At 38.6% G+C, this 144179-nt stretch overlaps 6 protein-coding genes, 6 long non-coding RNA genes and 1 pseudogene across 20 annotated transcripts in view; 5 read left to right on the plus strand and 8 right to left on the minus strand.

The window, feature by feature from the left end:
- Positions 1–17146: 17146 nt before the first annotated feature.
- On the minus strand, positions 17147–18787 carry LOC148875228 (1-aminocyclopropane-1-carboxylate oxidase-like). Its single transcript, XM_088964308.1, has 4 exons — positions 18591–18787; positions 18212–18438; positions 17775–18108; positions 17147–17624 (listed from the first exon to the last, which is right to left on the minus strand). Exons 1-4 carry the CDS (start codon positions 18693–18695, stop codon positions 17331–17333), a joined length of 960 nt encoding a protein of 319 aa, XP_088820434.1. The 5' UTR covers positions 18696–18787; the 3' UTR covers positions 17147–17330.
- Positions 18788–39215: 20428 nt separating this feature from the next.
- Positions 39216–40461, minus strand: LOC148875229 (uncharacterized). The gene is made up of 2 exons (XR_016104914.1): positions 40322–40461; positions 39216–40175 (listed from the first exon to the last, which is right to left on the minus strand). It is a non-coding gene; the product is annotated as an uncharacterized LOC148875229 (long non-coding RNA).
- LOC148875230 (uncharacterized) lies at positions 39565–41404 on the plus strand. The gene is made up of 2 exons (XR_016104915.1): positions 39565–40735; positions 40891–41404. It is a non-coding gene; the product is annotated as an uncharacterized LOC148875230 (long non-coding RNA).
- A 4939-nt stretch (positions 41405–46343) lies between these two features.
- LOC148875231 (uncharacterized) lies at positions 46344–48777 on the minus strand. The gene is made up of 2 exons (XR_016104916.1): positions 46872–48777; positions 46344–46647 (listed from the first exon to the last, which is right to left on the minus strand). It is a non-coding gene; the product is annotated as an uncharacterized LOC148875231 (long non-coding RNA).
- Positions 48778–50169: 1392 nt separating this feature from the next.
- LOC148875232 (receptor-like kinase TMK2) lies at positions 50170–51291 on the minus strand (annotated as a pseudogene).
- Positions 51292–52088: 797 nt separating this feature from the next.
- LOC148875233 (plastid-lipid-associated protein, chloroplastic-like) lies at positions 52089–53903 on the plus strand. Its single transcript, XM_088964313.1, has 3 exons — positions 52089–53002; positions 53097–53292; positions 53456–53903. Exons 1-3 carry the CDS (start codon positions 52515–52517, stop codon positions 53771–53773), a joined length of 1002 nt encoding a protein of 333 aa, XP_088820439.1. The 5' UTR covers positions 52089–52514; the 3' UTR covers positions 53774–53903.
- A 1001-nt stretch (positions 53904–54904) lies between these two features.
- Positions 54905–81080, minus strand: LOC148875234 (uncharacterized). 9 transcript variants are annotated; one of them, XR_016104917.1, is made up of 14 exons: positions 80098–81080; positions 79357–80003; positions 78997–79157; positions 75367–75427; positions 74821–74886; positions 74565–74647; positions 66211–66259; positions 57282–57494; positions 56873–56938; positions 56712–56791; positions 56498–56621; positions 56252–56313; positions 55891–55947; positions 54905–55394 (listed from the first exon to the last, which is right to left on the minus strand). XR_016104917.1 is itself a non-coding variant. In XM_088964314.1 (12 exons), exons 1-11 carry the CDS (start codon positions 80237–80239, stop codon positions 56507–56509), a joined length of 1683 nt encoding a protein of 560 aa, XP_088820440.1. In that variant the 5' UTR covers positions 80240–80627; the 3' UTR covers positions 55721–55944; positions 56498–56506. The 9 variants fall into 9 exon arrangements, 1 of the variants encoding a protein (XP_088820440.1); XR_016104922.1 differs by having other exon boundaries at positions 55891–55944; positions 57282–57443; positions 80098–80627; XR_016104921.1 differs by having other exon boundaries at positions 57282–57443; positions 80098–80627.
- On the plus strand, positions 80637–83457 carry LOC148875235 (uncharacterized). Its single transcript, XR_016104925.1, has 2 exons — positions 80637–80772; positions 83223–83457. It is a non-coding gene; the product is annotated as an uncharacterized LOC148875235 (long non-coding RNA).
- A 15384-nt stretch (positions 83458–98841) lies between these two features.
- LOC148875236 (clathrin coat assembly protein AP180-like) lies at positions 98842–101800 on the minus strand. Its single transcript, XM_088965801.1, has one exon. The coding sequence runs from the start codon at positions 100829–100831 to the stop codon at positions 99011–99013; it is 1821 nt and encodes a 606-aa protein (XP_088821927.1). The 5' UTR covers positions 100832–101800; the 3' UTR covers positions 98842–99010.
- Positions 101801–104976: 3176 nt separating this feature from the next.
- Positions 104977–107455, minus strand: LOC148875237 (glucan endo-1,3-beta-glucosidase 12-like). The gene is made up of 3 exons (XM_088964316.1): positions 106918–107455; positions 105496–106809; positions 104977–105228 (listed from the first exon to the last, which is right to left on the minus strand). Exons 1-3 carry the CDS (start codon positions 106973–106975, stop codon positions 105194–105196), a joined length of 1407 nt encoding a protein of 468 aa, XP_088820442.1. The 5' UTR covers positions 106976–107455; the 3' UTR covers positions 104977–105193.
- Positions 107456–108172: 717 nt separating this feature from the next.
- On the minus strand, positions 108173–109311 carry LOC148875238 (uncharacterized). The gene is made up of 2 exons (XR_016094991.1): positions 109175–109311; positions 108173–109100 (listed from the first exon to the last, which is right to left on the minus strand). It is a non-coding gene; the product is annotated as an uncharacterized LOC148875238 (long non-coding RNA).
- Positions 109312–109463: 152 nt separating this feature from the next.
- Positions 109464–110937, plus strand: LOC148875239 (uncharacterized). The gene is made up of 2 exons (XR_016094983.1): positions 109464–109600; positions 109709–110937. It is a non-coding gene; the product is annotated as an uncharacterized LOC148875239 (long non-coding RNA).
- A 30508-nt stretch (positions 110938–141445) lies between these two features.
- LOC148875240 (small ubiquitin-related modifier 1) overlaps positions 141446–144179 on the plus strand; it is a 4242-nt gene continuing 1508 nt past the window's right edge. The window contains exon 1 of the mRNA XM_088964326.1: positions 141446–142627. Within this exon, the coding sequence (XP_088820452.1) occupies positions 142547–142627 (81 nt within the window). The 5' untranslated portion in view covers positions 141446–142546. The remainder of the gene's footprint in view (positions 142628–144179) is intronic.

Below are 144179 nucleotides of genomic sequence, written 5' to 3' on the forward strand. Positions count from 1 at the left end.
TACTGTATAAAGGCTGGGTACATCTTCCGCCAGGCTCTCGTTGATTCCCGCCATCGTCTCCAGCATCCATAACTCCACCCATGAGGGCATTCAGAAAACGCTGCACCGCGTCCGGGCTGATTTCCATTGGCAAGGTATGAAGACTTCTATTCGGGATTTTGTCCAAAATTGCTCCACGTGCCAACAACATAAATGGGAAAACCTGCACCCGGCAAACCTCCTTCAGCCCCTTTCGATCCCGACACAGATCTGGGCCAACATATCCATGGACTTCATCGAGGGGCTACCCAAGGTAGGCGGCAAATCAGTTCTGTTCGTGGTAGTGGATCGCTTCTCTAAATATGCCCACTTCATTCCACTATCACACCCGTACAGTGCCACTTCAGTTGCCCTTGCCTTCTTTACGCATGTTTTCCGCTTACATGGGTTACCGGAATCCATCGTCAGCGACAGGGACCCGGTTTTCACTAGTGCCTTCTGGAAGGAGTTATTTCGGCTACATGGCAGACGGAGGTGGTAAACCGCACGATCCAGATGTATCTCCGTTGCTTCGTGGGGGATCAACCCCGACGGTGGGTGGGTTGGCTTCCTTGGGCCGAGTACTGTTACAACACTGCCTACCATTCTTCCCTCGGCATGACCCCTTTTCGCATCGTCTATGGTCGGGACCCTCCTCACTTGTTATCCTATGAACCCGGTTCTACTCGTTTGGAGGAAATTGATCGCTCCTTACAGGAACGCGATGCCCTTCTAGCCGACGTACACCTTCGCTTACAGCAGGCCCAGCTCCGCATGAAGCTCACCTATGACAAGCACCATCGGGAATTGTCGTTTGAACCAGGACAATTTGTTTGGTTGAAACTCCAGCCCTACCGGCAACGCTCCTTGCGCCACAGGGCTGCCCCTAAACTGGCCCCTAAGTTCTATGGGCCCTTCAAGGTTCTGTGGCGGATTTGCACAGTGGCATACCAGCTAAAATTACCAGAGAACAACCAGATTCATGATGTTTTCCACGTCTCCTTGCTCAAACCATTTACGGGTGTTCCTCCGGACCAAGTCCCCTCCTTGCCACCCTTGAAAGAAGGCAAACTTGTTCCCCAGCCTAGGGCTCTCATCCGCTCTTGTATCAATCGCGGTATTCTTGAAGTTTTGGTGGACTGGGACAGCCTACCATCAGCCGAAGCCACCTGGATTCCCCTGACCGAGTTCCAAGCCACGTATCCGGAGTTCGAGCTTGAGGACAAGCTCTTAGTCCAGGAGGGGAGTGATGATATGGATGCGTTCCTCGAGAATAAATATCATCGCCGCCGGCAGCAGCAGGGACCCGACCGTTGCCAGCAGCAGCAATGATCCAATGTTCTCATCCATTCAGCAGATTAGGTTAGACTATCTTGCTTGTTCTTATCTTATCTTATTAAGATCAGTAGATTAGATTATCTTATCTTATCAGATTAGGATTAAGAGAGACTTATCTTATCCTATCAGTCTTATCTTATCAAGATAGAGCAGGGGGTCTCCCTATTCAACAAGGAGTCCCCCTAGGATTATGACTCTTGTAATCTCCTATTTAAGGAAATACTATTATTGAATGAGATCATCGAATATTCAGTCAAGAAGTGAGTTAGGAGAGTTGGTGATCTCTTGAACAAATCACCAAGGTGCCAAGATAGGTTCATCAAGAGCAGGGAGGAACAAGGGAAAACAAGAGGTTTTCCCTGTGGACCGACCCGTGACGAGATCCTATTCGCGGGCCCTCAACACTCTCTCTCTCTCTCTCTCTATCCCACTGACTTTCTGAGGCCGACCACTGCCAGGCCGGAGTCCATATTCCAACAACTGCATCTGAATTCTGAAATATAAACATCAACCCCTTGGTTGTATCCCTGGTGTGGATCACCCCATTATAGAGTGCCCTGTTACACCTTTCTCTGCTAGAGAGTCAGCAAGGTCAGTGGCTGATCTTGGTCTCCACCTGAATGAGATGCTCAATCTGTATGCCAATGACCTTGCTTCTCAGATGTAATGTAGAAGTACCAATGGATCATCAGAAACTAGAGAACATCCAGCTAATTACCCCTATGCAGTTCCTTCAACTACCAAGCTTTCCCATCCTGATGAGTATAGCGGCTTCAGACCTTGCAAAAAGGAAAACAGTTGTGCTCTTTCGAGAGTCTGATTCTCCTATAGGCCCTGAATTGTATCACCTCCATCTGTCCCTCCTAGACTGATGACCTGGATTTCCAACTGAGCAGCCATCAATAGTCAATTCTGATATTCCCTCTCCAATGGTATCATCTACTGTTTGAAAACTATTCTAGGATGAGTAATCAACTATTGCTGCCCCTTTCTAGAGAATATCTGGTTTGTCTATTTCCTTTCTTGATTTCTTAACATACAAATCAAGGCAACAAGGCTTTTATATCTGACTATAGAAATGAAAGGAGTCCCCTTCTTGTATAGATGCACAATTGCACTACTTTCCTAATGTCCACCCCTTCCTATCTAGATGCAAAGTTTCCCAATGGCATACTTTACATGTAGCTGGAGTCCATTTCTTATATCCTAGTTTTAGTTTTGTTATTTGCAACTTGTGGCCTGGGCAGCAATTATACTTATTTGTGTCGTTATAAATGCCTGTTAGCTTGTGTGATATCTTTTTTTCTTGCTATTATTGTTGTTGTTTTTATCTTTTTCCAGTGTCATTTTATTTTAGCCTTTTCCACTAAAAATAATTTATTTTTTGTTTTCTAAACTTGATTCCGGTGCTTTAGAAAAAATAGGAATGTTAAGATGGATGAGTGGAAAAACTAGAGAGGATAGGGTTAGGAATGAAGTCATCCGTAGGAACCTAGGAGTAGCTCCAACAGGTGATAAAATGAGAAAGATTAGACTAAGATGGTTTGCTCACGTTCATAGAAGACCACCAACAGCTCCAGTTAGAAGAAGTGATTTGTGACAAGTTGAAAGGGCTAGAAGAGCTAGGGGTAGACCAAAAAGGACATAGGTAGTAGCAAGAATGATTTAGGCACTAATAATTTAACAATGCGATATGACTTTAAGTAGAATGGATTGACGAAATAGGAATCATGTAGTCGACCCCATATAGTTGGGATAAGGCATGTGATAAGAATCCAGGTCCATAGAGCACTCAGGCATAAGCCGAGAAGGCCCACACCTAGGGCCCAAGTGATATAGAGCACCAGCCTAGCCTATTGCTGAGGATAGCTCTAGTTGTTCCCCCCACCAGATTTGTCTACACAAGAAGGCCACGCTAGCATAACTAACTCGAGTGTCCCATGTGCATGCCTAAGATCGTGATTTGCTAAGGGAGGTTGGCTATAAATATCTACTAAGAGTATCATGTAAAGACCGAATACATTACCCTTTTCTTACCCTAATTCTTTGTAGCTTCTCTTTTCTTGCTCTTAGTACCATTTTAGGAGGAAGAGCTCCCTCGAAGAAGCTCATTCATCTCTGTTATCAGATATCTATCAACTGGTATCAGAGCAATGGTTTGGGATGCTGAACACTAGGTCAAGTACCACAGACGAGCGAATGTAGCAGTTGGAGGTTCACCTACACAAGGTGGACGATGACCTGAAGGAACTCAAGGAGACACTGTTGGCTCTCGTTTCCCACTTAGAAAAATCAACAATTGGAGGAGGTAAAGAGGGGGAACAAGAGGGATCAAGTAGTGACGGAGCAAGGCTCAACAACAACGTCACTGATAGAGTAATCAAGATTAACTTTCCGATGTTCTCAGGTGAGGATCCTGTCCCGTGGATCAATAAAGCAAAAAAATATTTTGAATTCCACGAAATAGCTGCCTCCTAGAGGCTGACCATTGTGGCTATTCGTCCAGATGGGGAAGCTAACTTCTGGTACTAGTGGTATCGAAGGTCCCATCCCCATCTCACATGGTTAGACTTCACCGAGGCTCTTACTATTAGATTTGGCCCATCTGGATTTGAGGACTATGATGAGTCCCTTGCCAAATTGAGACAGATGGGGTCAGTTAGGGAATACCAAAATCAGTTCGAAAGGTTTGGCTTCTAGAGTGATTGGGTGGTTGGAGAAGGATCTCACAGGAAGATTTGTGGGAGGCCTTAGGGACGACATATGAATGGAAGTAAAAGCAATGCGACCTTCGACAATGATGGCAGCTCTGGGGCTAGCCATGCTCTATGAAGAAAATCTAGACCGAGCCCAAAAAACTTCTCGACCCATGGACACAATACTCAAAACTCCACTTGGGTCCCCACTTAAACCAGACCCATGCCCTCTACTTAAGCTCCTGCCAACCCAACTCAATCCAGGGTCTGTTAAACCATCAGACCGGGCTGAGATGCAAGCCCGAAGGGAGGGGGGTCTTTGTTACAACTGTGATGAGTAATTCGCGTAGGGCCATAGATGTAAGATCCGTCCTAGGCTGCAACAACAGTACCCAGAGTTCATTTCAGACCTCGAGGACTGTTGAGGTTGCTTAGACAAGGGTGTTTTTGGAATTTTTTCTCTTTCTTGTACTCTTTTTGTATTTGGGCACCCAAGTAGGGGCTTCCTTGTAATTTACTATTTTTAAAGTATAAAGATTTTTTGAGGGTGTGAACAGTAACAAGAACAAACCTCTCGACACATCTCTTCTTCTTCTTCTTCTTCATCTCTCTTCTAAGCCCTAGTTTCAACTTTTGTTTGTCAACTTGGTATCAAAGCGGGTAAAGGGACTTGGGGGTACCTCTCTTGCTGATCCTCTCTCACGAGGTGAACTACTGACATCAGACCGCCGCTGGATGATGTCAGCAGTCCGTATAGGTGTCGGTGGCAGTCAATGAAACTTACATGGTTTGATTCGCCCTGATTTTAGAGGAATTTTGGTATGACTCTTGCCCTCATTCGGAGCTTCTATGATTTTTAGTGATTTTTTCAAGGAGAAAATTGTAGAGATTTCAGATCTGATGTTGGGCCTTGTGCATCATGTTTAATGGCTTCTTCTGCTATAAAACCTAGACCCTTCAGGTCATTTTACTCTTTGGCAATGATAGAAAGTGGTCCTGTAATTTTTTGAGCCCTGTATAATTTTTGGGAGTTTTTTTTCTCCCTTTATTTTGTTGCCAATTTGGTTTTTTGGCATCCTTTTTATATCTTAACTGTGTGGTGACCTTGGTTCTTGGGTTTGTAGCTTTGGTTAAGTATTGGGGGTCTTTTTTGGTTGGCAAGAAAGTGTCTTGATAGAATATGGAGTCATCTAAGGATGTTCGGATGGTTTCCAGTGTGCTCCCGGGAAGTGCAGATATTGCTAGTGGGATGATAACTACAATTAAACTTGATGGAACTAATTTTTTAGAGTGGTCTCAATCTGCTAAACTTACCATTACTGGGAAAGGTAAACTGGGATTCATCACAGGAAAGGAGGTGAAGCCAAATCTTGAAGACCCAAAATTTGCAAAGTGGGAACGGGACAACTCCCTGTTATGTCATGGCTGATTTGCTCAATGCAACCTCATATTGCCCGAAGCTACATGTTGCTTCCAACGGCCAAGGATATTTGGGATAGAGTTGTTGCCACTTATTCCCAAGCTAACAATACAGCTAGAGTGTACCGGCTTCGGAGGGAAGCTTGTAGTATGCGTCAAGGGGAGAGATCTTGGCTATGTATTTCTCTTCTCTACAATCTATTTGGGAAGAAATGGATCACTTGAAAGCACTTGCATGGAAGGACCCTGAAGATGGTGAGCAATATTGGAAGTACATAGAAGAGAATAGAATCTTTGATTTCTTGGTTGGCTTAAATCCGGAGTTTGATTTTACCAGGCAACACATTCTTAGTGTTGGCATTGTCTCTCTTGCTTCCGCTTACTCCCTTGTACAAGGGGAAGAAAGTTGAAGGACTGCCATGATGCAACCTCCTATGATTGATCACTCTGCTTTTATGTCATCTCGACCCAAGCAAAATACTAGCAAGCACCCTATTACTGAGAAGGCTGAGGATGTTATTTGTGATTATTGCAAGAAGCCAAAACACACTAAGGAAAGGTGTTGGAAGCTCAATCCTCATTTAAAGCCGAAAAAGTACAGAATTGGGACGAAGGGCAATGCTTACTTGGCTATAGTTGGTAATGGTGCTTAGCCTTTTGATGTGCTTGACTCCTCTGATGTAATGGACAAACTTAGGAATATATAGTTACAGCTGGAAAAGGGTGGTACATCCTCCTCATCTGGTTCTGGACCTAGTAATCCATCTAGTTCATATGCCAAAACAAGTACTGCACTTGCTTGTTCCACATCTTCTAGCCCATGGATTGTAGACTTTGGGGCCAGTGCCCATATGACTGGTATACCCTCACATTTTACCTCATATAAGTTAACCCCAGGGAAGGGGCAAGATTATTGTTGCTGATGGATCTCAGATCCCTATTTCAGGTTAGGGTGAAGTCAAACTCACTCATAACCTTTCTCTTGGATCTGTTCTTCATGTGCCCCAACTACATAAAAAATTGTTGTCTATTAGTTCTCTCACGAAATCCCATAATTGCTCAATGATTTTTTTTCCCTACCCACTGTGTTTTTCAGGACCTGAGCACGGGAAAGATGATTGGAAGTAGGCATGAAGTTGATGGAGTCTACCTCTTTGATGGACCTTCAGACCATGGACTGTCAAGCCAGACTGAGTTTTGTTCAAATGAAAAAATGAGTCTTTTGAAATTATGGCATTGTCGTTTTGGTCATATGTCTTTCAATTCTGTAAAACTTTTGTTTCCAAACTTGTTTGACTCTATGCCAAAGTTGAATTTTGAATGTGAAATTTGTCATCTGTCCAAAAAATGTAGAACCACATATTTTGCAAGTAGTAAAAGAAGTAATGTTGCTTTTCATTTGATCAATGCTGATTTTTGGGGCCTATATGCTATCCCTTGCATGGGTGGGTATAAATATTTTATCCTCTTCATGTATGACTACAGTCAATATACATGGCTTTACTTAATGAAAAGTCGGAATGAAGTTCTTATGATTGTTTAAAACTTCATGAATATGGTAGATACAGTTTGAGAAAAGAGTGAAGATAATAAGATCTAGCAATGCTAAAGAATACTTTGAACATCGGTTGCATAGATTTCTTGAAGATCGGGGTATTATTCACCAAAGTTCATGTAGTCATACTCTACAACAAAATGGGGTGGCTGAAAGGAAGAACAGGCATGTCGTTGAAGTTGCTCATGGTCTACTGTTTCAAACTCATGTTCCCACTTGTTTCTGGGGTGATGTTGAGACAGCTGTGTATCTTATTAACAGACTCCCATCAAGGGTCCTAAACCTTCATTCTCCTCATCAACTTCTCTTCCTCGATTAACCTCGTTTTAATCTACCCCTCATGATCTTTGGTTGTGTTTGTTTTGTTCATGATATGAATCATTCCTGGTGTAAGTTTGATCCTAAATCAGTTAAATGTGTATTCCTTGGTTACTCTCCACTCCAGAAAGGCTATAGATGCTTTTTTCAGTCATATCGTCCTTCTCTCTAGGGGGAGAATGCGAGTGAAGATCGGACTCCCTTTTGCCTTCTTGTTCCTACCTCTATTCCTCCCTCTCTTCCTTGTAACGATGGTATTCCTTCTCCTCCTCCTCCTCATCCTCTTGTATATCGACCTCGGTCCTGCCAACAATTTTTCATCAGGCGTAGTAAGAGGGTAGCTCCTGAAGCTGAATGCCCATTACAATCTGATTCCCTAGACTTAGGTAATCTTGAAGCTCCTGACAATCCTATTATTGATTCTGACCTTGATCTTCCTATTTCCATTCGAAAAGGGAAGAGGACATGTAGCAAGTATCCTATTACTAAGTATGTCTTATGATGCTCTCTCACCTTCCTATTGTGTCTATATTTCTGCCACCTCTTCTGTTTCCATCCCTCGTAGTGTTATAGAGGCAATGCAGTCCCCTCACTGAAGGAAGCTATGAACCAAGAAATGGAGGCCCTAATAAAGAACCAGGCTTGGGAGGTTGTTCCTTGCCCTAAAGATAAGATTCCTGTTGGATGTAAGTGGGTTTATACTGTTAAGCACAAGGCAGATGACTCGATTGAGAGGTACAAAGCTCAACTTGTAGCCAAAGAATACACTCAAACTTATGGCATTGATTATCTAGAAACCTTTGCTATAGTTGCTAAAATGAACTCTATTCGTGTGATCCTGTCTCTTGCTGCACATTACTCTTGGCCTTTATATCTAATGGATGTAAAGAATGCCTTCCTTAATGGGGATTTACAAGAGGAAGTGTATATAGACTTACCACCTAGGGTAAGCTTTCCTAACAGTGATGGAAAAGTTTGCTGCTTGAAGAAGTCCTTGTATGGGCTCAAACAGTCTTCGAGAGCTTGGTTTGACAAGTTCAAAAATGCTATCTTAAAGATTGGGTTTGCTCAATGTCAGGCTAACCACACCTTATTCATTAGAAGAGTTGATGGTAGAGTAACAATGTTGATAGTATATGTTGATGACATTGTTGTGACAGGTGATGATATCATAGGTATCTCTCAATTAAAGTCCTTCATCGCTTCTAAATTTGAGATTAAGGACCTTGGTGATCTCTGACATTTTCTTAGCATTGAAGTTGCAAGATCCAAGAAGGGAATTTTTCTGTTACAAAGGAAGTATGTACTTGATTTGCTTCATGAAGTTGGGAAATTAGGGTGTAAGCCTGCAGAAACTCCAACTGATCCTAACCACTAGTTGAGTTCCACTAAAGGAGAAGTTCTTCCAGATAGGGGGATATATCAGAAATTGGTAGGCCGCATTCTATATCTCTGCTTGACTAGACCTGACATATCCTATGCTATTGGAGTGGTTAGCCAATATATGCATGAACCTAGGACATCTCATATGCAGGCAGTTAACAAAATTTTAGCCTAATTGAAAGGATGCCCTGGTAAAGGGATGTTGTAATCCAATCACGACCATCTAAATATTGAGTCTTACACAGATGTTGATTGGGTAGGGTTCATTGATGATAGAAGATCTACATCTGGTTATTGTGCCTTAGTGGGAGGCAATGTGGTTTCATGGAGAAGTAAGAAACAATCTATGGTTGCTCATTCTAATGCTGATGCAGAGTATAGGGCAATGGCTCATGGAGTGTTTGAACTACTTTAGTTGAAGACCTTATTGATTGAGATGAGCATCCAAGCAGATATCCCAATGAGACTATATTGTGACAACCAAGCAGCCATAAATATTGCCCTGGAACTTTTTCTCGTTCTTGTACTCTTTTTGTATTTGGGTGCCCAAATAGGGGCTTCCTTGTAATTTACTATTTTCAAAGTATAAAGATTTTTTGAGGGTGTGAACAGTAACAAGAACACATCTCTTCTTCTTCTTCTTCTTCTCTCCTCTTGCTTTCTCTCTTTTAAACCCTAGTTTCAACTTTTGTTTGTCAACTAGGACAAGGTCAGCCTTGAGGGGGATGGAATTGATAAGAACCCTGGTCCACAGAGCACTCAGGCATCAGCCCACAAGGCCCACAGCCAGGGCCCTGGTGATACAGAGCACCAGCCTAGCCCACTGCTCAGGATAGCTCGTGTCATTTCCCCCATCAAATTTGTCTACACAAGAAGGCCACGTCAGCATAATTAACTTGAGCCTCCCATGTACATGCCTGAGATCTGATTTGCTGAGGGAAGTTGGCTATAAATATCTACTGAGAGTATCATGTAAAGACAAGGAATACATTACCCTTTTCTTACCCTAATTCTTTGTAGCTTCTCTTTTGTTGTTCTTACTATTCCATTCCAGGAGGAAGAGCTCCCTCGAAGAAGCTCATTCATCTCTGTTATCAGATATCTATCAGCATGGATGATGATGATGGTGGTAAGAACATACATATACCATGTTGCTACTATTCAATCTATTATCTTAGTTGATACCTGATGTTGATTCCCAATTACACCACCTTTGAAATATGAATCAACAGAATCATTTGTTGATCAAGTTCATGGCTAAGGTGTTTTCTAGAATTTTCTTGATGCTTTTATGGTTTTACCTGCATAGATACTTTGTTGGTTCATACTTGATTTTGAAGTAACAGATCGTGAGGAATTATTCAGGTGAGGCGCACTTGACTGAATGTATTTGGGTATGCTGCATCCATACAAGTTTATGTAAACTTTACTACTTAAGTCACTTCTAGTAGTACATTTTTTATTTTATTATAAGAAACTTTTACTATGCCAATCTGTCTGTCTGTATAAAGATTCTAGGATGATATTGATTCCTTTTAACACACTACTGAACCGCTTTCCTTGGAGGAATAAAATGCATGAGTAATAAAGCATTTAATAGGATTTCTTCTCAGGGTGTGCGATTCTAAAATGTATGTTGCTAATTCTCTATTAGAAGTAAAACAGGTCAGAAAAATTAAGTTCAAGTGTGATTTGATAGCAGGAAAAGTGAGAGAATTTCAGAACAAGAGCAAGAAGAAAGTTGCATGAGTAATAAAGCATTTAATAGGATTTCTTCTCAGGGTGTGCGATTCTAAAATGTATGTTGCTAATTCTCCATTAGAAGTAAAACAGGTCAGAAAAATTAAGATCAAGTGTGATTTGATAGCAGGAAAAGTGAGAGAATTTCAGAACAAGAGCAAGAAGAAAGTTGCATGAGTAATAAAGCATTTAATAGGATTTCTTCTCAGGGTGTGCGATTCTAAAATGTATGTTGCTAATTCTCTATTAGAAGTAAAACAGGTCAGAAAAATTAAGATCAAGTGTGATTTGATAGCAGGAAAAGTGAGAGAATTTCAGAACAAGAGAAGAAGAAAGTTGCGAGGCTCAAATTTCTGTAGATTTTCTTTTTGATGTTGCTTTCTGTTGTCGATTTGTATCTGCTCATCAGGGTTAAGGCTATGTCTGGTTTGATAGAAAATTAGAGAGAAACTGATCAGCAAATTTTATAAAGTTTCTTAAGAACTTCCCTCAAATCAAACACAGAAAGACTTCTCTGTTATTGAGGGCCGCAGAGTGCCTCATTTCTCCTTCTCTGTTATTGAGGCCTCATTTCTCCAAGGTCCAGATAATTTCTCTGTTCTCTCTGGTTTTCTTTTTGGTATTTCTTAAATCTTAACTTCTTTTTCCTGTTTTAGGAATTTTAGACCAGATCATCCAAATCATTGAACATCTGATGCCTAATGTTGGACGTCGAATGATGGTTGCCGGACACAGGTTAGCCCTTGGAAATTTATTTGGTATGACTTGCAGCATGCCATATTTTTCTTCAAATCTTCGATGAATTTTACTGTCATTGAATTAGAATCGGTTTCTACTTGGATAGCCAATAGAGTTATTGAATCAAATTTGAATCTTTATCTTACAAATCAGTTGGATTCTTATGAATCTCGAATCTAGCAGATATCTTATACCCTTATCCAAATTTGATCCTATTGATGACCATAGCAAGGCTGATGTAGAGAGGTGTTGGTCGGAAGCAAGTGATTGTGAATACCTTGCTTGGGACTAGGGAGTTGGGAATATAATAGTGGACTCAGTCCCTTGAAAATGGATTAAGTACACCAAGCCAATGCCATTTTCCATGGACCCAAGGAAGCAAAGGCAACACGATTGTCTAGAGCTTAGGAAATTGAATGGACAATGCAAGTAACACGAGTATTGGATGCATCATATGATCAACATGGGCATGCATCTCATATTTCATGTTATTATTTGATGCGGGGTCTACTTGGCCTCTTTTTCTTTTTATTCTTTTCTTTGCTTTATTAGTGCGGGTCCCACTGTTACATGTATTATTGTTTATCTTAGAATTTGAATAGTAAACTTTGTGGGGCCCACATTAACATTTTGAATGTGGAGCCCACGTGCAAGAATTGGAAATATGTTGTAGATGCCCCACATATAATATAACAGTTGTTTCATGGCAGGAAAAAAAAACTTTCTTCCATCCTACAAAATGGAAATGTCTAGATGCCCATCTATTAAAAAATATTTGAATTATAATCAGGGAAAGTGATATGATATGATGCCAAAAGAGCTTTGACCAATCAAAACTTTTGTAAATTTTAGACTGTTTGGTTTCAAGGAAAAAGTAGGGAAAAGAAGAGAAAGGTAAGGAAACCTTTACAAACTTTATATAACTTTTTCCTACATTTTCCTTCAAACCAAACATAGCTTATTTAATGAATACCAACTTGGTTACTCGTTTTCTGGAAGCCAAACAGGCACAACCCATTCAGCAAAAGATTACATCCCATCCAATATTATGATTTATGATATCATTCTTTTCCAATCATGAGTGAATTTTTTTTCAATCATTCTTTTTCAACCCATTCCTACTTTTTCCTTCAAACCAAACATAGCCTAAAGGTAGGCATATCTGAGCCATTCGTCATCTTCAGAGCCATCAGGCAGTTTAAAATTTAAATAGAGGGAATATCTATGATACAGAAAAGATATGATATGGAAAGAATTTTGACCAATCAAAACCTATCCATAAATTTTGATAAATAACACTTTATTTGCTACCATGTTTTATGATTTCAGTTTATTGGTCGGTTGTTTTTTCCATATCATAGTCGAAGAACTTCAGACAGCCGTGGGCGTCCAAATATTTGTATCGAATATACATTTCATTCTCATGGGAAACATGGTTAAAGATTTGTACCGAATACACATTACTTTCTCATGGGGAATATGGTTAAAGAGCGACTGTCATTCAAAGGAAGCTTCTTTGCATGGTCCGAGTCAACCAAGGCTCAGGTCCACGGACGAATGGGAGAAGAAAGATGGAAAAATAAAAAAATTCTGTTCCTAGCCAAGGGTGTCAATGGACCGGTTTTGGATTGGACCCTGTTTAGTCTAAAATTAACTTAGACGGATTGGATGGACCAACAAGGCATTTTGGATTGGACCAATTTGGTCTAAAATATTTATTAGACTGGATTAGACCTGGTCTGTCTGTAACAAATTTATATTGGATTAGGTTGGATTAAGCCAATATCTGGTCCATTAATATAAGATAATAATATGTGTCAATGGACTAGGTTTGGGTTGAAGTCAATCTAAATCAAAATGAATTTGAACAATCCTCCAATAATGTTAATTGAAGTTGATGATGTCATCATCTCAACATTTTTTAAATGTCAAGATTGCCCTTAAATAAAAATGTGGTTTTACACTAACTAAAATACTATAAAAAGTCATCTATGTCATGCTTCAATAGTGGATTAGAACCCACCTTGACCCTCATCCACCTCAACCCCCACTCTTTGATTTGTATATCCACCACACTCAATGTTTTTCTCAAAACGCAAAAAAAAAAAAAAAGTGTAGGAGACACAAAAGTTGATAGAAATCCAAAATAAAAAACGATATGGTTTTTTTTTTATCAAAAATGTATTTCAATCAAAAAATTAGAATTGAAGAAAAACAACGAAAATGATAAAAAAATAAAAAAATATATTTTAATAAAAAGTAGAAAAATACATAAAATTCATAAAAAAATTCAAAAAATATATATAACTCAACAGACTATACAGAAATGTAGAAAAAAACACAAATTTTATGAATTTTATGGTTAGTGTAATAAGGAGTGGCAAATTTAGAAGCTAATTTACCATTCAAACTATCAAAGTTGGGTAGTTTAGTAAATTTGCCTCTTCCATCAGCTCAAGATAATGGAAGGGGTGTAAATGCAACATTGTCATAAAGTTTAAGAGAGGACACTACTGTTAGGTATTAGCATAAAACAGGGTGCTGAATCACAAATGTTAGAAAGAACAGGGGAGGTTTCAGAAAAATAATTTACCCCTTATAAATAGGGATAAAAAAATTAGGGATTCACATCTTAGTTAAGAGGTTTTGATGGAATCTAGTGCATTAGTGCTATTTAGACCTGTTCATGGGCCGGGCCGGGCTTTGATTCTTTATTAATAGAAAACTGTTAGGACCGAGCCCGGCCCGACCAACGGGCCTATAACTTGGGCCTGAGCCCGGCCCTGATAAAAAGCCCGAAGCTCAACCTAATAAAAGAAATTCAAAATTTTTCTTATTTAAATGGACATTTTTTTTATTTTAATTTAGATGTTTTTCCCCTATTTAAATGAACAATGAATCTACAAGTGAATCAATGACCTTCTCAAATCAAAAAATTTATTCAAATAGACATCACATAGGGTTTTTACTTAAGTTTAACTATAGGTCGGGTCGGGCCGGGCTATTTTGACAAAGCCCGAGCCCGGCTCGAATTTTATGTGGACAGGGCTTTTTGGTCCGAGGTTAAGCCCGTGGACCAAAAAGCTTGTTCAAGCCCGTCCGGGGGTCGGGCTGGGCCATCGGGCCACCTGGCCCATGAACAGGTCTAGTGCTATTATAATTACAACCTTAATCATGGTGACAAATTATGGGGCGTAGGGATTGTCGATCCTGTCCTCTCATCCAAACTTTTGCTTTATAATTAAGCATTGAGTCAATTAACTGCCACGGTGGCCCTAAGTTGATGGTGTGAGTGGATGCTAAAACCCTACTTAACAAACACACTTTAATATATAGGTTGAACCATGCATAACGAAAAGCAAAAGCTTAATTAAGGTGCACTGTTAATGTCACCCATTGGCCTGGCATCAATGTTATGTGAACAGCTCTTCCCCTGGCTTTTTGTCTTTTGAGGACAAATGAAATCCAGCGTGATTGTTGGGCTGTTGGCATTCAGGAGATTGACCAATAGCAGTCCATTCAGGTACACACTGGATATTTTGGCACAACCCTTGATTTTTGGATTTCTTACCACCACTGCCACAAAGGTTTTAAAAATTGGATCGAACATGGAACCGTTTTAATCACCAGTTCTGGGTCAATGATTCGACTATCTGGGTCACTTATCAAATCAATGGTTTATGGCCCAAAAATGGTTACAGGGTAAAACAGAATCAGTTGCCTAACCAGTTTTGAGTTAACTAATCTGATTGTTGGGTCTGGTCCGATTTTCAAGACATGCTATCACAGGCACCAATTGTCCTTTTTAGTGGTTAAAACAGGAAGGAGGTCAGTCAATCAAGTGGCTCCTTTGGCTTAGGCCACCACTGTCCATTTTCCTGGAACCGACCGACGCCTATTGAAAGAATGTTATGGAAGGCTCCTCTGGTCTAGTTCCAGCTCCGCATCTCCCATGCGTATTGACAAAAGAAAGTTCTGGAGAAATCAAACTCTTTGCCTTTGGTGAAAGAAGCAATGGTTGATTGTACAGTTCCGGTTCGTGTTGAACTTTGAACGGATATAAAGTTTGGAAGAAAAGGGACGATTGATGGAGCAATTATTGACTCCTTTTACTCCGTCAGTTGAATGTTGACAATTGACATGACATGAACCAAACCGAATCTGCCCCCACAATGTTTCACAGCACATCTCCGTGTATTGAAAACATTTTCGGATCATGATATCATTATTCTGAATATTATTTTCGGGAAATATTCCCAATACACGGAGGGAATGTGCTGTGGACTCTTATGAGTGAGATGAGAGTGCTAAATGTGATATTGGTTGTAAAGTAAGGATTTCGTTTTAATTAAGTTGCCCAGTACATCTCATGATCTCATCTCAAAAGAAGCACGCCATTCGTTTGATGCGAATTCTCTTCCAGTCCTCTCCTTTGGCAAACGTATTTTAGTGGGTCCAATTATAAGATTACACCATGTCAATGGGCTGCGGACGAGAAAAGGTATCGAATGAGAAAATCAGTCCACAAGTATGCCACCTTTAATCAAAGTGGCCGGGCATAACTTGAATTTGTCAATGGTCGTCGGACTTGATCTGATGGATAGACGTGAACTGTGTTACTTACATGAGTCACTCTGACTGGGTGTCAGAAAATAAATACCTATTGAGCGACCTCATCAAACAATTTTAGCTTTTAGATTGAATAATTCCAGACAAAAGTGTATTTGATCATCATCATCTAATTCATTATAATCAATTAATTAAGATGCTGTTTGGCAAGTTTTTTTGGATAAATCTTTCAACAGCCCAATAGGCAATAAGACACAAGTTTTTGGGGTCTTGTCTTTAAAGGCTGAGATTGTATGATTTGTGTCATCGTCTATCGGACTGTTAAAAACAGTTAGGAAGGCTATTTTAAGCACAAAAGACTAAAAGCTTCATTTGAAGCTTTTTGATTTTCCATTTTTTTGATCTTTCCATATGCTTTTGATATACATGATACCACATGGAAAAATACCATTTTTTGGTCTTTTAAGCTTTCCACAGACTAGAAGACACATCGAACACTACCAAAAATTCATGGTCCCACTCTTTGATTTGATCATCACACCAACCAAACAACACATCCTATCATGTATTGGGAACATCTCCCATGAATAACATACAAACACGGGATGTGTTCTGTGTGTGCATACGGCTGGGAAGTATTGTGAGGTTGGTGTGAGGAGCGCTACCCTCAAGATAGGGTTTCACATGAGGGTGTTAGAGAATAAAAACCTATTAGGACCCACCCTGGATTTCTTGCCCACATACTCTCTGTCTACGCTTTACCCACTTTGAATTGCAATCATACATTGCTATCTTATATTGTGAGATGTGCAGCTGAAATGTACCACAAATAGGGTGCGGGTAGAGAAAGTGAGTAGGAAATCTGGTCATTTTATGGATTGCATAACAGCTTAATCTTTTAGGTTGAAAGGCTACCGGAGAATGGGACTACAATTATTGGGTCATCTTGAGAGAAAAAACGTGATTCCCCAGCAGCATGGGAGGAAGAAGAACAGACAGAAGAGAACAATCAATTCAAAAGATTCTCTCTCTCTCTCAAACAAGTATAAGGAATAAGTGCACAACTTCCCCACTTGCCTAGTTTGGGTGCCCTCCAGTTTAGACCGCTTTCCTTTTTATTTTCCTTTTTATAAATTGTAAAGGCATTTCTGGTCATTTTCACTTTCCACGTTACTGATCAAAACCTTCTTCCACACGGAAATTTGGAAAACCATACCAAACCCTACCCCACCCCCACAGCCTCTTTCAGATTTTAATTTCCACATAATTTAGATTATGGATTTTAGATTTTAGACAACAACCACAACTTCAGACAACCCTAAACCCAACCAACATGCCTCCAGTCATCTGTCCCATTGTGAAGATTTTCAACTTTGGACCAATTAACTTGTGAAGTTATGACTTGAATAATATAGAAACACCAAGCAAACATACAAAGGCAGGCATTTGATGACAACCACGAACACATACAACACGCTTACGGAACAAGATAAAGCAGACAGATACATAAGCCGATGATGATCCCTGCAGTCAAAGCTAGCTGAAAGCTCTTATTCTTAAGCTGTTGCAATGGGGCCTAAGTTGGCTGCAGCCTCCATGTTCTTGAAGGCCTCGAACCTGGGCTCCTTGGGCTGAAACTTCACCGTCGCATACAGCTTCATGTAGTCCTCGAATACGAACTTGGGGTACACTTGCTTTGTCTTTTCTGCGTCTTTTTCCACCAATTCTGGGGCCGGGTAGATCACTGCGTCGCTACCGGGGTTATAGAATGATGCGATAGACATCCTGTTACCGTCGGTCTGTGCGACCACCCGGTGTTCCACGCTTTTGTATTTTCCGTTGGTGATCACCTACATGTACATCTCGTCAATCAAATCCAAGACAAACCCAGCTTAATTATTAATTTTTCAGTTGCAAAGCTTGCGACCCAACAAATCATGGCTACCTTATTAGCTAATAGTATCCTATGTCAGTGTGTGTCTGTGGAGTGGGGGGCGTACCTCCAGTTGGTCACCGATGTTGACCACAATGGAATGGCGCATCGGGGGCACGTCTACCCACTCGCCGTCCTTGAGGAGCTGGAGTCCACTGACCTGGTCGTCCTGGAAGAGCAGAATTATGCCGCCGGCGTCGGTGTGAGCCCGGAGGCCCTTGATCAGCTCTGGGCTCGGGCAGGGAGGGTAGTTAGCTACCTTGGTGCCGAAGGTGGGTCCTATAGACCCGTAGAAAGCCTTCTTGATGTACCCTTTCTCCAGCCCAAGATTTTCACAGAGCAAGTCCAAGAGTACCTCGGCTAGCTTCTCCAATTTCACCACAAATTCCTTCATGGCTTGCCTGAATCATCCACAACCAAAATGAATTGTCTCTCTTCTGTTCGTCGGAAAGATATACAGAATGTGCTATCTCCTCGTTGTCAATACCATCAATGTTATTATACCTGTATTCGTCGGAAAGATCCGGGATCTCCGACAAGTTGGACGCAGGGAGGTGGCGCAAGAAGAAGGTGCTCTCCCAATCCATGTCTGTAATCTCCTTCTGGACCCCTTCAAGAGCCTTGGTTGCCACCGAATCCTTGAACCGCTGCTCCAAACACTTATTGTAGTGCTCTTTAGTCAGCCTCTCGACGGTGTCCATCAAGTCGTGAGAGATCCCATGATTCAACAGCTAAAATTACAGAAAAAAAAAAAAAAATCAAAGCACAATCAGCACCCATCTAATTTATATATACTCGTATATCCAACAACATAAACTTTTCATTGACAGCTTTTTCTGAGCTTTTCCACAAAACATATATGCAAAGTGAAGACTTTTCATACCTCAAAGAATCCCCAGTTCTCACAAGCATCTTTTAAGATCTCCATGGTGGCTGCTCGCTCTTCACCGTTCAGTTTCTCCATGTTGATAATTGGGAAGTACGCCATTTCTCTCCAACTGTGAACTGTAGGTGCAGGTGACTAAGTGTGTAAGTGTATGTGTCTCTACCTCTCTTTCTCAAGCTGAGACTCGATGCAGTGGTTCTTGGTGAGTCTAGCTGGGCTCAATTTATAGACGTTTGGAAGGCAGTGAAGTGGTAAAAAAAATAAAATAAAATAAAACGACAAAAATACAGTAACAATAGATAAGGTGAAGGATGGTGAAGGGTTTGAGCGAGTCTAGCTATCTATCTAATTATGGAAAAAAAAAAGGAGTCGTGGAACAACGTACAGAGGCTTAGGGGGATTGATTATACTTATTAGGTCTACCAGTCTGGTGACCATCAACAACTTCAGTCCAGCACTAATCCATGGTCAATTCTATTCCTTATTGGAACCTCTTACCTCTATCTCTGAGGTGAGACGGGATCCGGGACCCGCTTATTGGCTGCATTCTCCGCTTTCTTTTTTGACGATAGACCACCAAGATGGATATGGCTGCTACTTGCTTTTTTACTTTTCTGTTTTTCCTTTTCTTTTTCTGCATGAGCCATGGGTTTTGTTCCTCTTTCACTGTCATTGTAATTGCATATATATAAGCAATGAAAACTGAAAATTTTCCTTTTTACCCATCCTTTACCCTAATACAAGGTTTTTAAAATCGGATCGGAAGGGAACCGTTTTGGGTCCAGTTCCCGAGTCGAACAGTCCAAACAAATGGTTTATCTTAACAAAAGTAAAAAAAACGACTAAAAGCCATTATCCGATTCAATCACCCAAGTCACTGGTTTGCTGATCAAATCAATGATTTTTAGTAAAATATGATTTTGGGGTGAAACAGTTTTTAATTTCTCCTGTATAATCCGGTTTTAAAAATATTACCCTAATATATAATTAGAATGCAAAAAGAATTGTGAAGAGTGACTGACTAATTATTGTTTGTGGACCAGTTAGATCAATTTGAATATGATAAATCCCAATTATGCATAGAAAATTAATTGGATGATGAGCAATTTGCTGGGGCAAAAGGTGGCCCATGTTCATGTAAGGGCCAGCAATCAGCATTAACGAACAAGAGTTGGGGACCCTTTTTAACCAAATATATTGTTTTCAAATGGGGCTTAGCTTAGGCCGATGCAAGGTAGGGATTCATGTTTCCTAATTATTTTCATAGGTGGGCCGGGCTCTCTCACGTCGCAAAATAAGAGCTTCATCCGTCACTTGTAATCTTGTATAAACAATCGTACTCAAATCTTTGACTTCTGAATCACATATGTAGTGTGTGATGTGTCCTTGGCAAAACCTAAGGTAGGGTAGGTAGTAGACATGATGGAGCAATTACGTAGAACAAATCTTTTCACTACTGTTACAGGTAGATTCGACATACATAACCATATTACCATTAATTAGGACTCCAAAGTTCAGACCTGGTGTGTGGAATGGATTAATGTTTATTTGGGTAGTATCCATCTTAACCCAGCAAAAGGACTTTATTACGTTGGAATGGCTAAGGTTATAAAATATTTTTGAAGATAAATAATAAAATCATGGACTAAGTAATAATATCGAGGGTTTTTTTTTTTTTTTAGATTTTGAGAGTGAGAAAGTTGGTCAATGGGATTTTGGTTTTTATTGACTAAAAATCCTATGTTCTTTTTCTAGATTAATGTGGGGACTAGTGAATATTTATTTTCTTGTGTATCACTATTTATGTAAGTGATAACCATCTCTTAGGTGGATAAATGACTTTTTCACATTGGGGAAAATTGCCAATACTTGAATGAGACAAAAATGTCCCTTTTAATAATATAATTTTATGGTTAAAATGGTCATTGTCTTTTTGTCTAAGTGGAGAATAAAAGAGAATGGGTAAATACACTTACTTGGATAAGCGTTTCCCAAGAAAAACTTACTCAGGTAACTTACCAAAAAGCAAATAGGGCCTTAATGTTAAGTCAAAGGCAAGATAGGTTATGTGAGGTCCTTGATAGCCATTGAAGAAACACTATCTCTTACGTGGCAATTTTGGTGCCATAACTTGGTTGATGAGATCTAAGTCTCCGGGAAGAGTACAGAATGTATTTCATTGGGTGGATGGTACTGTTTCAAGTACCTGGAATAAGAAAACAACTCCAGAAAGAAATAATAATCCATGTTCATAGTATGTAGTGCAACATACAAGCTAGCTTACAAGTTGAGTTGGATGCATGTAAGATGTTTGATGTTTGATCCCATACATGAATAAGACGTCTTCATCTTTATCCATACGTTATACTACACATGTAACACCGTCCAACACATCAGCATCCATGCATGCATGACCAATGACCAATCAATTTTACGTATGCCTTATATATATAGTAAGTAGTCTTCCAAAAACACGAAAAAGAGGAAAAGTCATTATGGAAATAAGGCATGTGAAGTGGCTGCAAAATAAGGAGATCTATAAATTAACTAGTAAAGGCTGGAAAAGTAGGAGGCAACCCTGCAAAGCAAGAAAGAAGGCAATAATACTAAGTTAAGAATCAAGAGTGTGTATATTTGACTTAGAGTTAGCCGACCAACTCCCCAAATAGGCGGGTTTGGCCGTGCGAGATACAATATTTTTGGAGTCCAAAGTTCATTAATGGTAAGTGTGAATTTGGGAAAATTGGGATTTGATTGATAAGTAGTGAATGGATGTCTTGATTTGAGAATTGAAATGGTGGGGTTGGGAGTTCTCATCAACCCCATTATTTCCTTCCATGTCCTTGTCTCATCTAGTGGCATTTCCAAACATCCTTTGGTCCGTCCATTCATCAAATTCGGCAGAGAGTGAACTTGAATTTGTCATATTCCAAGGGAAGGACCCGTGTTTGTGTGGAGGAATCTTGGTGGGAACCCCCAGATATTTATCTCTTTCTTTCCACCATCATTTTCAATTCCAAACATCTCTCCTGGGTCCTCATCGTCCGCCCTGTTATTATCTATCTGCTTTTATTCTCTCTACTTTTGTGGAGAAAAAATAATTTCTGACCTATAATACAGACTCCACGTATCGTGTAGATAAGGTGCCCCCCCCCGCCCTTGGTCCCACCCAACCAAATGTCAGAAGGAATGAAAGGCAGCTAGCAATACCTAACACCCAAGTGGGGTTTAATTCACAAAACAGCCCAAACCCCACGGCTCCAAAGCAAAAACGAGTGTGGCGTATGTGGTAATTGGAATCATGGAGGGAAGGTGTCCCTGCCACGAGAGAGGAGAAGCTTACGTGCATATATTCGGCCATTATATATCTTCCGATTCTTAGTTAATACACGGAATGTCAATGTGATGGAGTCGTTTTGTAGGTGCAATTAATGAGCGAGGATTAACTGAATGCGATGGCTGTTCAGTAGGCTTTGGAATTAATGATAATGTTTCACGTTAGTAATAAAATACATGGGCTGCATCTTTTATCGTGGGTTTCATGAATTTATTACCGACATAAAACAATCTGCTGAACAGCCATTGCGTTCGTTAATCAGAACACACAATTAACAGCCATTGCGTTCGTTATTCCATTGCTTAGCTATGAAGATGTGATTGATTTGAATCAAATGGGAACATGCACGGTTTGTGCTTTCCTGGGTGGCCCCATATATTGGGATGCTTGGTTGGAGGAGTTGATTTGTTGATTCTGATTTATAAATTTGCTATGTCCTTTCCTTTTAATTTGACAAGATTGATTTTTCAAATATCAGTAGAAGATTATGTGAATTTTGATTTCCCTGAATTGTCTTGTCAGTTAGTGATTTCACAAACCCTCTCCAAAACTATTTATTCTTGAGGAAATGATTTTAATAAATGGATTCCTCCAACCAGAAAACTTCTTTAGTATGCAATGGTTTATAATCTGCAATTTGGATATATGTTTCCTTAGCTTTAATCAATTAGTTAGTAATTTTCAAAAAATAATTTTCATAAAAATTAATAATTTAAGAAAATAATTTTTAGAAAAATTTAATATTTATTAATAATAGTTTTAAAATTTTTATCTACATTTATTATATATTTATATGTACTAAAATTAATATTTATTGTATTTCAGTAATTAGTTATTGTACCTTTTTGATATATATATTTTTAATATTTATGTATCTTTATTTTGTTATTTAATAGTAAATTTTTAATAATCATTGGAGATTAAACTATTGTTATTTATTTATTTTTTTTAATTTAATTTATTATACATATTAGATTTATTGTATTTTTGTTATAAAATTATTATCAATACTTATGTATTGTCATTATGATTTATTGATAATATTAATTAGAGATTAAACTATAGTTGGATATTACACTATTTATTGATTACTTTATTATATTTTCAGTATTTATTGTATTTTATCAATTATTTATTTTATTTTCAATAATTATTTATTATTTTCATTATAAATTTATTTTCAATAATTATGCATTTTCCCAATAAACTTTTAATAATTATTGAACATTATACCATAGTTATTTATTACAGATTAGACTATTAATTAGTTGAAATTAATTATTGATATTTGTAAAAAAACATTAAAAGTAGTATATAAAACATAAATAATCACTAAGTATTTAAACAAAATATAAAAAAAATCTAATCTTATTTATTTCTATTATTTCACTTTCGTTTAACAAATCACTCATCCCCACTAATATTAAAAGTAAGAAATGGTTTTCATCTCTAATCAAATTATATTGGATAAGCTGATAAGTAAGAAGTTCATTCGAGTCAAATTAGGGTTTTTTTACCAGTCATGAATGATCTACCGGTCGGTGGATGTAGGAGGGGGGGAGAGAGAGAGAAATGAAGGAGGAATGACATAGGAGAGTGGGTCATCTTTGGTTGTCGTTGATGTCGAGTTTCTTGATACCAGAACCAGAAAAGCTCGGAGTATATGATGAACACACTACAGAACGAACATGTTCTATTATACTACAACAACAACGACGTGTTGTTAGGATTAAACTTTGAATTACCGATTAATTAGTATGGCAAACAAGAAAAAAATTGAGGAATATGTGAATTATAAAGCAAATAATAAGAACAAAAGAAAGGTAAAGATGACACCAAATTTACGTGGTTCGGTCAAAGAGACCTACATCCACAGGAGAAGAAAGAAAACATGTTTATTCATGTCCTTGATGAGAGAACTACAAACTGACCACCTTACTAGTGCCGAAATGCCTTTAACAAAGCCTTGAAGCACTAAAAAAAAGGGCATAGATGACTGCTTTGAACTGGTGTGAGAGAAACCCTTAATGGCAGCAGTGAAGAAGAAGAACGATCCAAACAGAGTAGGAGCAGATCTTGTTAGAAGATGGTGATGGAGTTCTCCCAATCTTTTCAGCCTTCTAATGCTCTCTCTCCATACACATACTACCCCCCAGGAGGCACCCCTTTTATAGAAGAAAATAGGGAAGTGGAGGAGTCACAATAAGTGTAGCAGTTTTTGGTGGTATAATTGTGACTGTTGAATTACTTAGCCACACCAAACGTCAACAATCTCCACCTTGGCGATAATTCAAGCAGCAAATCTCCCTCTCCAAATGCCCCAAGGGCATCAAGCATCAAATGAGACAAGACCCACCAAGTCGATGCAAGCATCGAACTTGGATGATGGTAATGGCTTTGTTAACATATCTACAGGATTCTCAGCGGAAGCTATTTTGTTGACCAAAACACGACCATCCTCAACAATATCACGAACAAAGTGATAACGCACATCAATGCGCTTGGTCCTCTCATGAAACATCTGGTCATGAGTCAAATGTATGGCACTCTGACTATCACAACAAGTCATTGTAGCCTCCTGTCTACCTGTGAGTTCACCAACCAAATTTCATAACCATAAAGCTTCCTTAGCGGCATCAGCGACAGCCATATACTCAGCTTCAGTCGTAGACAAAGCAACATTCGACTGAAGTGAAGCTTTCCAGCTAATAGAGGTATTCCCCAAAGCCATATAGACCTTCTCCTCATTAGACTTCGGTGACTGCTTCGCTGATAATTTGAAGTGAGCTGCTAGAGGAGTGGAGATAGGTTTGGCATCTGACATGCCAAAACGATCAAGAACTTTCTCAATATAGTTCTGTTGACTGAGAAACGGTTTCCCATTCTCACGATCACGAATAATCTCCATACCTAGAATTTTCTTCGCTGGACTCAGATTCTTCATCTCGAACTCACTGTTCAAGAGAGAATTCAACTTCACAATTTCAGACTTATTCTTAGAAGCAATGAGCATGTCGTCAACATATAATAACAGATAAATGAAGGAATCATTAGAGAGCTTTCTGAAATAAACACAACTGTCAAAGGCACTCCTGGAATAACCACTAGAAGTAATAAAAGCGTCAAAGCGCTTATACCACTGCCTTGGAGACTGCTTAAGGCCATACAGAGATTTTTTCAACAAGCAAACATGGTCTTCCTTTCCTTCTACAACGAAACCATCTGGTTATTTCATATAAATCTTCTCTTTCAAATCACCATGCAAGAATGCAATTTTAACATCTAACTACTCTAATTCCATGCTATGCATAGCTACTAAAGCAAGCAATGTACAAATAGAAGAATGTTTAACAATAGGGGAGAAGACTTCGGTATAGTCAATACCTGCAACTTGACTGAAACCCTACGCCAATAACCTTGCTTTGTGTCGAGCATCCTCAACATCAGGAATACCCTCTTTAATCTTGTAGTCCCACTTGCACCCAACAATTTTCTTCTTTGGTGGTGGTGATACAAGCTCCCATGTGCCATTCTTTTCGAGAGATGCAATCTCCTCTTTCATGGCAACTAACCACTTACCACTGTCTAGACTGGATATGGCTTCATCATAAGTGGTCGGATCGGTAATGCTATCTACCTCACAAGCGATGGTCAATGCATAAGACACACAATCATCAAATCTGCTTGGTGGCCTTATCTGTTGCCTCGGTCTATCTTTGGCAATAGTGTGCGACTCCTGACTGGGCTGAACATTATTCGATGTGATTGGTTCATCTGACTGAGAAGGCTGTGAATAGGGATTGGGCTCCACCTACACTTGCATCCGATCATCTTGTGATGTACCTGAATCATCAGCAACAGATTCCTCCTTCCTTGGAGATAACATGTGTGATTCATCAAATATAACATCACGACTAATAATAATTTTCTTGCTTGAAGAGCAATACAACTTGTAACCCTTTACACCGGAGCCATAGCCCACAAAAATACATTTCTTTGCTCTAGGTTCTAACTTTCCATTGTTAACATGAGTATAAGTAGGACAACAAAAAATTCTTAAAGATGAATAGTCAGTAGGAGTACCTAACCAAATCTCAAATGAAGTCTTAGCCTCGAGAGCTGAATGTGGAGATCGGTTCACCAAATAGGCTATCGTGGAAACTGCCTCGGCCCAAAAAGACTTATCCAAACTTGCATTGGACAACATGCAATGAGCCCTTTCCAAGAGTGTGTGGTTCATCCGCTTTGCCACACCGTTCTTTTGTGGTCGACCAACACAGGTGCGGTGTCTAACGATTTCTTCCTTTAAATAATAATTTGTAAAGTTAGACTCACAAAACTCGAGCCCATTATCAGTCATCAACCTTTTAATCTGCCTCCTTGTCTGCTTCTCAATCATAGTTTTCCACTGCAAGAAGACTTCAAACACATCATTTTTATTTTTGGAAAAATACACCCATACCTTTCTAGAGAAATCATCGATGAATGAAAGAAGATAATTTGCTCCACCCTTCGAAGAAACACGAGAATGGCCTCATAAATCTGAATTGATGTAATCAAGTGTACCTTTGATACTATGTATCCCTTTGGCAAAGCTAACTTTTTTGTGTTTACCAAACACACAATGTTCACAAAATTAAAGAGTACCTGTGACATGCCCACAAAGTAAGCCCGCTTGCTCAAGGAAGTCATCCCTTTCTCGCTCATATGTTCGAGCCTCATATGCCACATCTTTGTAACTACCAAAGCAGAAGATTCTATCACAGTACTTCCCTGCAATACATATAATCTACCAACCTTGTTAGTTTTCATAACTACCAAAGCACATTTGGTTACCTTAAGAACTCCACCTTCAGCTGAATATTTGCAACCCCTAGAGTCGAGTGTACAAAAAAAAATCAGGTTCTTCTTTAGATCAGGAACATGACAGACTTCATTTAATGTCCTCACAATACCATCATGCATACACACTCGGATGGTCCCTTTATCGACAACCTTGCAAGTTGCATTGTTGCCCATCAAAACAACTCCACCATCAAAATTTTCATATGTGGAGAATGCACTTTTGTCGGGACACATGTGGTAAGAATATCCTGAATCCATAATCCATTATGAACCCTTCCTTGCAACTGCATTTGCAATTAGCAGAAGATCATTCTCTGACTCATCCGCCGCAACACTTGCTTCTGCATGAGGATCTTTCTTTGTGTCACCACTTGCCTGATGTTTCTGCTTATTTTGGAACTTGAAACATTCAGCCTTAACATGACCTTTCTTTGTGTCACCACTTGCCTGATGTTTCTGCTTATTTTGGAACTTGAAACATTCAGCCTTAACATGACCTTTCTTTGTGTCACCACTTGCCTGATGTTTCTGCTTATTTTGGAACTTGAAACATTCAGCCTTAACATGACCTTTCTTTTTGCAGTAGTTGCAAGTCAAATTACGATGCTTTGACTTAGACTGACCCTTTGACTTACTGTTGCCACTTTTTTTAGGTGGCCTGCCACGAACAATGAGACCCTCGACTGTAGATTTACTTGGGTTATTGGTCAGTTGATTATCAATCAGTTCGCGTTGTAACAATGCATTCTTTACATCTTCAACTGTAATCTCCTCACGCCCATACAATAAGGTCTCTCTAAAATGCTTATATGATGCGGGTAACGAACATAAAAGAGTGATAGCCAGATCTTCATCATCAATTACAACATCAATATTTTGTAGATCCATGACAATCGAAAAGAACTCATCAAGGTGGGTTTTAATCGAGTTACCTTCCTGAAGACGAAGGTCCTTAAGTATGCTTTTCAGCAGAGGCCGATTAGTCACGCTCTTTGTCATATAGAGTGACTCCAACTTGAGCCACAATTCTGCTGTAGAGGTTTCTTTAACAACTTCACGAAGAACCTCGTTCGATAAGCACAAATGAATAGCCGACATGGCTTTCATATCTATCTCCTCCCACTTTTCATCGGACATGGATTCAGGCTTTTTCTTTTGCCCCGCCAAGGCTTTCTCCAAGCCATTCTGAATCAGAATCGCTCTCATCTTGAGCTTCCATAGACCAAAATTCACAGATTTATCAAATTTCTCAATGTCAAACTTCATTGATGCCATTAGTAACCAAATTAATCGGTAAATAATCCCAAAAATAATGCTCTGATACTAGTTTGTTAGGATTAAACTCTGAATTACCGATTAATTAGTATGACAAACAAGAAAAATAATTGAGGAATATGTGAATTATAAAGCAAATAATAAGAGCAAAAGAAAGGTAAGGATGGCACCAAATTTACGTGGTTCGATCAAAGAGACCTACATCCACGGGAGAAGAAAAAAAACATGTTTATTCATGTCCTTGATGAGAGAACTACAAACTGACCACCTTACTAGTGCCGAAATGCCTTTAACAAAGGCTTGAAGCACTAAAAAAAAGAGCATAGATGACTGCTTTGAGTTGGTGTGAGAGAAACCCTTAATGGTAGCAGCGAAGAAGAAGAACGATCCAAGTAGAGTGGGAGCAGATCTTGTCAGAAGATGGTGATGAAGTTTTCCCAATCTTTTCAGCCTTTTAATGCTCTCTCTCCATACACACTACCCCCAGGAGGCACCCATTTTATAGAAGAAAATAGGGAAGTAGAGGAGTCACAATAAATATAGCAGTTTTTGGTGGTATAATTGTAACTGTTGAATTACTTAGCCACACCAAACGTCAACAAACTGGGGACCGTCAATCACGTACTTGTTATCTGTCATAGACAACAAATAACGATTAATGATTCATCTTTCTGTCCATTTCCTTTATTTCTCTCCATTCTAAATACGTGGTTACAATCATTCTTGCTTTGCTTTGCGTTATTTGATTGATTAATTTAAGAAGAAAGATGGCAATTTGGTGGAGCTAGCTGTGGATGGTTCAGCTTATCTGCTTTCTTGAACAAGTACCACTACCACAGCGGGTTATTTTTGTTTTGCTTTTTTGCTTATAGTACTATAGATGGAGGGGAATAGTCGAAAACGAGGCCGGCTAGCTTTTGATTTAATTTGTTTATCATGTGTTATGATGCCCAATTGTTACAGATTTTGAAGCTTTTGGGTGCCAGATACTGTGCAACGCATCAGACATCCACTCCGAACCCATTTCTTTTCGAGAATAATCTTTTTGTTCCACTCTTCTTTCTTTAATCTTTACGCTTTACAGGAGGAAATCATACTTATCCATGAATTATGCCCACTTACGGTAACCGATGCAACGTCACATCGCTCTCTTTTCCCCTCTCTCTCGATCTATTTATCTTTGTATCTATCTCAGATCGACAGAATCATTTTCATTTTCCACAAGTAGTTGCTCTCCACACCCAGTTGATTGATCACTCGTTTTCACGCTGCTGTTCAAGTTGTTGAATTTAGTTCAATTAAGTACCTGATCAGGGCTGAAGATGGTAAAAAGAAAAAAGAAAAAAGGTCCTTTTGTAATAGTGCAGCCACAGGCGTAACCTGATCATGGTGTATTCCATATATATGAATGGTTGAATAAACATATCGAACCCTTGTAGGTTTCTTACTGTAACGACGATGTATCAAGACTCCATAGGGGTAAGATTTGGTTTCAAATATTTAAATCTGGATGACATGATAAATTCTAATGAAAGACAGCGACAGACACACGGACAAAAAAGATATATATCCAAGTAAAGCGGAGTATTCTTGTGTTTATCAAAATACCAAATCGGCATTTTTTGATTATGTTTATTTGTGCTTATTGATATTCATAAAATTTTATTTTAATGCTTTTCTCAATGATGAGACATTCATTCATTAGGTCAATGTAATACCTAATCATCAATAAATGATTTATCAAATATATATTTTCCGTTTTTGAAGACAAATCAAAATACAAACGTTTATTTAACGAAGGAAAGCCATGCGGAATAGATAGCTAATCTCGCTTGAGAAAAACCGATTGACCATTACGTGGAAGATTAATTAGTTTTCATACTGAGAAAAGCCAACGAGTGAAGGAAGTAGCAGTGACCGAAATCTATTTGTTCTATTGACTTGGCGTGAAATAAATCATTTATGTGGAGTCTAGAATTGAGTTTCGAAAATCAAATCACACGGATGCAGAATTAATGAATTAAAAAAATAAAGGATTACGTTTAGATGCGACAATTATCTCAATATTCAAACACTGTGATCAGAGTCAGGTAGGTTTATTATAGTGATATAAAATCATAGAAGAAGCCATCATAAATCCTTGACTTTGAATGAGACAAGACGGCAGATGATGTCGATGATCTAACCGTCCATATAACGTTGATATCAAACTTGGGCAAAGTATGTCAGAGAAATTTAATTTTATTATATATGATTAATAAATTAATATGTGACTTACCATTATTTCCCATATGTTCCATGTATGGGTATATATTAGATCCGTTGATCACTGGGAGCCATCAATCAAAGTCAAATTCTATGAATATCCAATCACTTACATGTCTGATTGGTTGACTTGGTTTGCCAAATTTCCTTTCCCTTACTCGCTCGCTCAAGAAGGTAATTGCGTGGGAGAAATCTTTCCCCCTACCATCAAATCAAACGGGATTTTCTACTCACTTTTTGTTTTCGTATTCATATTTTATTCACCATAAATTGCAGTCATACATCTTTATTATTATGAATTGAGAGATGTATGATTGTAATTCAGGAAAGGTAGAGAGTGGGTAGAAAAAGTGAATAGAAAATTTTGGTTGGAAAATTACACAAATTCCTCACTTAGACATTAATTCCTACCATTCGCTTTAATGGAATGTTAATTTATTTGTGATGTCATGTTTGAGTTGGATAAGTAACATATGAGGTGTTTTGAGTTGGATAAATTGAGTTAGATTTGATGACTTGCATGCCCAGAAAGTCAAAGACCCCAAAGTAGTTTTATAGGGAAGAGAAGAGCTGGTAACTGAGTTAGAAAGTTTGGAAGATAAGAGAGTTAGGGCTTATTCATTTTCTTTTAACTTTCATCTCTTTAGAGGAATCTTACAACTTTAAGAAAAAAATGGGTGTTTGTTTCCTTTTATCTCTTGCATATGTTTGGTTTCATTTACATTTATTGACGGTGCCACCTAAGCGCACTGTCAACAAATGTCTCATTAATTTCATGTGTGTTTTGCCTTCGGTTTTTGTGCGTCTCTCCTGTTTCAAGAAGCTTCATTTTGGAGCTTCCTGAAACGGATATGCTTTATTGGCATTTTGCTGATGTGGTGCCTAATGGTGCTTATGTATAATAAACGCCCTCATTAAATGTGTTTTTCGGTTTTACAATCACACAAATACAAACGTAAACGGAACCAAACACCCTTCTTATCTCTTATCATTTAAAGAGGAATCTTACAATTTTTTTGTTTTTTAATAATACCCTAAAACACAAACAGAAATTCTCGTTTATAAGAGGTTAAAATAAATATCTGACAGTTTTCATAATACAGAATTCGGAACTAACATTTTTTACATTCAGAGTTTAGAGAAAAATATCAGACGTCAAAGCAAAATAACATGCCCTTAAAATAAAAAAGAATGTGAAAAAAACAAAAAAAGAGAAATACCTGGGCAATGTGCCCTTAAACACTTTGTGGAACTAATTCTCCTCCCATGTGGCGTGTTTCAGCGCAATGGCACTTGAGTAGGCAGATTATCCCAAAATATATCCATGAATTTTTCCAACTCGTTGTCTTTCCATTTGACATGTCTCAGCCTTACAGTCGCTCAACATGTGGAAATTAAGCAAGAGCTATATATCTTTTATTGTGGCTTGATTGAGGAAGAAATATCACAGACAAGAGCTAGCAAGTAGCATTCAATAAGTAATAGTACTATATATTATAGGGGAAAGGGAGATGCATGAACGGAATTGGGGTTATGATCGGTAGAAGATGACACTACGCATGTGGCTCTAGCTATTACTAAGCGGGTCCCTAGAGCAGGACGACTTGGGTAAACCCATTCACATGTCAGAAAAGCCCTTAGATAGTCGTTTTGACATGCAGCCAACCGCAGCTCTATTGTTGTATTTAGACTTATTCATGGGCCGGGCCGGGTCGGATTTGGATTGGGCTTTTAGTCTTTATTAACGGAAAAATAATAGGCCTGAGCCCAAGCCCGAGCCCGACTCAATCAACGGGTTTAGAACTTGGGCCCGAGCCCGGCCCTGACAAAAAGTCCGAAGCCCGAACCCAAGCACGGGCCCAGCCCTTCTTCTTCTTCTTTCCTTAGTACGGACTACAGACTCCCTTTTACCTTATTGGGTCAGTCTAGTTAATATTTTTCTCTCCTTCCTGTGTTCCAATTTGCTTTGGTTTGGAAGTTTGGAGAAAGGAGTTTTGGATATTTTCTGGTACACGCATGGGTTGCTTTGGTCCCCATTCTTTTTTGTGTTTCATCTTTAATTACTTTTCTATTATTATTATTATTATTATTATTTCGTTTTTATCTTTGTTATTCAAAGATTTGATGATGACCCTTCCAAGTTCCACCACAACAACGAGAGAGGGCTTAATTAGAGTGGGGTTTATCATGACATCATCTCCACCGTGTCCTGAATCTCATGATGTTTCTGCTTCAAGCACTAACAAGTTCTCAGTTCTCACCCCATTCCTCTTTTATGGCTTACAAGTTACAACATTTCTCTTATTTTGTTGTTTAATATTATTTGATTATTTCTGTATATTAATTGTTCCTAGACAGAGAGAAGAAACAAGCCACTTATGCAGTTCTGCCTTGTTCTTTTCAGCAGGACCAACAGTTATAAAAATAGTAAACACTAAAGATTGTTATAGAATAAAATGGTAAAGAGGACTTACCACCGCTGCCGGTGATTGTATTCGCCGGAGAGTTCACGGTGAATCGGTGACTGTGGTCTGTGAGCAGCGAGCTTGACCTGCGATTTTGACAATGATCACTTGATCAATTCTTGTTTGAGAGAGAGAGAGAGAGAGAGAGAGCTCACCGCTGCCGCCGGAATTGTTGCGCCGGTGAACGTTTTCCGCCTCGCCGGTTGTGGCTGCCTGAGAGTGAGGATGAAAACTGTGGAGTGTGGAGGATGTGGAGAACTAGAGATTGGAGATGAAGGGTCGGCTGAAAAAAAGAATGGGAAGAGGCATAAATGTCTCGACTAGGGGTTTTATTTAGGTTTAAGTATAGGTCGAGCCGGGCCGGGCTATTTTGGAAAATCCCGAGCCCGACTCGAATTTATTGCGGGCCGGGCTTTTTGGCCCGAGGTTAAGCCCATGGGCCCATATACTTATTCAATCCCGTCCGGGGGCCGGGCCACCTGGCCCATGAACAGGTCTAGTTGTATTATTCACCTTCACATACAACATTAATGAAGTTTTAAATTATGAAAGCTCAAAAAATAAAAAATAAAAAATAAAAAGAAGCCTTTCAGTAGAGTGAGGAGCATGTGTGTTCTGGCCTTGGCGCTAGTACTCATGGCTGCAGGCTTTGCACCTATTAGCCAACCAACCGTCTGCCCATTGTAGCCAATAAAATTCATCCTAATGCATGCTTAGAGAGCCTCTTTATACCATGGTTTTATAAAACGATCTAGTCATCGGTTTTCAGGCCAGTAGTTTGACTGTTCAGTTCGAACAAACAATTTGTTCTGATAATAAAAATTTTAAAAATAAAAAAAATAATTAAAAATAGAAAATTAATAAAAAATTATTGAATGGATCGATGGTTGGACCGTTCGAGTTAATGAATTATTGACCGATTTAACAGTTTTTGGCCAATGACTGAGTTCAGGGTAAAATGAAACCAATTGCCTGAACGATTCCTGGACAAACAATTCGATCATTTGAGTCAACAACGATTAAAAAACCATGCTTTATACCATGCTTTACTAGGGGTATAAATCAGGTTGTCCCGAGTTAATAATTTATATTATTTCAGGCTCGGACTTTGGATTGAGGCTATTGAAATTTTAACAAAAACCCAATCTTAACCCACAAAAGTTGCACCCCTAATACCTACAACTTTTGGAGCCGTCATGAAATATGTATTTTTATTTATGGAGAGATATTTTCAATACATAATACAGCAAGTGACTATGAATACGTACAATGTGGGAACGGTTCTATGAGGACTGAATCCAAATTCACCTGTGAGTATAGTAAATGGGTATGCCTGTCGAAGTTAGCCTAGTTGATTAATTTCAACCATCCAACAAGAAGAGGAAGTATTTTCCAAAGCGGTTGGTTATAACTTGTATCTTCTTTAATGGCATTCTAGTTGGTTGGATGAACAAAAATACAACACTTTGAAGTTCAGAGGTTGAAGAATTCTCATCAGTTGAAAAAATAGGCTAGGGTAGGGCCTAAATAAGCCATGCCCATGTGTGGAGAGGTTACCGGACTGAAAAAACCAGGAATCGGTTATTTGATTGATTCCGTTTTATCGTAGAATTGTCATTTTGGCTAAAAAATGGTTGATTTGGTTATTAAATCACTGATTTGGGTGATCGGATCATTCAACGGTTTTTGGCCATTTTTTATTTTTTAATTTTTTGTCAAAACGATTTTTCCATTTGGTTTGAAAGATTAGACTATTTGACCTGGGAACCAGACCCATGAATGGCTCATTGTCTGGTTCGGGTTTAAAAACCTTGATTTTATCTTTCAACCCTCTTAATTTTCTATATGACATGTTTCGGCTTTGAGTGATGATTCATCCAAACCAAGGTTCAAAGTATCGATGAGCGCATCGGCCAATATCAGTCCTTTTTTTTAACTTTTACTTATTTTCGATTTTGGTTCAGAGGGGCCGGTTTAAGTCCCGGCTACATACCCTCTGATTCAGGCCCTGACCCAATACAACCCCTGTAGGGGCGTATCGGGAATACAGGCTAATACATAAAGATTTTTTGAAACTTGATTCTAACCACCACCTAAATCATGTGGACAACAATCCGCCTGCAACTTCAAAAAGTTGATAAATCTTTTGGCGTCTAATTAAGATTGTAAGAGCCCACATCCGCTGCAGTCATGGTTGCAGCAAAGTTTGACGATAAATTACTAAAACAAACTATCTCAATAATCACGTTAATGGATAGCAGTCAAGTGGGTCGGTGAGTGGTTACTGGTTAGCAGTTATCACGTTAATGGTTCACAAGCTCCAGTCTGATCTTTCACTCTTTCAGCCTATACCATGTGTCTTTGCTGCTTTTTAACAAGTTTTCCAGGCAGAAATGTTTGAGTTACTTGTGTTTTGTAAACGTCTAGTTTATTTTGTAATTTGCATTAAAAAAATTGATAAAGTAAAAAGTGAGTAAATAGATAGAGTTTGCATTTTAAAAAGCACAGAAATAATAGTTGAAAAATCAAGCTCATCCGTGTTGATTCATTAGGTTGCGTTTGATTGAGGTGTAAATATGAATTGATATAAAATTCAACCGTCGGTTTGCATTTATACTCATTTATTTTTGGTGTAAAAGTGGAACGGTGTAAAATTTTATATCCGGTCCATTTTTACAGTTGTTTATTTTTCATGTAAAAGTTTCACCAAAAATCGATGTAACCATATTTTTTGTCTGATTTTTACATTGATAATCAATGTAAATGATACATTGATAAAATTAATGTACTTTTACATTCATTCACTTAAATATTCCCAACTGTCCAATAATTTTAAACCAATGGACTTTTATATAATGGATTTTTTCATTGACTGAATGTATTTTTCCACTGCATTCGAATATAATGGATTTTTTCATTCCAATAATTTTAGCTATCGTTTTTATTTAAGTTGGAGTCAAATGTATATTTCTGAAAATTTAGATACGAAAAGAGCACATTTGAAGTTCAGACCCTAAAGTGAGATTATAAGGAGAGGTAGAAATTAAGTGATGCAACTTGGATCGGCCCAAATTAGCATTTTACACCGCTTCAACGATTTGGGATTGGGTCAGTGGACTGGGCCTTTCAAATTTCGACAAAAATCCAATCCGAGTCCGCCCAAGTTAGATCAGGGCAAAATGAAAATTTATCCGCCAGCTGAAGAGTGGAGTACGATTAAGCTAATTTTCGGGCCTGGCCAGCCTCTCTGCAAATTTGTTTCCTTTTTTTGGTAGAGTCCTGCTCTGCAAATTATCAATCCAATTCACAACCTAATTTTGTTGCATCTAAAGTCTAAAACCTAGTGCTCCTTGATTAACCCCTTCCCACCAAAGAAAAGGAAAGAAAAAACCTTCATCCAATGTTTTTGAACCGCCGTTGATTCAGGTGGTTAAGCTGTTCGGCCTGAGAATCATCTGGACAATTGGATTTATTTTACCCCAAACTTGATGGTTTTTGGCCAAAAACTGTTAAATCGATTAACGATCTGTTGATTCAGGCAATTGAATTGTCGACCTGTTCGACCTACTCAATAGTTTTTAATCATTTTTTATTTTTTAAATTTTTTGTCAGAACAAACTGTATAATCAAATTGAACAGTTAAACCAAACATTGCTTCCATTTCTTTCATTCATTTAATAGGCACGGCTGTCGATGGCCATATCAGCCCAACAGTCCTGAGCCGATGCAAACCCATTACATAGTTTCTGAATCAGTCTGCATTTCACTTTTTTTTTTTATTGGTTTTACTATTACATTACACGTGTTACAGGGGATTCATCGGTTGGAGACAGCAGGGTGCACGTGAGGTTGACTCATCTTACCACCGATAGCCTGTGGTTAACAGATTTGATCCCATACCTCTTTCTTTTTAGGGATGTTGAGTGACCATCGGAACATCTGGGCCATCGGCCCACTTAAGACCCCAACTGATGAGAAAGATATCTTCAACATTATATACATGTTTGTCATAGTTCACCTAAAATAGTTTCATACAAGATTTTAAAAATCGGATCGGACATCGAACCATTTTAGCCATTGGTTCTTAGGTCAAATAGTTTAATTGTTTAGTTCGACCAGATGGCTCATTTTGATTTGAAAAATAATTTAAATAAAAAATGGTCAAAAAACCATTGTCTGCGTCACCAGGTCAATGGATCAACTGCCTGGGTCAGTGGGTTGTTGACCAAATCAATGGTTTTTGGCCTAAAAACAGTTTTAGTATTAAATTGAACAGGTTTCTTGACCAATTCCTGGGTCATCCGGTCCAACCATCTGGTCTGATCCAATTTTCAAAACCATAATTTCAGATAAAATGTCTAAAATTATTATTTTAAGAGGAATAAATATGATATTTTGAGAAGAAAGAACAAGAGAATCAGCATATTTATCACTAGATGCCTGTTAATTAAAACCAGGATTTGTTGGATCAGAACTTATTGAAAGAATTGACAATAGAGTCAGGTATAGGGTTTGAGTTGGAATTGGGTCTGGGTGGTAAGTGCCGGTAGTAGATTTATCCCGAGTCCTGACCATGGTCAGATCCAAACATTGGGTATATAAAGCCAAAAAAAGGCCCCCTATTTCAAGGAACCGTGGACAAATTTGGCTGGATCAAGATGTCTTATGTAATTAGATGATCTTAATGCTATGTTTGATTTGATAGAAAATAAAAACTACAAAATTGAGGGAGTCTTCTTAAAGTTCAGTTTGAAAGGAGTACAAATACAAATTTGTAGATTACAAAACCTTATATTTTATATTATTTTGTATGCACTTGTACTGTACATATTTGTATTTGTACTCTTTCCAAATTGAGCCTAATTTTTTTCTTATTTTCTATCAAACCAAACACAGCCTAAATGTCAAGCTAATGACCATATTAAGGCATCTAGGCACTTTTTCCATTTGAATTAGGGCTGTTCACAGGTCGGGTTGGGTTGGTTTATTGGCACTTTTCCGATCGTCCCGACCTAGTCGGTTTATCTAGAAATAAAACCGAAACCAACCCAATAAAAAGTAAAACCGACTTGATCGGTTGAAATCGGTTTGGATCGGTTTTGTGAATGATTCTCTCAGTGTGAATGATAAAGAATTCATATCTAACAAAGCAAAGGTTGGATGCCTGAAAATTAAAAATGATTTGATGAATTAAAACTGATATTTTATATATCAGAAATTTTATATATAATATGTATATATATATATATATATATAAGTCGGTTCGGTTTTAGTTTTCATGTGTGAACCAAAACTGAACCAAATCATGGGTTTATGTTTTTTGTAACCCGAAACCAACCGGTGCTGAAGAAAAACCGACCAAATCGGGTTGATCGGTTTAGGTTTGTTATGAACAGCCCTAATTTCAATACATTAGGCTAAGTTTGGTTTGATAGAAAATAAGAAAAAATTGATATAGGTTTCCCTACAATTTTCTTTCTTTCCCTACCTTTTCCATCAAACCAAACACAGCCTTAGGATAACAGACACCCAAATTGCCCTTTTTCTGAAATTGTAGATATATCATTGCACCAGAATGCTTTGCATGAGTAGGCCCAACTCAAGCCTGGGTCGATCTAACACAATTTTATAAGGGCTGGGCCTGAGCCTAAAGTTCTGGATTATTTTTTTATTTTTTATTTTTATTTTTGGGCCAGGCCCGAGGCCTTAAGCTCAATTTTTAGAATTAAGCCTGCCCGACCCAGCCCATCCACCTTAACACACTTAACCCTTTATGTAGTATAGAGACTCATTGTGACTAACTGACTATACCTATTGATGGGCCGGGCTCGGGTTGACTACTGCCAAAATTTGAATGGGCCCGGCACGAAGCCCGAGCCCGTACTACAGTGTAAAATCAGTGGTTTCACAATCCATTATTTGGAATTGGAAGACAGACAAAAGCGTTTGCTAAGATCTAGGTAAAAGAATAAAAAATAATGAATTATCAGACTTGGAAGGATCATCTTCATCTGACACCGAGACTAACCATTTGGCCTAAAAAAATTTATAATATAAGAATCATCCAAAGTTGTCGCCCGGTGCTCTGAAAAGTTAATTTCTTCTTTCCTTTTCCCTCTTTTATGTTTATATTCCATGATCTCCGCCTGGTCTTACCCTTGTCCACGTTGGATTAAAAATTAAAACGATAACCAACTATTGGAAAACTCTGACCCGACCCGATGGGAGAAGGAAATAAGAAAATTTCCTTTGAAAGGGAAAACAGTTAAAGACTACTCGGGCTTAGGTCACTGCATCCAAAAATGCCCACTTTACATGCTCACTCTTTTTTTTTAATGGATTTTCCAACTTTCGTCTCCTCCCACTACCCTCCAAAAATCTCTCCAAGAATTAATTACCTTCAAAAAGAATAAGAAAAGAATTAAAAGAAAAAGGTTTTGAAGAAAAAGACGCAAATACCAAACAAATCGACGGTACATATTTGCAACGAATGTTGAAATTGAAATTTAGAAAAAAAGGGAAATAAAACGAAGGCCAAAGGGGGCAGACGCAGACGCAGACAGCAGATGAGCAGACTCACCTCTCGGCTCGCCTCTCCCAACACTACATACATCCATGATCCATCCATCAATTCAAAACAGAATCACGAATCCCAAAGACAGAAAAAGGATGAATCTAGAAGATGTCGAGAATCTCAAGGATAGAACGGTTACAAAGGGGACACGAACCTCGATTTAACCACAGCTCCCTCGAACACACCCTGCAAAACGTGTGCCCACATGGGATGAATGCCGCACGTTTCCTTCTCCCCATGCACACGCAGCACACCCCATCGCTCCCCCCTCCTCCTCTTCCTCCTTTCTCCCTCTCTCCATCTACGCCGTCCGCTTCTTCCAGCAATCTCATCAGCGATACCCTCAACGGTGTTCCGGCCACACCACCACCATCACCATCCGTCCCTGTGGTTCCGGTTGCACTGTTCTCACTGGGGACCACCAGCTCCAAATCTTGACCTGCTCTCAAGTGACGCTCCGCTGCCAACGCCGTCGCCAAGTTCATCCCCGACCTCGCCGGAATCTGACTTTGACCCGCACATGATGGGTATCCCAAGCCGTTCTCTGCCGCCGGCATCTGATCTCCGCCCAGTGTTACCTCTTCCTGTTCATGGCGTGGCTGGTCTACGTAGTAGTAATCGTAGTCGACGTAGTCATCGTCGTCTTCTCTTATGCTCATATTGGAAGGCCTGAAGCCCCAGGTGGCTCCACAGCAGCCCATTCCCTTCAAGCCCAGCCGTTCCCTCAGATTCTTCCACCTGCTTCCTCTCTCCACACTCTCCATTGCTTCTCTCAGAAGACCCACCGATGTTCTTGCTTCTCTTTGCCGCTCTATCGGTTCCTGCAAATAAAAAATCGTCATTTGATCGATTGCGCCCATTCTTTCTTCTTCGAAACCGAAAGAAAGACAAAAACTGAAAGGCCAAGAAAGAAAATATGGAGAAAGAACATCAGCAAAGGGGTTAAATGGGAAAGAATAATTCATACATATCGACGCGTATCGCACTAAATGGATCATCTTCGTCCATGAGAATCTCGTGAGCTCTTTCATCAGCAGAAATTCCGGTATACACAGAACAAAAGGACAATACAGCAAAGCAGAAGAGAAAGAAGAAAAAAAATAGATCGAAGGAGAGAACTAATAACAGCAGAGAGCAAGTGAAAATTTTTGCGATATAGGCAAATGGGTCCAAAGAAAGACAGTCTTGCTCACATGGGAATCAGAATCGCGATCTTATCGCCAGCTCCATGATCGAGGCTCGAGGGGGCCTTGAATCTTTGAAAAAAGAGACCGAAGAAGAAAAGGAGCTTGAACCTTGAATTGAAAGAGAGGGAGAGAGAAAGAAATACTGGGTTGGGTTTTACAGATTACATATAGAGTTCATGGTTATCAGAAAACATGTATATTTGATTACATTCTTTATTCATTAATTAACTATTATTATCCTTGCCTAGACTATCAGAAAACGAAAAAATTACATTGCCTTTGGAGTTTCTGCTGTTTCTAAATACTAATTAATTTATTAACTATTATTATTGTTTTTTAATATCGACAGACGACAACTTGACTTGATGCTCTTCGCCGCCCATTGTCATGACACCTGGCACTTGCCCGTCAATTGGTAAAGCATTGGAGACTACCAAATTTACCCCTCATCATTGCTTTAAATTGCAGGCGTCAGCATCGTTCTAAGGTGACAATGGCTGTGGCGGACAGATAGCATGCTCTGGACCTCTGGGATGCGGATTGTGAATTGTGATGGAGTTGAAAGGAAGATTTCAAGAGTGAAGTGGAAAACAAAGAGCAGATAGGTTTTGCCTGTTTGCTTAAATCATGGATAAGAACACTTGATTTTGGGGTATTTAACTTTTTATATTCCTTCAATCCATCAGCGTTGGTCGCGGGAATGACCAAAATTCTGGTAAGAAGCAGAAAGATGGACTTATAACCCCAACCAACCAGTCCATACGTTGTGCTCTGCAGTCTGCTCACCATTGAATGCTGATTCCCCAGGATTGGATTTGCTTTTTAATACAATAAAAGTAAAGATTAATTAATTAAAGGGAAAATTATTTAATCTAGACTACTAATTGATGATATATATCCTTACTGATCAACTATTATCTTAAATCACCTTTACTACTTTCTCACAATTACCCTCATCATTAAATCTTAACAGAAATGGTAAAATGTCAATTTTACCCTTCTGTGTCTATCTGTGGCTCTATGATTCTCACCATTGCAACTTCGCCTTCGGACCAGCGATGGCATTGACCTGTTTCCTAAAATATCCTCTCTGGACAGCGAACTCCTGGCTGTGGAAAGAAAGGGAATCAGGGGAGGGGTTCGCTTTTATTGGTAATCTGGTCTTGTTTCGTTTGATCGGAGGTGGAGGGCAGGAGGGGTTTGCTACTGCAGCTGCGGTGATGAAACAGGAGAGAGAAAGAGAGCCGGAGGTGGATCTACGTAAGCTAATCCTCCGCCACTACCCTCAAATCTCCCTCACCTGCAATCCATATCTCAAACCTCTACCATCCGATCGTTCGTCATTCTCTTTTGTAACTCTTCTCCTCGTATCAGCTCCGATTTCGAAGACCTTCGAGTTTGAAAGAGGGCCAGCTGAGGCCCTCTTTGGCAGAGGGGAGAGGGGGTGGTGTCAGTGATATCCAGCGATGTGTCAAAGGGGGTTTGAGGGCGGCCATCTTGTTCTCTTCGTATCAGCTCCGATTTCAATCGCTAGCAATGGTGTCAGTAATGTCTTTGGCAGAGGGGAGAGAGGGTTTGAGGATGGTGGAGAGGTGGTGTCAGTGATGTCTGGTGATGGTGTCAAAGGGGGGGTTTGAGGACGACCATCTTGTTCTCTTTGTATCAGCTCCGATTTCAATTTCCTTGTCTTCAACCTCCGAGAGGGAATTCGTGTTGAAGCAAGAAGTTCACCCACGCATCCGAACTCGGCACTTTCAACGGTTCCCCTGTGGCACCAGGGAAGAGAATGAGCCGGAGAAGGAAGAGGGGGAGACGGACCTTTAGATCATCGGACTAACCATCAAGTTGTAAAGGGTATTTTAGGAATTTAAAAAATATTCTATGTATGTTATGTCCTATGTTCACCATTGTTCTCAAAATCGGACCGAATCGGACGGTCAGACCGGAAAAACTGGGAACGGGTCATCTGACCGGTTCTATTTTCCTCTAAAACCTCTTTTTCCCTCAAAACTATTCATTTTGGTCAATAAATTGCTAAACCGGCCAGTTAATCATTTGAACGATTTTGACTGTTTTTTCAATATTTTAATTTTTTAATTTTTTGTCAGAACAGACCGACTGTTTGGGTCAATCGGTCAGACCGTTCGAACTGATAACCAGACCCCTGATTGATTCAGTCATCGATTCATTTTTAAAAACCATGATGTGAACAGAATATAAGGGAAAATTAACCCTAAGATAGATTTTAAATAATTGTTAAAAAATTTAAGAGTTTCAATATGTAAACAGAGTAGAGTTAGTCAATTAGTTAAATCATAGGGTTAATTTAAAAATTTTTGTCCTTAATAAATCCATTAGCTCAACTTTCTCAAGTAGGATTCGGTTTATTTTTAAGCTTAGAAATGTGATCCATCGGTTCAGCCCGACCCAAGTCTACTGATCAAATCTCATTAGGACTGCAGAGTGCAGACCACTCCCAACCGCCACTGAATATTGATGTGGATGAGGACCGAGCCACAACCTCGGTCAGATTGATGATGTGGAGCATTTCTATTCGTGGGAACCAGTGTTTTTAGACTGTTATTGATCTGGATGATCGGACTGTTTAGCTTCAACCTTAATTTGGTCTTTGACAAAAAAACATTAATTTGGTCAGTAATCTGTTGATCAAAAGTTATTGAACCGTCAACTGTTATCATCCATTTAACAGTTTTTGGCTGTTTTTTATTTTAATTTTCAATTGAAACAGACTGTCTGTTTAAATAATAGCTTAATTAGGTTTGTGACTCTGAGCACATAATACCCATTCCCCAGTGTAAAGCCGTGAAACTTTCACTGCTCAGCCTAGCATACGTCATACGACGACAAAGCGTGTGTGTGTGAATTGTGATTAGGTCATAAGACCAATAATTTGGATGACAATTTTTAAGTAGTTTGTTTGTTTGTTTGTAAGTCGCTTAGGAAGGTCCAATCTTTACATATTGATCCTTATAATTCGAGTAAAAGGAGAAAGCTCTTCTTTCTAGATTTTTTCTTTGCAACGAATGGGTTATACACACCTTTCCTAATTACATAAATTTTCTTTTCCTAGTTACATACAAACTATTATGATAAGAGTTATTTCAGAATTAAGGGATACTCTCCTAATTTACGGTTCACGCCAATACTCCCCCTCATGTTAGCGCATATAAATTTTGGATGCCCAACTTGCCAAGTGAGCTGTAGAAGTTTTTACTGGATACAACTTTTGTAAGTATGTCTGCCAGCTGGTCTTCAAACTTGACAAAGGGAAATCAAATGATTTTGTCTTCGATATTTTGTTTGATAAAATGTCGGTCCATTTTCACATGCTTTGTTCGATCATGTTGGACGGGATTCTAGGAGAGTCTATGGTAGCTTTGTTATCACAGAATATGTCCACTTTAGAGGTTGGGGGGAAACCAATTTCAGTCATCAAACTTCTAAGCTAGAGTAGCTCACAAAGCCCTTTAGCCATTCCTCATAACTCAGCTTCAACACTTGATAGGGCCATCGCCTTTTGTTTTTTACTCCTCCACATGATTAGATTCCCACCGACAAATGTAAAGTACCCCGAGGTGGATTTTCTATCTGAGATAGTTGGTGCCATCCAGGAGAGGACTTCAAGTGTCGCAGAATTCACATCACGACATCCATGTGATCTTCGCTTGGGAAATGCATGAATTGACTTACTACGCTGACAGCGTAGGCGATGTCTGGACGAGTGTGTGAGAGGTAAATAAGTTTACCAACCAGCCTTTGATATCTCTCGTTATTGGTAGGTACTTGGTTTGGATATTCTCCAAGTTTATAGTTTTGAATAATTGGTGTGTTTGTCGGTCTGCACTCTAACTGTCCCACTTCAGAGAGCAAATCCAAGGTGTATTTCCGTTGAGACAGAAATACACATTCCCTTGATCTAGCAACTTCGATTCCTAGAAAATACCTGAGCCCGCCTAAGTTCTTCATTTCAAACTCAGTTGTCAATTGCTTTAGCAGTGTTGCTATTTCTCCTGAATCATTCCCTGTGATAATCATATCATCTACGTATATTATTAGAGCAGTCGCCCTCCCTCGTTGGTGCTTCAGGAATAGTGTATGGTCTGAATTGCTTTGTTGGAAGCCATATTTCCTCATCGCAAGACTAAACCGCCCAAACCATGCTTGCGGTGATTGTTTTAGTCTATATAGTGCTCGTTGTAGCTTACACACAACTTGGTTATTGGAATTCGCTGTATAACCAAGTGGGATGTCCATGTATACCTCCTCTTCAAGATCACCATGGAGGAAGACATTCTTTACATCGAACTGGTGCAATGGAATCAAGGTTTGCTTTGATCGTATTCAACTTGGCCACTGGTGAGAAGGTCTCTTGATAATCTACGCCCTGTGTCTGGGTATAACCTTTTGCGACCAGCCTCGCTTTGTATCTCTCAATTGTTCCGTCTGCCTTGTATTTAACGGAGAATACCCACTTACACCCTACAGGTCATTTCCCTTCGGGCAAAGTAACCAGAGTCCATGTTTTGTTCTTCAATAGTACCTCCATCTCTTCTTGTATGGCCCGAGTCCATTTCGGGTTTGTCAAAGCTTCTTGAATACTGGCGGGGATATGATTTGAGGACAATTCTTGCACAAATGTTTTTAGAGGTTTGGAGAGTCTCCTTGTTGATACATAATTGATAGTTGGATACTTTGTCCTCTGATCCTTGACCTCTGGAAAATATCTATTTGGCGGTTTGCCACGATTATGCCTGAAAGGTAAGGTGTAACTAGCCGAAGTATTCATATCATTAGAGCTTGACGGTGTGGTAGGAGAGATTACCTCAGGGATGGCTTCCGGGATATTCTCAGGAGATGGGCCTTCCGGTACTGGGGAGGTTGGGGTCTCTATTTCTTCTACTGGGAGAGGCGATGTAGATGCTGTGATCTCTGTAGATGTCTCCGGTGCTGTCTCTATAGATGTCTTACCGGTTGCTTCATTGACCACCATCTCTGTTGAAGCACTCGTATTCAGCCAGTCGGGAAAAAACTAGTTCTGTTCTTCACTCTGACTCTCCCCCTAAAGAGAAGAATTGGTTTTGGAAGGAGAGTAGAATGTTTCCGATTCTGAAAAGGTAATATCCATTGTAACATAGGTGTGGTGGATGGCTGGGTCATAGCATTGGTACCCTTTCTGGTGTAGCACATACCCCAAAAATAAGCATCTAGTTGCTTATGGATCTAGTTTTGTGCGTTGATTTTTATGTAGATGCACGAATGCTACACAACCAAAAACTCGAGGTGGAATCATCAAAACGGATGGCAAGGAAACATGTGATGAAAGAACTTGTAATGGTGTTAGAAACTGTAAGACCCGTGATGGCATTCAGTTAAGGAGGTGCACGACGGTAGCAACGACATTAGCCCAATGTCGGTTAGGTACATGTGCTCCAAGTAACATAGTACGGGCAGTTTCGAGTATGTGCCAGTTTTCCTCTCAGCAATGACATTTTGCTGTGAAGTCTGTGGGAATGAAGTCTCATGAAGTAACCCATGAATCTGGAAATAATCTTGGAACCGTTGATTCATGTATTCTCCGCCATTATCAGACTCGAATACCTGAATCTGTGATGTGAACTAAGTCTTTACCATCATATGGAAAGATTGAAATACAGTCAACACTTCATCTTTATGTTTCAGCAGATATAACCATGTCATGCGAGTGTAGTCATCAACAAAGATTACAAACCAGCGAAATCCAGACATCGTAGTTACCGGGGATGGCCCCCACACATCCGAGTGAATCAAAGCAAATGGAACTCTACTCTTATTCATACTTAAGGGATAAATAGTTCTATGACTCTTAGCTAAGATGCAAGTGTTACACTAAAAATCATGAGGCTGTATATCTATAAATAATTCTGGAAATAAGTGTTTCATGTAACCGAATGATGGATGTCCTAACCGGCGATGCCACATCCAAATCTGTTGTTCTCTGGTGTTACTTTGATACTGTGCATGATGTGCTTGACCCGTGCGGAGATCATTCATGTAGTAGAGCCCCCCTCCTAGTACCACGCCCAATTATCTCCTTGGTGAGAATATCCTAAAGAAGACAAAAAGTAGGATAAATGAGCACAACACAATTTAGATCAGAGGAGATTTGGCTAACAGATAGTAATTTATGGGAGAGAGAGGGAACAAGCAAGGTGTTCTTCAAGGATATTACAGGCGAAGTCTTTGAAAAATCAATAGCATCATAGGTCATGTGGTCAGTATCTCCTGAGTCAAGTATCTATGCATCGATAGTTTTGTTGGGAAGATTGTTACCTGAATCCGAGAGGTGTACGTCTCCCTGTGGTGAGAGTTGAGATTCTGTTGTAACCGTTGCAGCCTTACCACTAGTTTCAGCCTTGTCTTGACGTTTTCGAGCTTGGAGTTCATGCCACCAGTTGGGATGGCCATGTAGCCTGAAGCAATTCTCCCGGGTATGTTTTGAGTTACCACAATGAGAACACTTAGTTCCACCAGAAGATGTTCGAGATTTAGAGGACGTACTAGATTTTTCGTTGCTTAAAGACAGATAACCCGTTGAGGAGGGGCGTAAGTTGCCCAGTTTTAACGCCTCTAGAGGCCAAAACAACTCCCAGAGTTTCAATATTGTTACCGGTGATCATGACCCTTTGTCGGATAGCTTCTCTCCGAACATGTGCGTATGCTTGCTCAATAGTGGGAAGCAGATGCATTTGGAGTACATCTGCCCGTATCTTGTCTAATCTGTCATCAAGGCCATCCAAGAAGATGTACACTCTCTCTTCTTGAAGAAGAGTATTGTACCGTTGAATGTCCACCACACACTCCATCGGATTTGGACGGCAAAAATCAATTTCTCGCCACAAACCTTGAAGATCATTATAATACCTTTCAAGGGACCCTCTAGACTGGTGCAAGCGGGTCACACGACGCCAAAGATCGTATACTTGCGAGGTATCACTGCCATCAAAGTACGTAGTAGCAACAGAATCCCACACCATCTTTGCTGTAGGGAATCGAATAAAATTACCAATCAAGGATACGCCCATGGAGTTAATTAACCATCCCTTGACAATAGCGTTGTCGGTGCGCCACCTTCGAAAGCTTCGGTCAGTCGGTGGAGGCTGAGGAAGTTCGCCATTAATATATCCCAATTTGTCTCTGCCAGAGATATACATTTCAACAACTTGGGACCAAAGAGCATAGTTGGTGCCATCCAACTTAACACTGATTTGAGCGACGGAGGTCTCTGTAGTCGGGGTCGGTCTGTGCAGGAGCTCAGTCATTCTGGTGGTCAATTTAGTGAGGGTAGGATTGGGCTATTGTTCTCCAAACGGATTTGAGGTTTCCGAATCAGACATGGTTGTGTCTGTCGAAGGGTGTTCTTACCGATGGCGTCTCGGAGGAAGTCAACAATCGTACCTAACGTTGAGTGTTAGAGAGCGATGTTCGGTCGTTGCAGATTGCGAAGAAGCAGGCGAGTCCGAGACTTCACAGCGATCAAGAGGACGAGCCGGGTTGCACTCAGCAAGAATTTGTAGCGGCGATATCAACGACCAACCACTGGCGACCACGGTGAGACAGCGAGATCTGGCAGAGCAACCACCGGCTGATGTGAAGAAGAGCGATGTTCGGTCGTTGCAGATTGCAAAGAAGCAGGCGAATCTGAGACTTCGCAGCGATTAGGAGGACAAGGAGGGTTGCACTCAACAAGGATTTGCAGCGACGATATCAGCGGCCAACCACCAGCGACCACGGTGAGAGCAACTGTTGGACTTGCAGCGGCAGTAGTAGAGGCCAACCATCGGAGACTGCGATGGAGTTGATAGTTCTGGGTAGAAGGGAAAGAAAAAACAAACCACACGATAGAGCAACCGCCGGACTTGCAGCAGTAGTAGCAATGGTCACCCACCGGCGACCAAGACTTCGCAGTGATCAGGAAAACAAGTTTGTCACGGACCGTGACACTCTGATACCATGATAATTCGAGTAGAAGGAGAAATCTCTTCTTCTTTCTTGATTTTTCCTTTGCAACGAATGGATTATATACACACCTCTCCTAGTTACATCCAAACTTTCATTTCCTAGTTACATACAAAAATTATCTCAGAATTAAGGGATACTCTCCTAGTTTACGGCTCAGGCCAATAGATCCGACTGAAATTTGGATTATCTTTCATCTTCCTCCCTGGGGGCTGGGACAACCTTATGTTTTTAATCAAATCTTATGAGATTGAGAGGAGATTGATCCTCCGTATGAAACCGAGTCCAACGGAAAAAACAGACCAGCAGATTTTGCTGCCGAGGCTTCGCCAGACAAACTTGGTGCTGACATGGGCTGCATGCAATTAATGTGATTTGCCGAACCCAAAACAACAAGTAAAGAAAGAAAACCTCGTAGTTGTAAGGGGTTCTGAATTTCAACTGAGAGTAAAGTTTCAAAGACGTGTATACATATATAGCCATGTAATGGTTTTTTGACATTTCAGGACAAACTTTTCTAAAGTGATCAATCTCGAACAGGAAATTGATTATCAAAGACTGAACTGATTCACACCGGATGTGTAAAATGTGAGAAAAAGGAGGTGGAATATGTGTGAACAAAATGCTAGATAGGATTAAGGGTAAAAGACTAGAATATACCCTGAATTTTTATAAATCGAATTAAATGTATCATGATTTTTTTAAACAGATTTAAATGTATTTTTTAAGCTGATCCAACTAGACTTAAACATACCCTTAACAATAAAATCTGACATAAGAAACCATCTAAAATTTTTAAAATCTTATTTTACCCTTCTAAGCAAGAAGAAATAAAGAATGTTGGAGGAGAGGAGAAAAAAGGTGAATATTGGCCAACAGACTAGTTAGAGAAAACCCTTGATATTCAGAGTTCAGCCTGATGTGGAAATCATTGATCTTAGTAATACATATTGGTTATAGAATTTGAGGTTCATTTTATGAAATGAATCATCATGGAAAATGATTCTATGAAATGAAAGAAATGCATAGTGTTAACATTCGTAATGATGGACAAAAACACAAACAACTTCATCAGGAGAGGGAGGTGCCCAAGTTTGCTTAATAGAAGATGCCTGTAAGCAAATAAGCAACAACATACAACAACAAAATGAACAATCTAGGGCAATTCCTTCCATCACATTGAGAATTGCAACTGCACTTGCAAATCAAGATCAGTGGAAGACAATGAAATTTGGATTTTCCTCTTCCTTTATGTCTAGTTCATCCAAAAATTCATTCAACAACACTGTAAAAAATTCAGTAGTAGTTGCAAAGGTGTCCTCTGTTTTAGGGGTGCAACTTTAACAGAATTGGGATTTTATAAAAATTTCAATGAGTCCAAACCGAAGCCCAAATCCAAAGTAGTGTAAACTGTTAACTCTGAGCCAACCCGAGTTGCACCCTATGAGGAATAATCTAATCTGTCACTTGATGAACAAATAAAATACATGTTCTAGACTGAAGATTTTTAGGCTCAGTTTGGAAAGAGCACAAATGCTATGTACAATGCAAATACATCTAAAATAATACAAAATGTAAGGTTTTACACTCTTACATATTTGTATTTATACTCCTTCAAATCTTAGTCATTGAGGATCAGTTTTCAAGGAATTAGATATACTTTAAAGGTCCATCTTCTCCTGAAGTTTCTGAAAATTATAAAAACCTCCCCTAAAGTTTCACTTTAACAAAATCCTCTTCTCTACTTTTGAAAAATGCAACTATTACCTCTCTTCCATTCCCCACTCCAACCTTCCCATTTTTTACTAAAATAACCCTCCTTTCTCAATCTTTTACTGCTTCTTTTGGGGTAGCCGGGGGCCGGGGCTTCGGAAAGCCAGTTGTAGCTAAGATCAACCGTCCGTATTCTAACCTGGTTCCACTGTCGAACAGGGTCATTAAACAAGTTCCCTGTAGTTGAAGGTTTGTGATGGGAAATGAGGAGAGATTGTCCAGGATAATGCTCGTAAAATGGTCCATGCTCAAGTCTAGGTAGTTCAACCGATTGAGCCGTGATAGCAGTCGGTCGACCGACGGTTGTACGACATTGCCACGTATTGGAGCAACGAAGGCAGAGACGAAGGTGAGAGAATGCCGGAGAGGTCGTTTTGCTTGAGGTCGAGGCAGGTTAGGGCTCTTGATAAGAACGGAGGGACTGAACCAGATAGATGGTTGTGATAGAGAATGACATTGGATAACGACGGGAGAGTTTCGATTGTTTGGGGAATCTGGCCTCTCAGTTGATTGTAGCTGAGATCAAGCGTTTGAAGGCTCCGAAGCTTTGCAAGAGTTACAGCTAAATGGCGAGAAACCGGAGGTTCTTCAACTGTGATAGCGTTTGAGGAAGAGTACCAATAATTCTAGCAGAACAATGGAGGTCTTGGCTAACGCTGAAAGTTTACCGATTGCAGGAACGAGACGACCGATTAGGCCAAGAGAACCAGCTCTGGGATCACCTAGGTTCAAAGCGATGACCTTGTCGGCTTCACAGTACGCACCTGCGAAGTTGCACGGGTCGGAGGTGAAGTCCCAAGAAGAGAAGAAATTCGAGCCTGGCATGTTCGTATTTGTGCACGTTTTCACCCGAAAAAGGGAGAGGCTAAAGGGATTACTCGGGTAACTATTAATCTCTAAAATCGATAGGGTGTAACATAGAAAATGCGCAGAAAGGAATGCACAACAGAACTAAAAGATAGAGAGCAGAGACTGTAGGTCCACCGAAGCTCTTCATCATCTCCATTTCTAAAAAGAAACAGAGAGAGAAGAGAAACCCAGGGAGGCATGGAACTCTGGCTTGTCGAGAAGGGTCTGTAAGGGTTTTAAAGAGGAAGGGATGAACTTTTCTGCTACTTTTCCGAAAGACTTATATATTTATCGTACAAGACTCCGTGAACGCTTTAATGGCATAGCAGTTGAAGAAGATGACAGTATTCGAGTAGATTACGGAGGGCAGCGTCATTCTGCCGCCGTGCATCATCAAAGAAGATGAACAGTGTTTGAGCAATTGATAGACAGGATTGTTTTAGTAAAAACAGATACACATTAATTCGTAAAAAAGTAAAATAGGTATTTCATAAAAAATAGAAGAAAGGTTTTTGTTAAAATAAAACTACAGGAAGATTTTTATGATTGTCAAAAATTTCAAGAAAGGTTTTTATATCTTATCCATTAATTTTGATTCAATAATCAACATGCTTATTTTGTTTGTCCGAGAACAACTATATCATTCATCACCCAAATACAAATTTAACAGTTTTATATTCCTTTTCAATATAATCCTCTTTTTGCAAGATATTTTGTCTCAACGTCTCAATATTTTGACACAAATTTTTTTAGATAAAAAAAAAACAGAAAAACAAAGGGAGAACCTTCTAGACTGTGGGTGAGGTCTGAGGTGGGCTCACTCTACCTCTCTCTCTCTCTCTCTCTCTCCCCAAGCCAATCCGTTCTCAGAATCAACGGTCAAGACCCAACTTCATAAAAAAAAAACGTAGAAGTAGGGATACATCCGATGCAGAATTCTGAATTCCAGCACCCCTACTAGTAGCTCTCTCCCCCATGGGGCTATAAAATTCGGATCGGGCTGATTGGTCATTCTCTCTCTCTCAAAAAAAAAAATCATTTGTACTCCTGATTGCAGACCTACCTTCTCCACACTTTTCCTATTTTGCCACGTGTCATCTCTAAGGTCATGAATAGGGGGTATTCATGTTTATTTCCACCCCAAACCTATTTCCATTTTTAGGCCTCATTTTTCGTTTTTATAAATTTCCGCTCTCTCTCTCTCTCTCTCTCTCTCTCTCTCTCTCTCGTTCAATTCAAAACACCACACTTCTTCCTCTCCTTCCTGTTTGTTTTTCCAAGTTTCCTTTCGGTCTGCATTCAAAACTTAAGAGTTAAAACAATTCAATCGAAAACATGGCCGGTGTTTGCTCTTTCAATCTACTCCCCTGTCAAAACCCCTCACTCATGCGGTCACAGCGCCCTTTGGGTTCCAACAACTCTGTTTCGCCCCTCAATTCCATCGGAGTTATTTCCAAGAATCTGCCAGAGAGGTCGGTATTCTCCCTCCGAGGACGTAGTCATCGGGTGAGACCCGTCTTGAGGGTTCGAGAGGTCGACGACGAATGGGGACCCGACAAGGAGGAGGAGGAGGAGAAACCGGTGGGAGAGGGAGTGGCAGCTGCAACTGCAGTGGCCGATAAATCAGAGGATCCCAGCGACCGCGAGATTTATAACCTGAAGAAAGCTTTGATTGATTCCCTCTACGGCACGGATCGAGGGTTGAGGGCCTCCAGCGAGACCAGAGCAGAGATCGTGGAGCTCATCACCCAGCTGGAGGCCAAAAACCCAACTGCGGCTCCCACCGAGGCTTTGACCCTTCTCAACGGCAAATGGATACTTGCGTTAGTAATTTTACTTAATACTAGTTTTTGATCTTTCTACTACGTTCCGATAAGGATATTTTCATGTCAACAGTGGTTGGTGGGTGCGCTGCAGGTACACCTCTTTCGTGGGCTTATTCCTGCTGTTCTCGAGAGGAACGCTGCCGCTAGTAAAGGTGGAGGAGATATCTCAGAGCATAGACTCATCAAATTTCACTGTCGAGAATGTGGTCCAGTTCGCTGGGCCTTTGGCCACCACAACCTTGAGCACCAATGCCAAGTTTGAGATCCGAAGCCCCAAGCGCGTCCAGGTAAGCTATCAAGTGTTAGCAAGCAACAATGTGAATGTGAATCGTTCAGTTTCACCTGATTCCTGAACCAGCGGTGGAATTGGGTTGGGTCCTCGTCCTTCACCTTGTAGTTTGTAGTGATGGTATTGAATTTATTCGAGATTAATTGTAAGAAAATTTGCAGATCAAGTTCGAGGAAGGCATAATCGGGACTCCCCAATTGACCGATTCCATCGAGATACCAGAGAAAGCGGAGTTTCTAGGGCAAACGATCGATCTGACACCCTTGAAGGGGTTGATCAGCTCGGTGCAGAACACAGCGTCATCGGTTGTGAAGTCCATCTCCAGCCGACCACCGCTGAAGATACCAATCTCCAACACAAATGCAGAGTCGTGGTTGCTAACAACATACCTGGATGATGAACTCCGTATCTCAAGGGGGGATGGCGGTAGTGTCTTCGTCCTCGTCAAGGAAGGCAGCTCCCTTTTGACATCACTCTAAATCTAAACATTTCTTTTGTCAACAATACATTTTTAGAGCTTCTTTGATACAGATATGTATTATGAATATGGTTTTTTATTTACTATTATCATACACAATAGTGAATAACGCATTCAAGTTCTTGCTAGCATGTATGGCTTTAATCCTTCTATTAAATTAAGTTTCTATGTATAAAAACTTCTGAAGGAAATCAATTTTACCAAGGGAATATCCATTTATCATCCTTTTCTTGGAAGAAAAAAAGGATGGATTTATCATTCCCATCTAAAAGGATGATGAATCATCCTTTGCTGAGATTTCTTCTGTTCTGTCCCTTCTAAATGGTAGGGTCCATCGTGTCGTTGGTTGACATGAATATGAGCCCAAGCTTAGGAATCCCATTTCTAAACTCGCATATGTATTCCTGATTGCAAACCCCATTAGCTTTCTCTCAATTTTTCTCAAACCCATCCCAAACCCGTTGAACCCTTTGACCAAATGTTTTCTACTAAGAAAAAGTTTCTTAATGCTTATAATATGACTTGAATTCAAATCATTTAATGATAACGACAAATCTCTTAACACTACTTTAAGCCACTAATAATCTCACATTTTATATTATTTAATGAAATAATATAAATTAAAAGAAATAATATTTAAAATTAACATTTTATAACTAAATGAAATAAACAATCTATCTAATCCAAATTTACATTAAATGATGATTTTAATCCCAAAAAATTTATACAGAAAATATTAATATAATTATCTTAGTACTTAAAATTTATGATTTTGTACATGATATATAATATAATAGGTTCATATTTATGAATCCCAAGTATCGAGTTTCAGATACCCTAAAGTCAATCCAAACCCGTCTGAAACCCTATAGGGTTTTAATCTAAAATCCCAAACCCGTCCCAAACTTATAGGATTTTGATAAATGGGTCCTATTAGGGTCGGGAGGGATAGGATACCCAAAAATTCCCACGAAACAGCCATCCCTACCCAAACCCCACTAAGACCGTGGGAAGAGCTGTCATCTCATCGCTTTGCCTGCGGATGGCTTTACGCTCTGACAGGGCCCTAATTAGTCTTATGTTACTTTGCTTTACCAAAATTGAAAAACAACCCAAAATCAAGAAAAGCAAAGAAACAAATTTAATCATGTCTGATTGGATACTCAACAAAACAAGTTACAGAAGCCAAAATGCAATGACATAAATACTAACAAACAGTGAGATGAAATGTCAACTCCAGACATTTGATATGCAAATGCTCAGCATACACTGTGATACTGCATTGAGGATCCAGGGCATCACATCCCTCCTTTGATAGTTGACTGTATTTGACAAGCTCTTGGGAGACGTTACAGTTGTCAAGGAAAAAAAAACAATTCATGTTAAAGGACACCTAAAAAGCTGTCTTACTAATTTCAATTTTTTGTTTACTGACCGGACTTCATCCTCTGGAACAATAAACAAGCACCCATTTTTTTCATTTTCTTGAACTAAAACTCCCATTTTTACACTGATAGACCAAAATAATCATCTTCAGCAAGACAGTGCATAATAACACTTAAAAAGGTGCTTCATGTTTGGTCCACATGCATATTAACATCAGGACTTGCTTTCCTCATGGCCTACAAATGGAAAACAAGAAACACCAGGCCTCATTTGGGATCTGATATAATGAAAGAATACAAAACATTCTAAAATAATAAAAAAAAGGGATTTGCCTGCAAACAAATCGGAAATAATATCTCATAATTTCTTAACAATGCCACTTTTTTGACAATTGTTTTCATCAATACCCACTATCCATAACCCTGACATCCATCAGCTATGGTTTAATTCAGACATATATGAATACCATGACTATATGAAATGGCACAGAAGAAAACTAATTTCCATAAATTTCACAAGATGAACTTTATAGAAGACACTTTCAAAAACAACAAAAGGAGAAACAAAGAAGGACCTGCACGGAACTACGCTCAATTACTTATGCCTTCTATAGGGCAGATGTCAGTTCAATTGCAATAATACAAACGTGATGCCAATTACCAGTGAACATGCAACACAAAAATACAGAATATGAATGAGAAGCAAATAAGCAAGCGAAAGATGATAACATACAATATATCAATTGCTGGAGTCTCCATTTTAGCAGATTCCACCACTGCCTGTTCCCTGCTATACAAATCAGACTTAAGTTCAGAATTTTAGCCCAAACCTTTTCTAGAAACATGTATGGCATTAGAACAGAAGTCAAATGAAGACAAAGTACAGCAAGGTTACCATATGGCAACAAACAGAAAGAAACCAAAATGGAGTAATGGAAAAACCACAAAATAAAAGGGAAGTACTGCAATAACTAGGTGCCATTACATTCTAAAACTAATTAATAAGAGATTACATACAGAACTCACAGCAAAGCTGTACCAATTAGAAAACTAACAAACATCTAAAACATTAATTACCATGAACAAACACTTACAAGTGATAGCAATGGAAAGATATACACCAGTACAACATGCATATGTCTTAGCCACAACTAGCCTGAAAGGTTAATCATACAATTTTGCAAAACATAAGTTCAAAATTAATAGTTATTAAAGAGTAGGTTAAGTCCACAAGTAAAACTAAGCAGATCAGTCAAACAAAATTCATTATGGTTGGAAAAATGAGATTAACTAGAGGGTGAAGGCAAACGAAACAATCATGTGCACGTGGTTTTACATACTTTACTAGTCTACTTATAGCCTGCTTCCTTCATCAAATGGCGATAGCTGCGGCCACGCACAAGTCTCTGCCACAAATACCGGAGGGACTGGACAAAGGTCATCTTCATCTTTTCCTGGACAAGCCTGCAGCACAGAAACATTTTGGTTGTGAAAAAAAAAAAACATAAAAGTGAAAAACAAACACTATGAGAATGGCATGTCCAAGTTGCTCACCATCTAACAAGGCACCTCTGAATACCTCGAGAGACAGGGCGAATGAAGGATGGATCCCGTTGTGCATATAGTAAACCAACCTAATACAAGGAAAAATAAGGAGACAGTGTAATCAATGAGACCAGATAAATAATAAAACAAATAATCAGAAAGAGGCATACCTCCATCATTGCCGTTGCAGAAGGATCGTCCAGGATCTCAAGGCTACAATCAGCTAGATAGTTAACCTGCAGAAAGGCAAGTGGGTGACAGGTTAAAATTACATAAAAAGCAAACTACAATCAGAGGAAGGATTATTTCTGGTGTTTTATGCAACTATTAAGTTAAATATAAGATAGTCATCCTTTTAGGTATGACTATCTTATATTTAACCAAGGAACCTATGAAATCTTAGGTAAAATCAAATGCTCAAAAGTGGACACAGCATCCTTTCAGGTATTGGAGAACAAATGCATTTATCATCCAATAAAACTCAAGTAATTCTTATACCACAACTGGTACATTGTTGATCATAAGTAGAACATTAAATAGAACCAATAGGTAAAGTGAATATAAGACAAGAATAATCACCCCAAATTCAGCCTTAACAAGAGATTGAACGAAATCAGTTAGTTGAATCTTTGCCCATTCTAAAAGCATAGTAGGATTGTCCGTATGCGGGGGATGCCTCCATGGAGCACCAAAGCGCAGTCGATCTTTTGAAATCTTTCCATTGCATGCATCAATGGCAAACTGTTGCAAAATGGACAATGCTGATTCCATGGCAGGATTGACTACAGTCACCTATATAAAATAAAGAAATCACAAGAATGAAAGATGTGCTTAGGCACATGCAAATTTTTTGGATGAGCTATGCTAGTGGAGAATGCTGATTCCATGGCAGGATTGACTACAGTTACCTATATAAAATAAAGAAATCACAAGAATGAAAGATGTGCTTAGGCACATGCAAATTTTTTGGATGAGCTATGCTAGCAATACAATTTTTTTCTTTTTTTTTTTTTTCTTTCTTTTGTTTAAGTTACAACTGCATTGTACAATAAAAAGCCAGAAAATTATGTCAGTTGAGGTGGCTTATCTAATATGTGGGCCCACACAACATTCCAGATACCTGATGCAACTGTGCAAGATGCACTTGTGCCTGGCACAAGAAAAACAAGATATACCAATAGCATTGCTACTCTGGACAGGAACATCATATCTTGAGATAATAGACAAGCTCCTCTTAGAAATTGAATTATTTCATTAAGTATTAAGAAAGTACAACAGAAAACAAGAGAAGAGGAGGGATAAGCTCTCTTAGCCCTCCCCACCAAAATTCAAACTTACAACAGAACCCAAAACATGTTACCCCTTCCCACCCCTTGATTAGTGCATCAGCAAAAGAATTGGCACTTTGACTCACCCACTGAAGCCTCACTTTCATATTCCGTGTCAGCCATCTAAATCTCCTTCTTTTGTTAATATAACTCCAGAATCCATTTTCCTCTTGTTGCAATCAATTAATCACCATCACTACAGAGTCACCCTCAACAACCAGTTTTCTAATATTTAGCTCCTTTTCCCTTTACACTCCTTCCAAAGCACCTTTTAGGTGGAAATGGCTAAATCCATGATTTGTGATCCCTTTGCAAACAGTGTTACATTGGAAATCCTATCTAGTAGATAGGCTATATAATCTTGCCTGTGTAGCCTGATACTATCTGATCAGATCCTAGATGAAATAACTGAATTAAAAAGTTTTGGAAGGGCCCTGTAAACCTTGGTATTTTCAGGAAACATAAATCTAGGGTCTTAAACTGAGGCCCAAGAAATACTGTATTATTTGAATTGGAAAAGGGATATATATTTTATTCAACTAGAATTTTCTATCAAGATTTCATATTTTCTCATTTCATTGCAGATTGTAGTTACAAGAGATCACAGTCAGATAGTTTTTTTTTTTTGATCAGTAAAAATCTTTCATTAAAAGCAGAGAGATTAAGATACAATAGCTAAAGATTGCATAGGAATTTGCAATCTCCAGCAATCAGTTACAATTCTGCCCAATACAATGAAGATCTATTTGCCCCTTGTTTTGCTAGGGTATCCGCCATCCCATTTGCATCCCTTTTAACCCAACCAAACTGAGAGTTGAACTTCCTTGCAAGTGTGTCAATTTCTCTGAAAATAAACTTGAGCTTCCAAGGTGCTTGTTTTGGAGCAGCTACAGTAGTCCGAACCAGTGAAGAAGGAAGAAGAAGATGAGGAAGAAGACAAGAGAAAGAGAGAACAGGAGGGTTTAGTCGAACTGATTAGTCTCCCATTCAGTCGACCCCCTTGTGTTTATTAGGTTCTAATTACACTTACAAAGACTAAACTGCCCTCACTTAAGTGTGGGGCAGAGTACTCTAATAAAACAGCCACATAAGCAAAGTACTTAATTGACATAAGATTACTAAATTACCCTTATTCGGCTCACTCTAACACTCCCCCTCAAGCTGGAGAATATATGTCATATAATCCCAGCTTGTTACATAGATGATTCACTTTCCCTGAGTTTAGAGCTTTTGTAAACAAATCTGCCCATTGATCATTCGAGCCCACATGTTCTGTGTTTATCTCTCCAGCAAGGACCTTCTCCCTCACAAAGTGGCAATCAACCTCTATGTGCTTTGTTCTCTCATGAAATACAGGATTGGATGAGATATGGAGTGCAGCTTGGTTGTCACAATACAGTCTCATAGGTTTATCCATGTGAAACCCAATTTCTTGTAGAAGATTCCTCAACCACACTAACTCACAGGTAGTATGTGCCATGGCCCTATACTCAGCTTCAGCACTACTTCTGGCCACAACCGTATGCTTTTTACTCTTCCACGTCACAAGATTTCCTCCAAGAAATGTGCAATAGCCCGTAGTAGATCTTCTATCATTCACTGAGCCTGCCCAGTCTGCATCTGTATACCCCACTACTTCAAGTTTTCCTCCTGGTTTATACAATAGTCCACGGCCTGGAGCTCCTTTCAGATACCTCACAATTCTAAGAATTGCATCCTAGTGAGGTATACGAGGGTCCTGCATGAATTGGCTCACCACACTGACTGCAAAGGATATGTCGGGTCTCGTGATAGTTAGATAGTTCAGCTTCCCCACTAGTCGTCTATACCTTCCAGGATCTTCAAATACTTCTCCTGTATCACTGCTCAACTTAACATTTGGTTCCATAGGGGTCTCAGCCGGTTTTGCACCTAACAGTCCCGTTTCTTCTAATAGATCAAGAACATATTTTCTTTGGCACAGATTTACACCTTGTTTTGACCTGGCAACCTCTATTCCCAAGAAATATTTCAATGTTCCAAGATCTTTTGTTTGGAAATGGTTTTGCAAAAATACCTTTAATTTGCCAATCCCCAATTTATCACTGCCAGTAATGACAATATCATCCACATAGACCACTAATAGAATCTTCCCAGCTTCTGAGTCATAGCTGAACACTGAGTGATCTACCTGGCACTGCTTCATTCCAAAACTCTTCACCACTTCACTGAACTTCCCAAACCAAGCACGCGGCGATTGTTTCAACCCATAAATTGCCTTTTTCAATCTGCATACCTTACCATCCTCCCCCTGAGCAACAAACCCAGGTGGTTGCTCCATATATACCTCCTCCACAAGATCACCATGGAGAAAGGCATTCTTGATATCAAGCTGAAACAGAGGCCAATCATACATAACTGCCAGGGAAATTAGTACACGAACAGAACCAATCTTAGCCACCGGAGAGAATGTCTCCATGTAGTCTACTCCATACAACTGGGAGTAACCTTTAGCAACAAGTTTGGCCTTCAGACGCTCTACACTACCATTTGGCAAGTATTTCACAGTATACACCCATTTACATCCCACAGCATGCTTACCAGGTGGGAGAGTAGTAAGTTCCCACGTTTGAGTATGTTGAAGAGCAGAAAGTTCCTCCTCCATTGCCTGCCGCCAATCAGGTGAATTGAGAGCTTCTTGGACATTGTTAGGTATGGAAATAGAGGATAAAAGGGAAACAAACTGGCGATGTGATGTAGAAAGACGAGATAATGAAACGAAATTGGAAATGGGATGGAGGGTAGAACTGCGTTTACCTTTCCGTAAGGCAATGGGTCGATCAAGGTTTGAGGGTTCAACAATAGGAGCCATGAGAGGATCCGCAGATGAGGTAGAAGCTGGAGGAGGGGCCGGTGCCGTTCAACGTGTATACACTTGCCGGATTGGTGGACGTTCGGTGGTGATTTGCATGGGATGAGGTGATGAGTCTACTCCAACAACAACATCTGGAACTGGATCACTGATAGGGAGAGGAAGAGGAAGTGCGGGTGGAGACGAGGGTGCTTCAGGACTTGAGAAGAAGGGGACTGACTCAAAAAAGGTGACATCAGGACAGACATAGCACTTCCGGGTAATGGGATTATAACACTTGTACCCTTTCTGAGTCCGTGAGTAGCCAAGGAAGACACATTTAATTGAGCGTGCATCTAGCTTATCTATTCCAGGGCTCAGATTGTGGACAAAGCACACACAACCAAAGACACGAGGAATTAATGGGAATGGAGATAAAGTGGGAAACAAGATAGAGAAGGGGGACCGACCATGAAGAATGAAGGAGGGCATCCGATTAATGAGAAAACATGCAGTGAGTACAGCATCACTCCAAAAACGTTTAGGAACATTCATGTGGTGAAGAATAGACCGAGCAGTTTCAAGAAGCTGACGGTTCTTCTGTTCAGCTACCCCATTTTGTTGAGGGGTGTATGCACATGATGTCTGATGAATAATGCCATGCTGTTCTAAATACTGTTGAAATGAAGTAAGAAAGTATTCACGACCATTATCTGAACGGAGAATTTTGATTGGAACACCAAATTGTGTGCGTATTTCAGCATGGAATTTTTGAAAAATAGAAAACAATTCACTTCTTTCTTTCATTAAGTAAATCCATGTCATTCTTGAACAATCATCAATAAAGGAGACAAAATACTTGTACCCATTATAAGACTCTATTTTGATTGGACCCCAAACATCTGAATGAACCAAAGAAAAAGGACTCAACATACGACTCTCAACTCTTGGACTGAAGGACACACGACGATGTTTCCCAAACTGACATGACTCACATTGCAAAATTGACAAATGACTCAATGACGGGACCAAAATCTTGAGAGCCTTGAGAGATGGATGTCCCAGTCGGCAATGCCATTGTAGAGAAGTAAGCGAAGTCTGAAGAGCAATTGAAGATCCACCACCGTCAAGATAGTACAGTCCACCAGCTTCATGCCCCCCACCAATCTTCTTCCCCGTCTTGAGATCCTGAAAAACATAGGTGGAAGGAAAGAAGGTAACGGAACAGTTAAGAGCTTTGGTTATTTTACTAACAGACATAAGATTGAATGGAAACTTAGGGACATATAAAACAGATGATAAGGGCACAGGAGCCATGTCAATATTACCAACACCACATATGGGAGATGAGGACCCATTGGCAAGTGTAACAGTTTGTGATGTGGAGGTTTCAGAGAGAGAAGAGAACACACCTGGAGTCCCGGTCATATGATTTGAGGCTCCAGAGTCAATAATCCAGGGAGAGGTTTTAGATGACATGCAAGCAATACCTAATCGGGCAAGTGTGGCAGTGGTATGCTGTGAAGTAGTTTGAAGGAACCGTTCATACTCATCACCCGGTACGCTCACCATTTCCCTCCCAGAGGTAGATGTAGATGTGGGATGAGTTCGGTCTGCCGGTTTACTGTCACTGATATCAACCTCACCCGCTACAGCATGATTAGCCCATTTAGAGGGAGGGCCATGTAGATCATAACAAAAATTCACTGTGTGTCCCTCTCTACCACAATGAGTGCATTTCCTTGTAGAGTTATTCTTCCCTCTGCCACGACCTCCCCCTGAGTCACGACCACCCCGACTAATCATGGAACTGCCACGGCCTCCTCGGGGAGCATGACCTCCCCCTCTTGTACTATATCCAACCCCTCGAGCTGTCACAAGTGCTGATCTATCAGACTGTGTGGAGTTCTCTGTCTGTCCCAAAGAGATTCTACGAAGCCTTGAGAATACTTCCTCAAGTGTAGGAAGAGTAGAGCCCCCCAATATTTGGGCTCTAACTGGTTCATATTCCGACTTCAGCCCCACTAAAAATCTTGTAACATCTAGTTGCTCCCTTTGCTGTTGCTGAACTTTAATATCTGGAGTAAGGGGGTGATAGACATTGAGTTCATTCCTTATATTCTTCATGTTGGCATAGTACTCTTCTAGTGTTTTGGTTCCTTGTTGTAAATCAAAATACTCCTGATAAAGCTGATACACTCTTGTTGTGTTATCTTGTCCAGAATATAGCTTCTTAGCATGCTCCCATATATCCTTAGCCGTATCAAGAAACATGAAGTTGGCACTAATTTTAGGTTCCATACTATTCCACAGCCAAGTCATGATTTGAGCATCTTCTTGCTCCCAATCATCAAACCCTGGAGAGTCCTCCGATGGCTTTTCATCTCTTACATGCTTTACTTTCTTCTTTGCCTTGAGAAACACTTCCACTGATTTGGCCCATGGAACATAGTTCTCCCCATTCAGCTTAATTGAGGTCATTTGTACCCCTAGGTAGTCGGAGGAAATTACCACATTAGGTTTCTGATCATTGTAGCCATCTCCTATTGCTGCCATTGTACTCTTTCACAGTTGCCTCTAACCTTACTTCTCAGCTACAAGCTGATTGATGTTGTTCACAGTTTGATACTTCAGCACCTATTGCAGCCCCTAAACACAACAGTGGGAGCACACACTTGTTCTTCTTTACACTACTGCTGACTTCACACACCTACGACCCACATAAGCATCACAAGCACCACAACACAACAGTAGGCCCTCTTACAACCACTCAATAAAAAAATTGCGCATCACAAGCACCACAACACAGTCAAACTGCTACACCCAGTTCAGATTTGTTTAACACACTTAAGAGGGCATTACACGGCCACAAGGAGCTTGGCAAGGTCACTGCATTCCACCTTACACCACTCGGCCACCTACAGCAGCCCTAACACCACTCAACAACTCACAACAGCCCTACACCATTCGGCTACTGCACACACAGCCCTTTTTAGGGCAACAATGAACCTAGTTCTCTAGGTTCTAATCAGTACTAACTGATTCTTGAAGGGTTCCTACCCAGAAATACCAGCAACACAAGAGGACTAAATAACCAACCTTCCTTTGAGAGTATCAGCCAACCATTCACTGCTGAAATCACCTTCCTTGATGAAGAAAACTGTGCGCAGCAGAGAGCAACGAACTGTGATGTCTCAGACCTAGGGCGAACCAGCTCTCTCCATTAACCAACTAGAAACGAAGAGGAGGGTGTCACGAACACAGCTGAGATGCTTTGCAAGTGGAAGCAGGTCAGAAACCTTGCTCTGATACCATGTTTTGGAGCAGCTACAGTAGTCCGAACCAGTGAAGAAGGAAGAAGAAGATGAGGAAGAAGACAAGAGAAAGAGAGAACAGGAGGGTTTAGTCGAACTGATTAGTCTCCCATTCAGTCGACCCCCTTGTGTTTATTAGGTTCTAATTACACTTACAAAGACTAAACTGCCCTCACTTAAGTGTGGGGCAGAGTACTCTAATAAAACAGCCACATAAGCAAAGTACTTAACTGACATAAGATTACTAAATTACCCTTATTCGGCTCACTCTAACAGTGCTGATGTGATGTTTTTGGCCCAAGAGATGACCAATAGAGAATCTCCTTCAATTTCTAAGTCTGTTGTTCCTATCTCCTCAGCCATCTTTAGACCTTGAAGTAGGGCTAGAGATTCAGCCTGTATTGAGTCACCATAACCTATTGGTCCAGAGTAGAGTGCCACCACCACACCTAGATAATTTCTAAACACACTCCCTATGCCTGCCCTTCTAGGGTTGCCAAGAGAACTCCCATCAAAATTCAGTTTTAGTTTGTTCCATGCTTGTGGCTTCCATTCCATGCTTACAAGAACTTTGGGTACATCTGTTTGTGCTATTTCAGCCCATTTCTTTATTATCTCATTTGTGGAGTAGTTTCTAAATATCTCCATGGTCTTTACCCAATGTGCAGTTCTAATTTTTATGGCTTCAATAACCTCCTCCATTGTTTTGCTTTTTCCTGAAAAGATTCTTCGGTTTCCTTCCTCCCAAATAGTCCATACTGTAGCTGCTCTCACTGCCTTTCATATACATTTTCCCCTTTTCTTCCGTTGACACAGGAAAGAAGGGATGAATAGACTTACCACATCCTGTGGGGGAGTCCATCTACATCCAAAGAGAGAACAAACAACATTCCAAATACCAGAAGCAAAAGAGCAGGATAATAGTAAGTGGGTTAGAGTTTCACCACATCCCAAACAAAGGACACACACATGAGGAGAGAGGAAATTGTTTGGCCTCCTTTTCTGTAGCACATCACAAGTGTTTACCTTCCCTAGGAACACTTGCCAGCAGAAAGCTTGTACTTTTGGAGGGATCGGTTTAGTCCAAATTTCTCTCACTAGGAAGTTCACCCCCATAGGGTTAATATGAGTGAGCAAACCAAAGAAAGATGCACAAGAAAATAAACCATTAGAATTACATTGACACATCATTATTTTTTAATATATTAATTACAGTCAGATAGTTTTAAGATACAAAAAATGTAAATTTAGTTGGGCAACATAAAAACATCATTATTTTTAATATATTAATTACATTGACATTAATAAGATAATGAATTAATTGCACTTATAAAACTACTATTTAAAATATGGGGAATATTAAAAAATTATGATAATTATCATTATACATGAGAAAAAATTGCAACCTTTTTAAATGATATTTCTTATTTTAAACTTCGTTTGCTTCTTACTGAGGTCAGGTTGATATAACAGTTTCACACAACAAGCCTGACATTGAATTGTTGAACCATGAACCATCACCCCACTGTTAGCCAACAGTCTCTTTTCCATCAGATAGGTTGTAAAATCAATTATTTTGAGAGTTGAGACCATAAACATCAATTAACCAGGACCCAGTTAGGTCACAGCATCACTGATTCAACCATCTTGTTTGCTCCAGTTCTGATAACACTGATCTTAGCAACTTCATGGCTCAACTCAACTAGGCATTATCTCAACAGTATGGGGTCTGCTACATGAATCCTGCTCCACAATTCCACTCTGTTCAGTGCCATATCTATGGTTAAACCATGGGCCCTCAAATAATTTCTCACTACTCTAACCCATGTGGCCATGTCCTTTATGGTCTGCCCCTATCTCATCTAGACCCTTCAATGTGCAAAAAATCACTATATTTAATGTATGCAAGCATTCAAAAGTGAACATTCAAAATATTGACTAGAAAAATACTAGCAGAGCACTTTCTAAAATGTAATATCTCAATTAAAGGAGTTGAAAGTAATTCCTGAATGAAGATGCAATTGTAGAATACTTACTTGCAAAAATGCCAAATATGCATCTATAACGTCCTCAAAAGTTCCTTCGCTGTTCTCCATGACCCACCAGGAAAGGGGAAAAAAGAAACAAAAAGTGTATGAGCTAAAGTGTAATATCAATTGTATATGATAAAGTTTCTAATAAAATGAGGAGATACTGAAAATGCTCTAAAATATTGGTCATTTTTCAACTGTTGACAGTGGTTGCTAATGCAACATCATTTTGTGTTAGGACTTGGGAATGAAAAAATGTTGACAATCCAACTAATGTAGTGAAACAGCAGAACCGCAGAACCAAGTGGTAAGTACTTAACAGTTACAGAAGAAGGTGGCAGCTTTATAATATTTTCCATAACAAAATTAAAACAAACAAGACAAATGGTGCAATAAAGAGATGAAAACAGATCTAGTGGAAGGGCTGCATGCTGAATAAACACTAATGGGTCTAGCATTGAAAAGTTTTACAGGTTACAAATACTTTTAGAAATCTCAACTTTTGAGCCATTCAGTTAACAACTTTGTCTTCCCATGCCCTTCCAAGAACAGGAGAGATGAGAGCCTAAGACAACAGCGTTGTTCATGTTCATAGATTTTCTTTGCACGATAGCAATCGCAAAGCAAGGGCTATCACTGAAGGGTGAGATAGGATTCAAGGATGTTGAGTTGGGCCTAGTTGTTTTTATTCTTATTTTAAGTTATTTAGTTAGGAAGTTGTTGGGCTTTAAGCCCATTAGTTTATGTTTTTAAGTTGTGACTGTTCAGCTACATTAGTAGCCGCCCTACTAAGGGCATCCTTGTAATGTCTCATCCCTTAAGTTAAGTATAAATATAATGAGGGGTTGGCGGCTAGGGTTAATCTAAGAATCCTGGTTGACTTCCTACTCTTTTCTCCTTCTCTTTTCTTCTCTACTGCTGAAATCTTTATCTTCCTCCTCTTTCCTTTCACAAGAAATTCGACTAAATCTGCAATTAGTGATTTCTACTTAGTATCAGAGCAAGCCAAAGGTTCCTTGAGTTGTTTTCTCATGCAGCCCTAGATCGGCTGATTGGATGGTGATTTAAGAGGCTGATCAAAGTTCTCAGGTAAGCCCAGTTTTGGATTTTTTGGTGGATTTGTGTGCCCTGTAGCTGGTCTAGGGTTTCTCATCAAAACCAGGAAAAACTAGAGAAAGGAAAGAGTCTTGTTTCTGTTGGACTCTTCAATTTTGACCTAGGAAGTGGCGCCCTAATTTTTTAGGGTTCCTTGGAGTTTTCTGTAAGGGGCTCAAGTCCTGCCTGATTTGGAGGCTTCTAGAGAGAGCGACTGGCTCTTCTCTCTTTTCTCCCATCCCACAGAAAATGAATCTTTTTTTTGAAGATAGTCTAAGACACCAGAAAGGTGTTGTTGGTTCCAGAAGTGTTTCGTTTGATCTTTTTGCATATTTCAGTTATTTTCTTTACATTTTTTGAGAAGCATGGAGGGTCACGGAGTTGAAAATAAGCCCGGGAGTGAAATGGGACCAGTGGAAGGAGGTGCTGGAGACCTTTTCGGGGCTGAGACCATTACTACAGTTAGGTTGGATGGTGCAAATTACGTAGAATGGTCACAATCTGCAAACATGGTCATTGGTGCTCATGGGAAATTAGGGTATATCACTGGTGAAGAAGTGAAACCCGAAACTAGCAACTCCCGGTGGGTACAGGAGAATTATATGGTGATGACTTGGTTGTGTAATTCCATGTTGCTCCATATAAGTAAAAATTTTTTATGGGCAAATACAACTAAGGAAATATGGGATGAGGTTGCAGAAACCTATTCAAAGAGGGAGATTGTTGCTAGGGCTTATTAGTTGAGAAATCATATTATTTTTACAAGGCAGGGAGATAGACCTGTTGCAGCCTCTTTTTCAGCCCTTAAAACCCTGTGGCAGAAGATTGACCATTTAGAGACATTTGCTTGGGAAACCACTAAGGATGCAACTACCTATCAGAAACATCCAGAGAAGTATAGGGTGTTTGAATTTCTTGTTGGCCTTAATCATGAGTATGATATTGCAAGACATCTTTTCAGGGATAGTGTTACCCTCTCCCAGGCATATGCCTTTGTATCAGGGGAGGAGTGCAAGAGAGATGTGATGATGAAAAATCCTATTTCTGATCAGTCTACCATGGTAAGTACTACGAAACCTAAACAAAGTGGAGATCGGGGTGGCAGTAAAATCAAGAAGGAAGATAAAAGAGATTTGATCTGTGACTACTGTAAGAAGGGAAATGCACACATGGCAGTTACTGGTGACATTCCGGCCCCTTCTACTATAGCTGCTCTGGAGTCTATTGCAGCTGCTATAGTAAGGGCCGAATTTGAAAGGTATGGGCAACTTTTGAACCAACGGGATACAGCCAGTTCCAGTTCAGCAGAAGTGGATAACAAGGTATAGATGTCACTGGTGGAGTCCACTCTACTTCCTTTGCTCACACAGGTAGTTCACACGTCACTGCAAATTATGTTTCTACTTCAAGTAAGGAGGGACCTCCTTGGGTTTTAGATTTTGGAGCCTCAGAGCACATGACCCATAGCTCTACTATTTTTTCTTCTTACCAATTCTGCTCTGGCAGAGATAGAGTCTCCACAGCTGATGGATCCCATGTTCCTATTGCTAGGAAGGGATTTGTCAAGATTAGTGATTCTATTTCTCTACCCTCTGTCATTCATGTTCCCAGATTGAGCACTAATTAGTTATCTATTAATAGTTTGATTAAAAACCTGAACTGCTCAGTAATTTTTTCTCCTGGTCAATGTATTTTGTAGGATCTGGATTCAAAGAGGACAATTGGGAGTGGTCGTGAAGTGAATGGGATCTACCTCCTGGATGTACTTCCTCCTCATTAGAGTCATCATGTCAGCAGGGATAGTGAGTCGGGGTCTGTGAGTCAAATTATGCTTTGTCATAATCGTTTGGGCCATTTACCTTTTTCTTCTTTGAGTCTATTAGTTTGTCAAGTCTAGAGTGTGAAGATTGTCAACTTGGAAAGCATTGTAGACATTCATTTAAACCTAGTAATAAAAGGTGTTCTTCTTCTTTTGATGTTATTCATTCAGATGTGTGGGGACCTTACCATGTTCCTTCTATTGGAGGCTATCGATATTTTCTCTTATTTGTGGATGATTTCTCATGATACTCTTGGATTTACCTGATGAGATCCCGTGATGAAGTACCATCCTTGGTGAGGCAATTTCATCAGATGGTGCTAACACAGTTTGGAACAAGAATAAAGGTGTTCAGATCAGACAATGCCAGGGAATATTTTGAAAGTCCACAGCAGAATGGTGTTGCAGAAAGGAAGAACAGACACATTGTTGAGATTGCAAGAAGCATGATGATCACATCTACAGTTCCAGTTCAGTTTTGGGGTGATGCAGATCCCACAGTAGTATATCTGATTAACAAGGTGCCCTCTCGTATACTTGGATTCAACACCCCATTCAGTCTCATTTTTCCTGAGGGGGAGATGTTTCATATTCCTCTCGGGGTATTTGGGTGTGTCTGCTTTGCACATATCCTTGGTCCTCATCGCTCAAAGCTTGATCCCAAGGCAAAGAAGTGTGTCTTCCTTGGATATGCAGAAAATCAGAAAGGGAACTGCTGCTATGATCCAGTCTCTGGGAGCCGATATGTTACCATGGATGTCACCCTTTTGAATCCATGTACTTCTCAAAGAATCCTTCTCAGGGGGAGTGTTTTGGGGAAGTGAGTCAGCAGTCTATTGCTCTCCCAGTTCTAGTCCCTGTGTCTACTCTTGTGCTTGACCATCCTGTGTCACCTACCTTACCACCTCCTATGTCACCTACCTTACCACCTCCTTTGTGTCCTGCTTCTCAGCATTACTTACAACAGAGACTTCACAAGGAGGTTAATTCCACTATAGTAGAACTCACATCACTTCCTGTTGATTCTTTGGAGACTCCAGATTCAGCTGACATGGATTCAAGTATTCCTCTTGGTCTCACTACTGTTTTAGTTCCCATTGATTCTACTAACCCTATTACAGATAACCTTAATCTTCTTATTGCTTTCAGAAAATGGAAGAGAAAGTGTACTGCTCATTGTATTTCATAGTATTTATGCTACAGTGGACTTTCTCCTTCCTATCGTGATTTTCTTTCCTCTCTTGACTCAATGTCTATACCCAAGGGTGTTAGTGAGGCTCTCTCTAAACCTGAGTGAAAGACAACTATGCAGGAAGAGATGGCAACTTTGATTAAGAATCAGACATGGAACATTGTGGATCTACCAGAAGGCAAGGAGACAGTTGGATCACAGTAAAATATAAGGCAGATGGAAGTATAGAAAGGTACAAGGCAAGACTTGTTGCAAAAGGGTACACACAGACCTATGGCATTTATTACTTAGAGACCTTTGCACCCATTGCAAAGATGACCTCTGTTCGAATACTTCTTTCTCTTGTTGCCTCATACTCTTGGCCCTAGTTTCAACTTGATGTGAAGAATGCTTTCCTAAATGGGGATCTGCAAGAGGAAGTGTATATGGATCTTCCTGTTGGCTTTTACAATTATACTAAAAAGGGAAAGGTATGCAGGCTTAAGAAGTCACTTTATGGCTTGAAACAATCTCCTAAAGCATGGTTTGATAGATTTAGAAAGGCATTGATTGCTTTTGGCTACACTCAGACTCAATCCGATCATACCTTGTTTGTGAAGCGAAAGGGATCTTTGGTGTTAGTCCTAATTGATTATGTGGATGATATTATTGTCACGGGGAATGATCTAAGTGAGATTGATTGTCTGAAAAGGAATCTACATAAAGAATTTGAAATTAAGGATCTTGGAGAACTGAGATACTTCTTAGGTATTGAAGTTGCAAGATCAAAAGATGGAATTTAGTTAGGAAGTTGTTGAGCTTAAGGCCCATTAGTTTATGTTTTTAAGTTGTGACTATTCAGCTACATTAGTAGCCGCCCTAATAAGGGCATCCTTATAATGTCTCATCCTTTAAGTTAAGTATAAATATAATGAGGGGTTGGCGGCTAGGGTTAATCTAAGAATCTTGGTTGACTTCCTACTCTTTTCTCCTTCTCTTTTCTTCTCTACTGCTGAAATCTTTATCTTCCTCTTTCCTTTCACAAGAAATTCGACTAAATCTGCAATTAGTGATTTCTACTAAGGAGAGGTTAGAACTTTTACAGCATTGCCTGGTTCAGAGATTTATCAAAGTTGACCCTGGAATTAGAGATGTGGAAGATTGGGCTTTTAAAGAATGGCAAGGAAGGGGTTTAGTAAATGTGCAAAGACAGGGGGCTTGCACATTCCTGCTGAGCTTTAGGAAGAAATATCATACGGAAATGGTTCTGGAACAAGAAAAAGAAGGTGTCATCAGGTTGCCAGAGCTATGTGTCGATAGGTGGAGGCAGATTTTGGGAAATTGATAGAAAAGACAGACGAGGTTTGGATTGATGTCTACGGCATCCCATTGCACGCCTGGAGCTTGGAGACTTTCAGAGATATTGGAAATGCTTGCGATGAGTTCAGATGTATTGACTTTAGAAAATGTCGATGGGAACAACTCCAATATGCTAGGATTTTAGTGCGATTAGAGAACGCCTGTTTCATTCCAACGTCATTAGATCTCTTCTACGCCAGAGAAGTTTATCAATTGAGTTTAGCAGTCGCAGGAAAGGATCAGTGCATAAGTCGGGGAGGCATCTTTGAAGGAGATGCAACAGAAAGGAATTGGTCTGATAGAGAGGAGAAAAGAATAAGAGAAGGGGAAAAGTCGTTGGTTACAAGGGGACAACTGGAAGGGGAAGAAGAAGATGATGAAAGTGCTCGGGTGAGTAAGGGAAAAATGGGAATAGAATTTGTGGAAGCCAGGTCAAGCCTAGAAGGTAATAATGGAAATTCAAATGAAAGGGTAATGGTTGAGGCGAGTAGTAGTGGTGGGCCCAAGGCTAAGAAGGGAGCCAAAAATAAAAGGGGTGGGGATAGGTATATAAAAGAAAGAAATAAAAAAGGTTGTAGGTGCAACCAGGGTGAAGGATTTTAGGCCTATAAGCTTGATATCAAGCCCATACAAAACCATTGCCAAGGTGCTATCGACAAGATTAAAAGAGGTCTTTCATATGGTGGTGGGTCCCACTCAAATGGCTTTTATACATGGGTGTCAGATTTTGGATGCAATTCTGATTGCAAGCAAATGTGTGGATGCAAGGATAAGAAATGGGGAAGGTGCAGTAGTTTGCAAAACTGATTTGGAAAAGGCATATGATCATGTAGAATAGTGTTTCTTAGAGGAGGTGCTAAGTAGGATGGGTTTTGGGAGAAATGGAGAAGCTGGATGTTTGTGTGCATCTCATCAGTATCCTTCTCAACTTTGGTTAATGGAGTGTCAACAAAATTCTTTAAGGCTTCGAGGAGTTTGAGGCAAAGGGATCCCTTATCCCCGTTGCTTTTTGCCCTAGCAGTGGAAATATTGAGTAAGTTGTTGAATAGAGGAGTAGATACAGGTTTGTTGGTTGGATTCAAGATTGGACCTGAGAGTTTAACCATTTCTCATCTTCAATACACCAATGGCACCTTGATCTTCATGGACGCATCTGTAGAACAATCTTACAACTTGAGAGGAATCCTCAAAAGCTTCCAATTTCTCTCGGGGTTAAAAATCAACCTCAGAATGTGAAGATTGGGGTGGGAGAGATTCAGCAGGCTTGCTTGGAGGAATGTGTTGTGGCTTTAGGGTGCCTCAAAAGGCAAATACCTATGTTTTTTGGGGGGGGGGATCGGGATCACTTTAATAAAGAGTGTTCTTTCCAACTTACCCATTTACTACTTGTCTTTGCTTAAGGTTCCAGCTTCGGTTCAAGAAGAAATTGAAAAGTTACAGACAGAGTTTCTTTGGAATCTAAAGGTAGAGAAAAAGAAATATCATTTGGTGAGTTGAGACCTGGTTTGTAGGGCCGAGAAGGATAGGGGATTGGAAGTGAGAAGGGAGGGAACTTTTAATAAGACCTTGTTGGGGAAATGGGTTTAGAGCTTTGGTAAAGAGAAGTAACCTCTATAGAGAAGGGTGGTGGCCTACAAATATGGAGTGGTGAATTTTGGGTGGGATGTAAGGGAAATGCGATCTCCCTATGGGGTGAGTGTCTAGAAAGGGATCATGAAATTTAACTTGTTGATTCAGCCTTTTTTTATTGGAAGGTGGGGAGTGGTTCAAGTGTCAGATTTTGGGAGGGCAACTAGATTGGGGTTGGAAAGTTGTGTGAGCTATGTCCTAGGCTTTATGGTCTAAGTAAGAAGGGTGTACGGTGTACCTATTTCTCAATTATATGAATTTTGCAATGGGGCAGTGGTGTGGTGTCCTAAATTCAGAAGATCTCTGCTTGATTGGGAGATAGAGGAATGTGTGGGGCTGTTGCAGAAGCTTCAAGAGGTGGAAGTGAACCCTTCACTTCCAGATGCTAGATGGTGGAAAGAAAATAGAAACAGAAGATTTTCTGTCAAGTCTCTTTACAATGCTCTGTCCAGAAATTAGGTAGAGTCTGATTCAGTTAAAGGAGTTTGGGGGAAGTCAATTCCCCCAAGGGTGGAGGCTTTTGCTTGGCTCATTTCAATGGGAAGTATCCTGACTCAAGACAATCTGAAAAAGAAAGGCCATCAGTTTCCTAATAGATGCTCACTTTGCTTGTCTAAAGAGGAGTCTATCCTTCACCTTTTAGTGCACTGCAGTTTCATTAGGAGTATTTGGGCCTATTTTTTCAAGCTGTTCAACACGGATGGATGGGATCCTGGTGACTGCATGGAGATATTTGGCTGCTGACTGAGGGTGAATGGAAGCATCAAAACAAAAATTATTTGGAGCTGTGTTCCATTTGCTGCATGTTGGGAAACCTGGAAGGAAAGAAATAAAAGGAAATTTGAAGGAAAATCAAGAAGCAACAGAAAGTTCGGGGCTGTCATCAGTTCAAGGATTGTAGGGTGGGTCTTTGTTTTGCCAGAATTCGAAGGATTAAGCAAAGCAAATTTCGGAGATGACTTCTGGAACTCTTTGTATTTTCTGCCTGATTGAATGAAAATTTTCTTTATTGATCTTCAAAAAAATACTACTATTCCTAAACCAAGAGCTCAAAGACAATACCATTCGCTTTCTTGTGCTTTTTCATATGAATATAACACATAAAGAAAATGCCTATTCTTTATAAATGTTATCTCAAGTAATCTTGAAGCATATATCTCGAGTCATTGAACTGCAGTAAATAAGTCAAAACTTTATATAACTATTATGCATGTTAACAAGTAAATGCACAATCCCATCACTACTAAAAGCGATGAAAATATTGCACAAGAAAGGAGTAATACTTACTTGTAATAACTACTTTGCTTAAGTGCATAAAGCTCAGAGAGGTGTCTTGGATTTGGCCCTAGCACTTCAGCAATCAGTACCCACTACAACTTCAACAAAAAACAATATTTAGAAAACCTCATTATGAATGCTGAAGAGTCAACACAAGAGTAGCGAATATTTTTTAATATAAGCAATTCAGTAACAGAATGAGTTTACCTTAACTACCAAGGTAGAAGATTTACACAGCACAAAAAAAAAAAAAAAGAATGCTCACCTCAGATGCTGTGAAGTAATCAGCAACCATGTGCATTTTAGCCTCTTGAGGAGTCCATCCAAATGTCTTCAGATCAAAGTCATAATGGAAGTTAGCTATACATTATCAATTTGTGACCAGATGTTTAACATGTGTATCAAATAACAGAACAAAACTACATATGAAGGATAAGTGTGCTATATCTGGATATGAACTTGCCTATCTACCCTAAACAACACATGGCATGTATTGCATGTAAAGCCATGGTGGAAAGTTCCAATATGAGATCTCATAAGTCCAAATGTGATCTTATTGGCCAAAAATTTCCATATAAGGTTACCCAACTATACAATCTAGTACAACTGATGTCCAGAGAAATGTACACAAGAAATGCCTTGGATCATCCACTCAGGTTTATCTTTTGGCCTCAACTACCTCCAAATGGCAACATGATTGTCTTGCAATCGTGCCACCGACAAGGAAGGACACAACCATCCTTCCTGCCTTAAAGTCCTAATAATAACTCTGTAATAAAAGAAAAAAGAGTATCCCAAATAACATGACTACCTCTCGGGAGATGAATATATCTGGAAACCCAAAGTCCATATAGGCTCGGTATGAATAGTAGCTGGGAAGCAAAAGCAAGTATTAGGTCTAGATACCAAAATATAAAAAAATAGAAAACAATTTGCCGCAGAAGGGGGAAAAGGATTTCCAATGACAGAAAGGAGAAATCTATAAAAAAAAGGGCGGAAAAAGTGGTTAAGCACTTTGAGATGGTAACTCTTACCGTGGGTAAATATTAGCATCTGATACTGTACCAGGGAAAAAGTTTTGCATACATTCTTGTACCCAAAAAGGTTGAGCACGTGAAAATATAATGGAAAAGTGTTTCTCAATATGGGTTGAAATGTTTCAAGGCCAATGGCAGGTTAAGCAAGTCATAATTAAGATTCCATCCCCATGGAATTAACTGAGGGAAAAAGTCAGTTTGAATTTCAACATTTTCAGGCCTTATATTTGAGGTCAACCAGAGGGGGGGGGGGGGGGGGGGGGGGGGGGGGCTTGGCACAATGGTTGGGTTGCTCCATTGCAACCTGGGTGACCAGGGTTCAAATCTCGGAAACAGCCTCTCTGTGTATCTGCAGGGTAAGGCTGTGTAATCTGTCCCTCCCCAGACCCTGCATTGGTGGGAGCCTCATGCACTGGGCTGCCCTTTACTTTAAGGCTGCACCAAACCTTGAGTCTCAAGTTCCAGGAACTCTCTGTACTTTAGTTGCATTTCATCATCGTTGTCATCACCATCATCATCATCATCCATGTCTTACTCCAACTATATGGAGTCAGCTACATGAATCCGGTTTCGCCATTTTGTTCAGTTTTTCACATCTGTTGTTAAATTATTGACACTTAAATCATTTATTGCTACTACCCATGTCCTTTTTGGTCTACCCCTAGCCCTTCTAGCCCCTTCAACTTGCAATAAATCACTTCTTATGGGTGTTGTTGATAGCCTTCTATGCACATAACCGAACCATCTTAGTCTACTTTCTCTAATTTTATCACCTATTGGAGGCTTTAGCTACTCCTGTGCTCCTTCAAATGACTTCATTTCTAATCCTATCCTTTCTAGTTTTTCCACTCATCCATCTCAGCGTACGCGTTTGTGCCAGACTGATTTTTTGGATGTGTTGTTTCTCGATTGCCCAACACTCTGCTCTATACTGCGCAGGCCTCACAACTGTTTTACAGAATTTTCCTTTCTCTAAGGGGTATTTGTCTCTCACATAAAACTCCGATACACTGCTTGTTGTACTAGTTGCACTTCTCTCTTTTAAAACACAACTTGCTCTTCAATGCTTTCAATATCATTGAACTCTCTCTGGGCACACATATCTTCAAGTGAACCTTCAGGCTCCACTGTCTTCATTTCTTTCTAGTTTGCATTGTAACCATTGGGAAGTCCTTTGTTAAGAACTCTATTGTTTTTCATTGGTTTGCTGCAAGTATGGATTGAAGATGTTGATACATTACTTTAGTTTTTGTTTGGATATACATTATTTTAGATTTCTTTTTCTTGATGCATAAGAAAAATTAAAAACCCCAATCTGCATGGTTCATGGGGACTTGGAATCAATCAATTCCTAAATAGAAATATTCTTTTACTTGTTATTGTTTCTTGTTCTTGAAATTTTCTAATTGGTTTTCTTTCTGAAACCAAACTGTGATAACTCTCTTAGGCCCCATTTGGCATCACTCCCCGAGAGCGATTCTATCAATTCTGGTGATTCTTGAGATGAGACACGTTTTGCTAAAACCAGTTGATCGATTCTCATTCAAAATGGGATGAAAAAATCCCCCCGAATCGCGATTCCACGGAGTGAAAAAAAGACACTTCTAAGAATTTGATTCTCAAGGCCCAACAATTCTCGCTACATCCTTTAAAAAAAGCAAACACATGAGATCAATTACGGATAAGAAAAGGGGTATTAATGTAATTTTGTATAAAAATATAACATCGTCAAACCCTAAGCACATAATCCTTCTTCTTTCATCTTCTTTTCATTGTCCATAATCCCTCTCTGCTCAACGGCTGCTCTTCTCAATGGCTACATAAGATCTAATTGTCTTCTCCGTCAGTGGTCAATCCTCTCCGGTAAGGCATTTTTTTTTGTTTGTAAACATAAAATCTGCATCAGTGGTCAAGAGATCTGCTTAACAACTTTCCCGTTTTTTCTATGGCTGGTTTTATATCAGTTGGCAACTATTTCTTTGAACCAGTTTGTTATCTATTTTTCTTCAGAGTTTTGATTACTTGTTCCTAGATTTATTGCCCTGGAGACAGCTTATTTGAAACATCTTCATTCTACAATTTTAGCATCATCCCAAACAATTCCAACAACAATTATTTTGGTGGAATGTTTGTTTATTTACTTTTTAATGCATTGTTTTTATTTTATTTTATTTTTATTTTAGTAGCATCCCCAAGTAGTTATCTATGTTTTAACAATTGAAAAATGTCTAATGAAGGTGAGATTTACTGCTTTTTTTGAATGAACTTAATGAACAAATGATATTTTTTATGGTAGAAAATAACCAAATGATAAAGGTGGTTAGATAATCCAATTGTAAAAGGTTGCCTTGTAATACAAAACTGTTAGTGAACTGTATATGATTTTTAAGAGTTCAAGATAAATGCAGGATACCAGGGGAAAGAGAGTTACACCATTGCTAGCTGGTATAGATTATTATAAAGATCAAAATATTGGACCTAATAATCAAAGGGGATTCCAAAGTGGTCATGGGTTGGTTGAAAAATCCTGAAGAGGCTATATGGCGCTACAAGAATGAAATGAAGAAATTCAGTTGGTTGACAAGGAATATGTTGGTCACTGTACAGTGGGTGGGGAGATCAGCAAATACTTTGTCAGATTTGTTAGCCAAGCAAGGGGTAAATAGGGAAGAATTGTTTTGGACTCAGCTGTGATTTCTGTATTTCTTTCCTAGTTTACTTGTAAGATTCAAGGAAGGGCTGCAGCTCGCGCCTCTTCCTCAGATGTTGTATGAATTCACAACTTTAAATCAGCTTTTGAATTAATAAATTTATTATTATTCATCAAAAAATATTGGACACATTTACAACAAGCTGGACAATCTCTTTTCTTAATTATTCCAATCTTGATGATAACAAATTGCAAGAGATGGATCTCAAGGAAGTAAACTTGAAGCCAGTTGAAGCTAGTAATAATGTGTAGATTGGGGTCATTCCTTCAATTGAAAATTTGAACTGTAGTTGAGACTATTTGAATGGCAATGAGATGTGATGGATAACCATTTACAAGTTGGCTTTATGTGATTGTCACTTATAGAATTAATTTGAAGAAATTGACTCATGCCAAACATCATTCTTATTCTGAGAAATAAGAATTATGAATGTTTTCCAAACGCCTACATAGATTCTTAGAATCAGAAAAATTTAGAATCCATTCTTTTTAGGAGGATTCTGAGAAATAGAATCTTCAGAATTGATGCCAAATGGGGCCTTAGTTTCCTTCCCACTTTTCCTTTCTCTTTCATTTTTTTTTTATTTTCTTCCATTTTTCTTGCAACCAAATACAGCATAGACCCCCCACACATAAAGCAGTTGTTATAGGAGAGATGAATTGAGAAGAAATGCGAATAGAGGGCTCTGCTTACCTATCAGATGTTATAAGTATAACGGGCAGGCACCTCTCATTGACACCCAATGCTATTAATCTGTAAATAAGACTGTCATGATACATTGAGGCAGAGACTGTTGACTCATCCGTTAAAGTTGCATTGCGAAGAAGATCAATATTGTTTAGGACCAGCTTTGGCTGCTCAATAAAGTACGAGAGGTTCCATCAATCAAACAAACATCAGAGGAACCGAAGTCTTGAACAACATTAAAAAAAAAAAATGAATACGATATAAGTTGGATTAAACTTCTCCACTACTTTCTCCAAAATATTGTGAATAAACTACTCAGAAATAGAAGAGGGAGAACACAGGACCAAATCAATGTAATTATTATACCTGAAAGTAATCGATCTCAGCGGAGGCCGACAAAAGTTCCAACAATAAGCACGGCCAATCAGTAGCGGAATTTGCAAGGGACCTCGAAAATCCACCAGTTCTATTTAAGTGAGCAATTGCCTTAGCTCGCCAGCCCTGCTGCACCTCAAGCACCTCTTTTGCCAACCGCAGGGACAGCATTGCTTCCCTGAAGTAGGAGGCTTCTTCGAGAGTAACAAGCTTACCTTTCTCGTGTAACCCCAGTAGTGCGTCAATCTCATCGGTCTTTGATCGAGCAGATAGTGCAAATATCGCCCTGGACCATAATACAGAAGTAGGAACCTTGTCATTGGCGACGGTGACAGCAGTGGAGGAATAACTGGTGTTGTTTTGGAGAATGCGGCGGAGGGCGGTGTTGAGTCCATGCCATTTGTTGAGGGTGGAGAAGACTTGTTGAGAACCGATGGAGCCGAGGCGAACGCCCTTTTGGACCATTGATTCAAGGCATCTCTCGAGCTGGGAACGGAGGGAGGGGAGGGTGGGAGGTGAACAAGTGGACCATGAAGCCCATGGAGAGGTCTGATTGCTGTGGTTCTGATCTTCCACTGCAAGGCCGAAATCGACGTAGCCGGTTACATGGGGTCCTTTATTCCAATCGTCTAGGAGACCTGAAAGAGAACATTTTGTAGGTAAACAAAATTAGGTAGATGCAGCGGAGGAGAAAGAGCGATAGAGGAAGAGAGGGAGAGAGAGAGAGGTTACGGTGGAGGATAAGAGAAGTTTTTCCGACGCCCCTTGGTCCGTGGAGAATGAGAGGTTGCGGGACACGGTGGTGCTGAGCATGATTGTTGAGAACAGTCTCTAGCAATGGCCGCGGGATTATCTTCCATGCCTTGTTCACCATCTCCTATCTCCTTGCTTCACGCTTTCTGATTCCACCTTGAATCACACAATTCACAAAATACTTCAATGTCTCTCTCTAATTGTGAGTTCCAGTTCGGGTTTCGGGAAATTGCGCGAACAAATGGCGATTAGTGAGCTCTTATCGTTTAAATCCGCGTACCACTGCCAATGGCCAATTGTGCTGCTAGACTGCTAGGGCTGCAAATCGGGTTGGTTTTGGGTCGAGAAGAGGTCAAATTTTGAACAAGCCCGAACATTAGCCCCATGAAGCTCAAGCCCCGTTTCCGATGCTTACTTTTCAATTGAGAAAATTCTAGAGTAGTACCTGTGTGATTTAGGGATCGTCCCAATTTCTATCTAATTTTGGGAAGCTTGAAATGAAGCTTCCCGCTTTTAGATGCGTTGAGAGCTTACTAATACGTGTGTCATTGTTGACACGTTGCCAAAATGAACAGTGCCGATTCAATGGTTTCCGATTTTCTCAAATATTTGGGGCCTCTAAACTGATGCCACTCCTCTTCTTCGTCTGGTCAGGTATGTCGCTTCTCTTCCTCCTGCACCTCTATGTCGTCTTTCTTCTTCTTCCTTTATTGTTCCTTTATTGCAGAGGAACCATTGAAGAACGATTGTGCCTCGGTGACAAATCAAAAGTGATTTTGTCCGTCAAGGCACAACCCACATTTGACCACTTCTTTAATTTTTCATTGCAATTTCTAGGGTTTGAACGATTTAACGATTTAGTTTGATATTTATGTTCTACGGTTGTGTTTTCAGGTAAAATATTTGTTGTTTGAGTATTGGGATTCAGGTGTGGAATATTTAGGGTTTGAACTTTGAAGGATAGTTGGAACGATGGGGACCAATTATTTGATCTATGGTTGCAATCTTTTGTAGTTATTTGTTTGTTGAATGGATTTGGGTTCAAACATTGAACATTTAGGGTTTGAAGGGTAGTTCGAACGATGGGGTTCGATTGCTTGGGTTGTCGAATGGGTTTTATGCTTGAATGTTTATATTTATCAGTTCCAATGATTGATGGGTTTGAATGGTTGGAGTCAACTGAGTTATATTAGTTCAGATGTTTATGCTCACCAGTTGCAATGATTTATGGGTTAATGTGAATCGGTTCAAAGGTTTATTGTCCAGGTATTGAAAGTTTTAATGCTTGTTCGGTTTTACTGATTTATCAGTTCTAATGTTTACTCTTCTAGTGTTTTCTCTTCAGTTCTAATGTTTATTATTTTTAATGCTTAATCGGTTTTACTGATTTATCAATTCTAATGTTTATCAGTTCCATTGCAATGATTCATCAGTTCTAATGTTTCCTCTTCTAGTGATTTTTTTTTCATGATTTTATGAACAAAGTACATGGCTTTTATTGAATTTATTTTCTGTAAATTGAAAAATTCATATTTAACCTTCTAAATTGTGAAACAAGACCAGGGAAGTCTGTTGATTAGGGATGATACTGTTGGAACATATCTCTGAACATGCTAAAGTGATAGTTTGAAGTTGGCCAGTTTTGAGTTTTCTGAGAGTATTTTTCCATATCTATTTTACCGCCCAACTGTTGTTGCTTTGGATACTCAGCTGATGTACTCTGCATGGTTTTACGGCATGGGAGATAGGACAAAATCCTCGGATGACCCACTAGTTTCTAATTAATCCCTCTCTTTTATGAAGTTGAACTCTGCAATCTCACAAAGAGAACTTTTCCTTCCTTTCCCTTCCTATTCCTACCTTTTTCTTTCAAACCAAACATGCACTAGTTTCTAGTCCTTGGCTGACCCACTAGTTTCTAGTAATCCCTCTCTTTTATGAAACTGATCTCTGCATTCTCACAAAGAAAAAAATTCCTTCCTTTTCCTTCCTATTCCTACATTTTTCTTTCAAACCAAACACACTAGTTTCTAGTCCTTGGCTGACCCACTAGTTTGTAGTAATTCCTCTCTTTTGTGAAATTGACCCACTAGTTTCCCTACCTTTTATGAAATTAAACTCTGCATGTGAAATTATAAAATAAGTGATTTTCAAATAGGTGTTTTTCCTCTATTTGGTTGCATGTAAACGGGTCATGGTTTCAAAAAATAATCAGTGGTAGTTGTAAGAAATGATACTTATTATAATTATTTCTTGTAAAAGGGTCATGGTTTCAAATCATTTGCTTTCCTTCATTTCATGTGTATCAAAATACTGCCTTGAAAACTTCTTGTGAGTACCTTAAAGCATATCTGATGGTGGTCTTCATCTATGTTTTCTAACAATTAAAGTGAGAATGAGAAGAAAACATTGGCTATACAGCTCAAGTGTTCAGCTCATCCAGATTTGTATCATATTTGGAGGGCCCTGTTGATTGGAGTTGATAAAGGACTCCTTATGTCAAGCATGTAGAGAGTGGGGAGTTGCCTCAAAATGAACTAATATATGCTGCAACAGCATTTTATTGTGATTATCATCAATAGAATAAAGACACCATTCCCTTTATTATGAATTCTAATCACCAAGGGGCATTTCTTTGATGATTTCTGCATAGCTCATGAGCTAGGGGATTTCCAACTTGATAATACAAAGTGATTCAGCAACCACCATTCCCATGGTATTCATTACGATAGGTGATAGTAAAATGTGGGACAAGCTAGTACTCAAGATGTCAATGGATCAGGCTTAGTCTAGTTTTAACTCGACCCAAACCCAAGACACCCTAACCTGAACTGGTATATTATACATTAGAGTACCATCCCTTGGAACCCACCACCTTAGTACGAGGTCACCTCATTCTTTGAAAAATTAATGATGCTGTTCCATCAAGTATCAACTATAGAGGATGACTAGTTTATCAAAAAACTAAAGAGGTTGGCAATTCCTACAACCTACTTATTACTTTTTTTTAATGCATCTTTCTTAGTTGGTGATTTGGTTGCATGAGGGTTGTACCAACAAGTTTGCTGAAGCTATCAAAATTTGTTTTCATTATTTTTGTGCAGATTTACGATCATTTGCATATTTATGGGTTCGGCTACCATAGGTGGCTCCTACCACTGTAAATAACTCCACCATTGTATTATTTACTTATATTCAACACGGAATTTAAAATGATTTTAAATCTTTGATAGTAATCAATGATTTGATTATTGTATGGATGATAAGTAGTGTAGTCAGTACCACAACATTTGATGATGCCCCCATTATTAATGCAAACTAGACTCTTGCGCAAGAAAATATTTTCATAGATTTACTAGTGATGCAAGTCCAAAGTAGGGGAATGGTTTTTGGGTGTTTGAAACCAAATTCTTGGAATGATGTTTCACAAAGTATTTTTTGACAAGTTGGGTTGAAGTTCAACACCAAATCCTTTAGTAACAAAATACAAGATCTAAAAAGTAGGTATAAAGAGTTTAAAAAATTGAGGTTTGGACAAATGGAATTTGATTAGGATGAAGAGAGGCATATGGTTGTATCCTTAGAGACATGGGAGAACTATTTATTGGTATTTGCTAAACATTGAATTTATTTAGAGATCATCTATATTTAGGACTTTATATGTATGTAAATGTATATATTGATTGGTGTCTCCTTATTCTTTTTAGGCTTAGCCCAAAGCAAAAAGGTTTTGTAATATGGGTTGTTCAGGGTATAACAACCTTGAAATTATATTTGGGGGGTACTACACCTGTAGGAAGGTTTTCTGCATCTCTAGCATGTGGCATAAAGTCTCCACCTCAGGATGAGGAGCATGTCAACAATGATCCACCTGTTGAAGAAGTTCAACCCATAGTTTTCAAGGTGCCAAGGTGAGTCTAGGCGACTGGGGGGTGCCTTGTTGCCTTAGTGCCTAGGTGGGCGCCTAGGTGATGGATTGTTTATGTTAAAAACATAGATCCTAGGGTAGTGTCCTCGGTACCATAACCATATTTCTTTAACATTTATTCAAGTTTTTCATAAGAAAAGTATAAATTTCATATTAAAGTATAGAAAATCAACATATTCATGAGAAGAAAAGGAAGAAGGAAAATAAAATTCAAAAAATATAGGGGCTCAACCCTTATTTTTGTTATAGGAAAAGAAGAAAATAAAAAGTATTGGTAGTAGTAGTAATAGAAGAAGTAGAAGAAGAATATATGGAAGAGGAAAATGTGCTGATTAGATAAAATTTTAAGTTATTTCTTACTTATTGGTTCAGGTTTTTAAGTCTTTGAGGGTTCAATATAGTATTTAGCAATGTCTGTATTTATTAAACCCTAATAAATAAGAAAATAATAAAAAGAAATTATTATATAAACACAAAATGATTATTTTAGTTTAATAATATCTATTTTATAATTATAATCTCAAAAAAAGAATGAATAAAAAAGTATTTTATAGTAAGAAGTAGAAAACGCATGGCGATTAGGCGAGGTGAGCCTCAAAGGGCGCCTTGTCGCCTAGGCGCCCGCCTTGACAACTATGGTTCAACCATCACCAGGCATTGCTGATTCACCCAATATTGATGTTGATCATGTTTCTACTGCAATCACCAAGCAAAATGCACATAGGAAGAGGTCATCTGAATTTTTTGAGGCAATTGTTAACAAAATATATCAGTAGATAAGAGATTCGAGAAGTTAGTGGATGCAATTAATGGAATGAATAGAAAGTCAGAGAATCATGCCTCTATAAACAATGTTTTAGTAGAGTTGAATTCTATTGAAAGACTAGATTGTAATGACCAAGGTTTTAAATTTCGCAACGTATCACTCGAAACGGGTCGATACGTATCATTTCGGAAGAGTTCTGATACACGGAACATGTCCAATTACAGGGTTTCGTATTTTTTTTGTCTTATCGGACCAATACAGGTATGTATTAGCTTTGTATGGGATTGTTTAGGGTATGTATTGACTGATATAATCCAAAACACACCGATACATACTCGAAACGGACCAATACACATTATGCATAAGTCGAATTTAATTTTCCTCCTTTTTAAATTTAAACTTAATTTATCTCTTCTCTCTCTCATTAATATCAAATTTAAATTTAATTTCTCTTCTCTCTTATTAATATCAATTTTAATTAAGTCTTAAAGTTTGGGAATACACTAAATGCTAATATAATTTAATTAAATGCTCATTGAAGTTACCTTTGATTATAACATTTAATAATGTCATTAAATGTTATTTAAGTGAAATAGTTTGTTAAAAATCACAAACCAAATGTAACAGGTTTCAAACCCAAGTCATTTGTTTATAACAATAATTAATTAACCATTATGCCAACATTAATTACTTATTAGGATATGTTTTTTTATACTTAATCTTTCTTGCCTTGGTGGATGTTTCCCAACAAATGTTATAAATTTGATTATTAATATTTATATAATAATAAGATGAATACAAGTTATATTGATTTATTAAAAATTAAGGTATATATTAACTTGTATACATAATAAATATTATTTAATTCTATATATAATAAATATTAACTAATAAATGATTTCAAAAAAATATTAACTAATAAATGATTTCAAAAAAATATTAACTAATAAATATTAGTATATATACAAACATTTTAGTTTTTTTATTATTTTTCAATGGTTACTAATTATATCTTGATACTTTATATAAATCATTAAAGAATGGTTATGTTTAAATAAATTAGTTATATTCACATACAACTCATTTTTATAATTGTTCATATTTTTAAGGATTATTTTGGATTTTCTAGTGTATACATTTGTATCTTGATTTTTTGTTTGTATCTATATGTTTTTAAAGTGTATCTTGATACGTCTTTTAAAGTTACCTTTCTAATACACATTGCGTTTCTGATACTTTGAACCTTGATAATGATTACCTAAAACTTTATAAAATTTTTGAGAAGGCATATGCGAGAGTGGTTCATGAACATGCATGCTAATCTTAGGAAGAATTGGGTGTTTGGTGTTCTTAATCGTTAGACTCTTGAATGTTGTGTTCTACCTTTTTAATGTTTTAGATGCACACTTTTTTAGAATTGTTATAACTTCTTAAACTACTTTACAAGTGGAGGATTGAATAATGGCTTTTAGTAATTACAATTCATATGGTACTAGTTTGGTGCTTGTTTTTAGTGTTATTGTATAGAATGATAATTTGAATGATATTAGGTGAGAAATGAACTAACATTGCATTTCAAGTGAGAAACACAACCATTACATTTTAACAATAAACTAATGAAGAATGAATTCATTATAGTTATATAACCAAAAAAAATTAAGTAACAAACGCAAACTAGCATCTAAACCAAAATATAAAGAATGACACAATAAGGAAAAATATTGTACTATTGATAATGGAGCACTGGAATCAGCAAACCTCAAAATATAACGGCTAATGCAGAGACGCGAAATCGTCTCTTCCAACCTTTTTCCACTTGTTATAGCTTAAACAAACTTTAAAATATTGTTCATTCAACGAACCCTAGTTCCCCCCCTAAAATTTAAGTTAAAGTTGTCTTGAAAAATACTTAAAAGGGTAGTCATGGCATTTTGAAAAATCTAACCATCACATGTCATCACGTGACTTACATAATGGATAGATTGTTAATGATATGGACCAAATTGATAGTTTCTGATGGTTTAGGTACTATAGGGGCATGTTTTGAAGTTTGGAATTTTCCCTACTTTAAAACTAGTTGGGACCTATGCCATGCACGAGCTTTTTTAAAAGTAATTGTGGCAAGTAAGATCGAGTCCAATTCAAACATTATTTTTTGATTATGTATTGTTGTATAAATTAATGTTAAAATTAATTTTTTGTTAGTTTAAAACTAAAAAGTTTCTTATATTGTTAATTTTATTAATAAATTTATAGTAGTAATTAGTTTTATTAAATTTTTACTAAGTTTTATTATTTTATATTAGAAAGAACTTTTAATTAGGGCTATCAATGGGTCAGGGCGGACCCAATGGATCAGATGGACTTGAACCGATTGAGTTGGTTCTGGTTCTTGATATATTGTTCCAATTACTATCGGTTCTTGATGGATGTATGTGTGTATGCGCGTATGTATGTATTTTTCAATAGTCAAGTCTGGTTTGGTTTTAGGTCCCTAGTGTATTTCTTGTCAGGTTGGTTCTGCTTCTACTTAGTCCCAACCAAGATCTGACCTATTGACAATCATACTTTTAATGTTGTTATTTTAAATTGATATTAAAGTCAATAAACTTTTTTAAAATATAGTTATTATTTTATTAATTATAATTTTTAATTTATTGTTATTATATTTATTGAATTTATCATTATTTTTAAATAAAATTTTAATGGATATGAAATTATAAAAATTAATTTAAAAACTAATAATTTCTTATTAATATTTTCTATTTTTATTAATAAACTTATATTAATTATAATTAAAATAGATGGAAGCTTAGTAGCGATGATCATGGGCAGAGCTAAGTTGGCTCCAAGTTAGGCTTAGGACATGTTATATAAGGCTCTGGCCAAGCTTGGGCTCAACTTGGCTTTAGGCCAAAAACATAAGCTTGTACCTAGTCCTTCATGGGCCTAGCCTACACTTAGCAATTGTAATAAGGACTATATCTTAGGCCTGAATAGGGTTGGGCTTAAATTTGAGCCTATGAATTTTCTATATGAAATAGTGAGTATATATAATGTTTTATATTATATGTCATATAATATGCATATAAAAAATATTTTATACATTTTATAAAATAAAATATCATATATTATATGTACTATAAGTATGTATAAATAATATAAATATGTGCTTAAAGTGTTGCGCCCCAAGCCCAGCCTTACAATTTGTTGTGCTAATATAGGCCCAATAAATAGGGCAAGGCTGAAAATGATCACCCCTAAAGATAAGTGAATTTTAAATTAATAAATATTAAATTTAAAATTAACAAATTTATTTAATTTTAATTTTATTAAAAAATTTGATAATTCATGTTATATTATCAAATAGTTAAGATTAATTTAAGTTATATTTAATTATATACTTTATTTATAAATAAAATAATTATCATATTATGTTTTATTAATAATATATTTAATAAATGTAACCCATTAATAATGCTTGATTTGATTATATATGAGTAGGGGTGATCATCGGTTGGGTCGGGCTGGGTCAGACCTGATTCTTGGTCAATGTCTTTCATATACAAAACATTACATATCTATAATATTTTATGTTAAATAACATAACATGCATATAAACTTTTATTATATATATTATATAATATAAAATATTACATATAATATAAATTATACATGTCATGTTATAATATTTATATATAAAATATATAATATAATGTAAAATAACATGTATACATTATAAACAAAATGTATAAGTTTAAATATATGTGGGCCAGGCTTGAAGTATTAAGCCCAATCCCAGCCCTAAACTTTGTGGGCCTGATGTGGGTTCAGGCCTGGGCTGGGCCTGAACATAAAACCCAGGCCCAAGCTTAGAATTTTCAGACCGGGCTTGTGTGAGTCGGGCTGAAATGAGCACCCCTATATATAACTATATGAGTAATATAAATTATCTTTGTATTACAAAAATGTTATTATTACTATATAGACATGCTGAGGTCTTTTTGAAAAAATGTTATTATTAGAGGGAGGGTCGTCCTATTAACCTAGGTTTTTTGTTTTTTTTTAATTTTGTGCAAGTCCTATTAACCTTATTTGAGTGACCCAAATTCATTAACTAATCAGCTGCGGAGTTGGCTTCGTGATAGATGTACATGCCAAAATGTAAACATTAGTGCAAACTCCGGATTTCCTGCCTACAAGAATTCTACCTACGTCTCTACCCACAACACTACCCACGTGCATTGGGAACATCTCCCCATGTATAATACCATGGGAGGATGAATTGTTCTCCATATATAGATGTGATGTTATGTGGATAGACATGGGCAGAACTCTTATGGGCAGGAGATCCAGACTCATTAGTGCATGCTTACTACAAGCGTCATAGCACTTTTCAATAAAAAGTTTTATGTTCCATGGCGGATCGTCATGCCCTCTTCATAGCACTTTTCAAAACTGTCCACAACTAGTTTTGAGTTCCTTCATTAATAATTCTCCATTGCATGAATTTGGATGCTAGCAGATAAGCTAGCATCTTCCAATATCTTTGAAAATCACATGTAGGACCCTTCTTTCAATATCACAAGCTACCCCACCATCCGCACAGTCGCCATATGGCATTCTAGAAACATCAAAGTTTATATATATCTCTTATAATCTAGGTGGAATCCATTGAACTTGAATGCAAATTAGGTGCTTCAAGGAATCTTGGATGGCTTTCTGATGAACTTGGAGGAATTTTAACCAGCCATCTCTTGCTCTTTCAACCAGTATATGGGTTGGGGAATGGTTATCATTAAAAACCTTGTTGTTTCGATTTTTCCATAGAGTCCAAAGTGTTATGCTAACATGCTCTAATATATGAGGTCACCATTTTGGTATCTTGTTGTTTTTGATCTTTGCCACCAGTCTATTAGCCTTTCTTCCCCATTTAGCTTCGGGATTGTAGTTTCAAGTCCAACATCTTTGCCACCAGTCTATTAGCCTCTCTTCTTAACTCAAACTTAGAATTTTGTCTTGCAGATTCAAGTGAATAAAAATGACAAATCTTTGGAGTGCATTTTAACCTCCCTACCTCTTTTAGAGGATTCCCTGTGCCACTCTCAATTAAGGGTGTCAATTGGACTGGATTTGGTCCAATCTGATGTAGTCCAATACGAGTCTATTACAAATGGACCAGGTTCAAGTCAATCCAATGAATATTTTGGACCATTTTGGATCAGTTTAATTCAATGTCTGAACCATCCAATCTGTTCAAATTTATTTTAATTTAAATTGGTTTCAACCCAAACCTGGTCTATTGACAACTATATTCTTATCTTATATCAATGGACCAGATATTGGCTTAATCCAATATAAATTTATTATGGAGGGACCAGGTCCAGTCTAATTCAATAAATATTTTGGAGAGGATTGGTCCAATCCAATGTCTTATTGATCTGTTTAGTCTGTCCAAATTGATTTTCCATTGACACCCTTACTCTTAATATCCAACATTGTGAAGGTTATATGTATATTTTATGGAAAACTTCCCTTTTGGGTCCAATCCCCACACTAATTTGTCATGGGCAAGTTTTGATGGGATTCGTATGGTTCTAATTTTATGCCACATATCCATTCGAACCACTTATAGGAATTTTTTATTTTTTTCCAAACATGATTATCCTAATCCATATTGTATTCACCATTGAGGGGTACATTTTAAGTGATTTTTCACCCACCCATTTATCTGCGAGTTCACATCCCTGCCCTGCATTGGGAACATCCCCCGATGATAGTACCAGTCCCTATGATGTCATCATCGGGAGATGTTCCCAATACACGGCGGGAATGTGCTGTGGGGCGGCCCCTTGTAGGGTGGAGATGTGATCTCTTTATCTTCCCAGAACTTAATCATATCTCCATTTCCTTCTCCTAGATTAATATTAAACCTTTTTTAGAAGTTCTCTTTGACTTAGGATCCCTCTCCAAGCCTAAGAGTTGCTTTTTCAAGTATTTATTCTTGATTATTTGGATCTATAGATTGTCTGGTTGAGTTAGAATCTTCCACCCCAACTTGGCTATGCTAGCATGATTTATCAATTGTAGGTTTTTAATACCCTATCCTCCTTTTTTCTTAGGCATACACACCTTGTTCCATGCCAATAGATGAAACACTTTTTTTTTTTTTTTTTATCCACATGAACTGCCTTTGTTTCTTGTTAATGTTGTCCATTACATTTTTGGGGAATTTAATCATTCTCATTAGGTATTGTGGGACCATAGATATGAAGGATTTCAGAGAAGTCTAATGGAATTGCATTCTTCAACCATGAAGATTACATTGCAGTTATAGAATAAGAAAGAAGAAACCAATCAACTTTAAACTCTATCCTAAATCCATCTTGATCCGTCTCATCATTATCTTTTGTGATAACAAACCAAATCTTATCTCAACCCCTAACATGAAGGATTTCATAGAATTTGGAAAGAATGCATTGTTTTCGAACGGATTACAAACAAGTTAAATAGAGAAAGAAAGATAAAGAGATAAGAAATAAACTGATAAACTCTATCCTAAGATATTTTAACCCATCTCAAACTTTTCCATCAAATCCTTATCATAACCATAACAAATTGATATTATCCAACTTCTTAACAAGATACAGGGATTTTAGGAATGTAACTCTCCCAAATAAATTTGCCTTTTCAAATACTTTTGTTAAGGGTAAAAGACTTAAACATCCCTTCATTTATACAATAAATATTAAAACTTCCCCTCTATTTTTAAAATGGACTAAGACCTCCCTTGTATGGTGGTATCATCGGACAAACACTTCCCCTCCTTAGCATTCAGTCCAAATCTATTGATACATGATGACGTATATGGCTGAAATTTCTTTAAAAGTCTAAGTTTACCCTTTTCACTTTTCCCTTGTATTTAAATTCATTGAAAAATGAGTCAAAACTAGATGTGCAACCTAGATCACCATTTGAGTTCAAATCAAGATCAAAGGCCATGATAATGTGTGTCACGCACATGCTTTTAGCTATTTCAATTCTATCATGAAATACCATTATATTAGAATTTTCAATTATGACCTATTTAATCGTTTATATGGAAATTAACAAAAACATTTCAATCCAATCTTAACTATATCAGTTTCTATTAATTAGAATAATTATAAATGCTTGGGCTAATCAATGACCAGCCAACATTTTGATGGAGACTACAATTGTGACTCCTACAATTGGAATGGGTTATTTCGATTCCAACTGTTTGGTTGGGCAGAATTGGAATCCCATTCTCATTCTTGTTGGAATGGCATTTCTCCATTTGAGGGAATGGCCCATTCTCTACGCCTTCCTTGGGAATGAAATCCCATTCCTGTTGATTTTAATTCTCATTCTCATTCCTGTTTGAACCAAACAGACTATAGGAATGGACCATTCCGATTCTAATTCCAATTGCAAACCAAACGGACCTTGAATTGGGTTAGTGGAATAGAATTTGATGACTATGTCCTGATACTACCCCCCTAAACATCTTTGATGTTTGAGTTTCACTACCAACCCAAAACCAGTTCCTGGGTTTCCATCCAAACAATCTAATAAACCTTGGATCTTCATTGAAATTTCATCCCAAATGCATCCTCTGTTGCAGAGAATGCCATGAATAAAAGTGGCTGGACTAGTGTGTGTGGTGGTAGATCAAGAATTAGTGGCAAAGGGTGGAACCGGCCATCAGTGGCAAAGGACTTCTTCAGAACTTCTTTTCTTTTCAGAATCTTTGTTTCAGCCATTTACTTCTATCTCTTGCTACTTTCTTTGTTCTCCTCTTTGCTAACATGGACAAATGTATACTTTGAGATTGGCCTGGAGGCAATCACCAACCTTCGTTTCCACTTGTATTATTAAGCTTCTAGATCTTAAGTTGATTATCAGATGAAGTTATTCATAGAAATCTTTTGCAACATGAAATTCTTCACAACCAAATATATGGGTTTTGCAATTTGGAATCCATTTGGCAAAAGCTTTGATTGGTCCCTTTGATCTCTTTACCCTCTTCAAATTTCGAACAACAGATTTTTTTAAAACCCAATAAAATATTTAAAAAAGAAAGAAATCAAATGTAAATCGAACCTAGTATTTTATTTTATTTTTTCTTTGTTTTCTTCTAATGGCTTAGAGGTAATTGCAGAAATTTTGATATTAGTGTTCCATAGAAAAGATGACCAAAGCTCCATCGGTCAAATTAATTGCCGCGGATGGAGGTTGACGTGTTTCTAACGTTGAGGATTTTTTTTTTTTTTTTGTTTCTTTATGATTCAATTAGAAACCTAACAAATCAACATTTAGTTTGGTAGGACAGTATTGTCTTTTTCAATCATCCGTAAGATATAATGACTGATACAGCTGAGAGAGAGGTCTTAATATTTATGATAAAAATGAAGGGAGGTTTAAGTCTGTTACCCTTTTTAAATAAGCATTTTTATCAAATATTGAGCGTTTGTTTACTTTTTTTTCCTTCAGTGCTTATTCATTTAAAAGGACTAATTTAACCTTGTTTGGAAGAGTGAGGTGATGTATTGGATTGCTAGAGGAGTGTGGAGATATGTTGGATTGTTAAGTTGGGAACAAACTTAATTCTCATTTGAATGGTTGTGGTGAAGAATGCTTGAACACAAGAAGAAAAAACACTTGTAGGTCGGGCAAAACAGTGCAAGGAGATAACTTGGCATGAGAAAAAAATGAAAGAAAATAAAAAGGAAGAAAGGAGTATACAAACCTGGATTGAGCTTCTGCTTCGTTTTGGGGTGGAAGATCGTCCTTTTATTGCTGCCCTTCAAGAGATGGTGAAGTGATGAGGAGAGAAAGGGCTGAATGAAGAGAAAACCCTATTCTTTATGATCAAGGGTACTCTGGGTATATTGGAAAAAAAGGTGGGGATAATTTTCGTCAAGTTTGGGAGTGCTTATTCTAAATAGCGTTTATGAGCGTTAAAAAGCACTTATTTTAAATATGGGTACTATAGGTATTTTCAGAATGACATGGAAAGTCAAGATAGACCAGAAAGAAAATAAGCATTTATTAAATAAGTACTTAAAAATAAGTCTAAAATTTGGCGAAAAAGCACTTATTTTTATGCACTCCCAAACTTAACCTTTGAACCAGGAAAAAAAATGCTCGAAATAAGCCTAAAACTTTGGCTTCTTCAAAATGGGCTTTTTTTTTTTTTTTGGAAAATAAGCACTTATTCAGAGCATTTACCAAATGCAAGTAAGTGATTATTAGTGCGGTCCTAACCTAAAATAAGTACTCCCAAATGGGTGAAGTTGAAATTCTTCAAATGGAGCTGCATGAATTCTTTTCTATCTCTTTTCCTTTTTCCTTTATTTCTTTAAGAGGGACAGAGGATAGTCCAAAGATGAAAAGTTCATAATTTCATTAAAGAATTGGACGAAATGGTCTCACAAAAGTTAAAAATTAAGAGAATGAAGCAAAATGTTGAAATTTGAAAAAAAAAAAAGAACGAGATAGCTCTACTCTCTATCACAAATGAAAGTTCAGAAACCTGTGTCACTACGCAAAGTATAGGTCCTATAAGGTTCTCTTTACTTTAATTCAAGGTTTTTAAAAAAGATCCATACAACAAACTGGACAGGAGTCTGGTTCCCGGGTTGAATAGTTTGACCATTCAATCTGGCCCGTTCTGACAAAAAATAAAAACTAGCCAAACTGTTAAATGATTTAAACGGTTCAACCACCCAGGTCAATGGTTTGCTGACCAAATCAACAGTTTTGGAGGGAAATAACGGTTATAGGGTAAAACTAATTTTTTCAGTCTGACCGGCTTATCCGCTGTGATTTTGAAAACCATGCTTTAATTAACCCCCCCCCCCCCCTCTTTCTTTTGATCAAGAGACTTAGAGACCCCCTTTTCGGTAAAAGCAAAGATCACCATTTCACCCATAAACCACTGACCACAGGAAAAGAAGAGCAAAAAAGCTCTGATGTTGAGTATTTCTTTGTAGAAGAATACATTTTAGGTTTTTTTTTCTTTGTTCCAAACAATTGGAGATTGGGAGAGAATTGCTTTCTTTAATAATAACAAGGGAATATGCAACATTACAAAATGATTCCTATGGCGCTTTATATTTTCAATATCTTGCTTATTAGTAGCTTTCTAAAGGGGACTAGTCTCAAGATGTGTTTGCAAAAAAAGATGTTTAAAAAAGTGTAGATTTTCTAAAGGTGCCAATTGGCTCAATTGGTCTCTTGGTCTAAGTTATTCACACAATGTTTTTAAAACTGGACTGGACCGGAAAAACTGGGAATCGATCACTTGATCAGTTTCATTTAACCCCAAAATTACTTTTTGGCCAAAAACCATTGATTCGGTCAACAAACAGTTGATCCAAGCGATCGGACCATTAAATCGTTCGACTTAGAAATGGTTTTGGCCATTTTTTTGGTTTTTTAATTTTTTTTATTCTTTATTAGAACAGGCTGTCCATTCAGTCCGAACGATTGGACCATTCAACCCATGAATCGGACCCAGAATATTTCCTGTCCGGTCTGATTTTAAAAACCTTGTCTTCACATAATCACATTTCATATACAAACTTAGACGTATTCAATAAAACTTAACCCTGTACTTTGCATATTACTAGAACACCTATAATTTGCAAATTGTTGGTATTTTTGTTTGTGAATTGAAACGAATGGGAAAAGGTAAAGAGCATGGGTCCAAGTGTCTTTCTCTGAAAATACCCCTACTAGTTCTTTTATCAACTTTTAAGAAACAAAACCATCCCCACACGATTGCCCCAATAGTGAAAATGATCACTTCTCTTTTAAATAGGAAGCCTACGAAAATGGTAAGGCAAATAGTTCTGGCTTTCACCATTCCCATAAAAGCAGTTCCTCGTAGAAAGTCAATTAAGTAAAGCGGTTGCGATTTGCAAACTATAATTGGTGTTTTAGAGGTTGGGTATCATGGTCATTTATTCATATAGAATTTATTTTAAAAGAAAGAAACATTTATTATTATTATTTGATAGTTAGGGGTGTTATTAAAAAAAAAAAGTAAATAAGCATTTGGGTGCTAGGGTAACATCAAAAATGATATTTCCCTCAATGACTGTCTGTCACTCTCATATAAATCATCGAGACAAACATTTATCTAATGCTGCATTTTATACTGAATCATGAAAGTGATTGTTATTTTTTGAAAATAGCGATGGGTGGAAGAGTAAAGTTTTATATCGATAAAATTGATGTAGTTTTTACATTGATTATCAATTTTAAACCTTAGAGCTGATGAGGTTTTATATCGATTACCGACATAAAACTCCACTCCATCCAAATACACACAAAAGTGAAACATAGTGGAATTTTATGTCAATAATAATTATACCCTCTTTCCAAATGCATACAAAACCAAACTAATATAAATTTTACATCATTATTAATTTACATTGCATCCAAATGCAGCCTTATCTAATAAACATCTTAACAGATGGTATTTTGGAATAAATGACTATAGGTGATATCAAATAAAATGCCATATAATCTAGGGTAAAATACAAAAACCTTCCCTGAACTTTCTGGTAATCATAAAAACCTCCTCTATAGTTTTACTTTAGCGAAAACCTCCCTGTTATTCTTAAAAAATTTGACAAAAACCTCCCTTCCGTCAATGATCATGAGGGAAAATGTTAAACAAATGATCAAATCTTTTCAAATACCTATTTTACCCTCCTTCCAATATTCCGCTATTCTCTTTCATCCCTACCAAGCTCCTTCATCCTCATCAACATCATCCCGCTATACTGTCGTCGGAGACAGAGAATCAACTAAGCCGTTGGGATCGCTACCCAACCCGCCCACCCTCTCTCTCTCTCTCTCTCTCTCTCTCTCTCGTTACTCTATTTGCCACTCCTCCATTTTTCTCGTTGGCCCTGGTGTGTTGTAGTTCTCACAGGTCAAACCTGTTGGAAGAAGACTCTACCACTTTCAAGTGGAAGGATAAACATAAACATTAATGGAAGCTCTTCTCAAAGTAAGAATAAACAATCTCCATGTAAAGAAAGATAAGAGAAGGATAATGATCATCATCATCTCGTTGTTTTCGGGTAGCTCGATCTGTCTTTATTAACTTGGTACTGATAGTTGTAACTACCCTGTTTGTTTTCTCAGCTTACTGCAACAAACCAAAATCGATTTAACCAAAAAGAAATATTGTAGAAGTTCCATCCTCTTTTACTTACCAAGACCTCCAAGAAGCTATAAGTGATTTCAGCGAAGAGCTGGGAAGGGATTCTTTTGGAACTGTTTATAAAGGGGTCGATGTTGCAGTAAAGAAGTTAGAGTAATTCAAGAGCGCGAGCAAGAGTTTAGAATAGAAGTAGGTGTTATTGTACAGACCAACCACAAGAATCTAGTCTGGTTGATTGGGTATTGTAATGAGTACAACATCGACTTCTTGTATCTGAGTTCATGAGCAATGATGCTTTAACAAGCTTCCTTTTCAGAACTCCAAAGCCCAATTGGAACCAACGCACCTATATTGTGTTTGGAGCTGCAAGGAGATCTTGTATTTGCATGAAGAGTGTAGAACCCAAACCATCCATTGTGAAAATATACTTCTTTATTATTGGTTTACACCAAGATTTCCGAGTTTGGATTGGCAAAGCTTTTGATGAATAACCAGAGTCGAACTCACACAGTTATTAGGGAAACCAAAAGGTATGTTGCACCCAAGTGGTTTAGGAGACTAACAGATTAGGTAGGAGTGTCGGCTGTAGGCATAGCAGATTCTACCAAGGTAGAGGTGTTGGCTGCACTTACAGGGATCGGAATAATTAACAGATTAGGTATTCAGAACCTCTCCATTGAAGGTGATTCAGCAAACACTATAAAATGGTTAGGAAAACAAGAGACCAGACCGTGGAGACTTGGACACTTTCTAATGAAGGCAAGGGATTTACTGACTGCTTCTAATGCAAACCTGATTTGGATTCCAAGGGAATTTAATGCTCTTGTAGACGGACTAGAAAAATTAGGTGCTCTATTAGAAGATTTATACTCTGAACTTTCCTCCTGTATAATTCCTATAGATTCGATCCCCGTTTTTGTTTTTCTTTTCTTTATATGTGTACACCTTCTTATGTACCCTTTTCTTTTCTTAATGAATTCAATTACCTTTCTCTCAAAAAAAAAAGGAGTATGTCAATCACTACGAAAGTTGATATATATATATAGCTTTGAGGTTTTGTTGCTAGAGATCATCTATTGTAGGAAGAACATTCCAACAGAAACTGACGAAAATGACAACAAAGGAATTCTTACAGATTTGGCTTACAACTGCTACTGTCAAAGCAGGTTAGATATCTACTAGAGAGATTCCTAGGGGTTGCATTTTGGTGCATTCAAGAAGAGCCATCACTAAGGCTGACGATGAGGAAGGCCACGCAGATGCTAGGAGTTATTGGAGTTCTAGTGCTTACATGCCCTTCTCCCTTTCACTTGGTTTTTGAAAGCTAAGGTGGTCCTCTGTTTCCGTGACCAAATAGCCAATTTCTAAACTCGTTTCTTTACCACTGTGTTATTATGACAATTGAATAATCAACATGGCTCTTGATTATTGATTGTCCCAGAATAATGGGTTTTTTATTTCTTTTTCCTTGCTTTAGTTTATTATCCCACTTATCTCAAAGAACTGCAAAGACAGTTACTGATATGGTCCAATTAGTGTAGGGGCGGTGGAGGTTCCGGCTATGTGGGGGCAGTTCGGTGTTGTGTAAGGATGATGGGGAAACATAAGAGAAGAGCGGGGAGGTTATTGAGGGCAAATATGGTACTTTTATAAAGTGATTAGATGATGTTTAGGGGTAATTTCGTAATTATACATGTTTTCTGTCATGATATAGAGGAGGTTTTTATGATTGTCAGAAAGTTAAGGGGAGGATTTTGTATTTTACCCTATAATCTAACAGCATCTTATTAATTCCCATGTGTTAGAGTCCAAGTTTTAAGTGGGGGATTCCAAGAGAAAACCATGGGAAGGTATGTTTCATTAAAGGGGAGGTTTAAGTCTTTTACCCTATATACAACATATGCTTATGCTTATTATTTACAGAAATTCCATTGCCTTTCTTTTTTTCCTTTACCAATAAAATGCCTTTGAAGGAAAGAAATTAAAGAAAAAACAATCAAGCTACATTCCTCGCGCTATGATCTTGTTTTAGTGTTTGCAGCCACAGTTGTTGATGATGTTGATTCATGGAGCCGTCTCCATCCGACAAATTGCCTTCATTGGCCATGGGATTGCATGATGCAAAGGGGTCGTTTTGAATTTGCGATGGTACCGTCGCCGTCGCCGTCGCCGTCGTCGTCGTCGTCGTGTCAGTGCCACTGGGGCCTTGTGCACAAAACGTCGGGGATACTTGAAATGTTGGGAAAGAAGAGAGAACATCGGCAATGGGCGGGATGATGGCTTGCGTGGTTATCTCATAACCCATGTCTTGGAGGAAGGGATTGTTGTTGTGGGATTTTTGTTGAAGGAACGAACACTGATCAGACAGTCTATCACTGTTAAACAAGGGTTCGTTTTTACTCGATTGGATGGGGTTGGATGATATGTCATTCGCAGTTTCCGCTAACACAAGCTCCCAACCCTCCCTTTCCGCTGCAACCGATCCCGAAACTGATCGCCGTTGCCCCTCTTCTTGTCGGGGCTGATCATCGAACAGTCGTACTAGATCAAGACTTGAACCTAAACTTCTTTGCCCAACAGACACCACTGACGGTGACGGGCACGAGCTTGTTCCCCATTCATTCATTCCCGTCAAATCCTCAAGTTGGGATTGTATCTCAGGTTGTTCTTGATCAGTGGAGACGGATGAGCATGGGCTTGATCCTCCAATATCAGTCACACTTTTCTCATCCTCTGTCTCTAAGCTTCTCTCCTCTGACACCCTTGCTGGTTGTTCGGATGTTTCGCCGTCGGATAGTCGAGAAGCTTCAGGCAGCAGCCGCTCGCAATTTGATGTGTTGACGACGGTCGAGGCAGGGAGAAGCATATTAGGTGGCCTTCGGAAAGAAGCATGGTCTTTGAGAAATTCTCTTAACGTATCTATGAGCTCATCAGATACCTTCTGCACACTCGGATACTCGGACGTTCGTCCGACGCCAATGCTCTTGCACAAGTCATAGAACTCTGATAGCTCTTTAAATTGCTTCGAGGCCCTAATGCACGTTTGAAAGGCATCAACGCAGACTTGGTATTTTAAGTGAAAGAAGCTATCGAGGAGAAGTGCGAGACTGTCAGAGATATCCCGATAGAGATCAAAGCTCTCCCGCACCACTGAGTGGAGAGCTATGTGCACCAAACGATTATGCTTGGCGGCACCGGTGGGGCGGGTGGCGATCACCCGATCAAGCAAACGCTGCCAGCAGGAGATGTTATCGATCAACACTGGTGGCATCATATCAGAAATGGGATCATGCAACCGCCGAGAACGGTTGTGCTGGTCCCTATGCTTATTTGCAGCGCGCCGGTGGAACTTGCCCGTGAGAAAGCAGTCGAGGCGCTCGTCGAGGTAGAGGGCGAAGGTACGCACAAAAGCTGAATAGTCCATGGGGCTTGAATAAGAGCCGTCTCGGAAGCTTGAAAGATTGAGAATTTTGCTGCCGCGCTTCATAGCGTGGAGGACTTCCCGAGGGAAGTGCGGATCGCCCTCTTGAAATATTCTAAGAACGAGCGTGAGGGACTTAACCGCGACAACCCAATTTCGAGTTCGACCTATGCGCTTGGCTATTGCCTGAACGCAGCCTGCCGCGTGCAGGTCGGAGGTGGAAGTGAGCATGACAACCTCATTCACGTACCGTTCTTCTACCGGAACCTCTTCATGGGTGGTGGCCTTGAGCACAGCGACGTCAAGGTTGTAGGAATTATTGTATGAAACCTTGGCGAGGCTAAGGCTCGTGTGGTCCTTCATGACCCCAATCGCCTTCCTGATCTTGCTTGGCATGGTTGATCGATCGTCTTATATCAAAGATCGATCACCACGCCAGCAAGTTTCAAGATTATAGATGAGGAAGGGAAAGACAAGAACAATTAATACTCCCCTTAATTATCTCTCTTCTTCTTTTTCTTTCTTCTGTTGCTGCTGCTTCGATCGGTTACATACCTTGGCTTGAGGAAGGGAAAGACAAGAACAAAGAGCTTTCAGAGCCCCAGACAAAGATGTATTTTGTTTGGGATTGTTTTGCAGCGCTGAGAAGCCTTCGGACTCGGTTTGGTTTCTTCACCACCAGAGTGAGATCCTCTCTGTACTTTCCTCTATTAATATCTTTATTCTTTAATAGAGAATGTCCGATAGATGTGAGGAAAACTCGCACATTTTTTGAACCTGTCATAACAAACAATCCCCATTTGGGAAAATATCAGTTTGGCCATGCATTTATATATTCATCTATCGATCTCTGTGCTTGATCGATGCGTTATGAGCGCGCTGCCCTCCCTTCGATCATCCTTGTAGCATGAATAATCCTCAGAAAAAAAATGATCAAACACTAGACCGTCAGAGTTAGAAATTATGGTTTGTGGATGATACCATATGTTCAGTGCAGAATTTCCCAAAATTGCTGCTATCATAAAGTCATGTTTTGGATAATGAGAGCATACAAAATGGCTGAGTCTTCTTTAGTCCAATGTGGCTGAAGGGCGGGGCTACATGACAGAATTGGACCCATTGTTCTGGAAGACGAGGCCCCAAATACCCCCCTACACTCATTTTGTCATTAGAATAAGATTTCCTTGTCCATCCAAAATTTGCAAAGAGAGACTTCGATTCATCAGAAATTTTTACCTTCAAATAGACCCAAATTTTACATGTGGCTTGTTTTGAGAACAAGCTTGAATACAACTATATTTGTATTTGTACTCCTTTCAAATTGAGCCTAAGTGATTGGTCTACAATATGAATGTTTTGCACTTTTTAAATGAAATTTGTACATGTTTTCAATTCATTTTACTCTTAAATTGGCCATAAAATCTAATAAAAAATTACTGTAAAAAGTATATTTATAACTTCTTTTGAATCTGGCAAACCTCCCAGGTTGGATTGGGCCCGGCCCGATCCAACTCGAGCCTGAGTTTTGGGTGAGCTCTGTTGGGTTAAACATAGTTTGTGAGTTGGGTCAGGCTTAAATCCAAGATGTGCACCTTAGGGTTGAGATCGGCTTCAGTTTGTGCAAGGCCCGTTCGAACAGCCTTTACAGCCTTGCATCGGAAATATCTCCACACTTCTGTGCTTATTGAAGATATTCCCAAAGCAAGGCTATAATGGGTGTTTGAACGGTCTCTGCACTCACTGAATCGGGTTACCTTATGGTTGGGCCTGATGAACTTTTTTCCTGTACTGGCCACACTAAACAATCAGTGTGTCTGAGTGTGGTAGGTATCTAAAACCTAATATGAATTCAGTTACTCTTACATGTAGGTGTATACACTTAATGAAGCATTTATTAGACACCAAGGCTATGTTTGATTTGAAGGAAAAAGGTAGGGAAACCCTATGCAAGGTTTATAAAGATTTCCCTACCTTCCTTTCCCTACTTTTTCCTTCAAGCCAAACACAGCCTAAGGGGTTGGTCTACAACATATATGCTTTGCATTTGTTAATGAAATTTATACATGTTTTCAATCCATTCTACTCTTAAATTTGCCATGAAACCTAATAAAAATGACCGTAAAAATATATTTATAAACTCTTTCAAATCAGGCAAACCTCCCAGTTCTATTGAGCCTGGCCTGATTGGGTTGCAATTTCATTTGCACTAGTACAAATGAAAAGATGCAAATTTTGATTTAATTTTGTTTTGAGTTTTACTATATTCTGCTTCAGGTCTTACTTTATTTTACTTGTATTGAAATCAAATAAAATAAGGTAAGATTTGAAATAAAAATTACATAAGAATTTACACCTAAATCATTTGCACTACCATAGCTTTGCATCAATACAAATTTATTTGCCCTGCAACCAAATGTAACCTTAAGCTCAATTTGAAAGGAGTATAAATACAAATTTATATAGAGTGCAAAACTTTGTATTTTTTATATATTTGTATTATACATATTTATATTTATGATACTTCCAAACTCATCCAAGTTGTAGGAAATTGGCGTAGGTGGGTTATAAATGGTGGTGAGTGGCCGGTCCCATGAGTGGAGGACAGGCCTAGGCTAGCAGCAATGTTTGTATATGGAAAGCCAGCGATATCTTAGTCAGCGAAGTTGTGAAGCTTGGTAAATGGACAATACAAGTGATAAATCATTCCATTTCACTGCCATAGTGCCATGTGCCATGTGATTACAACAACCATATTTTATCTTTTTATCTTTGTTGCCACACAGGGAGGAAGATGCTGAAAAGCGCCAGGCAATGAGAATCTTTGCAGCAACTATGTTGAGAGTTTGAGACCCACCCACGCTTTTCATGAGACGACTACAGACTACCACCTACAAATACGTTGGTAACACGTTGACTATTGTATTCTGGACTTTGATTTTACTTGTAAATTGCTATAACCTCTCCTCAGGTTTGGTAATGGCGAAATTGCAATACCTCTCACCTTTCTAAGTAAACCCTTTTTGTTCATGGCAAAATTTCAATACCTCTCGCTTTTTTAGGGCCCTATTTGGCGTGTATGGTCTTTTGGCTGTTTATAAGTTGGGAATATCGAAAATCGGTCTATTCCCGTTTAGCGTGCAGAAGATTTCGCTGGGGCATCAAAAAGACATGAAAAATCCCTTTTGACCTGATTACGGCAAGTTCTAAATAAAGCTTTTCGCGTCCTCTGTGTTTTAATCTCGCATGGAAAGACCCGAAGCAACGCACGGAAAGATGCACGTTTGCCAAATGATCTTTGGGCTGCCTAGATCTTGTGTCATCAGAACTACGAGAAGATCTTCTCAAGAAGACTTGCCAAACGGACCCCTTTTGTTAAAATCCTTTTATAAGAGACAAAAAATTATAAATGAAAAGAGATTGGAAGGGATTGGAATAGCCATGATGAACTATGAAGAGAAAAATGTGAAAAGTAAACATTTTGGTAAAAAAAAAACTGTATTTCTTGTTAGAAGATTCTAACAGAAAAATCTACTTGCAACTGTATCCAAAGTACCAAATTTCAGGGAAAATTTAAGCAACAGTCAAAACTTGAGAGGAAGTTTCATCAATCTACCCTTAATCTTTTTTTTGAAGGTTCAATCTACCCTTAATTAATTATTGATCAGCAAAGGAAGATTAAATAAAAATAACATCCTCTAAAGTTTCCATACTTTGGAGTTTGGTGGAAGCCTTTTAATGTATCTAATCACTACTCGTCAAACAAATGCATCAGAGAAAATTCTCTCTTCCTCCATACTAAATAATTGTGTGAATTGTATCTTGAACTGCCAGATAACCCCCTCTCTAGCTATTTAATGCACCAAGTGACCGACCCACAACCCACAAGAGGATCCAGAAATACCTTTGGGCAGGGCCGGTCCAGAATAGAATGGATGGGTGGAGGATTAGAGAATGGCAGTTTCCTCTCAGTTGGACCGTCTGTCCCTCACCTTTACTACTGCCTATACCAAATTCATCTCTTCTTTTTGACAAGGCATGCATGTGGGGTTGGCCTCTGTGTAGCATGTAACAACAATAAAAGGACTGAGGTAGTGGAGTCCCATAGCACATGCTTCCTTTATATCGATCATGATTTCTTCACTTATGGATTGGATATCCATTTCCAGATCCAAATCCCACCTTTTTAATCGACCTCTGATTCAAAACATAAAAAGTAACAAAGTGGGTAGGCCCCACCCTGTCCCTGTGTTAATAATACTCACCAACATCTATAGCAGTGGGAAATTGATTGAAGGGGACTGAATTGAGTAGGGTTTTTGAATTCCAACTTCCCTGAAAATTTTCACATTAGTTTCCTTCACTGCAGCAAGCTTTCTTTTCCCAATATCTTTATCAATAAATCGATGATTGACTAGGAGACACAGAGCTCCCTTCTTTTTCAAACAATGCCATCAATTGGCAGTTTGGCACAAGGGAAAGGGACCTCAGCACCTGTCTCCACGCAACCTCTCAACCTTATCAGTTTTTCACCACCCAACTTGTTGAAATCAAATGAACATAAATATATATTTATATATACTCATATGGATGGATTTGATCTAATTACACATATCTCAGTCATATAAATTTCAACAACCACAACTACTCACTACACTACATACAAGCAAAGAAAAAAAAAATCCTAAGCTATATGAAAATGTTAACCATCCTCCTTTCTTCTTCTAATCAGATCCACCGAATGCCAGTTCTTTTGTCTCCTCAATATCCTGTAGGAAACTCGCAATTCCCAAACTCTGCAAACCAAACAAACCAAACACCATCTTTTTAGTACTGCTTGATTTAGGAATAAAAATAAAAAAATAAACAAAGAAATAGGACCACTCATCGCCATCAAACAGTCTCAGAACATAAAATTTTTACCAGAGCTACGACCAGTTCAGTGGGGTTAATTTCACCGGAACTACTGAAAGAATGTTTTAATTTGCGCATGTGGTGATGAGTGATGAATAACAATAATATGATATGAAAAGAAGAGAGGGGATAAGTGATAAGATACGCACTGGGAGGTTGAGTGACAACGTATGCGGCCCCTTCGAAGTCACATGTTCCCATCCCACGCCTCATCTTCTGATAGTAGCTGTTGAACGCGAATGAGGCGTGCGCTTCTAGGGTGTTAGGATCGTAACACGTGGAACCTGGCTGGATCTGGTGGCAGTCAGCTCCTCCCTCTCCGCAAGCATAATCAAGTGCCGCCTGCAACTTCTGCTCCCCGGCTTTCCCGTTCGCCACGCACCAAGTCTGCCCCGACGAGCTCGTCGAAACGCTCCCTCCATTGTTCACCGGCGTCATCTGGTTCTTCTTCCCTCCGTTCACCGGAACCTTCTGCCTCGCCTCCTCCGATGTTAGTGGTATGTCGTAAACCTTCTGTTCGTTAGGGTAAAACAGACCGTAGTTCCTCTCAGATGTGGGTCCCGGCTTCTTGTTTTCATTGAACAACGCGAACAAGTACACATCCAGGTCTTCCTGAGGCCTCAACGGGGTTCCACCTCCGGCAAGAACTCTGCGCACCAGGTTCCCGTTATAAGCAGCTGCATTCTCCTCGTTCGCTCCCGTCTCGTTCTCATCGCCCTTCGAGGGCCAGCCCGTCTCGGTCACGACCATCTTTATGTCGTCATATTTCAAAGCCGACATGGCTGCAAATACCGCATCGATTTGGGCTTCGAAGAGGCTGAAGTACCTTAAGCCATTGCCGGAGTCCACGACACCCGGGTTGTTTCGGAAGAGAGCATAATCGAGGGAGATAACATCGGAGTTTGCTGCGTAAGCGAAGAATGGGTAGGCGTTTACCATGAGGTATGATCCAGTCTGGCGGAAGAAATCCAGCATGGGTTTGATGACGGGTTCGACTAACTCAGTTTTGAAAGATCCGGCAGAGGATGGGTAGGAGGACTGGAGAGCACTGAGGGCTATGGGAGAGGAGACCTTAATGGCGGAGTCAAGGTTGTATTTAACCAGCGCGGCGTGAACGTTGCGCATGGCTGGGACAAGGAACTCGGTTGTGTTGTGTGGATCCACGAAGACTTCATTCCCCACGGCAATGGCGTGGATTTGGGTGTCTGGGTGGTAAGCGGCGATGTTCTTCTGGACCCACGTGTCCGCGAAGGACCGTCTCTTGGCCGCCGCGTAGAGCTGCTCATTTGGCAAGGCAACGACGACATCGATGCCTGAGCCAGCAAAGGCTTTGAGCACGGCCGGATCAGTGTCGTAGAGCTTAACTCGGGTCAGACGCTGAGACTTGAAGAGCTGAACTACCTTCATTGCCGAAGGAAGGTTGTTGGCAACTCTACCGTAGTTTATTCCGATTGTTCCCGCATCTGCAAATGTCGTAAAAAGAACATCAGCCAGACAGAATCAGAGAAGAGTCGCTGGTGTTTTAGAGAAATTTTTCTTAAAAAAAAAGAATAACAAAGCATCAACTTTACCTGCAGTTGCAAGCATGGAGAGGATCAATAGGAAGAAAGAAATGGTGAAGCGCTCCATGCTCTGCTTACGAGAGAAACAGAGCAGGAAAAGAAGAGGGAGGAGGAGGAGGAGGAAAAAGTGAAAGTCGTCGTTGCCTTTTGTTTTGAGCCTTCTTTTTAAACTAGTAGAGAGGGGGAAGTGGGGAAGTGGCGGAGGTGGAGAGAGTGGTGAGAGGGAGAGACTGAGAATGAGTGGGGGAAAGCACAAGGCAGGGTCTCTTATTGTGATAGGACTTAAGGAGGAGGTTCGGGGAATCAGGGTTGAGTGGGGAATGCGCCCCAAGTCACTCTCTTTAACTCCGTTTGTCGTGCTGTAATGGTGAACTTCACACCGTCCCAATACGCCGTTTACCGCGGTAAGGTGGTTTCATCCACTGCGCGCCAGTGATGGAGCCCCACAAACTCGACCGTTAACATTACCCTCTATGAGTCTATGGTGGGGGCCATGCATGTCCCACCTGTGGGAGAAAGATCAGACCCTCCAAGTTCCCAACTGATCAAATAGACAAATAGCGGTGCTACATCATTTATCTCGGACTCCAGCCCTAGTTCCTTCGTCCAGCAACTACAGAGACCAGATTGTGTGGCAGGCGTTTACGCGTACGGTTGAGAGTTAATCGATGATGGTTGGGTGGGACCACATTATTCTACAAGATCTACAGGTGCTCCAACCAATAAGCTGCAAAATTAAAAATATAAAAAGAAAGAAATAAGCTGAACACTCAGGCAGAACACAGATGCCGGATCTTAGAAGTTTGCATTTTTCACCCCCCAGGATCTGCATCTACTACGAGTGTTAAGTACAGTAACTACACTCTTAACAGTCAGTGTCGCATGAATACAATGCGCGGTATTTCTATGGAGGATCCAGCAATGGATACCGCTGCTACTACTAGGGAACCAGCAGATCCCAAGTCTGTATTTCTATTTTTTATTTTTTATTTTAATCCTTAATTCGAACGTTGCTCGTGACAGCTGCCATAATTTTGTAATAATAATTGTGAAATAATAGGATGTCTCAAGAATGGTCTTTTGCCTTAATTAAATCAAATAAATCATTGTGGTAATAGTGTGTGAAAAAGTAAAAAAGTAGAAAATGATAATTACGAGATTATTAAAAAAAGTCTTCTCTGCGCTCGATTAATGACTTTTAGCCATTTGCTTTGCGTTTCTTCCTCTCTTTTTTTTTTTTTTTCATTTCATGGGTCACATATGTAAACAAAATGAAAAATGTAGTACATGTATTGATTCAATCACGGATCGGAGTCAAAATCAGATCCATTTCCATAGCCAGGCATATTGCATAAACTGTAATTTTCAAAAAAGTAGACACTTGACAGTTTCAAATTTCAATAAGTAACTAGCATTGTTACTTTTTTTTCTGCAAAGAGAATTCATTAAACACAAAAGAAAAAAGGTAGGAGCCCAAACAAACACACTACATGACAACACCGACTAATTAGGAGCGCACAGACACCAATGCAGAGCTCTCTGAAACCTCAACAAAGAAATTAAGGTCGAAGCTAGGCAGGAGGATTGTAAGTAGAACCAATTTTCTTTTGATGAGTAGTATTCAGTTATTCGCTATCCGGGATTTAGATGACCCGAAATCTGAATATCATGGATCCTCAGGATTTTGGTATTCAAAGTGGGATATAGGATTGGGATGTAAGCAAAAAATTCAATATACAGTGAAAGCTTAGTCGGTTCGGTCCTGGACCATCAACTTTTGGCCGATTCCTAGCATCTTAAGGCATTAAGATATGTAGAGGGATTTGTGTCCTAGAGTGGGTGATTTGGGAAGTATATTTTTGGATGTATTTTTCTTTTTTCTTTTTTTTTTTTTAATTTTTTGGAGGACAAGACTCTAAGGGAGTTCGGCTTCAGTCCAGCCTCCTTCAGTCAGGGCACTGTTCTCGCGATCGTGTAAACGTTTGAAGCACGCGGAGAGTTGTTTGAAACCTTTGACGCCATTAATTTTTAAAATCCACGCCAACTGAAATTCCACTTTGCCAGTTTGCCTGAAACCTCCGTTCGTCGCCGGAGAAATGAGAACCCCGGCGATTGATCCTTCTATAGGTCGCCTGAATGTCCGTATCTCCGTTCCTCGCCTCACGTTTTTCACGAACCTTGCTTAACCGTTCCTGAAAATGGAGAGCAGCAGTTGAAGGTAGAAAAGAAAAGATTTCTCTGGTTTTAGTCTCGTTAAAGAACATGCCTCCTTTGAAGATCCAGCCATTAGATGGCCATTTGCTTGAAGAGTCTGTCGTGAAACCGCGGTTAAGCCTGTCGTGAAATCGCGTCTCAAGAGGCTTTTCCAGTGGCAAAAGTTCCCAAGTGTTCTGAGGTTTTCATCGACTGAGAAGCCCGTCCTTGGTGAACAGCAGTATAACAAAGATGCTACTAACAACAACAACAACAACAACGATTGGGAGCCGAGTTCTATGTGTTTGGCCAAGATGGTTCAGAACTTCATTGAAGAGAACAATGAAAAGCACTCCTCAACTGCCAAATGCGGACGAAATGGATGTAATTGCTACAATGGAAACTGCAAAGATAGCTCCGAGATGAATTCGACTTGTGCAAGTGTTTCGGTGAACCGATGCCGGCAGCTTCCTGTGGCGATGCCTGCAAATTTCTCAAGGTATACTGATTTTCTAGAATCTCTTTCAATTTAATATATACAGTTACTGAAGACAAGAACTTTATCATGTCTTATTTTGAAATGAAAAATTCCCCTTTTCTTAAACAGAGCTTGGTTCCTTGTGCGAGCGTTGCCGGGAGAAACCTCTTAGCGGACACTGCGAAGATCATAGAGAAGAACAAGAGTTGCAAACTTAAGGATGATTGCAGAAAGATCGTCACTGATGGTCTTATTAGTCTTGGCTACGAAGTTCAAAGTCCACACATATTCATCTTCTTGAAGCTGAGTCAACCGTCACCATACCAAAGGTCCTAAGCCAAACAGCCAAGAACACAGATATTCAATCTCCCATCTCTCTCTCTCTCTCGATCTCTCGATCTCTCGATCTCTATCTGACAGGGATGATATTAGTTCTACCGTAAGAGCATAGCCACGCAGAGACAGAGACAGAGTGTTTGAGCTTGAGATGGAAGTGATGGAGAAGATGAGAAAGATGAAATCGGAAACGTCAACTTTGATACGGGTGAACCTGGCGGGAATCATGGAGAGAGCAGACGAGTCGCTGCTACTAGGGGTGTACAAGGAGGTCGGGGTGGCACTCAATACCGACCCAACTGGTCTGGGTTCTCTCACCCTCTTTCGATCCATCCCACAGCCGGTGATGGTTGTTTGTCACTGGCGGTAATAGTTGTTAAGTCGTTGTCGGGTGAATGGGAGAGAGAGAGGGAGAGAAAACATGCAACACTTGAGCGAGAGGAGGGGACTCGAAAACCCACTTTTTCGAGGACGTTTACACAATTAAAGGACGCGTGGCGTGTCCTCCAACCGCACGAAGGGCGGAAAGGTGCCCTCAGTAAAGTTGCCTGGACTGAAGCCGGGCTCCAATTAAGGGTGGCATTTGACAAATAAACGAACCATTAATGGGAAACAAGAACTGTCACTAGTCAAGTGTTATGCTTATTACAGTAGGACCTCCGGTGACCTGTGCAGTTACTAGGTAGGGTAGCCCTGGCATTTTTGTTCTCTCTTCCAGCACCTTAGCAGTACTAATTACAGATATTGATTTATTTTCCTATAGGCTAGTTAAAAATAACCTACCTAATATGTTCCTTCGATTATGATACCAGGAAAGTTTAGGGTTCATTTGGTTCATAAGAATAGGCTGAAATTGAAATAAGAATGGATTCAATTCCGACCATTTGGTTGAGCATGAAATCAGAATAGATCTAATTTCAATAATTTGGTTAAACAAAATAGAATCAGATTCCCATTTATGATGGGATGACATTTTTTTATTTGAGGGAATGCTTTATTTGGAATGAAAATCCATTTTAGCCAATTCTGATTATGATTCTAATTTGAGCCAATTAATTATTCCGATTGAAAAAATTATGATTCCAATTCTGCAAACCAAAAGGGCCCTTATAAGCAATGAATTAACACGGGGTTGATTGGTTAACATGTTAATGATACGGGGTCACAAATTTTTCGGATATCTTGTCTTTCCGGTATCATAGTTATCCTTTCTTCATATAATATTCATACATTGGTCAAACGTATTGGGTATTATGTCTTTTCAATAGCATAAATTTATTATTAAAATTAATAGAAGGTCTTTCCGTAGCATAGATTTATTACTAGAATCAATAAGTAAGATTTTACTGTTACAGGCTTTTATGTAGGAGGAAGAGTCCGACTCATTGTCGGTCAAAAAATGGTTTTGTCTGTCTGCATGGCTCAGTTTGGAAGTAGCACAAATGCAACTATATGAAATGTAAATACATATAAAATAATGCAATTAGTCGAATGGAACGATTTTTGACCAAATCAACAATTTTAATTGCCTGACAGATTTTAATAGAATCAAACCCAAAATCCTAACCATGGCGGATTGAAAATAAAGCCCAATTTTCATTTGTACCAAAATGCTATCAGTTGCCTGGGGAAAAAATACAGTACATTGGGTTGCTTCGTTATTTTTTGGTTGTTATTGGACCCCTGACCCCTGACCCCTGACCCTGAGGATGTGGCCAGGCATTTCTGACTTGGGTGTGAATCTCCAGGGGGAGGTTGAGAATTGAGAATGGAAAACGAACGCGGGATTCTTCGGTCTATCCCTGCCCCCAGCCCCTTGGTCACTGTAAACCAGCAATAAACTACGTACATCTGCATTTCACTGACTTTTTTCACCAGCTGAATTCAACCTAACTAGTGCAGAATTCTGTGATTCACTTCACATCAATTCAGCCCCTCACTGCCCTTACAACGTCCCACACAGCACATCCCCTCATTGCAATGGAAACATTTCTCGAGTATCACAAATGATGATGTCAGCATTTGAACATATTCCCAATACACAACGGAATACACAACGGAGATGTGCTGTGGAATGTTATGGGACACAGTCTTTTGGCCTTTTCCTCAGAGACAATAGTCATAACTCTATATTTCATTGTAGCAATACTAAGGTCTCGTTCCTTTTATTTTTTAGTAAATTATTTATTCAGGTAAATGCATTTATTCATTCTTTTATTTCTTACGTAAATAAGATAATGACAATTTTATTCATAAAAATTTATTATTAAAAGGGACATTTTTGTATTATTCAAGTATTGACAATATTCCCTTTAAGTGTGAAAAAGTTATTTATCCACCCAGATAAATAATACATCAGAAAATAAGTTTTTCTTTATTCCCACATATATCTAAAAAAAGAATATGAAATTCTTGATGAATGAAAATCAAAATTTTATTAAATGAAATTCTTAAAACCTAAAGAAGAAACGCACCCTAAATGAGTAAATGGCACGAGCTAGTCATTAAGCCATTTTAATTTCTTGTTTTTTAGAATTATAGTGAGAGCAGGGCCGGATTGGTCCCGAATTTTGGAGAAATGGTAGATTGATCAACACCCTCTTATGGTATTACCTTCCGACCCCCCCTCATGAACAGATCCACTGCATCAAACGGCCATTTTTGTCTCCTTTTGTCTGTAGCGAGAATCAAAATATTGTTGATTGTATTTCTAACACTCCAGACATGATTCCACCCTACATCGAAAAAAAAATATTATGATTCCACACACGCAACGGCTATTTCTTTTCTGGAAAATTAGTGTCAAATTGGTCCCACAGTGAAGCAACAAGTCATCAAAATGTTTGGAAGTATACGTTTCTCACATATCGGATTACTGTAACCATCTGATGTATAGTTTCTTTCCACTACCCCTTCAAATGGTACAAGTTGCAACGAGGATCAACTGGTTACGGTGATCATCAAAAATAACGGTCATCCAGAGCCAAGTCATTCCCCACTCTCTTACCCATGTTTCGTCTTATTCCTTCCAGAAAGACTTTTAGCAGTACAAATGGGTACAAATTGTATTTGCACGGGGAACCAGCCAGCTGCCGGCCAAACTCAACATCCTTGTGCTTTTTTCCGGGAGGAAATCCAGCCGGCCGGTTCACAGGACAGCTGCTGATGAGGGTCAAGTTGGAACCCCATCACCATGCACAATAATTTGCTGCTTTTATTACATCGTTGATTGATTTGTACTACTCAATTCAGCCAGCACCAACATTCTTATAGGTTCCTATTTTGCTTTATTATATAGCCTTGTAGAGTAGTATATATGACAACATTAACAATTAATGCCAATATATATTCAAGGGAAAATTTTGATTAGTTTTAGTGTCATTTTGGTCTTCAAACTTTAAAATGCTATACAATTAAATATTCAAAAATTTAAAATGTGACAATTTAATACCTATTATTGATTAACTGATATCAATCGTTAAGTGGCATTTGAAAAATATAGAAATGCTCATTTAAATATTGACAAAAATTAACAGTCCCAAATCTTTGTCTTTTCTATTCAAGAAAGTTAGAGTCATATTTAAATGAGTATTCTAATGACCCCAACTTTCTTGAATAGAAGAGGTAAAGATTTGAGACTGTTAATTTTTTATCAATGTTTGAATGGTTGATAAAGAAAATTAGATGACACTTAAAAGACATGTGTCTTTTCAAATGTCACTTAATGGCCAGTTAAAACTAGTTAATTTATCATGTTTAAAAAGTTTAGGTACTAAATTATTGCATTTTAAAATTCAGGAACAAAAGTGGCACTAAGCCCAAATTATAAATTTACAAGTAGTAATCGGGAATTTTCGCTTTATTTAATTTACCACAGCTTGAAAATTTGGAGGGTTTACCGAGCAGATGAGTTCAAATATAATTTTAGGTAATATTTCCCAATTTGAAGACGTGGAGCGAAAATGAGGACAATTCATGCCGCCCATGATCAATAGGGTCCTGTTTGGTTTTTTCCTTATGGTTTTCATCACTTTTGCCACCTTTGTCAACTTTATGCAGTAACATGGTTGCACACGCAATATGTAAATGTCAGCTACCGGCCGGCCGGTACGCACGAATAATGGAGCGAGGAAGGTGAGAAAATAGATCACTAATCAGAGACTTAATTGAAACTTTATATGTTGACGAGTAATAGCTACATATATCTATAGCTATGGCGCCCGAGGTCGGCCGTCGGCAGATAATGCTGTTGAACAAATAAAAAGATAGATATGAATATGATGATAAGTTTGTTATTAATTCCAGGCTTTTCTTCTTCTTTGTGGGGAGATAAAGTAGGTTAATCTATTTATTTATATATATATATATATATATATATATATAATGGTCAGAATTTGGGGCGCCCACGTTCAATTTGGGAGATGTAAAAGATATAGTGGCCTAGGTAAATTATAAAAATTATATATATAATCATACTGCAGCAGTGAGCCCACGATATGATCGATCGAGAAAATGATACAATACGTGTACTCGTGCTTTCACATGGAAACATGGTGTAAAAGAGAAGGCCACCAAAAATTATATATATATATAATATATTGACGAATGGTGATTTGGCCCGATCTCGTAATAAGGGGATACGTAGACATGGCTTGACTAACAGATGACAACTTAGCATGACCAATCCGCAGCACAACAGTCTCGGGTACCCATCTACCCCGGGCTAAGGTGACCTTGAGACAAGGTCACCCTGAAATGAGATCGCCTTGGTACCAGATCGCAACAAGAATACTTCGATGCCAAGGCACTTCGACATTTAGTCCAGTTCGGGACTTAAAGGCGTCAATTCGGGGATACCGATGTGCCACTGAGGATCCCGAAAATCCCTCCAACGGTTCCCAGACTTCACGGGATCACACTGCGTAACAGCCAACGTTATCTCCCCCGACCGATTCAGGTGGACTCGATAGACCCTATCAGTTGGCAACATTATCTCCCATTATCGCGGAAACGGATCTCATCGTGACGAGGATTCCGAAACTACTCCGCGAAACCCGTGAGGACTCCATTATATAAAGACTCCACCCCCAGGGGTGCAAGGTATGCGTGATTTCCTGCTCTCAAGCTCTCTACTTTCAAGCAATTTCAGCTCGTTACTAGCCTACTAACTTAAGCATCGGAGTGACCTCGTTGGATTAGCACCCCTGGGTTTTCTGATATCCTTGCAGGTTCAGTCCACCATCCGTCTGGAAGCCAGATCACCTCTAGCTGGGAACAATCAGATCGCACTAAATCATATAAATAAATAAATAAATAAATATATATATATATATATATATATCTTCCCTCTTTCTCTCAACTACTAATTAATGCGTTTAATTAAATGAAATGAAATTAAATTAAACTGACTATCTCAATTCTATCTCCCTCTTTCCCCTTCATGTTGAGGGATTCCTCCCAAGAGCCACCAAAAACTAGAAATTGTTTTCTCACAAAGCCAATGGAAAATGGTCCCAGCTTCTAGCTTAGCCTGTTGCTATATGTCGATCAATGATATATTGATGCACATGGTAATAACGTAATTTCACGTAAAACTAAGAAACACAACTTTCTTCAAAATGATTTGTAATTATTAACTGTATAAAATTAACTATATACATATATATATAAAAACTCACGCAAACAACAAGAAGAAAGCATGCAAGGGTGGGTGGAACTGTGGAAGGTGGGGGTTGGTTGTGAATCCATGGAAATTAAATAAATTTGTTTAATTAAATTTAAGGGTTTGAATTTTAAAATTAACCAAATACAATTACTCCTTTAATTTACTTTATCAGTAGTCAGCATTATCAAATAAAAACTTAAAAAGGGTGTTGGACTGGACGGGAAAAAAGAAAGCCTGGCCAATGTAGGATGTAGCATGAGGGAGGCTATGTTTGGTTTGAAGGAAAAGATAGGGAAAGGAAGGGAAAAATAAGGGAACATATATAAGGTTTGTAAATGTTTCCTTTCCTTATTTTTCCCTTTCTTTCTCTACTTTTTCCTTCAAACTAAACACAGCCTTATAGGGTCAATTGTGAAAGAAAAATAAAAACAAAACCAAGCAAAGGTTCAATTTGATCAATTCAACTTGTCAACCTGCGATGATGGGTTGGGGCATGATCCTCCATCATCCACGACTTGTCAACAATCGATAATCTTGAATGTAAATAAATCAAAAGGTGGTATGGCCCTATCAAATTAAATCACTCACAATGTACTCATATCAAATTAAATCATCTATGGTGGTGTACTTATATTAAATTATAATACAGATTTCTGATTTCTACTACAGAACTATAAACATTCAAAATGTCAAAAACCCCCTATTCTATACATCAATGCCCCCGTGAATTAATATCAATGAGCTGGCACCCACCCCCAACTGTACTTTGGGAATTAGGACTAAAAATTCTGATCTTGGACTGAACCGTCATTCTCCCTGAATTATATCACTAATGTATCATTTCAAATTAAAATGTCCCCAAATCATTTATATGACCAACTTAGGGGTGGCTGATCATTGGTATGTTCACTGGTTTGTTCAGCATTGATGTGAACTTGATTCCTGCAATCATTGATTTAGAAAAAAAAAACGATTATTATGGGTGTGTGGAAATACCAAAAAACCATTTATATGAAGTTTGGGGATGCAGTGATAGTCGATTTTGGACATGGAGAAAGAAGAAAAAAGTATTAGTCATTTAACCCTTCTTTTGTACTTAATATCATTGGAAGTATTTTTTTTTTTTCTTTTTGAAACCCAAAATCATTCATACATTTCGTGTGGATTTTCTATAAAAATTTGGATTGAGCTGGAGAAAATAGGATGATTAGGGATTTAAGACATGGGAGGAAATGAGATGCTCAAGGATTTCATGAGTAGATAAAACAAAAATGATATGATGATTAACTCTTTAATAGATTTGGTCCGTCCCTACTTGTTTTCGCCATTGCGATCGATTGCCTTGAAAGGAGAATATGATTTCAAGGTTCAGAAATAAAATCCTTGGAATGATTTGGCGTTTAAAGAGCAAAATTCTACAATGATTGACTACGAAGGCAAGGTTAAAGGACTTTAAAGTGCTTCTTGTCTTTGCCCATGCTTTTCTTCAAGTTCAAAGGATTTGATCTGTTGTTGCTTGCCTTCGCAACTGTATAAAGTGGCTAATGGTGGAAGACAATTCCACCTCAAGAAACTTAATCAGTATCACTTCCTTTTTCATTTTCATTAGTGAGTCTATGTTGTAGGGTCAAGCTTAAGTTTTTGTATAACTCAAACTAACAAATGAAATTTAGGCCAAGTTTAATTGGGAGTGCTTTTTTGAAAAAAAAAAAGTATTTATTGATAGGTGCTTAAAAGCAAGTGTTTATTCTAATAATCACTTATGAGGATTTGGTGAAAAAACACTTATTTTAAACATTGGTAGTACAACTACTTTTAAAATGATGTGGCGGGTCAAGATAGGCCAAAAAATGAAATGAGCATTTCTTGAATAAGTATTGTGTTCTTGTATTTTGGAGGGAAGATTCAAAATATAAGAATATTGAACTCCCTCCCTTTTTGTTGTTTTTATCATTATTGATTTTGTTTTTTATCTTCTTGTAACTTCTTCAAACATGTGAAGGCTTCTTGTCAAACAATGGTCAAGATAGGCCAATGTGTGAATAGAGGTGGACTTGAGTATATTACCAAACTTACTATCCTTATGGGTAAGGACCCATAGGAGGAAAATACACTATATATTATTCATATGCTTGTAGGGGGTTGGGGTGCTTTTCATACACTTACGGGTGTGGGTGTGTACACATGCTATACCATATCTTATTCTATTTTAATCGCTTGTTTCAAAATTTTGATAATTTATTTAAGCATTTTTTTTCTATGTCTCTTTACATCCTTGTGTTTCGAATTTTGTGGGGGATTGTTAGGTTCTTGTATTTTGGAGGGAAATTTTAAAATAAAAGAATATTGAACTACCTCCCTCTTTTATTATCTTTTGTCTTTATTAACTTTGTTTTTGTTTGTTTTGTTTTGTTTTTTTTTTTTTTTTTTTTGTAGAATCTTGAAACATATAAAGGCTTCTTGTCTTACATTGCTTGGGAATAGAGGTGGACTTGAGTATAATACCAAACTTGCTATCAATATGGATGGGGACACATAGGAGGAAAATACATTATAACACTACTCACATGATTGTAAGTGGTTGTGGGTGCTTTTCACACGTGCCACATGTGCAGGTCCCTACCACAAGAGGAAAATACATTATACGCTATTCACATGCCTGTAGGGTGTTGGGGATGCTTTTCATACACGTTAAACCATTTCTTATTTTATTTTGATCACTTGTTTCAAAATTTTAAGCATTTATTTAAACATTTTCATTCTTTTTCTTCACCTCCTTTTTTGTTATCTTTTGTCTTTTAATGTATGTAAAAGCTTATTGTCCCACATTGCTTTCGAATGGAGGTAGACTTGAGTATATTACCAAACTTGATATCCTTATAAGTAATGACCTATATGAGGAAAATACATACATTATTCACATGCTCGTGGAGATTGGGAGTGCTTTTCACACACACAATATCTTATTCAATTTTAACCGCTTGTTTTAAATTTTAATTACTTTATTTTCCTTTCCTTTATTACTATCCTTATGACTAAGGGCCCATAGGAGAAAAATACACTACACACTATTCACATGCCTGTGGGGGGTTGGGGTGCTTTTCACACACACACACACACACACACAAGGATGTGGGTGTGTGTATATGCTACACTTATATTTTGACCATTTATTTAAATGTTTTTTTTTTCTTCTCTATGCCTCTGTATTTTGGAGACAAAACAATTACATTTTTTCTTTGACCGCTTGTATTTTTTTTCTTATTCTTCTTTTTCTTCTTTGAATCTTGTGGGGCATTGATGGGTTCTTGTATTTTGGAGGGAAGATTCAAAATACAAGAATCTTGGACTCCCTCCTTTAGTTGTCATATCTTTATTGATTTTGTTTCTTGTCTTGTTTTAGCATCATTAAGCATGTGAAGGCTTACTTATCCCACATTGCTTAGAAATAGAGGTGGATTTGAGTATAATACCAAATTTGTTATCCTATAAGTAGGGAACCATTTGAGGAAAACACACTATACACATGCTTGTCGGGGGGTTGGGGGTGTTTTTTACCCGTGTGCACTGAGGTGTGGTGTATACATGCACCACACCATATCTTATTCTATTTTGACTATTTGTTTCAAAATTTAATTTAACATTTCAAAATTTTTATTTAAACATTTTTTTATTTTTCCTTCTTTGTGTCATTTCGAACATGTGGCTTGTACACTATTGTGAGAGACATCTCTTTGTAAGGACACCTTTGGATCAATTTGTGTAATTGAAAACTCTTAATAAATAGAGTATTAGTCAACCTAGTAGTACAAAATATTACACAACTATGTTCTTCTCTGTCCATCATCCTTCAATATCTCTGAGCATCTTCCATTGGTGATTCGTAGAGGACTAGTAAGAGAGTGTATGTATACAAGAAGCTTATAGGTTGTTTCATATTGGAAACTGATTTATAGAGGCACGGTTGCACTATAGGGGCAAATGCGGTTTTAAGGAGAGTAACTAAGTGGCACAACTCAACCCATTTTAGTTTGTATTTTCTCAATTCATTGTTAATTTCTTTAGTACTGGTTTTGTGACAATACTATATTTCGAGTTTAGAAAGTACAAAATGATAAGTTCCATTCTCTCTTTTTATTACTATTTTCACAATAATCTTGAAATCACATTTTATAGAACCTACTTCCTCTAAGCCTAGCATGGAAAATCAAGTGTTGTCACTAGTTCTAGATTTCTCCAAGATTGAACCATTTAATAGGAATACCTACAAGTGTTGGAGACAATGCCTTCTCTTTGCCTTAGAACAATTAGGGGTGGCCTTTGTTTTGGTTGAACCAAACCCAACAAACATGGATGAACTAACCCATTATATTGTTACTGAACATTGGTTTACGACCATCATCTATGCAAGAACCACATCTTGAACTGCCTATCTAATGAATTTTATAATGCTTATTGCTCATATGGTTGCCTATTGTGAACATCCCATTGAAATTGAGCATCACTTCATGGCCTTGAGAGGAGCCGCCACCCATCAACAACTTGAACAAGGGAGTGATGGGCATCCCTTGTTTGAGAAAAACATAAGAAGAAAAAATACAAATGACTCCCAATCCCAAAACAAAGACTCTAGGCATCAAAGGGAAGGAGAGGGAAGGTGCTAGGCACCCCTCTCCCTTTCTTATCTTGTGAATGCCAACCAAGATCCTAATAAAAAGAATCAATCTTAATGAAAAGCTAAATGGCTTCCTCCAATTCAATGAGGATTTGTCATAAAGAGGATGCTCTCTTACATGGCTCAATTTTCTCTTTCCCTCTTCCCAGGTGTGGAAAGCCCTTAAGGAGCAAAGGGGTGAGTGTCTACACATCCTACCCCCTCTTTATCTAAGGCTTCCCACACTCCTACTTGACGGAGAGAGATGATGAAGCCATAAAGGATACAACCCACTATGAACTTCTCTCTAAACCGAATTCATAAACCCCTAATCCAAATAGGATGCATGCATTAGTTTATACAAGAAGAAAAACATAAATAACTAGGCAATAATAGGAGGACCGAATTTATACATAACATCTTCATTCACTCTCAAGCAAAATTATCTATAAAAGTAAAATAAAGGTAATAGAAGTTAAATAAAATCACAGATCTTTTCAATGAGGAAAGTTTGAAAATATACCAAAACAATAATAAAAAATAGTCATGCTCATTCATTTTCGAACAAACTAACCAACAAAATAAAGTCATAGAAATTGACTTGAACATTTCTCTACTGGCCAAAAATGTAAAAAAAAAAAATGAAAAGAAAAGAAGTTGTAAATTCTATTGAAAAGTTACTTCACTTGTGGCTTTTCTCTAGGACTGTTGGAAATGTTATGCGAAGGCTTTTGATGGATGGGCTGAAATGGGATGTACCCTCTTCCTTCTTGGTCCAATATTATGGACTGAGATAGGTTCACCTTAGAAATGTGGAGGAGGAAGATAATGAGAGAGATGGAGAAAGCTTGAGGTAGACGAGTAGAGGAAGAAGAAGATTAGAATAAGGAGATGGGTAGGGGAAGGTGGTTCAATAGTGGAAAGACTGAATGTAGAGGAGAGTCTTCGGTTGAAGATGGGTGGTGTCTAATACTAGAGAGAGAGATAGAGAGGAAAAAGAGCTCTTTTTAAGTGAAGAGAATTTCTATTTTTGGCCAAGAAAAGAGCCATTTGGTTCGAAATTAACTACAATGGATTCAAAGGAGGGGGGATGTCTAGAGACCTTTGGGTTATTAGGAGCCTCCCATATTGGTTTCATACGAATGGAGTATTCTTTCCTTTCTTTTTCTAACAAAAAATCTTTTTATTTTTTAAAGAACAAGAAACTTGCCTTTCTTATACATGACTTTTCTTGGAAGGAAAAGTTGCTTGGTTTTTTTTTTTTTTAAGAAGCAAAATGGAATCTTCCAAAAATGGCAAGGGGCCCCTAGATCTTGCCCAAAGGAAAGAAAGCAATACATGGTGGGGATTAAACAAGGCTAGAAGAAAGGAGATGCAATGATTGGGGTTTTGGCACATGGTGGGGACTTCTTTGCAAATGTTTTAAAACAAGATTCATGAGTAGGGACTAGGCTATAATTTTTAAAAGCAAAGAAAGGACATGGACATCCTTGATTGAATTTGGAAGGTTTTAAGGAGATCTAATGGCTAGGTAGGTGACAAGTGTCAAGGTGGTTCTTGCAAAAAGAAAAAACAAAAAGGATTTAGTGGGGAGGGACTAGAAAAGTAATTTTGGGAACTTGAGAGGGGTGGACACAAATGGATATTTCAGATTTAAAGTCTTTCTTTTATGAGCATCCAAGCGTGGGAAAACTAGCTCTTATAACCTAATAGATGAGATTGTAGAAACGTCCTTGATCGAAGGGTGAAACGGGCATTCTATGGCCTATATTTTCCAGATCATCAATTAAAAGGATGACAATGGTTTTAACCAGGTCTAGTGGTGACGATCGGTGGTATTTTCTTAGATGGAGGAAAAAATGGTCATTTCAAGGTTCAAAGTCAAATTGATCGTCGATCAGGAGGTTGATAAAGGTTTGGTGATGTTTTGTAGCATAAATCTTGAGTCTAGAGAGTATCGAGTGATAGGAGTGGTTTATTCAGAATCTTTCTAGATGAAGGGTAAGATCACCATTTCAATGTTCAAAATGGGATGGATCGTCAATCGAGGGGTTGAAAAAGGTTTGAATGAGGTTTGATGGTGTTTTGTAGTACCGATCTTGAATTTGGAGAGTATCAGGTGATAGGAGTGGTTGATTTAGAATGTTTCTAGATGAAGGATAAAATCATCATTGCAAGGTTCAAAATTGGACGGATCGTTGATCGGGGGATTGACAAAGGTTTAGATGAGGTTTGATGGTGGGGAATGATGTTTCGTAGTGCAAATCTTGAGTTTGGTGGGTATTGGGCAATGTGAGTGATTTATTTAGAATTTTTTTTTTTTTGGATGAAGGGTAAAATCATCATTCTAAGGTTTAAAATTGGATGAATCGTTGACCGGGGGGGTTAATAAGGGTTTGAATGAGGTTTGATGGTGTTTTGCAGTGTCGATCTTGATTACTAATGTTGATTGGTCCATTTGTTGTTTGGAAATCATTTTTTTCTTTTGTTTTATGGTTTAACCATTTTCCTTTTGCTGGTGGAGTTTTTTATTAGACTTAGATATTTTTTTTTAACTAAAGTAAGCCATTGAAGGGTGTGGATGAAAATAGGAGGGTGTGGATGAATACGACAAAAAGCATTGATGTGCCATAGGTATAGGGTCTGTTGAAATTAGATCTGTTGTGGGTTGTATAAGGTTCCAAGGATAAAGAAGCATGGATTTGTATGCTGTAAAGAAACCATAACAACATGATAAAATTTGGACCAAGAGCTATATATGCAAAATTGAATTCAAGCATTTTGAAGAACATAAAAGAGAAGTAAGAGAGGATCAAATAAGAAATATGTTTTTTTTTAAAGGAAAACAAATAGAGAAAATAGGCCTTGATACTTCCAAGGAAAAACTCAATTCAATTCCAATATAGATTTAAATCCATAGGTGGGTCTAACCTTACAACTTATTCTTAAAATAGAAAAGAAAACTCATATTTCCAATAGAATTACTATATTTTTCCCAAAACTATACATGATTCACAAGATCTTAGTCACGTTTGAAATTTCCAATGGCTTTGGGAAACAATAGTCCAAGGGGACATATAGGAATGATGTGGATGGATGATTGAACAGGTAGCCAATCCAGAGGATCTTGGAGCAATTTAAATTATCCACATCATCCCTCTAGATAGAAAAAACGTGGCAACTCATGTAGGGAAGCTCCTGACTTGACCTCTCTACCAAATAGAAAGAAAGGTAATCCAGAGGCCTATACAAGAGTGCTTTACAAGGAGATTGAACTGGTGGATAAGCCAAGGATTCTCTAATTTGTTAATGGTTTAGATTAGTTATATCATCATTCATTGTGGAACAAATATAGTAGGTTTTTGTGGAACTTCACTTAAGCCAATATGTGGGTATTCATTATCAATCCAAGCTCACAAGACATCATGTCAATCTCCTTTAATTAATTAAAAATGGCACAACAAATCACTTGTCCAAGCTGATTGATTTCTGGGAAGGGCAATCAACTATATAGTTAAATGAAAGATGGGAAGGGCAAAGAAGTTGATCATATACATGTTACATAGAAAAGAAAATTCAAGAGGAGGATCTTCACCATTTGTCATTACACTTTTAATGAATGGGAAACTATATCTAGATGGTGTCTATTGGTTAAGACCTATTTTTGGTGACAATTGTGCAGAAAACATGATTGCCATTTTATTTGAAGGTACTTGTGGTTAGTTTTGTAATGGTGACCTGCAAAGCATTACACAACTAAGCTTTATTCCAACTATTTGAGTTTGGTTATAGCAGTCTATATCAGTCTTGCTCTGCTATTTCTACTCTTTCTAAGGTCATATCCTCTATTTAAGAATAAATTAATATGTTTCTCTCTATTTCAAATCACATGCTTATTAGCCTTCATTTGGCCATTTAGAACTTCATGCATGTGAAAGAGGATTTCAAAGGAAGTGGACTGGCATGGATTATATTAAGTCCATTTCAATAAGGCTTGAGTGAAATCACATAGAAAGTGTAGGAAGATGGCTCATTTTCTACTTCTAGAGTATATTTGGTTATGAGTTTGATAAATAATATTTTAGAAAATTTCAGTTATCTTGTTTTGATAAAGTCTAGGCAGAATAGCAGAAACAAAACAGCCTCCAAAATCTATAATTGAAAAACAGGGCTTTTAGAAAACCTCAGTTTAAATAGAACAGTTGTAATAACTCCATGCATGTATAAAGTCGAGTTGTCTTCAGTGCTTTATTCAGTTTTTATTTATCGTAATGATTATTTGTTATTTTGGGGGAACTGTTTAAAGGAAAAAAGGCTTAAGAAGGTGTCTCTCTTTGTTGGTTTCTGATAAAAAACACACGAATCTTCAAAATCCATTGTTTACCACTTTGAGGAACTAAAAGAATGGAATGGAAATAGTATGGAGATCAAGTACTTTAAAGATTTCATAATTTTATTCAAAGCTTATAGAAGGTGCACTAGATTTTAGATAATCATAAAATAGGCATAAAGATTCATGGAAACTGAGGACTGTTTGATAATGGCTGAAACTAAACTGAATGACTTATTATTATTATTATTATTATTATTATTATTATTATTATTATTATTATTATTATTTTGTGTTTTAATGATTAAGTAGGTTGTGAGCTTCTTAATTGTTACATGGCATATTGCATTAATTACTATGATAAAACAAGAATTGGAAGAAATTGATACAGCCTTGTAGATACTAAAATAGGAAGAAAATCAAAGAAAGAATAATTCTTATAATCAAGCTATTCCTAATTGGGCTAATATTATATATTTACAGCCTATAATTTCATAACACTCCCTTTCAAGATGGAGCATAGATGTCAATCATGCCCAGCTTGTTACAAATATAAGAAATCTGAGCTCCATTAAGAGCTTTTGTAAAGATATCTCCTAATTGCTCTCTAGTCTTCACATATGCTGTAGAGATAAAGTTTTGTTGAATTTTCTCATGAACGAAATGACAGTCTATCTCAATATGTTTAGTTCGTTCATGAAAAATTGGATTTGAAGCAATACGAATCGCAGCTTGATTATCGCACCATAGCTTTGCTGGAATTGAGAATTTAAGACCAACCTCAATTAAGAGTTGATAAATCCACATAACCTCACATGAAACTTGTGCCATTGCTCTATACTCAGATTCTACACTAGATCATGACACCACATTTTGCTTCTTACTCTTCCACGAAACCAGATTACCACTAACAAAAACACAATAGCCAGTAGTGGACCTTCGATCAATCTTGGAACTTGCCCAGTCCACATCAGAAAAACACTCAATATTACTATGACCATGATTTTGATACAGTATCCCTCGTCCAGGAACTCCTTTCAAGTAACACAAGATTTGTTCTAAGGCTGCCTAATGATGCACTATAGGAGAGGACATAAATTGACTTACAATACTAACTAAGTAATCAATGTCAGGACGAATCACTGTGAGATAGTTCAACTTTCCAACTAATCTTCTATATCACTTAGGATCATCAAAAGCATATCCATCCTTTGTGAATTGCTAGTTAGGAAGCATTGGAGTACTGCATGGTTTGACTCCCAATTTCTGAGTTTCTGTTAACAGGTCCAAAACATACTTCCTCTGAGACAGGAAAATGCCTCTTTTACTCCTTGCCACCTCAATCCCCAAGAAGTATTTTAGGTGCCCAAAATCATTAGTATTGAACTGGTTCTGCAAGAAGGATTTCAAGGATGAGATTCCCTTCGTATCACTCACAGTGATAACAATATCGTCTACATATACAACAAGTAGAATGATGCCAAATGTGGACTGCTTATAGAAAGCAGTATGGTCAGATTTGCACTTCCTTATCCCAAACCTCTCTACTGCCTGACTGAATTTTCCAAACCAAGCTCGAGGACTCTGTTTTAGTCCATACAGCGATTTTCGAAGACGACAAACTTTCCTAGACTCCCCCTGAGCAACAAACCCAGGTGGTTGCTCCATATAAACCTCCTCCTAAAGAACTCCATGCAGGAAAGCATTTTTAATATCAAGCTAGTAAAGTGGCCAATCATATGTAGTTGCCAGAGAAATAAATAGTCAAACTAAAGTCAATTTTGCCACAAGGGAGAAAGTATCAGAATAGTCCACTCCATATGTCTGTACATAGCCTTTGGCCACCAGGCGAGCCACTGATCCATCAGAATTAAATTTGACTGCAAAGACCCATTTGCATCCAACCGCTTTCTTACCAACAGGTAAATCGACCTGATCCAAAGTATCATTCTTAGTCAAGGCATTCATTTCCTCAAGCATGGCATCACGCCACCCAGGATGGGATAAAGCCTGGTGAATAGTTTTGGGAATCCCTACAGAATCAAGAGAGGCAACAAACGAACAAAAAGTAGAGGACAAACAAGCATAGGTAACATAAGAGGAAATTGGATAAGTACACTGACGTTTACCTTTTCAAAGAGCAATAGGTAAATCAATATTACTGGGCAATGGATCCGATGACAAAGAAGAGACCAGTGCCGGACTTGTCACAGGAGCATTAGGTCGTCGAGAATAGACTTGAGTAATAGGTAGTTTTGGTTGAGAAGGTGGTGGTGGGGGTATTGGAACAACACTAGCATCTGGACCGATGATATGATACACTAGTAGATCATCATCCTCTTGTGGACACATAGGTGTAGATGGAGCAGTAAAGAAAAGAAGATGTTCATGGAATGTAACATCAGCTGACACAAGATACCTGTTCAAGAGAGGAGAAAAACACTTATACCCTTTTTGGATATGAGAGTATCCCAGGAAGACACATTTTAATGACTTGGGATCCAATTTGGAAACCTACGGATGAACACCACGAACAAAACAAGAACATCCAAAGATACGTGCTTCAATAGGAAACACATATTTATTAAGAAACAAAATCTTATAAGGGATCTGATCATTTAGAACAGTGGAAGGCATGTGATTAATAAAAAAACACGTTGTAGAAACAACATCAACTCAAAATTGTTTAGGAACATGTGTTTGAAATAAAAGAGCCCTAGTAGTTTCAAGGAGATGTCTATTTTTTCTCTCAGCCACTCCATTTTGAGATCGAGTATCAATACAAGATTATTGATGGAGAATTTCATTCTGAGCCATGTAAGGCTAGAAAGAATCAGAGAAATATTCTTCGGCATTATCACTTTGCAATGTTTGTATAGACACATCAAACTGGGTTTTTATTTCAGCACAAAAGGTTTTAAAATGAAAAAGCAACTCAGAACGAGATTTCATTAAATAAAGTCAAGTCGTACAAGAAAAACCATCCACAAAGGTAACAAAATATTGAAATCCAGTTTTAGACATAATAGGACAAGGTCCCCAAACATCTAAATGTACTAACTCAAAAGCATGACTAGCCCTTTTATTAACTCAAGAAACAGACGATAGACGATGATGTTTTGCAAACTGACAAAACTCACAATCTAAAGAAGATACATCATGAAACTGAGGAGATAACTTCTTTAATAAAGGTAAAGATGGATGCCCCAACCGACAATGAGCTTTAAAAGGAGATAAAGTACTGGAACAGGCAATGGTTTGAGGTTCCTGGGTATCCAAAATGTACAGACCTCTTGATTCTCGTCCTTTACCAATAATCCTCTTTGTTATAAGATCCTGAAACAGACAATGATCAGGAAAGAATGAGATACAACAATTAAGAGTACGAGTGAGTTTGCTAACAGATACCAAATTAAAAGAAAATTTTGGTAAACTCAATACGGATGACAAAGAAAGTGTTGGTGTGGGATTGATAGTGCCAGAACCAAGGACAAAAGAAATAGAATCATCTACTAAGGTGACTGAAGAAGGAAAAGTGTGTGATTGGAAAGTGGAAAAGAGACTAGGATTACCTGTCATATGATCCATTGCACCATAATCAATGACCCACTGAGAGGAAGAAGAAAGAAAACATGTATTGGTTTTACCTGACTCAGCAAGGGCAGTGATGGACTGAGAGGAGTTCTTTAATGCCTCTTGATACTGGGTAAATTTCGCATACTCATCTGCAGAAATTGTAATGGTCTGATCTGGCGATGGATGAGGAGCATCACTCGTAGTTACAACATGAGCTGACTGAGACCCAGAAGACTTCTGGTTTTTCTTTAGCAATTTCTGGGAAGTACTTTTAGTGTGTCCTGGTTCCTGACAATAGTAGCAAACTACTCCCCCTATGGCCTGACTTCCAGCATTCCAACCACTATTACTGCCACTTTTGCTACTATTCTGAGAACAAGACTGGCCAGTTGATCCACTATTCTGACTGACAAGTGCACTAGGTTGTTGTACAGGTGAGGTATGAGAACCAGTATCTGTACGAAGGACCCTAGTAAAGACCTCTTTTAAAGAGGTAATCTCAGGATTAGACAAAATCTGTGACTTAGCACCATCAAATTGAGGATTAAGGCCAGCCAGAAAACTCATAATAGCCATCTGTTCACATTGAGTCTGCTAAACTTTGATATCAGTACTGAAAGGTAACAAGGCGTTCAATTCCTCATAAGTGCATTTGAAATTCATGAAATATGTCTGAAGAGACTGATCTTGTTGTTCAACCCGATAAAATGTTTTGCAAACATAAAAAATACGGAAAATATTTTCTTTACCAGAGAACAGAAAAGCCAAATATTCCATTAGTTCTTTTACAAACTCACTGTGGGAGACATGACCGACGTACTCATTCTCAATAGAATTGTGGATTTGCAAAAACAATTGAGCACCAATCCTTAGCCATTCAGTGCGGGTCTCATCAGTAGGAGGGTCCTTAGTCAGATGGTTGTCCTTAGATATACTCCGTAAATACAAATGAACAGTCTTACTCTAGTCTAAATAATTAGTTCTGTTTAGTTTTTGTTTAGTGATTTTAGACAGAATGGGGATAACACTAGGCATAGCCAAGTTCTTTTGTTCAACCGCCATCATAAACACAGAAAAATAAACTTTTAACAACCAGCAAAGCCAATAAAACACACTTAAACAGAATTGGCAGCAGATGCAACACCTAAACAGCAAGAAACCACAACTGGCAGCATCGGAATATGAACTGTATAAAAAAAGAACGGAGAGAAAGACTTTCCTAATGGGCAAACAAACACCACAGGAGTAACACCGAGGCTGAGGCGATCATCGAAAAAGAGATCGGTGAAGTTGGGTAGGCCGATCTGAGATTCTGCTTCCAATGGTAGGGACAGTGAGATGTAGATGTCACTCGGAATGGGTGACCTAGAGATCGCAACTGCTGCTCACTTGGGCAACGTAAATAATTCAAAGCTGCTCACTTGGGCAGTAGAGGGAAGAAAACCAGAAATTAGTTTCAGACTGGAACTGGTGTCTCCAGCTCTAATACCATGTGATAGAATAAGAATTAGAAGAAATTGGTACAGCCTTGTAGATACTAAAATAGGAAGAAAATCAAAGAAAGAATAATTCCTATAATCAAGTTATTCCTAATTGGGCTAATACTACATATTTACAACCTATAATTTCGTAACAATTACTATTATACTGACACTTTATTATATGACTAATTCACCCACTTAAAACAATGATCCATTCAATTCAGCCACATCAGCTGTTGTTGAGGGCCCCTACATATGCAAACAAAAGTAACCATTTGAAATAGAATAACACTAGAATTGGAGCCAAATGTCTATTCTATTCCATATTTAAAGAATTAATGATGTACATTGTGATTTTACTTTTGATCAAAAGTAACCCGGGTACTACTGAACAAGTTACAAAAATTTAGATCTTTCTCAGATAAGGGAAGGTTGGGAGAAAACCTAGGTACTATTGAAGTCTAACCTGGCTGAATTAGTAGAAGAATCCAGCATAAAACCCATTTTTTCACCATGACCTTGGTTCAAAGGATTTGCTGCCCAAGAATATCCATGTGAACTATATTCTTCAGCTGCTACTCATTGATCTTTGTGTGGTTAGGGCTTTTCATTGGGTGAAGACCACACATGAGTTTAAGAGAGTTTCAGCTAACTATCTTAAGAGTTGAACAGGCTGTGGGCAGGTTTTCTTCCCCAAGAGATGTAATATTTGTACATTGGACAACACCTACAATTGGCAATATTAGACCAAATTTTGTATGGGAATTTCCTTGGGAATCCAAGTCAATAAGGTGTGGGAGGGGTTGTTATTAGAGGCCATGATGGGAGCATTTTAATGAGTTATGATACCAACTGGGCTTAGTGTGAGAGCTGAACTGGTAGCCCTCTTACAAGGGTTGAAATTAGTATATGGCATTGGATGGAAAAGAGTGGTGATCAAAGGTCACTATTAGGTGGTGGTAAGATGGCTGCAATCAAGTTCTGAAGGACCTTAGTTTAAGATATATGGTTAGAGATAATTATCAAAAAAAAAAAAGATATATGGTTAGAGACGTACTTGTGTTATCTTTCAATCTGAATTGCTTGTTCAGATGAATTCACAGATTAGCAGATACTCTAACAAGGATGGGTGTTAACAAGAATGAGATGGATTTAGGAATTTGCACCTCCCTGGACTCCCTGAAAGGGTTTTTGAATGCTTAACAATGAAAATATCAACCCTTTTAAATTACCTCTTATTGTATCCATGTCTGAGAATTTATTGTCAAAGATATGCAAGATTCTTTCTCTTCACACTGTCTAAATAATTGCAGCAAGCAATATTCCCAAAGAACCTTCCCTCTACTACTTTAGCCTTGCCGCTTCCATCCTTGGATTAATTCTAGCATTGTTTCCAAGAGACAGCTTTACACTCCAAGCATGATAGGGCCAAAGTCCAAAAATGAAGTGAGAAGTTAAGCAATTGTTAAATTTTATAAGGGCTAGCTCAAGCATTAAGGCTTGATGTAGTGGAAAATGGAGTTTCTCAAGCATCAAGGCTTGATGTAGTGGAAAATGGAGTTTCTTCATTTTAATGTGTTTTTTGCAGCTTGGGGAAAGCAACATGAACGTGGAACTCTCAGGAGAAGAATATAGAGTTGGTTATGCAATGGAAAGTTCAATGCAAGTCTATAATCTATATCCCTATTTCATTTGAAAATAACCCTTTTTAATTATTTTTATAACTCATGCCAAGGGGTTATGGAAGGAAAAAGGTTGGGCTCAAGAACATCTACAAAGCCTTCTATGCTCAATATGCTAGCTATCCAACTTGCATCATAAGATGTGTTTGTAAACAAATAAAAAAGGGCAACTCAGTGGACGAGGCTCCTGCCAATGTATGGTCTGGGGAGGGATAGATGTACGCAGCCTTACCCATGCCAATTAAACTTGGAGATTGTAGAAGGAAGGAATGGGGGGAGAGAGGGGACATGCCAATTAAAAATTTGGTCTCACTTTAAGTGGGGATCCAGAATTAGATGTAAACTATAGCTAACTAGCAAATTTGGAATATTTGGAGCTGACCAAATCAAGCAGCCTAACATCCATCTTAAAGAATCATCCACCAGGCCAATTAAAAATTTAGTTATATCTGTTGTTGGGTAAGATATCAGCTACTGATCTAGGTCACGGAGATATTAATTTCTTAACGTGAAAGTTTAGTTTCTCTATCTGTCTACTAAACATCAGCCCCTGAATTTTGGCCCTGCTCAAAGTTGAACTCATGCAGTTAGCCACACAGCTTGATTTGTCTTAGTTTGGATGGTTAACTAAGCTAATGCTATATCTGTATATTGATATAATGGCTAGTCTAACTTCATAATTTTGAATCCAACCCAAACCAATGCAATCCATTGAATCCATTGATCTGTCTTATGTTTGCCCTCTACTGTTGTCTGATGTTTGCCCTCTGCTGTTCAGATCAATTTCCATTTGCAACAGGGGCTAGGGAGTTTGTCTGATACTTCAATAAGCCGTTCAATTCGGCTCTGCCCAGCTTTTATTTTTTATAATTTATTAATTAATCTGTTATTTTTTATATTTGTTTAATGACAGAAGTAATTGGAACACCAAAGACATAGTTGTATTTGCATTGATGAAAATGCCAAACATCCACAAAAGTTGTATTTTTATTTGCATCTTTGAAAATAAATGAGCTGAGTGCAAAGTGGGTGTATAAATCTTGAACCACTTTGCACTCACTTGAACCAGATATTTTTGTTTTTCACTCTACAAATTTGTATTTGTACTCCAACTAAACACAACCTTAAGCTTAATTTGGAAGGAGTACAAATACAAATATGTAGAGTACAAAACCTTATATTTACTATTATTTTATATGTATTTATATTATACATATTTTTATTTGTATTCCTTCCAAATTGAGCCTTAATGTATTTTGTCTCACTTGTTTCTTACCAAGCGACGATAATAAACATGTGGGTAGCGAATCTATAAGAGAATGAGGTCCTGGTGGGCAGAATACAAGATGATTCGAGTAATATGATTCAATTTGTGGTGTTGGCCTAAGAGTCGATAATCCCCAGATGGACTGGCGTTACTCATAACGACTAAGCCCGTGCCTAGTCCGAAAAATAAAAAAGTCTGTTTTCTTAGGCTCGAGCCCAACCCGAGGATAAAAAATTCAAGCCCAACCCATGTAAAACTTTGGATTGGATTGATTTGCGCTCGGGTTGGGCCCGCCCAAGTTGTACCTTCACTTATCTCTAGCCACTTATGAATAATATATCCAAATCAATATGTAAAGGCTTAAAAAAGAGTAAATGCTGAAATTTTGCCAAGACGTTTATTTTAGAAATTTTTTATTCATATGAATTGTTACCCAAACCCTTCCAATCTCTTTTTTAAAATTGATTTATTTTTCTAATCTCTGCTTCATATTAATAGCTCAAAGGTGAAGCTGCAACTTCAAATTCTCTTTTTTTTTTTGTTGTTTATAAAATTTGTACTATTTTTCTGTAGAAATCAGCCTAAATAATAATTATATAGGCGCCTTGGGCATTTTTGTGCATATTGTTAGAGGATTCTAATAGATAGAATATACTTACAACTCGTGTGAGATAATTCAGAGAGGTGATTATAATTTCCAAACTTAAGGAGAGATTTCAGCAATTTATCCCAACAAAAAATCAATGTATAAGGTAAAGTTTGCAGTAAGTGGAACCATCCTAAGTTGGAGACCGATGGGATTATGCAACACGTGGCTAATAAACGTGCCAAGTCATAAAAAGTCCAATCCATAGCAACACCCCCTGATCTGTCACGTGATGTGAGGGCTCTTCATTGATTCATTGAATCGTAGATTCATAATCAAGGATTTGGCGTGACGAGGGTCCTCTCACCAAAGAGCTCATACATACCTCCTCCTATTCTCCTTTCTCACACATGTGCATATTTATTTTTCTACACTAAATCATTAAAAACTTCATAGATGTCCCATCTCTCTCTTTTACACACACCTTAAATCCTTATTTTCCTCTTAAATATCTCTTAGTATCTGATAGAGCGCGATCCGGCTGATCTTAGCTGTCCGCTGCCTTGCTTCCGAACGGGGTAGCAGGAAACCTGAAACGAAAGAGATGGGAAAGCTCCGGGGGGAACCCGGTGTAGAGGCTCCGAAGCTTAAGTTAGAATCCTTCAAAAGCAAGGTAATACCAGATAGCGCAAAGTTTGCATACCTCCGTTGTCGGGGGGCAGGGGGCTCTTATAGTCACTTCGTGTACTCGTCCCGAGGCCCTTGTCAGATTGGGTATGATTACCCTTGCACTTGTCAACTCGGCCATCATCCTTTCTGCTGAGACAGAACCGTTACTACCTAACCATCTAACTGGAGATGGCGGCGTCAGTGGCGGTGGCAGGTGGCCGTTTAGAGTGCTGCTGCCAAACGTCAGATCCCAAGTCAGTCAGGCGTGGCGCCCTCAGGCACGGACTTCCCTAGTGTCAGGCATGGTACGACTTGTTTGGCTTTGGTGCCCAGAAGATGATGCGAAGTGCTGAGCGAGGCGGTCTTGAGCTCGGAGGTATCTCGAACTGTTACAAGGTGGGTCAGTTCGGCGAAGTGTATCCCGAGCTGTTACAAGGTGGGCCAGTTCTGCGAAGTGTATCCCGAGCTGTTACAAGGTGGGTCAGTTCGGCGAAGTGTATCCCGAGCTGTTACAAGTGATCAGTTCGGCAAAGTCCATCCCGAGCTGTTACAAGATGGGTCAGTTCGGCGAAGTGTATCCCGAGCTGTTACAAGGTGGCAGTTCGGCGAAGTCCATCCCGAGCTGTTACAAGGTAGGTCAGTTCGGCGAAGTATATCCCGAGCTGTTACAAGGTGGGTTAGTTCGGCGAAGTGTATCCCGAACTATTACAAGGTGAGTCAGTTCGGCGAAGTATGTCCCCTTGTTCCCGCCTAGGCTTGACCCCTTTTGCCGAGCTGTCGTTTCTGCCACGTGTCTCATAATAAAAAGGTCGGGCCAAATCTTCCTTAGTATCTTTCCCACCGGTGCATGGGGCTTTCCTTGGATTATAAGGTTTTTCCTCTATTTTGCTCATTTTCTTGGATTTCAGGATTTTCCCTTTGCTTTTATTAATTTAATTTAATATAGATTTGTTTAATGAATTGTTTTGATTCCATTTTTTGATTATTTAATTACTTCTTGTTTTTTAACTTACTTACTAATCCATACTAAGCACATTTTTTTTGGCTTTACAAGACTACACAATAGGAGGTAACCTATTACCCCAATTCACACAAATCCACAACTAACCACATAACGTATTTCTCAATAAATATCAACTTTTGATGCCGTAATATGAATAAAAGTAATATTTTTAATAAAATTTCAAAAATAATATTAAATAAAGGTAAAAACAATGTTCATCTTCTACCACTTGCAAATGATTTATCAGCGCTGCCACCGCCACCGCCCCCAGCAACCTCCAACAACGCCTCCCCCAACCACCTCCGCCTGTGGCAACGTTGAATGCTGGTTCATTCAAACAAATAGCCCTCGTCTACCTCAAAAAAAAAAAAACTGCTCTTTCTTGCTATTTCTTGATTCGCATAAAGCCTTAAGTAACTACTGTAATACGACCAGGGAAAAACATAGCTTATGCGAAACAGAGCTGTATCATCCTCTGTTCCAGGGAAGACCATGAAACGTTCAAAAATTCCACAAGACAAACTCAAAGAAATAGGAAGAAACATAGAAGAAATTACCAAGGCGAGGAAGGCAACAAGGGCGTATAAAGCGCAGAGAGCGTAGAAAAAGCCTTCCTGCCGCTGTTTGGAGTTGTCATTCTCATTCGTCCACCAATCGAACGAATATGGGACTACTCCTCTGTAATTCCACATTCCGTTCTTGAAGACGAAGCGTTCGATTCGCACCAGCGACGCCATTAACAAATCTAAGTAGCTGGTGTGAGCATTAAAGTGAATAACTGAAGGTGCAGATGCTATTTCTACCAAAAAAAAGTACAGATGTTACATGTAATAATATAAGAGAGAGTGAACAACAGGACACGTAGAGATGAGAGTGTGGACACAAGCAGCAGACAAGTTGCCACGTTTTGGGTAACGACGGGTGCTCCGACGTTGTGGCATGTTCGTCCGGCCGTCAATTGCTTCGCCTCTACTCTGCTTGTTAACGGATAAGCTCTATCTTGCTGTTAATTATGAAATCAATGTTGATGGAGACGGAAGTGGAGGTTGGCGGAGGTATTGTTGGAGGTTGCCGAAGGCGGTGGCGAGCAACGGGGCTAGTGAATGATTTGTAAGAGTTTAATTTATTTTTTAAATTTTATTAAAAATATTATTTTTATTGATATTATGGCCTAAGATTAAGATTTATTTATATTTATTATAATCTTTAAATAAAAAATTATTTTTTCCACCAACGGATAAAAAAATAAAAATACATGATCCTGTACATTACAAGGGTGACCACCGTGAATAATATATGATAAAAAAGGGTAAAAAGCAAAGACCCCTCTTGTACTGTAGGGTTAGTGACGAAGACCTCCCTATATTTTTTTTGCCACAGTTTTTACATTACGACAAGTGCCCTTTGGGCCGTTAAATCAGGTAACAAAAGGTGTTAAATTACCAAAATATCCCATTAAGCCTTTTTAAATTTTGTTTTTTTGCCATTCTCTCTTAAAACTTAACTGGCCCAAAAGTAATCATCCCTTCACCACAGCCATTCTCTTAAAACTTACTAGAATTAGGGTTGTTATTTAAACATAAGGTTTAGAGAGATGAAGAACCAGTTGGCATAATCTCAATACCAATACTTCCTCGAGGTGTTGAAAAATTGGTTGGCATTCCTGGAGAACTTCTTGGGCGAGAGAAGAAGATGTTCGAGAAGATGGGGTCACTGTAACTTAGGAGGAGAAGCTCTGAGACGCGTCTGAAGACGCTGTCTTTAGAACGTTATTTGCCCCCACTCAGTTTTACTGAGTTTGCTGTTGGGTTACAGGCAAATTCGTTCCCATGATACAACGGAGCCTTGGGCGAGAATCTGCAACCAGCAAAGTAGATGAGTCTCCAAAGAAACCTTCTGTGAGACTGTAGCAGACTGGACTGAGAGAGAGAGAGAGAGATAGTGAATTTCGAAGTTGTGTGTTTTGGAGTCTGATTCATGCTCCTTAAATAATTTGTGAAGAGGTGTGAGGAAAAGGTAGGTGTTGGTTTAGAGAAGGCACCTTGAACAGTCACAATTTCAAACATTGTGACTGTTTAAAAAGTTGTTAACAATTGGTGACTGTTAACTTTGAATTGTGCCTCTTGATCACACCCGATCAAATCGTGACCGTTGATCTCATCAACGGTGATCAACGGTCATCAACGCACCAAAACCAGAGCCGCCCATCACGAGCCATGCGAAGTGCGAGCAAAATGCGCCTCTAAAGCGCCTCATTGCGCCACACACACACGTGCGCGGTATCGAATCCCCATACTCTCATCTACTAATTCTAAAGAGTGTAAATCAGCTCCTATTGAAATATTGAAAACAAACCTTGTAATTATCCAATGTGGGACAAGTTCAAAACTGGGTTTTTTTTTTTTTGTAAGAGAAAACTGATTTTTCAACCAAGTGTGCAGGTGCAATTTCTCATGTAATTGACCAATCAAACCCATTGGATTTAATCTCTTATGAGATTAAAATCCAACAATCCCCCACATTGATTGATCAATTACATAGTTCTCTCTCAATCCAAACTACTATGACACAGTTATGCATATAAAAGGTGTTTATCATCTTAAACCTCTTGTTTATAATTATCTTAGAGTCTTGTCAAAGTTATTGGTGGTAAGACCTTAAACCAACTACTCTCAAGACAGACCGGAGACACCTATACACATAAAAATGTTCAGTCTCTGCAAGAGTTTCAAATTTTGCTCAGCATTGCTATGGTCATGTGCTTCTTTCCTGGTTTCATGAACAATCCCGAGAGCAAACCCAAACCCTCATGAGAAGCGGCACCACTTCTATGTTCACATAGGTGAAGTTCCACTATGTGCTCCGTTATTTGACACATTTCAGAACTTCATTAAGAATTTATCTCAACTTCTCATCATAACAGACAGCACTGTTTATGTTGTGATGGGAAATTTCTCAATGTTAGTGCTAACAATCACATTGCTGTAAATTGTTGTTACCCATTAAACCCAATACTGATGGCTTTTCAGTTCAGGTTGGGTTACCATTACAAGTGACTAAGTAAAGGGTTTTAATCTCATCTCTTTGGTTGTCATTCTTACCAATTCTCTAGCTAAACCCTTGGTTAGAGGATCAACCAAGTTTTTACTTGACCTCACGTAGGTTATAGTGATGACTCCATTTTGAATCAATTGCCTAACAAATTCATGTTTCAGACTTATATGTCTAGACTTACCATTGTAGGTACCACTGTAGGCCCTTGACAGAGTTGCCACACTATCGCAGTAAATGGAAATTGGAGGCATAGGACTAAGCTAAAGTTTTATATCCAATAATAAATTCTTAATCCATTCAGCATCTTTTCCAGTAGCCGCTAAGGCTATGAATTCGGATTCCATGGTTGAGTGAGATATACAAGTTTACCTCTTGGATGTCCAAGAGATCGCACCCCCACCAAGGACAAAAATCCATCCAGATGTGGACTTGTTATCTCCATTACCGGTAATCCAACTTGCATCAATTTACCATTCTAGTATAGTAGGATAATCACAATAAAACAAGCCAAGTTCCAAGGTTCTCTAGAGATACCCAAGAACTCTCCTAATTTCCTTCTAGTGCTTTGCACCGGGATTACTTGTACGACTAAGTTTACTTACTGCAAATGCAATATCAGGTCTGGTACAAAGCATAGCATACATCAAGCTCCCTACTACACTAGCATACTCAAGTTGTGCAATTGCTCTACTAGTATTTTCTACTAACTTTATACTAGAATCATATGGCGTGCTATATTTTTTAAACCCTAAATGCTTAAATTTCTCAAGTACTTTCTCAATATAATGTGATTGGCTTAGTGCATAGCCCCTACTATGCTTTTTAACTTTTATTCCCAAAATGGTATTTACTTCTCCTAAATCTTTCATCTTGAAAACAGAGGATAAGTAGTTTTTAGTTTCATTTATGCCAACCATATTTGTACCCACAATAAGCATATCATTCACATAAAGACACACAATTACTCCATAATTTTCAGTGAATTTTGAGTAGATGCATCTATCAGCACTATTATGTTTAAAACCAAAAGTTAAAATGCAAGAATCAAATTTCTCATGCCACTGTTTAGGTGCTTGTTTTAATCTATATAGTGATTTAACCAGTTTACAGACTTTCTTCTCATTTCCAAGAAGAACAAATCCTTCTGGTTGTTCCATATAAACCTCTTCATTTAAATCACCATTTAAGAAAGCAGTTTTAACATCAATTTGGTGAACATATAAATGATAAATGGATGCTAATGCTATAAGTGTTCTAATAGAAGTTGTTCTAACCACTGGTGCATAGGTGTCAAAGTAATCAATCCCTTCATTTTGACTAAATCCTTTAGCTACCAATCTAGCCTTAAAAGTTTGCATAGTTCCATCATTGTTGTATTTTCTTCTAAACACCCATTTACATTTTATTGGTTTCGATCCTAGAGGCAGATCTACTAGTACCCATGTGTTATTTGACATTATTGAATCAATTTCATCATTTATAGCTTCTTCCAAAAGGCAGCATCTCTAGAGGTCATGGCCTCACTATAGGTTTTTGGATCATTTTCAATGTTTAGGACAATGGGTATTTTATTTAAAATCTTCTCTCTATCAGCAAAATACAATTGACTGAGTAGAGATAAAATCTGAACCTAAGTGTTTCGCTGTTCTTTGTCTTTGACTTCTTCTAAGTCCTATTGTAGGTATTATAGTTGTGTCATTTCTTCTTTCAGTCTCATTATTATCAACAGGTATTAAGATCTGAGTTTCTTTGTCATTTTCTGTGGATTCATAGCATGATCATTTCTTATTGTTCCTCTTTTTGAAGTTCATATCCTTCTTCTTTACTTGTAATGCAGGGTTAGTCTTATTCGATCCGTTATTCACAAAATTTACCTTAGAGTTCAGCATACCGGTTAGGGTCTTATCCCTACTGTCTCTAGTTCGAGACTCTTCTTCAATACGAAGGTGTTGCTGAATTTGCTCGAAGGTAAGTTCTTCAGCCTTGTACAGAAGCTTCTTCCTGTAATCCTTCCAAGAGGGTAGAAGTTTGACAATGATTGCTCCCACTTGGAAAGATTCAGGAAGGATGATGGTAAGTGATCGAATTTTATTGACTATCACCCGTAGTTCATGAACTTGCTCCAGTATAGGTTTATGGTCGTTCATGGTGAAGTCAAAGTATTCTGCAATAAGATACTTATTCGTACATGCTTCTTGCACCTTGTATTTGAATCCCAGGGCCTTCCAGATTTCTTTTGGAGATGTAAGTTCCTTGTAGAAGTTGTAGAGCCGGTCTGATAAGGCATTCAGTATGTGTCCTCGGCAGTGAAGTGAGTCTTCTTCCCGTTTTGCTCTTTCCTTCTTTAGTTTCTCAGAGTTTTTGTCAGTGGGTTCAAGAAGTGATTGCAGATTCGGGTCCAACAGATAGTATAGCTTCAGTGTGGTCAGAAAGAAGATCATCTTGTCTTGCCATCGGCTGAAATTTGCTCCATCGAACTGGTCTAGTCGTACAAGATCTTGGTTCATCATCTTGATCGAAGTCATGCTTGCTTCCGCCTCCATTGCAGAATAATGTTCTAAAAATGTTCGGGAAGATGGGATCACTGTAACTTAGGAGGAGAAGCTCTAAGGCGCGTCTGAAGACATTATCTTTAGAACGTTATTTGCCCCCACTCAGTTTTACTGAGTTTGCTGTTGGGTTACAAGCAAATTCGTTCTCAGGATACAACAGAGCCTTGGGCGAGAATCTGCAACCAGCAAAGTAGAAGAGTCTCCAAAGAAACCTTCTGTGAGACTGTAGCAGACCGGACAGAGAGAGAGAGAGATAGTGAATTTCGAAATTGCGTGTTTTGGAGTCTGATTCATGCTCCTTAAATAATTTGTGAAGAGGTGTGAGGAAAAGGTAGGTGTTGGTTTAGAGAAGGCACCTTGAATAGTCACAATGTAAAAAGTTGTTAACAGTTGGTGACTATTAACTTTGAATTGTGCCTCTTGATCACACCCAATCGAATCGTGACCGTTGATCTCATCAACGGTGATCAACGGTCATCAACGCACCAAAACCAAAATCGCCCATCGAGAGCCATGCGAAATGCGAACAAAGTGCGCCTCTTAAAGCGCCTCATGCATGCGCGCGCAATATTGAAGTACTGAAAACAAATATTATAATTATCCAATGTGGGACAAGTTCAAAACTAGATTTTTTTTTTTTGTAAGAGAAAACTGATTTTTCAACCAAGTGTGCAGGTGCAATTTCTCATGTAATTGACCAATCAAATCCATTGGATTTAATCTCTCATGAGATTAAAATCCAACAAGAAGAGATCAAAAAGATGATGACAGAGAAACCGACATGTTTTTCAAATGGTTGGTTGAGGTTGCCGACGACCTAGGTATATTTCATTCCGTCTTCAACGCTGGCGATCGGCTAAGGTCGCCCACTACCAAACGGATGGTCAGCTGAGGTCGCCCACTACCAAACGGATTCTCCGAAGTTCCCGCTACGAAACAGATTTTGCCAAACTGTACACTAATGGGACTGATGCTTGGTCTAAATTCATACAAAGGGTGAGTGGTCGGCCTGTTTGGGCGATTGGGCCTACCGCCTCTTCCTTGGCTAACAAAACTCGTATGGACAAAGCCGCCAGAACCACTCCGAATCGATGCATCGAGTGGCTCGATATGTAGCCTCCAGATTCTGTTCTTTCCGTCTGCTTCGGTTCTCATAACACAATCTCTACTTCACAAATGACAGAATTGGCTATTGCTTTGGAGGCAAGTGGTAGGAATTTTATATCGGTTGTTAGGCCTCCGGTGGGATTTGACATAAACTCTGAACTCAGGGCAAATGACTGGTTATCGGAGGGATTCGAGGAACGAATAAAAGCGCAAAACATAGGATTATTGGTGCGTAAATGGGCACCCAGGTGGATATTCTATCTCACATGTCTACCTCTGCCTTTCTAAGCCATTGCGGTTGGAATTCAATGATGGAAAGCTTGAGTCGTCGCATGCCAATCATCGGGTGGTTGACGTCGCCAATCAGTTTTACAACACGAAATTTTTGGAGGAGGAAACTAGTCAAAAGCTCTCTATTAGTGTTCTTCATTTTATTTCTCTCTACTCTAGAGTTTAAACGAAAGAGAGAGAAAAGGGTAGTTTGAGCAAAGTAAATGGAATGAAGATAATAGCAGAAAAGGAGAAAAAACTAAAATAAATTAGAAAGGGTAGTTTAGACATTTAGAAAACTTTAACAGTAAAATCAGAATTTTTTTCAAAGTTTATTGATGGAACACTAACGAAGGTGGGTCTTTGTCTAATGGCCAAAGTTTCAGTGAGTTTTTGTTGCAAAAAAAAAAAGTACAGGGGGATCTTTGTCACTGACCCTATAGTACGGGGGGCCTTTTGTAATTTACCCAAAAATGTCGCTATCAAGAGAGAAGAGTAGGCAGAATGTATGGTCTGATCCATCTTATTTATCTGCTTCAACTCATCCACGCCATTGAATGCTTCTTCCTTCGTAATTCGTACTCGTCAACTTGTTTTAACAAGAAAGGTCGGTGTAGACCGTACGAAGAACCAACTAAGACCGAGCACCAGCAAATCCTTCCGGTGGCGTGGGTTTGCAGCACTGACGCAGAGGAAGGAACCGTTCTGTAACGTATCGGTTGATAACGAAGCAAAATGTCGGCTGTTACGAACCAGGAGGAAGATAAGAAACCTACAGATCAGTCGGCCCATATCAATCTCAAGGTCAAGGGTCAGGTCTGATCATTCTTCTTCTTCTTCTTCTTCTTCTTCTTCTTCTTCTTTTTCTTCTTCTTCATGACTAAGTGCGACTTAGGGATTTCTCTTTGGGGCGTTGTTGCAATTCTTTACCCTTTTTTTCTCCAGGAAATTCCCCCTTACAGATTGTTTACGGTGTACTTTTGGTTTATGAACATGTTTATGTTTTATATAGGACTTGATACCGTACAAAGTGTACAAATTTGTAATCGTTGTTTCTGTTGATTTGGTATTATGCGGGTTTAGTTTCGATTTCTCACTATTTGACCGACAACAACATTGGGATGGTTAATTAGTTCAGTTTAGGGTTTTCAATTTTCTTGCAAGTTAGGGTTTCATCAGGGACTTAATCTCTCGTCCTGTAGTGCTGCTTATGGTTTGTCAGTTGCGTACTTCGGATGTTCTGTTGGTTATGATGGTTTTCTTTACCATTACTATGCAAAACAGTATAACTTTGGCTCAGTTCCATCGACTATCTCCATGTTAGTGTTAAATTGTGCGGGTTCGAAAAATAATGCACTGCCAACTTTCGTGCTTAGGATTTAATGTGTAGGAGAAGTTAATTCATTGTTTTGATTTATGAGTTTTTTTTTTTTTTACTTGGTATTTATGTTTTAACAAAATTTGCTTGGAATTGTGTAAGACTGATTGATGATCTGTTAGGACTATATAGGGTGGAGTCAGTATCTATAAGTGTCAACTTTGGATGCTTTCAGATGACTCTTTTTTTCGTTCTTTCTTACCCGTTTTAGGTCTTCCTCCAAAATTTTCTTTCTCGGTAAAAGAAAGGGATTCAGTGGATTTATTCAGGCATACATGGGATAAGTTTACACAAGATCACAAGTACATTACCTCAATATCTAATTATCTATGCGAGTCACCCTACTCTACTGACATTTCAATCAATTTTAAAGCCTGATTTATGAGTTTAGAGTCTATTTTTCTCAGATCCTGCTAGGTGGACGCATGTTTCAATGTTCTATTGACTACATTACCTCCATGTCTATGTGATTCACGCCGTTCTACTGACATTTCAATCAATTTTAAAGCCTGATTTGTGAGTTATGTTCTAAGATTCCTGCTAGATGGATGCATGTTTCAATGTTATATTGACTATGCATTTACCTGCTAGATTATCTACTTATAAAGAAATATAGGTTTAAATGGATTGGATTTGTCTTGATCGTCTTGTATCACTCACTGCTTGATTCTTATTGGGAAAACTGGTTCAATTTGATGTGCCTAAATGTCTAGAGCCTTGGGGGTAGTTTTGTACTACTAGACAAATTTTAAGGCCAAAACAAAATACAAAACAAAAGGTTGAAGACATTTCTGCTTCTCAACCTTGTTTCATACTGCTTCGTTATTCTATTAGTTTTTATTGTCTGATAACGGGCATGTTGCCAACATATAACATCCCTGTTATGTTCATTCAACAATATGGTTTTATAACCATGCAATTATTTGCAGATGAATGACATTCCATAGATTTCATATCATAATGGTTTTATAGTAGTTCTCTGATCATGTT

The sequence above is a fragment of the Nelumbo lutea genome, chromosome 1 (assembly GCF_056320005.1).
Source record: "Nelumbo lutea isolate HS-2025 chromosome 1, American lotus-T2T, whole genome shotgun sequence".
NCBI lineage: Eukaryota > Viridiplantae > Streptophyta > Magnoliopsida > Proteales > Nelumbonaceae > Nelumbo > Nelumbo lutea.

Excerpts from the sequence above, each read along its gene's own strand:
- LOC148875237 (XM_088964316.1), bottom strand. The coding sequence starts at position 106,975 with ATGGAGCGCTTCACCATTTCTTTCTTCCTATTGATCCTCTCCATGCTT. Across the intron at positions 106,810-106,917 it reads CTCCATGCTTGCAACTGCAG|ATGCGGGAACAATCGGAATA; the intron begins GTAAAGTTGATG and ends CGACATTTGCAG. Across the intron at positions 105,229-105,495 it reads CGTTGTCACTCAACCTCCCA|AGTTTGGGAATTGCGAGTTT; the intron begins GTGCGTATCTTA and ends TTTGGTTTGCAG.
- LOC148875236 (XM_088965801.1), bottom strand. The coding sequence starts at position 100,831 with ATGCCAAGCAAGATCAGGAAGGCGATTGGGGTCATGAAGGACCACACG.
- LOC148875234 (XM_088964314.1), bottom strand. The coding sequence starts at position 80,239 with ATGGTGAACAAGGCATGGAAGATAATCCCGCGGCCATTGCTAGAGACT. Across the intron at positions 75,428-78,996 it reads ATACTTATAACATCTGATAG|CTACTATTCATACCGAGCCT; the intron begins GTAAGCAGAGCC and ends TTTGCTTCCCAG. Across the intron at positions 74,648-74,820 it reads ATTACTTCACAGCATCTGAG|TGGGTACTGATTGCTGAAGT; the intron begins GTGAGCATTCTT and ends TTGAAGTTGTAG.
- LOC148875228 (XM_088964308.1), bottom strand. The coding sequence starts at position 18,695 with ATGGCGTACTTCCCAATTATCAACATGGAGAAACTGAACGGTGAAGAG. Across the intron at positions 18,439-18,590 it reads AGAACTGGGGATTCTTTGAG|CTGTTGAATCATGGGATCTC; the intron begins GTATGAAAAGTC and ends CTGTAATTTTAG. Across the intron at positions 18,109-18,211 it reads GATCTTTCCGACGAATACAG|GCAAGCCATGAAGGAATTTG; the intron begins GTATAATAACAT and ends TGGATGATTCAG.
- LOC148875233 (XM_088964313.1), top strand. The coding sequence starts at position 52,515 with ATGGCCGGTGTTTGCTCTTTCAATCTACTCCCCTGTCAAAACCCCTCA. Across the intron at positions 53,003-53,096 it reads AACGGCAAATGGATACTTGC|GTACACCTCTTTCGTGGGCT; the intron begins GTTAGTAATTTT and ends GGTGCGCTGCAG. Across the intron at positions 53,293-53,455 it reads GAAGCCCCAAGCGCGTCCAG|ATCAAGTTCGAGGAAGGCAT; the intron begins GTAAGCTATCAA and ends GAAAATTTGCAG.